The 144,179-nt window shown below is 39.0% G+C and overlaps 1 protein-coding gene across 9 annotated transcripts; it reads right to left on the bottom strand.

The window, feature by feature from the left end:
* Positions 1-43,802: 43,802 nt before the first annotated feature.
* On the bottom strand, positions 43,803-128,174 carry adgrb1a (adhesion G protein-coupled receptor B1a). 9 transcript variants are annotated; one of them, XM_026913804.3, is made up of 32 exons: positions 127,678-128,174; positions 101,226-102,140; positions 88,741-88,899; positions 85,505-85,579; positions 84,848-84,952; positions 83,126-83,290; positions 82,334-82,513; positions 81,741-82,070; positions 81,562-81,663; positions 81,079-81,185; positions 80,794-80,988; positions 80,613-80,681; positions 79,235-79,343; positions 78,366-78,509; positions 76,039-76,114; positions 75,297-75,399; positions 73,902-73,945; positions 69,895-70,021; positions 62,949-63,058; positions 61,634-61,736; positions 61,358-61,508; positions 60,415-60,484; positions 60,050-60,116; positions 59,570-59,655; positions 54,554-54,652; positions 52,784-52,955; positions 52,556-52,651; positions 52,417-52,456; positions 49,527-50,152; positions 47,459-47,494; positions 47,191-47,349; positions 43,803-45,647 (listed from the first exon to the last, which is right to left on the bottom strand). In XM_026913804.3, the coding sequence occupies exons 2-32, from the start codon at positions 101,947-101,949 to the stop codon at positions 45,453-45,455; spliced, it is 4,824 nt and encodes a 1,607-aa protein (XP_026769605.1). In that variant the 5' UTR covers positions 101,950-102,140; positions 127,678-128,174; the 3' UTR covers positions 43,803-45,452. The 9 variants fall into 9 exon arrangements, with proteins under 9 accessions (XP_026769605.1, XP_026769606.1, XP_026769608.1 ...); XM_026913805.3 differs by having other exon boundaries at positions 47,191-47,346; XM_026913807.3 differs by having other exon boundaries at positions 82,334-82,498.
* Between the last annotated feature and the right edge of the window lie 16,005 nt (positions 128,175-144,179).

Genomic DNA, 144,179 nt, shown 5'->3' with positions numbered 1-144,179 from the left:
TACTCTGAACTGATGTTCTGTGAATAAGCACAAGCAACAGTTAGAGTCTGTCCCCTGACACAAAGCTGAAGGGAGAAGACCCTCTCGTTCACCTGAGTAAACTCCAACATACCAGCACGGAACTGGGGGGCTCAGTATGCCCACTCCTGCTCTGTGCCTCTCACCCGGGCAACTCCAGAGTAGAATAGAGTCCAGCTCCTCTCCAGGAATTTGGTTCCAGAACCCATACCGTGTGTCCAGGTGAGCCCAACTATACCTAGATGGTATCTCTCCACCTCCTGCGCTCCAAAGTAGGTACATTATTGTTGCTTGTATAATTTATGTGTTGAAGATAGGAACTTATTTAGAGCACTTTGTATATGATGGACATCAGTATTCTGTTACAAATATGAATTGTATATCAATATATAAGACATTCATTTAACTGCTGTCTAGGCCACACCAACATAACCAAACCTACATAAACCTATATCTCTTCTAAGATATTTGAATAGGACAGATGTATGGAATGCATTTTCCATATTTTTCAATTTAAAACTTTGAGTACTTTGAGAAAAAAGCTTTATTGCAACCAGCTTCTAATATTGCCATTAAACTTACTGAAACTCAGAAGTCAGGTCACCTCCCAGTATTTGAAATGTTCATGACCCCCATATGTTATGAAAATCAATAACTCACACAGGAACTGGGCTAAGGAGAGTGCTGATAGCCAGCCAACACAGCATTCTGAAGGTCAGACTGTAACCCCAGAACATGGCACTGCAACGGCTAATGTGCTTCATGCTGACATAAAGGCTGCCATGGCAAAACTGAAAATTTATCTTCCACCAAATGCAATGGGTCCACCAATTTTGTGATATATCAGCCCAAGTGAGTGGCTGGGCTATTTCACAATGTACCAGATTCATAAAGGAGATCTTATATTTGTTCTAGAGCACAAGAAATCTGTGACCTGGTAGATGACCATGTGTAATGATTGTAATTGCAGATGTTGAAACTGTAGGTCGACGAGTAGAGAGACTGGTGGCCCAGATCATGGTGGAACATAGTATGCAAATCCTTCCTATACACAATATAAAATATAAAAGAGGTGACACACTGGTGTGCAAAGCATATAATACCTTTGCAAGTGTAAATCTTGACATCGTGGTGCACTGGCCCTCAAGGAGATAATGCCAACAATGAGACATTCAATGGGCACAGAGATCTTAAAGGCAGTACTCTAAACTAAGGGAACCATAGCAACTGGGCATGGGAATTCCTTGGTCTATTGACACAAATTAGAAGTGAATTTTGGTTTGCTCAATTGCCACTGCCAGAGTTTGATAAAACACTGTGTGTCACCTGCTACTGGTGCCTGCGCAGGTCTTTGGTTCACAGGTTGAAGAGACAGTGATGAGAGCTTTTACTCTAGCTTGTGTTATTTCTGAAAATGTGGGTTTCAAAGACAGGAACAACAGATGGAATATGTGCAATATGCAGCATGTGCCGCATACTCCACATACTGCCAGGTTTGAAAACGTGGTTGATGGTGGGCAGATTTTCCTTTCTGCAAGTAAAGTATTGGAGGTAAATAAAATCAAATCATTGGCTACTGAGTACACTGTCCACAGTATATCAGTTCAACAAAGACCACCTCCAAAAACAAGAGTTCATCTCCTGTGAACAGTGGTGCAAGACACAGAGGTCCACTAGCTAGACTGCCTGACTAGATTCTTTTCAAGATATTTTCTTTTTAAAAAATGCAGAATCTACTCCAATCTAAATCAAATATGCATAAATGTCTTTTAAAATGGCTGCCATTCTGTATGGTACACCCTCATAATTAGAGTCTAGGGAGGAGAAATATAACAATAATGATCAAGTGGATGAAGGTAGAATGGACTGAAGACAGGAGAGCAGGACACACACACACAGGCACAGAGTTTGTTTTTGAGAGATAGTACACAAAATTGAAGTCTCTGATTGGACAAATTAGAGTTTTACCTGCAGCACATGTTAGGGGAGAGAGAGAAGGAAACAAACAGCAGGTCCACAGGCAACAAAAGAATAAATATATTTATTTAACTATATAAATTACATATCTTCAAGTGTAGTAAAATGTAACCAAAACTATGCAGTAATCTCACATGCATGAAAGAGCATCTGCCACAATATTTTCAGATCGTGTTTAACATTTAATGTTCATATTGAAACTCTGTGTGGGTCACATTGCCATCTCACTCCAGGATCCCAGGTTCAATCACTGTCTGTGTGGAGTTTCACATGTTCTCTCTGTGTCTGTGTGAGTTTTCTCCGGGTCCTGTGGTTTCCTCCCACCACCCAGTGTGAATGAATGTGCACATGTATGTGCATGGTGTACTGCAGTGGCCTGCCTTTCCATTCAGTGTGCATTCCCATTTACTGAGGATGAATGAATGAAAAATTATGAACAACGCTTAAAATATTTTATTCATTAGACAACTCAAAATAGTGAATTAAAAGCATGATAAACTAGCCTGCATCTCATAAACACGGTACAGTTCCATGACCTTGGTTGAATATCTTGTGGCTTCATTAATTGTGACTTCATTAATGCACATGAATAAACATGTATGCACAATATAAAAAAAATAACTGCAAAATAATAGGATGTGTTGTTTCTAGTGCTGGTTTATAAGCTGCAAAATAATGAGAGTGGAAGTCATATTGTTAATTTAAACCAAATTTACAGTGATTCTGATTACAACTAGGACTATTCATGCAGCAATACAGCTAAGGCTTCTTTTGAAAAGTAGCAGGTGGCTGTGCAGTGCCACATTGGGTAGCATTGCATTCTCACAACTCAAGGCCTCCAATTTTGCACCCAATGTTCCCAGGATTGGCTCTGGACACACCATAACCTTGACCAGGATAAAGCAGTGACTGAAAGTGAGTGAGTGAAAGTGAGCAAAGGTAGCTCACTTTGCATTTTGAGTTCAGCAGGCATAATAGGTGTACTCTAAGAAACTGCCATAACAAAAGCAGACATTTAATTAACAGTCAGAGGCATCCATGCCATTATCCTTTAAGATATAGTTTGCTAACGTATTTGGATCAGCCAACATTGATACATACTTCCCATTGGGTTACCTCTAGCACCAAGGGTATTCACAAAGTTTGTCTTGGTAGCAGGAACAGTAAATAAAAGTCAGTCTCAGTAGCAAATGATGACAGATGGACCACCTTATTTTATATATGGAAGCTCTGGGGCTAAAATTCAATCACAAAAAGAGTGACATGAAACTTGACTTGCATGTTATATGAATCTTTTCACCAAAAGACTGAGCAGCCTGGTTTATGAAGGCATTGAACTGTAAGTACCCACACATCACCCATGTGCAGTTTTTTTCTGGCATGGATGTTCATAGCACCTAATTATGTATCAGTATTGTTGGCAAAAGCATGTGCGTCCACCCTGAGGCACTGGTCCAGCACACATTTTCTCCTTTGCGACATGCCCTTAGGAGTTCTCCCTACTGAAAGTGAAGTAGTCATGATAGATGCCTGGTGGCATTTCGAAAAATCTGAAAGCTAAAGTAAGTTCTGTATGAATAAATCAATATCCTCAAAATGAAAGCTGTGTGGGCTAGTGCTGCAACATTTCCAGGAACCCCTAATGGGGTTACACATGTATCAGGCCCGTTTGAGCACACCAAACATACTGGAATGCTTTCAAGGGATCAGGCACATTCTTATGATTGTACATGCTGGTTGTATACAATCAATTGAAATTTTTCTCACTGTGGTGCAAACTTTAAACATAAATCCCTTTTAACCCCTTTTCTTGCACTGTGAATGATGTTTTAGAGTTCCATCTGGATCTACTCTAAAGGTACTAGGCAGTTTGTACAACTTGTCATTTGAATCAATAAAAGACATGGATATAAAGTACCTTTCACTTGAGACAGCTTTTTACTGGCCATTATTTTTTACTGGCAAGTCAAACGTACTGCCAAAGATACTGACACTCTGGTATATAAATAAACCTATCAATCTATCTTACAAATGAGACTAGGCCAGTCCTATTTCTGGGGAGGGCTCTCATGAGCTGTGTGGAAGTAACTGCCAGCTGGCAGATCACTGATCAACTGTTTGTGTAATTTGGAGAGCAACATAAAAGGGCCTCACCATATAACAATTGGTTAACTCACTGGGTAAAGGAAGTGATTGTGCAGGCATACTTGAATGCAGTCTAAGAGGTGCCTTCTGTCATTAAATGCCATTCAATACACTTTTGCCACCTCCTAGGTGGCACTAAGAAGAGTGTCACTGATGAAGCAGTGACATTCAGCATTTACTTTCACTAGCTTTTACAGACTAAATGTTGCCCTGACACCCGATTGTTCTGTGGTGAGCTTAAGTGACTCTCATCCTCAATCAGGAACACTATATATCCTGCAGTAAATCCCATCTTTATTAGAAAATAGCATCAGTACTTTGACTGATTTCATCCTCAATAGAGTACACTAATGGGGCTTTGAGTGAGTCTCAGCTGCAACTAAGATCGGTATCAGTACTTAAGTGAGTCTCACCTTCAAGAGAAGGAAGGGTCAGTACCATGAATAATTCTCATCCTCAACTGGGTACAGTAGTAATATAATGAATGATAGTCATCCTCAAAAGTACAGTGTTGAGCGACTCTCATAATCAGTAATAGATTTCAGTACTAATATTTTGAGCGATATCCTGAGTGATTCTTATCATCAGTAAAGTATAATACTGATAGACTGAGTGATCAATAGAGAGCAATTTCAATGCTCAAGGGATTTTTATTCTCAAAGACTCAGCACTTGAGAAGATCACACTGTTAATAAGGATCAGCATCATGCTTGAGTCACTATCATCCTATAGGGGGAGCAATATTAATGCTTTAAGAGGGTATCAGTCCCCATAGAAAAAAAAAGTGTCAGCCCTTATTATAAGTACTGTACAAGAAATACACTGTCTGGGAATGATATGAACCCACGTGATGATTTTAATATATGGTCTCCACTTGTTTTGGAAGGAAATGTCCCAGTGGTTTGTAGCTTAAAGTAGAACAGTAGTTTAAATATATACCCTTGGTTCTATGACTATGACTAAGTAGAGGACAAGGCCAGGCCATCTGAGTCACTCCAGTTGATCAGAATGGCCTGAGGATGAGCTTGAGGTAGTAGGGGACTTGGCTATTAGTAATTGGCCATGAAATGAGCACCAAGGAAAACTCTATTAGTTTAGGAAGGAAAATGACCTGGTGGTCTTCACTTTGCCAAGAAACCATGAAGTGCAAAGATCCCTGAAGGCTTCCATGGTGGAAAACTTATAAGAACGGCTTTACCTCTGTTACAAAGCACTGGCACTGGAGACTCCTTCCATAAATGATAAATACAGGAAGCTTTTCTTTGTTAATTAACAGCACATTTTAAAAATCAATTCAAATCCATCATTAGGCCTAGACTATGTGAATAGTCACCCATTCCCTGAATTAACTGCTATGAGAAAAAAATGGATAGCATATTAGAACAAGTGCATTAATATAAACCTGTGATTTGCCTTGCAGTCTGTAGTACTGTCAGATCTGTGCTGTTACAGAAAATCAACCCCTTGACCAATATTCTGACAGAATTAGAGTCAACAATTCAACCAATTCAACCAATAAATGTATTTATTATATGTAGTGTATTGAAGATGTAGGCATGGTTAAGTTCAGTTGGTCTAGAACATGATCTACTGAGCAGATCAGAGAAATTTTGATATATCAACATACACTGTACGCTTGTGACAGAATGTGAGTACATAAGTAGTCCAAACTGAAGTCCAAAGTCCAAACACAAGTTGATACAATTGTGTATCTACTCAAGATGTACAACTGTAATTGAACTCTAGCAGGACAGGTGTTTTTAGTACTTACATTAAAGTTCCATGTGTTATGTGTAAGTGAAGACATCTAATATAAATCGGAACCTATGATGCTATTATTGATAGAATTGTCATTACTCTCTATGCACAACATTAAACTGTATAATTCAGATGTCCTTATCACAGTAAACATTATGCCTGGACATAGTCACATTCCTAATACTTTAATATACTGTAAATGTGTATGGCCCTCATAAAGCGCAATTGCAGGAACAAAGCATTCATAATACACGAAAAGGAATAAAATTGTTTGGGTAAGGTGTTCCTCTGCAAATTAGTACCACTGAAAGTGTGTAACTTTAAATAAATGTAACCTTTTTTGGACCAAAACAATACAGGATACATTAGATTGAAGTCAGGCCTTCAAACAGTTCTAGTGTTTGGCTTTTCTTCTCCTCAAGCGCTGCATGTATATCACTCGCAAACAAACAGTTCACTTTTTTACAAACAGCGCAAACTGCCTAAGGCATCAAAACCTATTAAAAATCCTTCTTATGCTTGTGTCTCTTACATTCTACAGCATGCAGCCAGGGCCATGTGAATATGGAAAGTATGAAAGTAGCAGCTGCGCTCCCCTCTTTACCCCAGAGTAGATTGCACATATATTGAGAGAGCTACAGAAAAAAAAAAAAAAGATGGGGTGATTGTGTTTGCTAGAGACTATTAGCCAAATCCCACTATGCACAGACAAATACTCAGATGTCTGTCATTTTTGCATTTGTCAGTGAACCTTGTTCCAAAACTGAGAAAAAATATTTGTATGATGCAGTAGTTGGCAACCATGCTGAATAATGAAGACTTCAGTTGTTCAGTTTAACAATAAAGCACATTGAATTTCTTAATAACACTGTAGGCGCCAAATTTGTAAATAAATTAAAAAGCAAAAGCTGGTAGAAATTAACAAGATATAAACTGAAGGATGGGTATGTTACTGTGTATAATGACATTTATGCTTGCATTTTAAATTGTATATCCATTATTCTCAAAGGGCTGCATGATGTCATCAGGAACATTTTCAGTCTTAGGAAAAAAAAGAAGAAAAAGAAAAGAAAAATGTTAGCAATGAATCATGTATTAAAGGAATACTTTCAAAGAGATATACTTGATCAAAAGAAAAAAATACACAAACATGATTATTCTTTTAAAAAAAGGTTTACTTGACTACATCCCTGTCTGAATTTAATCAGAACTGTATGCGGTATATTTTCTCTAGCACTGCTGTCATTTTATTCTATTAGAGAAAGTAAAGTTGTAATTCACACATAACCCCTATTTGTCCACAGTCCTTTTTTTTCAAATACATTGGCTGATGGGACTTATTGTTGATGTGATAGAGTTTTAAGACTGATGATCTTTAAGACACTGAGAGAGTACTGTCATTTGTATTCACCTGATGTTGAACTTTTATTGCTATTGATTTTTGTCCCATCTACCAGTCCCAAAAGGAGTCATGGGTCAGAGCAGAAAGTGTAAAAAACATGTCATATATTATGTCACAACAATGAAAACACTCACCCACGCAGACATAAGGTGTTTTGTTTTTAAGAGCTAACAGTGAAACATGACCATTGTCTTATGAATTATTATAAATATAACAAATATTCCAATATATTCATATTTAATGTGGTTCAGGGTGGATGATTCTTTTAACAATAACAAAATGAACAAATTGGGAATAATATTGCAGCAACCAATAGTGAAAGTGTGACCCAGTGAGTGAGAGTAGGAGGGTGAATTTAAATCAAACCCCTAAGCAGGCACAGCAACCACAACCACATCAATCTATGCATATCTATGAAAAAAAAAAGAATTCCAAAGGTTTTTGTCTTAAGTTCACACTGTTTGATGTGTGAAGGCATTCTGATATGAATTAGAAGGCATCATATCTAAGACTGCTTGTGAGATGAAAGCTTAAATAACTTCACACCCGCCTCTGTTTATTGCCAATGTCACAGCCACTTTCCTGCTCCCCAATTCACAGAATAATATGAGTATATGAGCATGCTTGGAGATTCACTGGCATATCTATGGGGAGTGAAAATTGACTCAGTGTTGAAGTGGACAAGAGCTCATTAACTTTTGGACCCAGTGAGCATGGTGTAGTGGTTCTGCAAATTCCTCACTTTATCTGGCAGTCTATAAGAGGATCAGGAACATAAGCTAAATCAATCTTAACTTTGCATTTTAATGTGATTAGCACCAATTCACCTATAATCCATGTCAATAAAGTAAAAAAGTACAGAAACTGTCAGCAAATCCTGAATGGGAAAGAATTTGAGAGAGAATAAAAAAGCAGAGATTGGGGACGGGTTCACTGCTGCCTCTGCTAAAGCTCCAGCTCTGTCAAACTACTAAACTAAACAGCTCCAAGAACACTTACAGGCCATCCATCAAACAATATTGCTTCAGTCTCACACAAGACATGTTTCTTCCATGCCTCACCACTCTGCTCTCAATGCACTGTTCAGCAGGACAGAGCAAAAAAAAAAAACAATAATTAAACCAGACGACTTTTAATTAAATCTTGTGTAGGTTAATTAGGAAATTTTTCCTTAAATTCTCTTGCTATGCCTTTGTAAGGGGAAGGAACATGCTGGAGGATGGACAGATGGAAGAGACTAGAGAAGAGGAATTTAAGGCTGATCAAGTATTGTTCAAATGTAATTTCCTTTTTGTGGAGTTTTTGTCCAGTTTTGTGGATTTCCATCCATCCATTCTCTGTACTGCTTATCCTATACAGGGTCTTGGGGTAACCTGGAGCCTATCCCAGGGGACTCGGGTATCAAGTGACATGTATCTCACCATTTACAGAAAAGATCTTCATTCCAACAACTGAAGCTGTTGTGGTCTTCACGTCCAACCTGGAAAGCAGTTTCAAGTGTGGGATGACCAAAGAGGAAAATGTTTTAGAACCACCCCACAAAAAAATCATTAACATGAGAAGCAAGAACTCACCACAGTCTTCCAGCCAGTAGGACACTGCTGGGTCAACCTGTGACACATGACCTCCCAGCTGCTGCATGGTATCTTTGACCTTGTTGTACCAGTACAGAGAAGCATCTGCCAAACCATACACACACTTGTTCAGCTTCCACATGGTTTCTTTGCACTGCACTTCTGGAAGAGGGCAAATATAGACATTTCTAGTCAACTCTTTTCCCTGTAGAAAAGCTGCTTTGATATCTATTGAGTTCAGCTGCCATTTCTTCTGACATATGACTGCCATAACAATTCTTAGAGAAGCTGAAGAACAAGTAGGTGAGACTTTAGGAAGGTCATTGACATTTATTTCTTCAAAACCTCTTGCAACTAGCCTAGCCTTAGGCACTACACCATCAGGTGTTTCTTTGACTGAGCACACCCACCTTGTGCTGATACATTTTTGACCGTCTTCTTTCACCTCCTTATACACACAGTTCATTTTTGCAAGCTATCAGTTTCACTGTCATAGTCCATTTCAGTAAATTCTGTAGGCTGTAAAACTGTATTATCCTCAACATTTTTGTTTTTTTGCATCTCTTTCTTCCTGCACTGTGTGAATGTCATCTGTCTTTCGGATTCTGGAATAATGCACATGAACATAAGTATCTCCATGCCTCACAAAAATGACTGCCCCATCCTGGCCAATGACGACACCTGGAACTTTCCATTGTGCACTGTCTGCATGCTTGTAGTACACTTTGTCTGCAGTCTCATATCTTTCATCTGTGGGCCGTAATTGTCTGTGTAAGGCTCTTCGTATTCTTTCAGAGCACTCAGCCTCTGTGAATGCTTTCCTTGCAGCATGCAAAGCTGAAATGTGCTGTCCTACCCATGTACTCACACTAGTACCTTCCAAACCTGGTGGCTTATCAGGAAGAACTTATGGTAGATTTGGTTTTTGTCCAAACACAAGCTAATAGGGATTAAATCCATGTAGATTGTACATGGAATTTTTAGCCATCATTATGCCACAGAGGCATGTCCAAACTATTTATGCAATTTCAATAGGACTCTCTTTTTTTCTTTTGTAGCCATGTTCTGTGTCGCAGTTAGAATTTCATCTTCACTACACTTTTCAGTATCACATGACAGATCTTTATGCATCAGGCTCACAGAGTAATGTCCTGATGATGTAAGTTCAAGGGTTACAATAGTGCTTGAATATTATTGCTTTGTTTTTCTGAAGATCCAAGACGGCATCTGCTCTTTAATGAAGTTTTACCCAAGAGGTGGAACTACTGCTGGAACTACTTCAGGTTCTATGTGGCATTTAGTCTGTCCGATTATAGCTGGAATTTTAACTTTCTTTGTAGAGTGTACAACTCTTCCATCACCAAACTTGAAAGCTCTTGCACTATCTGTGCACTCATTTTTTTTTTAGCTCAGCTGATTTTAGTCCACTGACATAATGATCAAGCCATTTCTGTCCACATACCATATAAGCACAAGCTGTATCAATAACTGCCGACCCAAGTGACCTTGACTATTTCTGTAAAAAATACAAAAAACAAAGTATCTCTGGAAAACAGTGTGATGTTAGACTGCTCTATGTCCCCCGTTATCTTGACATGTTCCCCTCTGTGAGGGCAATCCTTTGCCCAGTGATATGTACTTAGACAGATTGCACATTAAGATTGCCTGTCATATCTATCAAGAGGGTTTGTTCCTGGCTGTGTCTTTAATTGGTTTTGTAAATGTGACTTGTTCTCTTTCTTACTGAAATCTGTGAAATATGCAGAATCATCATTAATGTGACGTACATGCATGTGATTTTCCCCAAAAATTTGTTTTAGAGCAGATTTCATGTTTGAGAAAACAAAAGTAGAACAAGCAGCAAGTGCTAATTGTTTGTCTTTAACATCAAGGCCTGCTTTGTCTAGAAGTTTAAAGGCCAATACAGCATCTGGAAGTATAATACCGAAATGACGGAGCTTGCTATATTTACATTCAAACTCAATGATATAATCAGCCATCAGTATTCCATGCTCTCTTGTGATCCAATCATGACAGACATGAAGTTCTCCTCTTCAACAACTTTATTTTTCTCACAGACACTTTGACTGTCGCACTTGCTTCTTATTTTTGCAGCAAAACCCAGCAGCCTTCATTATGTTTTTTTGTTTGAAAAGTGTCTCTTATGTAATCTGCTGCTTTCTTTACTGACATACAAACATTTTTCTGTAACATTTAATTTTGTGCTGGAAAACTAATGTTTGGAAATCTAAAATGTTTTTGTACTGACTCGATAATGTAGAAGTCATAAAATAAAAATCTATAACAAAGTTTGTACTAAAAAATAGGGTGTCTAAGACTTTTGCACAGTACTGTATGTCTGTCTCAACACATGAGGTGGAAGTCATTCAGGACATTTAAACATGAGCCTCAACATCATCTTTTCACTAGACTGATCTCTTGGCTCTAACAGTGCTGAAATAATCACTGTTTAATTCTGTATGTTCTGTTCTGTTAAATTTGGATAATTTTCCACTATTTTTATTAGGTCATTCAAACATTTTAAAACTTAGTCAATTCTCATTTGTATAAGCACATTTCTCTGTTTTGATGATAATATGATGGCGCGGGAGCACCACTGACATTTTGACATCTAGTATATGAGTAGATGTTACGATACCCAGCTGGAGTGCCCATGAACTCCACTAGAGGGCACTCCACCCCGGACTCTTGTTTCTGAACTCCGTTTCCCATGTGTTCCTTGCCCCACATGTGATCTTATCATGTGCTACCCTTGTCTGTGTTATGTTCTGTTTGGTTCCTTTGTTTATTGTGTCATATTCTGATTGGTTGGTTTAGTCATGTGTCTTGTTCCTCATGGGTTGGATTGTGTTATGTGTCCTTGATTGTTGGGTATATATAGCCCTCATGTAGCCATTGTTTCTTGTTGTGTTTTGATGTTGTAACCTGCAGTCTGTGGAAGTCTAGTTTGTTCAAGCCAAGCCAAGCCAAGCCAAGCCATGCCAAGTCTGAACAAGTTAAGTCAAGTGTTTATTTGTATTTTGGTTTTCACTTTGTTAAATAAAGCTGCACTTGGATTCATTACCACACTCGCCTCAGTGGACTAATGTTACAGTAGAAAATGAATTGATTAGGATTATGTCCATTTTGCTCTGGCACATAGCTATCCAACAACTTGATCAAAATGGACTATATGAGTAAAGGTTTTAGACATCTTTAGACTATTTTCCCACCACATTTGTTAAACTGACTCCTTACTGGATGTGATCCTTGCAGTAAGATGGCCTAGGCAATGTTACAAAAGTAAATATTTTTCAATATTTTGGTGAAATCTACTGTATTTTCAGTGTCTTAACATAGCAGTGTCAGGGTACGTTATAGCCAGAAAAAGGCAATTGGTTTGTGAAACAAAAATCCCACATTATAGTATCTGGTGCGACCACCATTTTTCTTCAGCAGCATGACATGATTCTTTCACATAGAGTTGATTGGTGCCTGTGGAATGTTTTTGGTGCTAAGTTGTTGGATATTGGTGGTATATCCAACAATTGTAGGTGGCAATTAAGAGCATCCCAAGATGCTTGGTGGGTGATGCCTGCTGAGTATGCAGGTCATGGACCCGTATGCACACAAAGCCATGCATTGTCCTACTGAAAGGTGAGGTGGTGGTGGTGGTGGTGAATGAATGGTATGAAAATGGGCCTAAGGATCTCATCATGGTAGCTCTGTACATTCAAATTGCTATTGATTAAATGCACCTGACCTTATTCTGCATAGGACATACCTGCCTATACTGAAACCCTACCATGGGCCACTTAGCAAAACACACACCCGAAAATCATCATACTTGCTGCCTGCAATGTGTCTGGTAGAGTTGAAATCTGGATTCATCTGTGAAGAGAACTGTTCTCCAATGTACCAGTGCTCTTGCAGACTCGTACCAGTTATGATGCTGATCTGCATTAAGGTTGACCAGATAAGGATACTGAGCATGCAAATGACCTTAATTAACATGATATCTGAGTCTGAGCAGAAATTCTTTGATTATCCAAACCAACGGTCTCATTAGCTGTTTGTGTCTCATCTCAGACACAATATCCTATTTGAATATCCTATATTTTAGCATTTTTCTTTAAATTTTCTCATTTTAAATGCTCAAAACATTTCAGGATCTACCCAAAGAATAGGCATAAATGAATCACAAATTGTTTAGTACTAAATTTTGTGACATTACAAATTGCTTTTATTTAATTGGAACAATCTACTCACAGATCTAATCTGATCAGAAAAGGCCACCATCACTCTAAGTAGTCTTTTATATATAGGATTTTATCTATGTGCACCTGCATTGATAAGTTCCACAGTTTTAGGTTTCCTTATTTAAGTGCAATTCTATATCATTTCATTTGGTCTGTGGGAATAATAGTGTTTAATCTGTATTATGACAGTACTGTTGAATTCTCATGTTAATTAATTAATTTTCAGCTCTGACAGCAGTGAATCACAGGTTTATATGAATGCGCTCATTCTAATACGTTATTGTTTCTACAGTAACCCATTCACAGGGACTTCACTGGTAATAATACAGATTTTAAAAATGTTTTTATTTAACAAAAAAATGTATAATCACTTCTGCAAGGACAGAAACGTCTGCAGAATGCTTTCCAGTTTCTCTGTAACTTGGTAAGCTGAGTTTTTTTCTGTTTTATTAACTACAAAAAGAAAAAAAGAAGAAATGTTTCCTTGCCACTGTTGCTTCTGGTTTGCTTATTAGGGATCTAAATCTAGATTTCTGTAAAACCAGTTTGTGAAAATGTTTAGTCTTCTATACAAATAAAATTGAATTGAATCTTGCTTACTGCATAAAAGCTTTGCATGGTAAACCTAAGACAAAGAATAAAGAGTGATGAGAATAAAACCATGACCTTTGTCTAATGTACAATTAGTAATGAACCAAGGGAAAAAAGAGAACTGACATTTAACTTTTTGAACTTCCATCACTTGACCCACACCTCATAGAATAACCTTTAAGATTTCCTGCGTAATGCTGTGCTTTTGGGACTTGTTCCAAGAGTCAAAAAAATAACTGTCAAATCTGTAAGCATTTGGTGAGTCTGACCTTTAGTTAGTTGTTGTGCATTGGCTCAGATGAGGTCAACATCAGAGTGCACTGACTCCCCCCACCCCACATCTGCCCATTATTTAGAAGCCTCTTCCCAGTGCAGGGCCATAATCAAAGATGCCTAAGGCAATATAAGAATCCATAGTGTTCTTTTAATTGCCCACCAACCTTTCTTGCTTTGTGCAGTCCATTTCTAAGAAAAGGTCAGAACAATATTTAGCCTTGATTAATATTTAAAAAAATGTTTACAAATTTGTTTGTTACCTAACTTATTTATTTGTTAGTCTGAGTGGTTAAATTAAGGTCAAACAGTGCATAATATTTCTTGGTTCATAAGAGATCATTATGCAATACCACTGAAAGGGTAAAAGTTAAACTGTGCAAACATCTAGGTACAAATATAACCACAAACATAACCACTTTTGTTATTACTTTTTCCCATTTTCCATAGAAACTATTTCACTTTATCAATATGGGGTAAAATATTACGTAATACTCATAGATTTTTTTTCTTTCTATTCCAGACCCAGCCACTGAATACCTGCTCAATCTATTGGTCTCTCTCTAGCCTTTCAGTGTTCTTTTAAAGCACTCCACAGACATGTGAATTCTGACCAGTGGGTGACCAGAGTTTCCCCAGAGAGGACTTTGTTCACTGTAGCATATCTGAAATACCAATAGGTTGTCTTCAGCTAGATGACAGATGATAGATTTTTTTGAGAAATGCCTGCTGTTTTCCTAACAGGGTGTAGGCCACTTTACCAGCATCAAAGGCATCCTCACTGGGACAAGACAAACACTTTAGACCTTTAACAGACTGGGATACTGCTCTCGGTGCAACAGTGTTAGGACTTGAAAAGTTATACTGTATAATATCATATAACTATTAGTTATAAAACTTAAACTGGTATTTAATTGAAGAGAAAAAAAGAATAGATTTGTTAAACGTTTATAGCGCACCATTTGAGCCTAGATACATAATCATGAAACAGTTAAACAGGCAAGAGATTAACAACAAGGAGGTTTCAGAACTTGCACACATATGCACATTTAAAAGCAACAATTCTTCAAAGACACAGGGAAACAAGGCACAAGTAAACAAGATAAAAGAAGCTGTCAATAACAGTGAGGCCAGGAACAGGACCAAAATCAGTCCTAAAAAAAAAGTGAGAGTTTGTGAGAATTTTCAACAAGGACAAAAACTTGTATGGTGTCAGAACAGCCAAAGGCAGGATGGCAACACACTCAATCCAGTTTGTTTTGCACTATATAAGACCCAAACTCAAAATGAGTCCATCTACTATAAGATACTCACAATATTTCTGAAATGTTTAAAATATTCAATAGACAGTATAAACTAGATACTTCTATGCTCATATTTTACACACTACCAAGAGAACAGTCATATAATTAGCTGTCACATTATCACCTCTGACATAGAATACATTAGACATTTAGTGTTTGTACATCACTCTAGATATTCGGCATTACTTTATATTCACAAGCACATAGTTTCATAATAAATATACTCTGAAATTTTCTGAAATTTTGTGTTGAACTAAAAAAGCAATGCCATAAATCAACAAACAGTGCAATTTCCAGAAGGAGAATACACACAAGGTAACCTTTAAAATAAACCCTCTCAGCTTGCACACAAATATGTTATTTCTATACACTTGAAATGACCTTTGAAATAAATAGCATTTCATCACGGAATAATTCACATTTCCACAACTGGTAGTTGTCTTTCTAATGGCATGAATAAAGTTATATCTTCCAAGTCCAAGACTTGTATTTAATGTTCTGGTACTTTCTGTTTTTGAAGGGACTATTCCAAGATCAAGATATCTCATAATGTCCATAGTTTGAAGGGGTCCAGTTCAGGACTTTCACAGATGAAAAAAATAAAAAATTGATACTTTTGAAATTGTTGGTATTATTTTGGAATTATTGCGTATTTGATAAGAGGTCATATGTTCCTAGTTGGCTATGATCTTTTTTTAAAAAAATTTTTCCAAAATTTTCACATATTACTGGTGCCACTAATATTAGTGCCACTAATTATGGTCTTATCACAAAAATGTCTCCCTGAAACGATTTACTGACAACTTGGGGCACCGTTGCACAGAATCAGTCCAGGCTAGCTGATGAACACATTTTCAAAATGTTACATATGTTTTATTACTATAAGTGTTGCAACATTACCTGTTAGTTTTTGCACAAAAAAGATAATCCTCACACACAATAAGTTGTCCAGTCCAAAAATATTAAGTAATGTTCAGAATGAAAAGATTCACAGTTTCAATCCTACCTAAAGCTATATTCCTTGCCTGTCTTTTGTAAGAGCCTTGTACCTGACATGCTTATGTTCATGTTCAAATGACATACTGCCTACAAATTAAATAAATTTTATATATTTTAATAGTTCTGCTCTGGTTAACGTCTAAATTTTACTCTGCATTTGACAAAAGTCACTGGTGACATTCTGCCTTCTGCCCTTCAACAGTTCCCTGGGTCTTGGGAGCTTGGACACTTGGATGTTTCCTGAGTCTATAATGCTACAAATGGAGCAACGAGAACCACTCTCATGAACGACAAAAGCTCACGGGGCTGGAAAATGCTGGACAATCTTTGATCCAGCCTTCTAGCTATAGAAGTGGTAAAATTATGTTCTTATGCTCTTATGTTTCTGATCACAGGCAAGAAATCAAAGGACATTCTCTGTGTCATCATATTCTGATTAAAATTGAGCATAAACATACTCTGTGGAACCCTGGGAAGGTAGAGGTATAAAATTGATATTACATGGCCAGGTTGTGCATTAGCCTGCAGAGTTAGGGTGTAATTACACACGGATTAAACTTGGCTCTTCTTGCTTTTAGTCATTGCCTTGCAAATTATCATTAACATGTGTTGGCAGTCAGTCAGAAACAAAAGCTCAATTCTTTGATCCTTCTTCTGAACCACAGGTAATAGAATGTGTATAAGTGGCTCTCCTATTAAATTCTGAGCCTGGAAAAGGTTGGTGTTTGACCGTTTCAATTTATCATTTGGGATGGTTGAGCTACAGCTGCAACTGTACTAAAACTAAGAGCATGACTTGGCAGCAAACCTTAGCAATGTCTTACTTCATACCTAAACTAGCTTCCTTGTTAGCTCATCCCAAGCTCAAACTTGGGGTCGCTGCAAAACTTTCTAGTCTATATTGCAGAATATTGTGATCTTTGGTATCAGAAGTTGCACCGTGGTGAAGTAATACAAGCAAAGGGACAAAAGCCACTTGGAGAACTGTAGTAGGCCTGTTTCAGTGCTAATGATGAGGCTTGAACCCTGACTCAAATACTGTATTTCATATACTGTATGTTAGTCCCGTTGGCACTCCATCCAGGGTGTCCACTGCCTTGTGCACTGAGTTCCCTGACATAGGCTCCAGGCTCCCCCGCGACCCTGTGTAGGATAACCGGTACAGAGGATGGATGGATGGATGTTACAAGTAGCAAAGGTTTGATTATTTTGGTAATATATCTTTAAGAAAATGTGCATATATCATATTTTGTACACCAGATCTAATGATTATGGGAAGAATGTGCCCACTGTACAGTGCATGCAGGTATCCTGGTTTCCTGTGGGTCAGTCTGATGAGGGCAGCAGGTTAGGATGGATCAGCATGACTGCACAGCTCTTATTTTTTTTCCCTCACAAGGATTAATCCAAGCCTCATGAGGATCTCAGCATTCAGCTGATTAAAGTCTCTATCTTTGATCAAGGTTATAATACTCCTCCTGTGCCTGGTCAGAGGTGCAGGGAGTGTATTATGGTGTTGGTGTGTAGGATGGGACTGAGATTTACCTTGTCTATTGATTTGCCTTGTCTATTAATCTTTTCTTAAAGTTGTGTGTAAAAAAGTACATAGGCCAAACTGAACTAGAAAAAAATCTTGCCAGATTTACAAAAATTTCAGTAATGCTATTTTTTCACTCACATGTTGATAAATGCCAATCACCAGTACCAAGTGCATTCACAGCATAGCTGATTTACATTTAGAGTTGAAAACACAGAGACCTGAAAACAACTACAGCACACAAACTCAGGACCTCTTGTAGGTATTACAAGATCACACTGGGTTTGGACACAAATGCAGGTTTTATAGGAAAAAAACAAAACAAGACGGGGGCTCCTGAGGGATGTAAAAGAAAAATGTTCGCCCTATCATCAGGTGATCGCAATTTCAAATCCTGATGATGCCATAGCCATCTGTGGCCAGGAGCCAAAGGAGGAATGACACACTCTCTAATCTATCAATGACAGCAAAACTAGCCAATTGTTGGTGTCTATTGAGCTCATGTACGTGGAAGAGGCCAGATAACGCTTTCATCGGAGTGTGTTACGCAGTGAGCAGCTGTGACGAAGTTCAGCTTCTGCTTTTGCTTCAACTTCTGGCTGACTTCATGTGTCTTGGAGGAAGCATGTGTTAGCATATTTGCCCTCCCAGCTGGCAGCTGTCATATGATGGGGGATTGCTGGCCGGTGAACAAATTAGGAAGAAAATGTGGAAAAAAGGCATTAGATATGGACTAACTTGTCAAGGCATGGACTAATTCTGGGCAATTTTCATGATTAATTCATTAATTTGAATTAAGGAAAAGCACAGCCTTAACTTGATAAATGCCTCGTACAGTCTGCGCTACTCTTAAACACTGAGCGGTTAGATTTTTAAAAAAAAAAAGCCAAGATAAACAGGCGCCAAGGACTGAGCTCATACCAGATGAAGTTTCAAATATCACTTCAGAGATTTGAAATTGGTACAGGTTTGTAGTCAGATGAACAAGTTTATGTAAAATGTAATGCTATATTACATCCTAAGCGATAATTCGCCGGTCGGAATTAAATAATTTTTGACCTTGGCACATTCGACAGGTGAAGTGGGAAAATGGATGCCCCATGTACATATTTTGTTACCAACAAGCTAGGCAGCTAACTTGGATGAGTGATATATATGTTCTTTCTCAAACAGCGAACTGTATAGTCAGTGTATTAGATTTAACAAATGAATATGTATAATAATTGTATATACAGTATAACTCATTTAAAGGTAAAAAGTTTTACTCTGTGAACGGGGAAGGAACTCAGAATTGAGAAAAATACTCCACGTTGAATTCTCAGTTGCGGTGGCATTTCATTTAAACCGTGAAATGAGAATTGAGAATCAAGAATCATTCATAAAGTTGAAAAAATTTAGATTTTTTTTTTTGCAATATTGCCCAGCTCTAGCATGGACAAGGAATCATCCCTGGCTGAAAACAGGAGCAAGACTTTGCATTGAAATGGAGTTCGCTGTGGATATCAGATGTCTGGACTTTTAGTTCACTGAGAACATTGGGAAAGAGAGTTTATATTCTTGACTGAAGCAGTTAGTGACATGACATGCTGAGGATCTTCAGAAATGGAGCTTTTGTTTTCAACTGAATCAGGCAGGAATGTGGCAGTACGGTTCTTTCTGAACTAACTGGATTTTCATGAATTTCACATTTCTTGTGTACATGCTCATGCAAAAAAGTATGAATAAATTCATTCCTTGCTACTGGTAGCATTATACCCTCTACTAAAATATTGAATCTGCTGCCATGAAGACAATGGCATACTTTCAATACTTCTAAAAGAAGGAAAAAAGAAAGAAAACAAACAAAACAAAACAAAATTTCCCTCTCATTGCCATCAGTCTTCTCTGTATTTCCAGCAAGATTATGGAGTCTAACTCCTTATATTCTCTAGCATTATGCAGTCTGGTACTGCAAATTTTTGTTACCAGACATGTTATACACTTTTTGAACACTGATAAATTGGGCACCCTGTAACAATCCAGAGCTCAGGTTACTGGCTGTGCATAAATATGTGTGTTCTCCCTGTGTTTGAGTAGGTTTCCTCTGGCTTCTCTGGTTTTCTACCACTGTCCAAAAATAAACCCCAGGCAGCTAGGTGGATTAGCTATGCTAAATTGCCCCTGGGTGTGAATGAGTGTGTGTCTGGGGCCCTGCAATGGACTGGCATCCCAGGTGAATTTTCCTGCCTAGCATTACTGGGACCCTGACCAGGATAAAGCAGTTACTAAAGCTGAATGTCTTTTGACAAGATATATTACATATTTCATTCAGATTTCCATGAGGACAGTGCTGCATGGTGTCATGTTGTGTTGCTGCAAGCTATCACTGATGCAGAAGTTGGTGAATCAAAACAGGAAGCCATCCCCACAGGTTTCCTGGTGTAGCACAGGCATACTTGGAGCCTTCATGGTATTAATTTTGTCCTGTGTTTTTATAGGATATAATTCTCTCAAGAATGGAAATCATCAGTTAGATGTTGTTGGTGGTGGGAGTTCCATAGGTTTATTGCTTGTCTTAGCAGTAGCAGTTCACACTGGTGTACTAACCAACAAAATATTCTTGTAAGCATAAGAAATTATAAAAACTATAAAAACATAGCACTCAATATACATTTTAGCACTTCTTGATGTAGCAAAGCATTCCTTTTAAATTGTGATCACACCCAAAATTCAAAAATACAGCCAAACATTAACACGTAGTCCTATGGTTTAGTGAAATGTGAAGTGAAACTCAGCGAATTTTAGTATCGGTGCACTCAACAAAGCATTCTTTAATCTGCCAAAGGTAACCTCACAACCAATGGACAGACTGAGCTTGCATTCCTAATGCAGTTCTACCACGTAAGGGGCCCTGAAGTGCTATTTTGGTGAAAGCTGGGATAAAAGGTCTATAATAGTCCAAAACCCCAAAAAGGATCTCACTTTTTGTACAGTCTTTGAGCAGGGACACTACTGCTGTCTTATCTGGGTTAGTGGCTACCCAGTCGTTCTCACCACATGTCCCAGATATTGAACCGATTCTTGAAAGAGCTTGCATTTTTGGGGTTGGAGCTTCAGGCCATGCTTCCCCAGCTTCCAGAACACTTATTCTAAGTGTGTCAGATGGGAGTGAAAATCTGTTGGGAAAAAAACAGTAATGTCATGCAGATAAATCAGAAGAGAATCATTTACCATAATGCCAAAGTACTTCTCCAGCAGTTGATACAGGGTAGCTGTACCATTACAGAGCGCAAAAGGCATCCATTCAAATTCATATAAGCCCAGTGGAGTAGTAAAAGCAGTCTTTTCTCTATCCATAGCTTCTACCTCCACTTACCAGTAATCTCTGGCAAGATCTATGGTGAAATACTAACATAATTGGTTTAGACAGATCAGTGACTCCTCAATTCTTGGCAGTGGAAAGCATCCTTACAGGTCAGGTCATCAAGCTTCCAATAACTCACACAAAACTACCAAGACCCATATTTTTTCTTCACAAGGACTATAGGAGCAGCCCATGGACTAGAGATTTCTCTAATTTCATGTTCTGTAATAGACTCCTCAACTTAGGAAAAGGAGATGAAGCAATTACCCTATACCTTTCATGGATAGGGGGTGCCTCACCTGTAGAGATTTGACATCTGTTTGCCCAAAGTCCTCATCATGGGGTGCAAAGGCCACACTCCCACAATCAAGGAGGTGATCTAACTTGGACTATTGTTTCACCTCTCTGGATACTGGATGCTGATGCCTAGTAAGAAATATTTTCAGGGACATTAGTTTTAGGGAGATCTAACCTTTAAAAAGAACCCAGGGCCCATCCTGTTAATTATAGAAATTAGGGCACTACAAAGGTCTAAAGTGTTTGTACCACAGGCTGTGAAACCAACATGCTGATGGAATTTTGGCAGCATTGATTTCAGATTTGTGTGGTCAGATTTGTGTGGTAAAGTCCCTGGCGACAATGGAAAAAATCTGTCAGGGTGCGCTGTCTGTAAGTTGCTGATAGCCTAAGTTACTGTAAGTAACTTAGTTAGAGTTCACTTAGCGCTGCCCTTGTATTAGCTCCAGGTGGAATGTACACCGCGACAATGAGCACAGTGGTAAACTCTCTGGGCAAGTAGTATGGCTGGCAAGTCGAACAGTAGCTTGAGATCACAACAGCATTCTTGCACCATTCATTGTTTACACAAACACACAGATCTCCACCACGAGTCTTACCAGACAGTGCTGCTATACTGTTAGAGTGAAGTATGGTTAGCCTGACTAGCTGAATGGCTGTGTCCGGAGTGCTGTGGTTGAGCCATGTTTCCGTAAAAACAAAAACACAGTCACGCTAGGTAGTTAGCTGTAGTCTAAATAAGTCCAGTTTTTTGTCGAGGGAGTGAACATTGGAGAGGAGAATGGATGGTAGAGCTGGCTAGGGTTAGCCTTTAGCCTTGCATGGATGCCAGCTCGCTTACCGCGCTTCTGCTGCCTCACACACCCCTCTATCCGGGCCAGTGACATCAGGCAATACTGCAGTCCCAGAGCCTCATTCGTGTAGCAGCCTGAGGTTGCATAGCTCTTCCTGCAGTCCATCTTTTATTCCTTCCGAGTTTTGTTTCCCAATGTTCAGCAAAAGTTGGCAATATTACATCAGGGCAATATTGTCGGATGTAGCAAACGTTGTTACATGTGCTGCAAACATGCCTACATTGGACATCCCACTGCCAGGCTTGTTGCCAGGAGGCTGGTAATTTTGGTTGGCTTAATTGTTCCCTTGACACGAGCCTTCCCTCTCACTCAGGGGTTAGTCGTTTGACTGGACACAGCTGACACTTGATTTCATCCACCAAGTTCTTACTAAGTAGCAAAATCTGCTTCTGTACTTCCATGCATACCTCTGTTTGAAAACCTATTTCCACTTCCCAAAATCACCTATCTGGCAACAGGGGACCCTCACCCTGGAGGACACTGCACACTTCTCCCCTTGGTAATCTGCCTCTAACGCTTGGGCTTGTGCACAGGCCACTGAAAAGGTGAGATCAGGCTGTCTATGTATGAGGCACTGCATCTCTCTCTGAAGAGGACCAGCCTTCAGGCCCAGGATCAGCTGATTACATGCCATAGCCTCGTCCTGTGCCGAGCGATCAGGCTCTTGTTCTAGCCATCTGCAAAAAAGCTCAGATAGATGGAGAATGAAAGCCCCTACACTCTCTTCTTCTAGCTGTTTACACTTACAAAAAAACTGAACACATAATTGAGCTAAAGTCACTGTCTTACCATAAGTTCTTTTCAGTTCATCTAAAATGAACCTTGATGATTGTGTGCATGTGGGACTCCCTTTTGGCTTCTCCCTTTAAAGCCCTATTAATAATAACTTTCTGTGTTTCTATGAATCCTTGGGCCCTAAGCATAGCTTCAAGCTGTATCTACCATTCCCTAAATTTAATTTGGCTACCTTCCCCTGAAAACTTGTGTGTCCATGGACCCCCCCCATAAACCACAGCATTACCATAGTGTTAATTACTGAAGGACTTGCTGTGCTAACTACACTGGAATTTCCTCCACTGTGCATCATGGCTATGCTGTGTGGTAAGGGATCCTGCTGACTATGCCAAAATAAATTATGTCACAAATTATGTCTGGCATGCCCCAGACATCTACCCATATTTCTTGTTTTATTTTAGGAACTCAGGCCACCACAACACAACAAGTCTGTACTTTATTAGCACAAGGCACAGTTTAAACAATACTAGATAAAATAAGCTTTCATTTTTAAAAGAAGTACAATAAAATCAGGCTTTATCTAGCAATTCACCAAAAAAGAAAGAGCAGGAGATAAAGTAAAAATTATCTTCTTAATTTAGTGGGGAATATAAACAAAACAAATACTCAATCTTCTCCAGTAATCCACTCCTGTCTCTGCAAGCGTTCAAGAAACGCCATGGAGATACGCCATCTCTCATTAGCTCATTAGCTGCTCCAACCCAGAATCACAATGTTTCACCAGCGTCAAGTGCGCTCTCCTCCTAACAGGAACCTGTGTGTTTAGTCAATCATCCAATCCTTCACAATATCAGAAATCCTGTCCATACCTCATGCAAACCTGCAGACTCCCCCAGCTGCCCTGTCAACAAAACAGAGAAACATGCTGCTCCGACAGACAAAATACAGGCCACACATACACACAATGAATGCCTTTCTATTTCCCTTTAAATTGAAGGACATGCACTCATCAACGTTTCCCATGTCCAGCTTTTTGGGATGGCAGCACTGCGTAGTGTTGCATTGTGTTGCTGCAAGCTATTATGACATGGAAGTCCGTGAGTTGAAACAGGAAGCCATCCCCATCATCCCATTTCCCTGTCTTTTTATAGGACGTAATGCTCTCAGCTAGGAAAGTTAGATGTTGTTAGCAGTGGGAGGTCCATAGTATCAGTGTCAGGTGCGTTTCTCTTGGCAGTAACAGTTCACACTGGTGTATTCAACAACAACATTAATGGAAAAAATGTAGCTAAAAACATAGCACCCAAATTATCCAATTTTTTTAATGTAATTGTGGCAACTCGCAGCTGCGGCAGGATGAACACAGACATGGGACAGACAGGGTTAGTGAAACAACAGGTGTTTTATTTTCTTTGTGCAGTTGGAGGTAGATATGGGCTGGCTTTCTGGGCCGTGGATTGTGATTAGGTGCTAGGGAGGTGAGTCTCTGTCAGCCAGGTGTAGGGACGCAGGTGGTCAGCGGTGAGCTGTGGTGATAAGAGATCCTGGGGCTTCTTTTGGGAGTTGGGGGGTGCGGGCTCTCAGTGTGGCGCAGAGGTGTTGTCATCGCTGCTGTCATTGGTTTCTGGCAGAGAGAGAGAGAGAGAGAGACACAGAGAGAAACAGATCAGCATAGTTACCGAGACACAACGGGCTCACATCACTGTGGCCACCATGATCTTTTATACTCTCCTGGCCTCTCCAGGAGGGAGGAGCTGCTGCCATTATTATTGGCTGCCAGCCATGCTTTGTTTTGCTGCCCTGCCTTGCAGACATACACTCTCTTGCAGGCCATAACAACGGGGCTGAAGAGGCGCTGTCCCTTCAGCACCCAGGCGGCAGTCACACAAGGAGCATGTAGTGATTTAATTGCGAGGGCTGGAGGCACGCCATCACACCAATAAATTCCAACACTTGATTGGTGTAGCAGAGCATTCCTTATATATTGTGTTCACACCCAAAATTCTATGATACTACCAAACATTATCACATCCTGTGACAGTAGCACACATGGACCTGGTTGATTTCCACTGCCCATATACATGGCTTCATTGCGATTATGGCCTCTTGTGACATTCTACCCTAGGGCTCACTTCTGATCTTAATGTTCTGTACATGCACCCTACCTTTAACCATGTTTCACAGAAAAAAAAATCAAAGAGAGGTTTCTCTTTTATTTCAGCAGTAATTACATGTGTGATAAAATAAATAGTAAAACTGTAAAGATAGCATTGCAGAGAATGAATGCTCACAGATCAAGTGTTAGGGCTAATATGAAATTAAATATGGATGTCAACTTTCATGCACCAAACTAATTTATAATGAAGCCAGATGTTTGCCCTATCACTCCCATCCCCATAAATAGCACCCTCAGAGTAGGTGAAAATATAAGATTGAATAATTGCCTAATAGCAGAGCCGCTGTGCAGCATAAAATTAAGACAATAAAGCATTGCACAATATCACTGCTTTTAAATGAAACAATTTAACATTTGTACAGTAGTTTTCATATTGTTACAAAGCTCTTTGAAGCTTTTAAACTTGAAATAAGAAAGTGGGATGAAAGACAGGGAAAGGTCAATAAAAGGGTATAACCTTTTGTGGATCTGAGAAGGTTTGATCTGACCCTTTTGATTGAGACTGCAGTCTGATTCAGTTGTGCTCTGATGTAGTTGCCCTTACATAGCAGCAGCAGAGCATCTCAGTCAACCTGTCCCTGGAAACCGTACCTATCCTCAGCTTAGAAAGAGAAAGCAGATGTTCGCAAGTCAGCTTGCACCATTAGATGCTGTGACAGACTTTATAAATCTTTTATTTAGCTCTTTGCAAGTGCCTTAGTGGTACTTGAAGACAAATTGACTTTGAGAAAGTCAAATACTTTGAGATCTTTGTCTATCTACTACTTTTTCTCAAAAACTCTACATAAAGTGTTTTAAAGAGACATTGTTCTCCCTTAATCATACATTCAGAACAAACTCCATACAGACAACCTGAGCTCAAGATCGAGCCAGAGACTCTGAGCTGTGACTCTAACCACTGTGTTCATGTCAGTTAATATAGTTGCAAGATACTAATCTTATGAACAATCCATACATTTATGTCATGATGATCAAAAATTGCATTCATGTAAAAGTACAGTCTATAATTAAAGAAAAGAAATATACTTGTCATTGCCCCCCCGCCCCCCCCTTTTTTTTTAACTTCTATATCTAATTTTAATCCCAGTGCCACATCCAGGGAGCAAATTCTCTGGGTGGCACGATGGCATACACTCTTTTCCCTGTCAATCACAGTGACACTAGCCATTCATGTGTGTTTGTGAGCTCATGTATGCTGAGGAGGGCAGATATCTCTTTCTTCTGAGTACGATATGCTGCCCTGAGATGCATTATGAGCAGCAGTTCAAAAAGATATGGTTGGCTCAGACGAAGAATGTCTTAGCTTTCACCCACTGTGGCTGGTAGCTGTTGTATGATAGGGGAGAGCTGGCTGAGAATTGGGAGATGGCAATCAGACGTTTGCCACCCCATGATACATAAGACAACAAAAATCCCCTCCTAATTCTAATGAATTGTGGTGCAGCATCTCCTGTAAAATGTTTAGTCAATTTCTCTGTAACAGGATTAAATTCCTTAGATTTTATATCTTATCTAAGTGTGAAAGTTAACAAATGAAAAGTTAACAAACAATCTCAACAATCCTAAACTCCTTCCCTTAGTTTTATGATTACTTGGTTTGAATTGAACCAAAACATAGAAAGCAAAGCATTTTAATACCTTTGCTACAGATATTGGTACTTTGTGACATATTTACATGGATTTGGTTATGTGAATTAAAAGTTGAGAAGATGTTGGAGAAGTGAGAATGACCACCTGTAAGATGCTATTGGTGGAAGGATAGTGTGAGCATTTATACAGTAGGGTGTCACTCATTGTAAGGTGATTGAACTGTAACCACAGTTTCCACATATTGGGAAAGCATTGTGTAGCCTCCACCAAGATATTTTTTTTTTTCATTTTCTATCCAAGACAAAACTATCATGATGTCTGGGTCATTTGCTTTGAATTTTTACAAGGTTAGTGGTTGTACATAATTACATTTGTGATTGAGGGGATCTAATTTACTAGTCAGTGTCAATGAAGAGGGTGAGACCTTACTGTGGTTGTATGTAGGCAACAGTAACAGGCCCAACCCAACTGCCAACACTCCCAAATCCCACTCTGCTAATGGGGTCATGGTCCAAAGGAGGTTTCTTCAGATTATTATGATGATAGATAAATCTATCACACAAATTCTTCAGTGTAACCTGTAGAGTACCAGCTCCATTAAGTTTTGGAAGCTGGGTAGGGTGTGTGAAATTCCCATCAGCAACCTGCGGAATTGGTGTACCCGTGCACCAGTATATGACACTTTTTTTCTTCACGGGTATTAAGGGGAATGTGCCAATTGCCAGTCATGATGTCGATAGTGCTGAAAACGTAGGCTTCTGAAAGTTTATCACAGGTGTTATCATTTTGAGGACGAGGGTGCAAGTCTTTAATAGTGGCTGCATTGAAGTGGCAGTAGTTGACACTAAACCCATGGGTGCCATCCTTTTTTTGGACAATGACCACAGTAGCTGACAACAGTAGCTGACCATGGGCTGTGGGACTCTAATAATATTGTGTTTCTAGAGCTTCGACACCTCTTACTGCAATACAGGCATGATATAATGGATGGTACCTCTCCTGTGGCAGTACTGTGTGTCAGCGATGAAGTAATCATAATCATAGGGCTATGAATTGAAAATGCCAGAAAAGTTTTCAGTAAGTCTTGGAGCTGAGTGGGTGCATGTATGGTCATGCAAGTATTATCCATGTTCACTCATGGCACTGAGTCGATGTGTCAAGTTTAACAGGTTGTTTTTTTTTTTTTTATTTGTATAGCTTCAGATCCATTCATCATGTGAATGGTCTGTGACTGGAAAAAGAACTGGCCTTAAGGGCTTTCACCACTAAGGGGGACAGGCTGATTAATTGGGTTAATGATTCGGGCAGTGGCTCTGCCATGATGGACTGAACTGTCACTGCTGGCGATGGATACGGTGCTTATATTACTACGTAAGTGTCCATATAGAGGGAGGTAAGAGCAAAAAGGGATCTGGATAGTCATATCTCACAGAGAAGGGATTGTGAAGCTGGAGACAGCAATTAGACATTGGGGCAAAGAGAGGGGCACTATCATATCATTAAATGGTGTTTGGTGAGGAAGTCCTATGGCAAAATTATGGGGTGACTGGGTCTGGGTACTGTATAGAAATTGTGGGCTATTTTAATGACCCCAGTGATGTCTAAAAGCATCCTGTCACTGAGGAGACAAGAGAAAGAACAAAAGACTTATTTCCAGGCTGAGTGGACACTGGTAGGATAGACCTATGACAGACTTCATGAGTTAAAGAGTGGTCTGTGCCCATATCAGTTAGAGTGTGAAACTCACCACCAGCTAGAGTAAAGCAGCATGAATGGTGAAAAGGGGGCAAAGACAGGATGACATGCAACAGAACAATCAACTGTTGGGGCAAAGCCAACATTTGTCCTATACTGTCAGCTTCTACAGTATGGAAGAGCAGTAACTGTGGGGAGAATATGGCCACAGGTTGGTGACATTGGCAGGCAGTGAGCATCAAGGCAAGAAGTTATCACCATGCTTTTGCTGGTAGCCATCTGGCATTGGCTAACAACACCAAAACAGATGTTTTAGGTTTTAGTAGAACAGTTATGAGAAGATCTGAGTTATGAGATCTGTCATCTCTCCTTGATGATTGGAGAATTATTGTGAGAGCAGGTCTAGGTGTTCATCAGTGCATCTGATATGACATTGCCATGGCCACTAAGGGCATACCGAGCCAGTTTGTGTTGGGATTCAACTTTCAAGTGGCCTCCAAAGTGTGCCATGTTCATTGATTTTGATTTGAAGAATCAATGCATAGTCCATCTTCAATAATGGAGAGAGATTCTGCCAGTAAGAGAAGGTAGGGCCCCTAAGTTTGTATAGTGGAGCAGCTGAGACATTAAGTGTCACCTCATATTTCAGTGTCCACAAGCCGGATGTGTCTGTTCCATCCCCAGAAAGAAGAAGGAGGTAGGTCGATTCTAAATAGTAACAATAAACTCATTAGTTCAGAAATATTGGCCCCTTGTTAATGCATATTGGCCACTGAATTCTCCTCATCCACCATTTTGTGAACAGCCATACAAATCAATGGGAAAAGAAAAAAGTGAAAGGCTCTGTGAATCACCCACAAAAGAGAAATATAAAAAAAAAATGGAAAGAGTTGGCTCTTTTGGTGAATGTAGAGTGCTTTGGATATATGAGCTTCCTTGTAAGCAATTGCATCACTCTCGTAGTGTAATTTAATCAACATGTTTCCATGGAAACCTCTTTTTAAAATCTGAACTGTATGTTAGTGTGAATGGTGAATGGTGAGACGTGTGTTTGACTCTCAGATGTGTCTTTTCTTATGCTACAACATTGCAACAGGTTAGATCACCCACAGAAACACAGGCCTTCAGTTATTCAACATAACATACAATGTACCTAACATGATCAATACTTCAAGTATTTGATAAGCTTGCTAAAGCTGTGTTCTTTTGGCCAAGTAAGAAATGCACAGGAAGGCATTCTACTAGTATAACTAACTAACTAACTAACTAACTGTTGCCACAAAGTTGGTTACATACATCCTTATGTAACTCAACATTGATCTTTTATGTAAATGCATTTAGGAGGCATAAGATGGGAGAAATAAAAGTAACCATGACTCACAAAACCAATGCAAATCAGCACATTTTGGTTACGTAGGAAGAAAGTGAGTAGTTCTTGGTGACCATGGCAGCGAGGATGTTTATCTCCATGGCTCAACCTTTCAGCATACTCCTACCAACCTCATTGTTGCCATGGCAAAGTGACATTTTCACTCACCTCAACTGACTGACAAAGTTTCTCTTTTCAAAAGGAATGAATATGGAGTGTTTTTCTCAGCTAAAATGACTGTAGACAACAGGCCTGATCAGTGAATAGTCTGAACTTATGATTGCCGATATCCTGAACAACACTATCACAAAAATTCTGTTTACAACACTATCAGAAAGTTCTAAATAACTTTTTCTGTCTTTGTCTGATTTACTTCCCATCATCTCAAAAGATCAGTGGAACTCACAACTGAGCATTATTCTAGCACTCACACTTGCATCACATAATAGCACTCAAACTCAGGAATGCAGCACACTTCAGTCTTCAGTATATTATTATTACATCCATCATGTTGCTTCTACTAGAGGCACTACAACAACAGACTTTACCTATGTACTAAAGATTTACTGAGGTGAAACCAGCAAGAATGTCATGAATTAGACTTTAGTTAGAATTTATATAACACTAGAATTAGGATCAATAGTTCCGTGAGTTTACAGACTTGGTGAGATTAATCATTTGTTGATTTGTTAAATTTAGATCCCTTGCCTTAACATTCCACTTAGATAACGCGACAGTGCATCTTGAATGAGTTCCTGTAACCTCAGATAGGACTGCCAAGCTACCTAAGCAATGTCTCTGGGCTATACTGCTCAAAAATCGCAAAACAGGCAAGCAGAAAAAAACAGTCAACTCTATTGGTTTTCTTTATTCAATCAAAGAGAAAATAAGAGACAGTGATAAAGCAAACCTCATTTAAAAATCTATTGAATGCCTTGGATATTTGTGAGATTTTTCCCTAAGTTGAGGGATTTTGGAGATTTGGAGCTTTGTATCTGATAAGCAGAAATTAGCTGTCTGTAATGTGTCTGCTCTCTTTGTGAGAAAAAGCCTGTGGTATTGACCAGGAAAAACACTTTACCTTTGCCGTTTTTTTTCCACTGCATGGTTTGCTCCTCATTCTGTCAATCTAATCTATCCAATTACTCAATCCATTTAATTCTGAGCATTGCTACACAATGGAATAGACAGAAGCAGCTATGTATGAACTTATACAACCACACTTTATCAAGAACACATTGCCCATATATTCACAATGATCTGTTAGATATGTAAGTATCACATCTAATCAAACAAGAGGTTAGATCAAATCCTGTATTTGAACCTCCTAAAACATGCTAATTGTTAGCCAAGTAGCTTACAACAGTCATAAAAAAAATTGCAAGTGCACATTTTTGTAGGGCTGAAGTTGTAAAAACAATGATATTTTTTTTAGCTGTTTTTCTAAATTAAACAAAAACTGCTAAAAAAATTATCATTGTTTTTACAACTACAGCCCTACAAAAATGTGCACTTGCAATTTTTTTATGACTGTTGTGAGCTACTTGGCTAACAATTAGCAATTGTTTGTTTGTTTTTTTACTTACGTACTTACAGTTTAAGGGCTTTTAATGTACAGAGAATAATAATTTAAGCCTGGGAATTTGCTTTGTCCAAAATAAATGAAAGTATATCAACCACTGTTATAACATAGGGATACATTAGATCCAATGTATAATGCCACGTTATACTAAAAAACAAAACAAAACTATAGTTATAAACAAGAAAGTGTTGTGTGTAAATGTAAATAATCTGTTTTTAATTTGGCGCTGCAGCATTCCCATTGGAGCACGAGAATTCATAAGAATCATTCATTAAAGTCCGCTAAAGTACAATATATGGCCTAAAGCATGTGGACACCTGACCATCATACCCATATGTGCTTTATAACATCCCATTCCAAAGTTGGTCCCCCCTTTGCCGCTATGACAGTGTCCACTCTTTTTGAAAGGCTTTCCACTAGATATTGGAGCATGGCTTTGGGTTGTAGAAATTTCCCATTTAACCACAAGAACATTAGTGAGGTCAGGCACTGATGTGGGGCAAAAAGGCCTGGAGCCAAGTCAGCGTTCCAAGTCATCCCAAAGGTGTTGAGTGTGGTTGAGGTCAGGTCAAAATGACAGGTGCACAAACTGGTTTATGTAACACCATAGAACTCCATGTGGCAAGAGCCTCAGTGTGCACCCAATACACCACGTTGGACAGCTTTCCCACAACGAGGCAGGGACCTGTCCCATTTACTGGCCATCTTAGAGGAGTGACCCTTCCAGTGGTGGGGATTACAGATCCAGACTCTCAACCTTTGCCAGAAATGCCTTTGCTAGAACCCCAATTGGGTCATGTACAAGAGTTTGAGGGGGGCTCTAACCACAATTTGAGAGTGCCTGGGGTGCAACCTGTAGGCTTCTGTACAGCGGTCAAGTTTTTTGACAAGTGAAAAGTAGCATGGGCAGGTGCTCACCCTGGTCTTGCTGCTACTGGTCCATGAGTGAGACAAACTGTGTAGTGAGTGCCTGGTTGAACTGCTCCATCAGCCATTGCTCTGAGGTCTGATGGAGCGGGAAATGGAGCGGCCCCTACTCTGCCCATTATTGTTTTGTTTGTCTTCCTGGTTCTTCAATCTTACTAACACATGCACTCACTTACAATCTCACAAACCCACACACACAGTGTCTGTTGATATATAGTGTTAACGTTTGCTGGTGTTCTTAGTGAATACATCTAATTCCCTGAGCAGCGGCCATCTGTTCAGTGAGAGTTAGCCTGGAGTTTATCAGAATTAGTCATTTTTGTATGATAACATACACTATATGGCCAGAATTTTGTGGACCCCTGACCATCACACCCATATGTGGACCTTCCCCTGAAAATTTGCCACAAAATTGAAAGCACACAAATGTATATAATGTTTTTGTATACTGTAGCATTGCAGTTTCCCTTCACTGGAACAAAGAGGCCCAAATGTGTTCCAGCATGATAATGCCCCATGCACAAAGTGAGGTCCATGAAGACATGGTTTGCCAAGGTTGGAGTGAAAGAACTCGAGTGACTTGCACAGAGCCCTTAACTCAATCCCACTGAACACCTATGGGATGAACTGGAATGGCAAATGCACTCCAGGCTTTTTTGCCCAACATCGGTATCTGAATGTTCAAATCCCCACAGCTACAGTCCAAAATCTAGTAGAAAGCCTTCCCAGAAGAGTGGAGGTTATTATAACAGCAATGGAGGACTAAATCTTGAATGAGATGTTCAAAAAGCACATATGATTGTGATGGTCAAGTGTCTACAAGCTTTTGGCTATATAGTGTATATGATGTCTTTCTGTCTATCAAAACTTAAACAGTCCTATACAACATATTTGAGCTTTGGAGCTATAAAAGTTCATGAATACTTTATAGTGTTGTCTAATGGTAGATAATTTGTGAATGTGGTCTGTAGATCAGTGCAACTGGTCTAAGTGGGGCTCAGATACTGTCCAGAAATGCCTTGCTGAACTTATCAGCCTTTGACAGAGCCAGGGTAATTATCAGGGGGAATAAAGGAATTTTGTCTGTTGGTCACTGGAAACATCAGCACACTGACAGCAGCCAGAGGGGCTAATGAACACTAATGAATCTCTCAGGAGCCAAAAGCACAAGTCTGCACTTCAAGACACACTGAAGCAGCACCTTGTTGATTAAGAGTAACATGCTTTCTTCAGACCATTTTAGACATGACAACAGTATGAAGGGTTTAATATGCTGAGCTTCTTATTTCAGACAAAGAGATGCAAATATCTTCCTTAACTAAGTGAATTATGAATGTTATTTGCTCATTATAAAAGAGAAATAAACTAAGTTCATATATTTGTTTAATTTTCAAAAGCCAGTGTATTTAATTCTTATGGTCATTGATGTAAAGGAGACTGTACCTTCTTTATCCAGAACCTACCAAATGCTGCATTTACATGTTAGCTGTATGCGGTTGATGGAAACCATCAAAAAGTGTTTTTTAAAGTCTCCACCAACTTGAATAACACATAATAGCCCCAGTGACAGGACCTTCCATCAAATAGTTGAGGGTCAAACTATTGTTAGCTTAAAAACCTAGAGACTGAGGTTTTCATTTCTACTGCAGGTGAATTTTACATAGCAAGTTTTCTTCTCATGATTTTACAGTATTTATTTATTCAAAATAAATGTAAATCCATTCAAATCAACATAACCTTTACATATTACATACACCATTATTACAGATTTTTTAATTATTATTTCAATACGTAACATCAACAATAGGAAAAAAAACTTCACTCTGATGAACCTGAGACTACCAAGATACTCTGTCTGAATACGAGGAAAAAAAATCTGGAAACTTATAATCTGAGTGCTGTAAGTGCAGAGGAATCTGATCAGCTGTACTGTAGGAAGCTGTACTCAGAGTTACCTTATGTCTGCATAGTAAAGGGAATTATGTTCAGGCATCAGATGTAGCTAGGACATGTGCCCTTTTAAAAATGTGTCTTTTTAAAAACAGTATACTAAACAGTATCTAAATGTATTCAGTATTCAACAGTCAATTTTTTTTTTCTTGCCAACCTTAATAATACATAATTAATATATTATGAACTTGAGGTTTTTTTTTTCAAGTCCACATTTCATTTTCTCATTAATTAAGGAATTTTAGTTGATGAAAAGGCATTAAAAGCTTGTCCAAAAGCTTCTTCTCTTTTTTTTCCAGAGTAGTTAAGTCTTTGTTTAATCTCTGGAAGTTTCAGTCATGACCTGTACATCTTTATGGAGAAGGAAATCATTGCCTCAGATTATGCTGACTTAGTGTGTTACAGTTATGACTCTATTCTATCTATATTCTGAAGCTTTAGGGCTCTAAATCAAGAGCTTTTTTGGTGGTCTACAGATATCAGAAGAATACACCTCTAAAGGGTTCTTTGGCATTCATTTGGAAATGCCTAGACAGATGCAATGATAACACTAATAAAAGGATAGCTAATGCTTTCATTATGTTGAATTTATACACTAATTCTTATGGCTTCAGAGAATAATGAAGTGTATACATTAAAACCCAACTGAGACGTGTATAAATATCCATTAAAATGGTAATATTTAAGTACTGACATCTTTGACTGTGCTCAGTTAATTAATACAATGATTAATAAAGATCATTTACATTTTGAAGGATCTGGAAAAAATGTAAGTTAGCACAAATTTGAGGCTGTAATATGAGTTCAAGCAATCTTGGAGTCCATTTATTACTTTTGTTTTTATCACTCACAATCCTAAACAAAAATCTAACAAAGGATATATTTAAAATACAAAATGAAATTGTTTAAATGACAGTTTATACAGAGTGTTCCAAAATTACCTTTACACATAACTTTAAGCTGGGCCTTAATAGTTACTCTATTAGCATAAGACATAGTCATTACCATGTGCATAACTGGATCAACCTGCTGCACAATCTTCACCACACCCAATTGTATAACATTACACCTACAAAGTGGTTTGATTTTAATCATGTTGTCTCAAAGGAATTTGCTGCTGGTGCTGGCTTTGAAATGCACATCAGAATGAATCACAATACACTTAGACTGTGCTACATTACCTGAACTCACCCTACAGTCTAGTAGTAGAAAAGGCTTAACTTAGAGTTATGTGTATATGAAAGCACAATGGTATGATTAATTTTTATCCAAATACTGACCCAAATTATCTTATATTATACCACAGCATTTTTGAATTCTAAGTGGCCTCATTGGTCAGAAGTTGCTCATTAATTTTCTATAACAGCATGGCTCTAACAGTAGTGCCAGCTATAATTCAAATGATAAGTATATATTAATGCGTTCTAACGCATTATCATTTCTATAGTAACGATTCATTCACAGGGACTTGGCAGTTGATATATATCACGTGTGTCAAACACAAGGCCCGCGGGCCAAATAAAATGAGGCTGTGGGCCAGATTTGACCCACTGGCTTTGTGTTTGGCAAATGTGATGCGTGAACTATGGAAAAAATAGTAGTGAAATGGTCTGCAGTAGGCCTACACTACAGCTCAATATTTTCACACTATGCAGAATTCACAGGAGATCCATAATGTAGTGACTACCATTGTACAGTGTGCGAACACATCTCATGCTTCTTAACTAAAACCTACAAGTGGCAGCCTTTTTTCCACTTTTTAAAATATCTAAAGGATAGTTACCATAAACCACAGTGTATACATGTGGTTTATATATATACTGTATATACAGTAAAACATACTAAAGAGCATTGAAATACTTTCCAGCACCTACACTTGTTTACTGAACTAGATAATGAATACTGATTTTACTTATGCTTTTGTTAAATCTAAGATCTAAGATGTAGTTTTCTGAATTACAGAAAAATTCGACACAAAAATACTCAAAGCAGCTCTTTAAATTCTGAAGGTCTTTTGGTTTACCCACCCACTGCACTGCATTTTGATGTGTTTTCTGCTACAGTAAATGCTTTAAAAGAATTTAGGTAATGAGTTGAGTTAAGAATGTTACAATAGTGAATGGAACAAATTGTCCACTGAAGCTTAGTGTTTCCTCTAAAAACCCTATAACAGTGTTTCCCTATAAGAGGTTAAAGCCATTAATTATCCACTAATCTTTTAATGAAACCCTGAAGAACCCCTTCTTTATAAGAGTGTAAGTATTCCCATTTCTCATAACCATACAATTGAGTGAGATTAGTTGGTCTTTTACGTTTATATTTACAGCATTTGGCAGATGCCCTCATCCAGAACAACTTCCAGAACGGCTTTCAAAAACTCCATCAAATCTCCATCAAAAACTAGTAGTAATGAGTCAGGGTCTAAGAATACTATCAGTGAAAACCTTGTTAGAGAGTATTTAATATGTGTTAGTAAAGCAAATTTCTTTTTTACCTTTTCATGTAATAATGTCTGAAAAGAAAATTGAAAAACAGTTGCTAACCTTGACTTGATCTCACTTGTGCCACATGGTCCATATCAAAATATGTTCATTATGATTCTGTTATCACCAACAAAGTGCTTTAATTTGAACAAAATATATAAGGAAAAGCTCCTGCACATTAGCATCTCAATAAATGAACACAGGACTGCATTCAGAGTTGTGTTACACTTGCACACTGACAGGTTAGTACCTCAGATGTAACTAATGACTTACACGCTTCTAATACAGGTGCGTGGGAGTCGTGTGCAGGATGGAGTTTTCCTCAAACAAAGGCACTGTCTTTAAGGGCTGTAGTCTAAACAGGGTAAGCTGAGCATGAGCATGGAGAACCTTCCTGGTGTAAATACTGATGTAACTCTGAAGACACTAACACTAAATTAGACACTTCAATACAGTCCAGACATTTAATTAATTTCAGTGAGGACCACAGCTAAGCAGTGAATTTCCCCAGCTTGATTAGTTAAATATACTTACATGCCATATTTCAAGCTCAAATTAAGTGGTATTCTCCAAATTATAGCAACCACTGTGGCTTAATTATTCCATAGTAAATCAGCTTTCAGGAAGCAACAACCTTGTATGACTACAATTTACAACCCAGCATTTGTTTAAATTCTGTCTTCCTGTTCAAGCAAATAATTAAAATTAGTCAATATTTCAAAATATAAATCTGTTAGTTGCTTTTTTAAAAAACAATTTAGGCTAAAATAAATGCAACTGTAGATTTTTTTCAATTATTATTTATTATATTACTACGAATTTTAAATGAAATGTCCAAGGTAATATACATAGCCTTTGAACTGGATATTTTACTCCAGAGGAGGTTAAATGGGTGATGAAAAATGCACAGACAAACATTAGGGTGAGGATGATTATGAGCACATTTCTGCTACTCTGTTGACTTGAGAGTGGCGTATAATGAAATATCCCTTAGTCTTTATGAAGTTCCTTTTAAGTTGTCTCCATTTTCCAGGTAGAAATTGGAGTCTTACAGAGAAGGAACGCATTATGAATAGAAGGGCTCTGCCTCTCCTTATTACTTGCACCATCTTACTGCTTTAGTGAAGCCTCAGTGCTTGTGAGTCAAATCAAGCTCCACTTTTCTTTATTAGCATGAAAGGGTTTCTGGCACCTTGCACTCTCCAAAGAGCTGCATTGCAGAAGCATCCATTTGTAGCTTCAGTGGCCACATTATTTAAAAAAAAAAAAAAATCTAAGCATGGTACAGATGCCATTATTTGTAATTGACTTTATATTCTGTTTTTTTTTTTAAATAAAAAAAAAATACACTCTTCAAATTATTTATCAGACTGAAGAGGTGGGAAATGAACATCATAAATATGTGCAGCAGTCAGGGTGACTAACATCAATTGTTCAGGTGAGTAGAATACACCAGAAATCTTTTGTTTATTCAGTTAGAAAGACAAGCATAATTAGTAAGCAACAGCAGTCAGAAAGAAAGAGGTATGACACAATCATGTGAAAGTCTAAGTTTACATATAGCTGTTACATATGATGTATGAAATAATATCATCATCATAATAATCTTTACTTTGAGAAGGCATGGTCTGGCATTGTTGCTGAATGTCCTTTGATTAAACGACCCATTGTTTGTCTTGTGAAATGACTGCACACTCCCCCAATATTACGTCTCAAATGAATGAGTGGCTGATGGGTTGGCTATTACGGCTGTGGAGCTAAGCACTATTGTTGATTTATTTTTAATGGCTTTTCCAATTATGAAAGCAACAGTATCCATTAGAAGTTATTGTTGACGTATGCTGGTGCAATTGGATCGCCGTTCTGTAGTTAGCTTTGTCATCACTTTGATTATCTCTGAGTAGACTGCTATGAATCAGGAACTCTAGATCTATATTCAGATGAATTTAGACAGCCAAATAAAGCACTTGGGCAACAGTGGTCATGAATTATTTCATTTTATTTCTTTCTCTGCTTTGGAAATAAAGTATATTCACTTTGGAATGATGGAAACGGGTAACCAGTAGAGTTGATGGATGATGCATACTGATCATTTGGTTTATGTGAGAGCGCTAACTGCTGCTGTACTCTATGTTGTACTCTGGCAATAGTCAAGATGGAAAAAAAAAAATTTTTTTTCTAGGATTAAGGAATACACCCTGGATGGGATACCCTCATTGCAGGACATCACACACATAATCACACATGTTTTGTGAGGCATGTTTTTGGGATGTGGGAGGAAACCGGAGAACCGGGGAAACCCATGTTTATATGGAGAGAACATGCATTTAAAAATATCTCAATGTTTATTGGACAGCGAGCTCTTTGCCCTTCCTGCCCGGACATGTTGTTCTCCATATGATGAGGGGCTGAACCTCGTAACCAGCTGCCAGCCAATTAAATGGTAATGAACATGACTGACATCTCAAACATTGGTGACAGTCAGACAGATCGCAGTTCATCAGTAACTCAATCCAACAGATTTACACAGCTAGTTACAAGCTAATATAGCTTGTTAATTTTGTTTGGTTCCCCATAATTTTAATTATTGCAAATTAATTGTACATATAAAGTTACATTTAAGTATAACGTTATATATGTTATATAATTTGATTATTTTCACTTGGTTTTTTGTTTATTTTTCAGTTTAGATATCTAACTGTAACTACCTCCTTCAGGGAAACTGAGTTAGTTATTAGCTTATCTGGCAAATAATAGTTTTGTTGACCTGATTTTGGAAAAAAAAAAAAACTTTTGATGCTTTTACTTATGAGGATTGAGAATTAAACAGGAGGTCAGGCCAACAGATAAAACAGAAAAAAGTGCTATATAAATACAATTGAACTAAATGGAATTGAATTGATTTGAACAAACACAGATATATATATACTTCAGTGACATGCAGCTGTGAAAAACCGCCAGGAGCATTCGGTTCATCAGTATTAATAGATACGGTTTATGCGCATAATCATAGGAAATAAAACAGAGAAAATTACTAACGCAAAGCATGTACATAATAAAAAGATCGCAATCCAAAAAAACAGATCCATGGGGATATGCCAAGTAACTTAAGCAGTGGTACATTAGTCTTTCTGAATACAGATGAAATGTTCTGTCAGTGAAGTAAAATAAAAGTAAACTAGCAGAGAGCACCTGCTGCCACTGCTGTGGTGTGTGTGTGTGTGTGTGTGTGTGTGTGGAGGGAACATTAATCACTGACTAGAGCAGACACAGATTATTGTGGATGGGTAAGTCCAGGTCTCTCTGGAAGCACTCCAGTCAAGAGAGTGAGAATGACAGGTTGTAAATCAGAGCCTGTCTGTGGCTGTCACAGTAGATGGATCTGAGCGGGATTTGCCACAAAAGTAGGCCTGGAAGCATGAGGGAGGTCAGGAAACACAGAAAACAACCCTTAGAGAAGGAGAAATCCCCTGAGTGAAGCTTTCTTTTTTTAAATGGCTTTAAGGACTCTTGATTTTTCTCTGTTGTATGGCACTTAAAAATTTTGGGATCAAATTTTTAAAAGAAGGAAAAAAAGGTTGAGACTACATTTGTACTATGGATGCATAATGGGTTTGTGCAAAGTTTTTGTAAGGGGAAAAACCACAGTCAAAATACGTTTTCAGCTATTATAACAGCAAAGATTCATTGGAACTGTTATAGATTTACCAGGAATTACATGAGCAAACTGCTGCCCTGGACAGTGAAAAGAATGGTGAGGGAGGTGCGTGAAACAAGCTCTTTATGAGAGCAACTTATAAAAAAAAAAAAAAAAAAAATGGATCACCGCAACTTTGCCCAGCATCACTGGAAGTACAGCTGGAATCATATGCTGTGGTCAGATGAGGCCAAAATCAAAATTTGGCTGATGAAATATGGACAGTGCATCCAGGGAAAAGCACCCATACATATCGCTTACTCTATACCCACATAGAATTTTCACATTTTGCACTGTTTGAAGGTTACATCCTGACACTTCCACATATAACCTAGTCACATTTCATTTAATAGGCTCAATTTTATTTTTGGACTGTAACTTCTTACAGTCTTTTTTGTTCCCTGAGTTTATAGGGCTGCATCATATGGGATCTAATCAAGTCATCAGAGGTGAGAATTTTCAAAGTAATCTTGTTGATTTCACCTGATGAGCAAACACATGCAGGGCATAATTACATAGCAGATGCACTGAGAGGGGTGATTTCCATATAATTGAATCCAGATTACATTTAATTAGTCATCTTATCTGGCATGAGCTCAAGCATTTTCCTAAAAACACAAGACTCTACAAACTGTAAAAAAAAACCAACTCTGCACTACAAATCAAAAAACATAAATACGCCATGTGTAGTTTTCAGCAAATCCAAAAACATATCAACTTTAAAATGTACAAAATTATTGTACCAAAAAAAATCCTTACACTGGTACTTTCACTAATATGATATTAAATATCTTAATATAAAAAGAAAAATTATTTGTGGCTTATACAGTGGCTTAGTGGTTAGTACGTTTACCCCACACCTCCGGCGTTGGGGTTTGATTCCCACCTCTGCCCCGTGTGTATGGAGTTCGCATGTTCTCCCCATGCTTTGGGGGTTTTCCTCCTGGTACTCCACTTTCCTCCCCCAGTCCAAAGACATGCACTGTAGGCTTACTGGCATCTCTAAATTGTCCATAGTGAGTGAATGTGTGTGTGATTGTGCCCTGCAGTGGGTTGGCACCCCATTCAGGGTGGCCCCTGCCTTGTGCCCTGAGTCCTCTGGGATAGGCTCCAGGCTCCCCATGACCCTGTGTAGGATAAGCAGTACAGAAAATGGTTGGATGGACAGAGTGGAAGAACTTGAGTGGCCTGCACAGACCCCTGACATTAACCCCAGTGATCACTTTTGGGATGAAATGGATGAACTGCACCCCAGGCCTCCTCACCCGACCTCATTAATGCTTTCGTGGCTAAATGGACACAAATCCCCACAGCCACGCTCCAAAATCTAGTGGAAAGCCTTCCCAGAAGAGTGGAGGTTATTATAACAACAAAGGGGGATTCAATCTGGAATGGGATGTTCAAAAGCACATATGGCTGTGATGGTCAGGTGTCCACAAACTTTTGGCCATATAGAGTATGTGTATACATGCATGTTTGTCCTGAATGAAAGGTAAAACACGCGGAATGGGTCTGGGCACAAGTTTTCACACAATCTGCTTATTAAATTCAGGATTTGAAAGGCTAAAACAGGCAAACAATTTTAGCTTTCTTTTTTAAGTATTAAGAGTAATTAGGTCCAAATGTTCACATTTAACTACATAAAACCCAAAATTAATTCAAGTGTGTTATTTTGGGCAATTAGACATGCTTAAAAAAGACATTAAAAGCTTTAAATTGTAGATAATAGCATTTTAGGGTTTATTTAGCATTATTAGATAATGTAGGGTTATTTAGCAATCAGAACTCTCTTAAAACTTTTTTGTAGGTAGTTAGACAAAACTCTCCCTTGTATTTGTGTTTCTGCAAATATTTTACACAGATAGTCAGTGAAATGGGTCAGAAATGGCTGAATGAGTGTCCAAACTTTATCCATAAATGAGTGTCCAAACTTTATCCATAAATTTCCAAGATAGTTCTCAGCTGACTAAATTAATGACATGATTTAACAATTTGACATGATTTGACATGATTTAACACTGACACACTTCTCGATAGCAAGTATTTTTAATTTGTCTAATTAAACATTCAAAACATATCTTGCTTTCTGTTCATGGGCTGTATATTCTGTATATTAAGCTCTTTAAGTACTGCTGTTGAAATTAATACATGATTGTTTTCATCATTATTTAATTCTGGTTAAACGAGTCAGTATTTAAATGACTGTGCTGACCAGAATAAACCAGGCCATGTAAAACTCAACAGCAAAGGGTTCAGAGGCTCAGCGAGCAGAACAGTCATTTGTACAAACACTTAGCAGCTAGATCCCGTCCAACCAAGCGAAGAGGAAACTGTAAAAACAGATGTCCTCATGAATTAATAAGTTGACTATGAAAAATTGCCTTATAAAATATGCTAGAGGGGAAATGTTCATTTAATTATTACTTTCATATCAGTCGGTGACTTTAGCCCTCCTCCCAGTGTGTGTGTGTGTGTGTGTGTGTGTGTGTGTGTGTGTGTGTGTGTGTATGTGTGTGTGCATTAAACAGGCCTTCATTCTGACTTTATGCTGGAACCTCACATCCACAGAGGCTGAGTTCGCTGTCACAGGATCATTAAAGCACTATACATAAATTAGTGTTATCGTTCTTAACAAATTTTGTTAGGACATTAAACAGGTTAGTATCACATTAGCACCTAACCAATCATAACGATTACTTTAATGTACAACTGAAACCCATTAAACTTAACACTTCAATTTAAACTACTATTTCAACTAGCTCACACTAACCTTAACCTTATAGAGAACTATGTGAAAATTCCATCACATATTTCATTTCTTCATTCTTTCTTATGTTGATGAAAATGCAGGTAAAATAAATTAGGCAGGACATTAGGCAGTCTGGCAACGAAAAAAAAAAAGCATAATAATAATAGTAAAAATAATGTTGTGTTTTTGCAAGAGTGCATAAACTATATTCTTTAAATCTAATAATAACTCATTTTTAAAACCTGTATTTATGATAGGTTAAAGCAGCACACTGCTGTGCTGTTCAGATTGGATTCCTGCTCACAGAGTGTAAATAATTCCAAGGCTTCTCCAGTCATCCTCTCTGCCTCCTATAATCACACAAGTAAGCAACTCTAGACCTCAATATTCTCCCTGATGATTGTCTGCCTCTGTTAGTTTATTTACTTATTTACATACGTTTGGGGGCACAAATGCCCTGAGATGCACTTCTCAAGAATAAAAAAACAAAACAAACAGGCAGTGCATACCACATTACAAACGATTATATAGACATTTTATTAGAAATATGACACATTCATCTTGTGCTCTGAAAACTGTACATTAACAAAAAAGACCCAGTGAACTAAAAAAGAGAGAGTGGGGAGGAGATGGTGGGAACAGGAAGTTCAGACAAGTACAGATCTTCTTGAGTGACAGTCAGTGATATTAAAACACACACTGTTACATAAAGTTACAGAACACTCATATAGTCCAGTAACCTGACAAGATTTGGGGATTTCGCAATGATTTTTATAATAAGAATAACAATATTCCCCAAGCACAGTAAGAAAGATATTTATAGGCTAAAATTCATTGTGTAGAACTCTTTTGGAAATAATTACAATGCTGTACAATACAACAGGACTCTGAAGAGTGAGCCTTGTGCTTTCTCTGTGTGCAACCGTCATCATTTCATCACATAAACTCTCTGCAAATTCATATACTCTTCAAATCTAATTATAAGATACATTAAACATATATTGTATATTCGTTCCCCTTACCTTCAAAACATACTCTGAGTATTTTCATCTCACTTTCTCTTGCTTACGGTGATTGACACCTTTTAAGAGTTCTGACAAGCGTGTCAAGACATCACCATAAAGTGAAGAGCATCATGCTTACATGCCATGGGCACAGCACAGATGGGTAATATGTTCTCATCCACCATGTCATGTCCTTTCTCTTCACATCTGGACTGAATAGCGTCCACCAAAAGGATCGAATAAGAGTCACTCGATGAGATGCTGCGGAGTAAAATCGCAGACTTGCACAGATGTTTCTAAAGCATCCATGAATGGTTGGCGTGTGTTGGATGGCTCGCTGGTTCATTTGGAGATAGGAGTGGCACTGACAGGGGGTGCTTTAAGTTGAGGAGGGTTGTGTGGTCATATCTCTCATTCTGTGATAGTGGGGAGGGTACGGGCAGCTGTTCCTCTCATTAACAGTCATGTTCTGATGGCTTTGGGCTCTATATTTGGGTAATGGAGACCTTATCACCATGCCACCCATCACAGCCAAAGCAGCATAGAATCTTTTGTGGCACATGAGCAATAATAATAATAATAATAATAATAATACTAATAATAATTAAAACATTACATTCATGATGACTGATTAAGGATATGGACTGCTCATGAGGTTTTCTGGCTTTTCACACCTTTTGTTTCACAAGATACCTTTGCTAAAAGTCTCCCTGTGGTTAATAATCCAAACATCCTTTATCCATAATGGTCTAAAATAAGTGTGTGTGTGTGTGTGTGTGTGTGTGTGTGAGTGCAAAAAAAAAAAAAATGTAAGAAACTGAAGGCCACACATTCAGGATCCTCCTTCCAACCACCTGAATTTATGTTCTCTTTTTCAGTCCCCCCTTTTTTGTTCCCATAGAAACATCCCAAAATGCCAACACTACACTCACCCAGTCTCAACAGTCTGAGCAATGCCAGGCCATTTATACAATGACATGTTCAGGCCACTTGTTTTCCAAGTGTTATGATTGCCATTCCAGCATCAAAATAAAACAAATTGTACACCAGAAAAATTGCCCTGTTTCATCGCTCTTTCGCATCTCACTCTCCCTGTATGTCTCTCTCTTTATCCCTGCCAGTGGAGTTTTTTTTCCTACACCTCTATGTGGAGCTGTAGGCTGCTCAGACTTCCGTCTGCAGGTCCATGATCTCCTGGCCCACCAGTGGGATGGTGGCGCTGGTCTTCTCCCACTCCACAGCCTGCAGCTCCAGAGGAGAAGCCTGTAGTGGCTCAAGCTCCTTCCGCACCCACGAGGGGGGAGAGTGAGTCTTCCTGATGCCCTCCCATGCGCGCTTGCTGGGCGTCTGCTGCTTATCCTGTTCAAGGAACAAACAAAAAAGGGAACATATCTTTATGTCTATTATTACAAGGATAAAGAAATTTCATCAGAAAATGACATATATAACAAATCTCCCCATACTTACATGAGGCACGTAGGGAGTCTAAAAATCACCTGTTTGTTTTTATATATACAAAGACCAGTCATTTTAAATGACTTTACTGTGCTATTCTCAGGTCCAAATGATGTGAACCTAATATAAAGGATAATATACTGTAAGTAAAAATGTTTTATGTTTATTAGACATGAAACTGTACCAAGCACATAAACTGATATTGGAACAAGAACACACAGCGTCACTGATGCGAAGCAACACTGCTACATAGCAGCCCCGCTGCCTCTGGTCTCATTTTCACACAAACAAATGCTGACTGATTGATGGACTGACAGACTGACTGACTGACTGACTGACTCAGTGACTCGATGAGTAACGGAGTGAGTGACTGAGAGACTAAATGGCAGAATGAGTGAGTGAGTGAATGAGTGGATGAGTGAGAGCCTGAATGAGTGAGTGATTAAGTGACTGAGTGAGTGAGTGTGTGCCTGAGTGAGTTAGAGATTGAGTGACTGAGTGATGAATGACTGAGAGTGAACGAGTAAGTGAGTGAGTGACTGACTGACTGTGTGAGTGACTGAGTGAGTGACAAACTGAGTGAGTTGATGAGTGACTAACTTTGAGTGAGTGAGTGAGTGAGTGAGTGAGTAACTTCGAGTGAGTGAGTGAGTGAGATTTTTGTGAGTGACTGTGTGACAGTTATTGACTGAGGAAGTGAAGTACTGAGAGAGTTAGTGAGTGAATGCTTGAGTGACTGACTGAGTGACTGACTGAGTGAGTGACTGAGTGACTGACTGAATGACTGACTCAAAGTCAGATCCATGAGGTGCTTTGCATTTAAAAAGTGTACCACTTTATAGTAGAAAATTTAAAAGGAACCAAAGGCATAATCAAATCAAGAGAGAAAAGGAAAAAAGATAGAAAGAAAATTTACAGCAGCCTTAACATCAACTAAATTAATTTATTAACTAATAAAAAAATGTCCACCTCTCCACTTCGCAAAAATGTCCCTTAACTTGAATAAAAGAGAATGTAGTACATGAAAAAAGCATTCACTTCCAGTAGCAGGTAATTTCACATCCACCTCCTCTGCTTACATGCTGAGTTTTACCCTGTGAATCTATTAAGTTTGGAAGCATGGTCCAATAGAAAACAAGTGCAGGCCTGGGGTGACTTCTTTCTGGAAGACTCAACATGGAGGAACTGCTTATTTTTACTGTTTCTCCTCAACAAGAAGCACTTTCTGCTTCTCAGTCAGAAAGTGTCTTATCACTCACAAACAACAAACTAGTTATCTGGCTAGCGTTAGGTGCTCACTGAACCAGTACTTCTCTCTAGAAACACATCACACCAGGAATGCTGATAATCGCCTGATATTTCTCCACCCTGGCAAAGAAAGTAGCAAGACGTGTGTGACTGAGAGGAAAAAGAATAATAAAAAAAAGAGTTTGGCCGAGAAGCTTACGCTAAGGTTGGTCTTATCACTGCCTCCAGATGATACGCTCCACCTCTTCCCAGGCTTGCTGTCCACCGGCGGAGATTCTCTGTCTTTCTCAGCATGCTGCAATTTTCTGTTCAGGTCCTGGAACATGTCCTGGTGGCGTTTTCTCGTGTGCATGATCTTCTGTGCAAGAGTAAATAGGATAATACAAATGTCACCATGTACACAGTTCTGACATGAAAATGTATTCCTTTCCACAAGACTACAGATGAATGCTGAATGCTGCAAGTACCTCAAAATCCAGCTCTGCGTAGCGTGATTTTCGTCTCTGCAATGAGTAAATATGAAAAACAAAAATGTTAGGATCTTCACTGTTACTGTTTTGGATTTTTTTGTACTGAAAGTAAAGACCACAGAAGCAGTAATATAAGGGCAAAGTATATACAGTATCTTTCACTGAGAACCTGGCATGAGCATACAGGAGACAGCTTGTGACCTCATGGCCTTTCGTTAGCCTGTCTCCAAGTGTCTGAGGAGAGCTTGACCTTCTACTTGAAGCTGCAACCTTGCACTGCATTCTGGGAACATGTTTGGCCTGAGGTCAGAAAAAGCATCCTGGGCTCTGTGGTCACTTTGCTGTCCGCACTAGTCATTGGCTAACATTCAAAAACATGAACAAGAACTGACCTTTGGAGAATTCATAATGCTGAAGAGACTAATTTTGGGTGTCTGTGCCACTTCTTTTTACGAGCAATGCTTGCAGAATGACAGATTTCCTGATTTTTTTTTTGTTCTGCTATTTAATTCCTCCAGAAAATGCTCTTGACATGGCATGGTTTATTTCTAAGCCTTATTTCTTAAGCCTAATGATTCCACATGTTCTTTCAGCATTATCCTTCATATCCTACATATATAATAAACATTCACATAAAATCTCCGAAGGTGTCCATTAGGAAAAAGGGTCAACTATTAGTCAAGTGTCAAGTTAAGTGTAAATAACACTTTTATTATACACTAATTAGAGGAGAGAAAAGAAAGAATGAGAAAATAAACCAGGCATGATCGGAATTAAGGACATAACCATTAAACAAGCCTCATGTTCACTTTGAACACCATGAGAGTTTTATGATGGTGCCTTTTGGCATGTATAGTTAAAACACAGCCATTTAGAAAACAACCCTGTCATCGGCATCATGAATAATTCAAGCTGCGCATCCTCTCTTAATTAAGCTACACACAAACAGTGTCGCAGTAGCTAAGTTTCATCCTCATACAGCCTGCAGGTAGGCTCACACTGATACACAGAGTTTGATTAACACTCATTCACTTTTCTGCCTGGTTAAGCTAAAGGCCACAATAACCTTCTAGTAACTCATGAAATGCTACAAGTAGTGAAATTATTTGGCATGACTGTTGATAGTGTTTCGCGCAATAGATGCAAATGAAGTGTATTCAAATCAGCTAACTCTTGGCTCAAGATTATGTTAGACACTCTTCTCTATGGACCCAGCACTCCACATGCTGCACTTAGTGTTAATAATTAAAAAAAAAAAAAAAAGCTTTATAACTATTTAGGTCTTGTAACATATCATAGCTGGAAAAAGTAGCAGTGTATTTGTAGTTATATCATTTCTATGTACAGACTGCAGGCAAAAAAGGCCAAATCTGATCCTTTTCCTCATGTGTGATGGCATTGTGAACAGTAACGTACACTGAATCTGACGCTTTCAATTTCAGTTTCAGTCAGTTTCATATGTACTGAAGTCTAGTACATAGCTGATATGTGGCAATTTGTGATTGACGCTCATGAGTCTCAAATCTCATGAGATTTATGCACACTACAAAAGAAAACACACACTGCCTGGATTTCGCAGGCGGTTAGGACAAGTGTGAAAGCTTCATGCAGCGAGTTACAGGCTGTGAACTGCCTTAAAAAATAATCATTAACAAACAATCTATCAAAATAATCAATCTATCTAATTCTATTTTGTCGTTTCACATGATTGATCTCACACTCAGTATTCAGCTAAATTTTGTCAACAGTTCTCTTCTAGTCATAACTGTTGTTGTTTTGCACATGAGGGTCAGTTGAAGAATGTGAAATGTTCAGACTAGCAGTGTAATTTGAACAACTTAAAAAAAAAAAAAAAAAAAGATTTATGTAGTAAATTGGAACTGTATTTAGGCACAGTAACATACACATAAGTAAGTAAACATCACCACTAGTAAATTGTTGTACAGCACACTCTATGATAGTGACACAAAAATAGATGAACTCTAATCTATGAATTCAAATTTGGAAACAGCAATTTACACTCCTAGATTAACTTAATATACAGCCTTATAAACTATAGCCTTACCTCTAAGGAGCTCATGGACAGTGTAGAGATGGTCTCGCTCTTCGTCATCATGCCTGAATTCCCTGAGTCCACTGGCTCTAAAGCGCTGTTAGTCCTGTGTGACTCGCTGGAGATGTTCTGCAAGGGGGAGTCCTTGTCTGAGCATGGCACATTCACTCGATCAGCAGGAAAACTCTTTAGCCCATATCCTGGCACAGGCTCTGTGCTAGCTGTGTTGCTCAGATGGATGAGTCTGGTCTGTGGCACATGCTCGATGCTGATGTTGTACTTGGAGTCCTCTTTGGTTGGCTTGGTCGTCCTGAGGGTGGTGGCAGTGATGGTATTGTTGTTGTAGCCTTGTGTCACTCCACCTCCCTCAGACCCCACATTGTCCCCTTCCAGTTGTTTGAAAAGCTCTCCATCACATACGTAGATGGCCTTGGCACCAGGCAGCTCAGTGCTGATGCCCGCCGTAGCTCCTTTATCACGGCGCAGAGTGAGCGTGTGGCTGCCATATTCTGCGACGTTCTGCAGGTGCACTTTGGCCATGCTGGCAGGCATCGTGTTGAAGTTAGAGCCTTTCTGTACTGTGAGCTGCTGAGAGGTCAACTTCTCCTCACCCTGCAGGGAAGAGCGCTTACCAGGACCTGGGAGAGAAAACGACAGGGCATCAAGATCAAGCTAGAGATAGATACCTTTACAGAGTCAAAGCAAAAATCCAAAATTACCCGCATCCTGTGGGTAAGGGTTAAGGGTTAGGGATAAGGTTGTAGGAGGAGATGGATTAGGTCCAGCTCCACCAGCTGGACCTAATCCATCTCCTCCTACAACCTTATCCCTAACCCTTAACCCTTACCCACAGGATGCGGGTAATTTTGGATTTTTGCTTTGACTCTGTAAAGGTAGAAGGGGCTGGATCAAGTTTGACTCCACCCCCTGGACTTTTGGTTCTGCAGCAAGAGGTACTTGTCAAGATCAGTGAGCACCACATTTAGCACCACAATCCTAGGCAAAAGTATGCAGAATAGCTTAGCAGAATAATAAAAAAAGACAAACAAAAACAACATATTATATATATTTTCACCAGGGGGTGCAATTAACACACAAATAACTTTTGGGTGCATCCATTATATTGTAGAAATGTAGCTAGAAAGTTTACCTGGCAGGATCTCTATAGGGGTTTTCTATTTATAAAACATGCCAGTAACAGATACTTTTTGCAGTTTTAACATATATATCAATGTCTTTGCTATCACTACCATAAAAATGTATAAATGTTTTAAATAAACATCACATAGTTATCTATAGACTAATTAGATTAAGTTACAAACTTGCATAACATTTGCTAGCTAGTAGTGGCACAGGAATCAGCAGTTTTATGATGTGTGGCCACAGAAACCACTTCATTACTGCTAAGCTTTCAGATAGATCAATACATAGCCTAAACTTGCTGAAGGAGTGGCCTTGCAATGATCCCCCTCCCCCATTACAATGGTATGATAACCGTACAACACAGTGTCACAGGTTTTGATGGATCAGTATCTGCTTAATGGATCAGTGTCTGACATTATTTCAAGATCCAGAGCCTATCTCAGTAACTACTGCAGGGCACAACGCATGCACATGCACACACACACACAGAGACACGCACACTCATGCACACCTAGGGGGAATTTAGCGTAGTCATGTCCTGTTATTTTTTTTTTTTTGGAGTTGGGAGGAAACTCCATGCAGACCCCGGCGCTGTGAGATGGCAACTCTACCTGCTGTACCTCTCCTACTATAAGATGGTGACATTAAATGACATATTGCACTGCAGCAGCAGGGAAAACATTTCATTTCGCTGTGGAAATGATGTTTGTACTTCCAAAAAAAATATGTATTTTTAATATTTAGTAGCATTATTCAAAGGATGCATCATATATCTATTGTGATGTAATTATCAATACTAGTATAGATTAACATTAATGATATAATTATAACCATAAATCAAGTTTACATTCCTAATCCTTAATTTTACATATTTATTGTTTTATGCATTACACTTTGCCTGGAAGATAACAGTTCCGTTATGGCTGCTTCAAATCTCAATCACGACTCCTGGAATGAGTATATTTTTTATTCGTATTAGTTTATATGGAAGACATAACCAAGCTACTAGAATACCTCTGTTTATGACCAGTTGTGTTTAAAAACCAAAGTAGCTTGCTATTTAACATAGCACACTGTACTCAGCTTGCTGCATCTACTCGATTTAGGAAAATGATAAGAAATGTCTTTTGGAAAATAATCATTATGTGCTAGAAGCTCGTGAGTGAAAGCAACACTGCCAATGACAACAATGACAATACAAGCAGATGCTAGTGCTGTCACTATAAATACATTCCTGATGCAGCCATCTTGATGCAACTGGCCAGATCTCCATGATAATGGACTATGTCCATTCAATTCATTATAACTGTAACACACACACACACACACAGAAAAATCGCTCCTTAAACACACTGTCAGCCTTGCTGTGTGTCTCAGCCATGCTATGTGGCTAGATGCCAGTGTGATATGCCGTCTACAGAGATAATCAGATTCACAGCTCTGATGGATATCAGAGAAGAGAGTGCTGTTTGATGGCGAGACGTCGAGAGGGACTTAATTAGGAGCGGCGGATCTGAGACGCAACAAGGGACAGGCAGCCCTATTTACCTGAACATTATAACGCAGCGGCAAGCACACTGTGGCTCTCAAGGCAGAAATTGCATTATGGGTATGTAATATGGTGTGCTTCTTGTCAAAACAGCCGGCCGCACCCTTAAGAGGCTGTCACAATTGCAATGGCTCTCAGTATGTGAAGCAGTTCGAAAAAAGAAAGCAACTCTCACTAGGAGGCACTGAAATATCTAGAATGATGCCGTACCTGATCTGCAAGCAATGTCAACGTCCTTCTCAAAGTCAGTCTGAGGAAAACACAAGAAGGCAGTTTTAGTGGAAAGTGACAGAAGGGATATAGTGAGTATACTGACATCCTTACTGTGGAGTATTACTGATTTAATTACCATGAGCTGCGCGTGACCGTTCTGGAAGGATCCACCCGAGTCGCCATTTCCGTCTTCTTGGCGGTCAACAACTCGACACTTCACTGCTTCTTGAACCTAAATTACCATATAAACAGAGGTCAAAACCTGACAGAAATCTCACACTGTATTTTTGCACAAGATTTCATTTCTCCTATTGGCCAAAAGATACAGTCAGTCATAGGTACAGTTTTGCCCGTATTTGCACACCTCTCTGCGCAGGATACAGTGCACCATCACAATGACAAAGCCCTCAAGGGAATCGAAGATGGCGAAGAGGATCTGGAAGAGAGCTGAGCGGCGGTCAGTAATGGCCAACACCGCAGACATCCAGGTGAGCGCTAACAGTGGTAGAACCACACATGAGCTCCACAGAGATGCCCTGCAGGAAAGGAAGGGAAATAGAGACGGTTCAAAACTACAAAAAGGGAAAAGTTTACAGATAAGCACTCCTGCCTTTAGTGTAACCTTAACATGCGATAGATAAAATACATAATTTATTTTCCTATTTCTGTTTTAGATCTATTAAGCATTCAGTATTTCAGTTGATTCATCAGCATGAAATACTCAATATGATTTTAATATTAGCCTGTGTTGCCAATACCCTTATGTGTATGTGTGTATATATATATATATATATATATATATATATATATATATATATATATATATATATATATATATATATATATATATATATAATTAATAAAAAATACATTATCAAGACATACAGGGACATACATCCTGTAATTATATTCTTATATGCATGTAATTCACATATACAATATGCATGTATGTTTGTATATGAATGAAAACATGGGAGGAGGAAAAGCAGGTAAAAGAGTAAAACAATCTGAATAAAGGACTATGAAGAACCTAAGAGAAAGATAAATGAAAAGGTGGAAGAGAACATCATGAAGGAGATTTGACACAGCAATGGACATGAAAAGCTCCCTGTCCTCATCCATAGCATGATGATAAAATTGTCTTCAACTTTCTTTCATGAATTGTATCTACTACTATTATTATTATTATTATTAATATTATTACTACCCCAACCAGTCATTTCCTTATTTTCAGCCACAGGTAAACTGAATTGACCCATGAACAGAAATATTTATTTTTATCTATTTTTATATTTATACACAATTTATTTACTATTTATTCTGTGACCTCATTGTGGGCCTGTGTATCAATAAATAAAAAACTAATATAAAACTATTTCAGGTAACATGAGGTCACAGAATATAATATATATGACAACCCCACACATCTACTATATACATAGACACTTCATTGTCTTCCTCCTTTCTGCATGTACACACACACGCACGCACACACACACGCACTGCAAATAATAGACTACTACACAATATCTGAACAGTAATTACAACACAATTTTTTTTCCATACAAAAAAAAAAAATTCTCTGTTATAACTCTATAATATATATGAAGAGTAACTCCTGAGTACTTCTAGATCTAGTGTTAAGGCAGTAAAAACTGCAGTGTTGTACACAAAGTTTCCAGAGAAAGACAAGACTCCTTTGTCAACCTAAATGACTTTGTTCAAAAAGGACACCTTTGTCCGAAACTTTCTGTTTCACTGCAAACTTTGTGATCTACACTGCAATTCTGACTATATATTGTGCATAAACTCAACTTATGTAATGACCTATCTTGCACTTTTATCTCTTCTGTTAACAGTACTACATATATACTCATGCATACAAACACATATATGTTAAGTTCTTAACATTTTCATAACCTCTGGTACCATATCCTATTTTTAAAGTATCCCCTAACATGAAACATGGGGGTGTTTCTCACTAGCTCCCTCGAGGAGACGAACCAAAGGGGAGTGGAGAATGTATCAGGAGAAAACCTGAACCAAAGAAGAGTGAAGTAAGAAATAAGCAGGAAAGGAAAAGAGAACTGAAGGTCGAGCGGTAGAGAATTGGTAAATAATTAGCAGGACTAACATGGCGTTACTGGTAGCTGTGGTGGAAAGGTCGGCCGACGAGATTACTCCGCACTTGGCACATTTGAGCGTCATATTGTACAGTGGCACTGTCATCTGACTGCAAAGTCAAATCAACACACTGAAAATACACACATTCACTAACGTACATACATACACACACTGAACCTTTGGCCACAGAATCCCCTTTCCAGCTCTCTGTCAGGGCTATGGGGTGAGTTTTAGGGACAAGGGAAATGACTCTGTCAGTTTTTATGTTTATTAATTGGCCTGAGTCCACATGGGAGAGGTGGTGAACTACACTGGAGAGCTTAATAACTGTGCGACTGCCATTATTTATGGTTACATAGCTATTCTTAGATTTTAATTATTTGACATATTGAAGCCTATATGGTTTCTATGACTACTCAATGTTTCAATGCAGCTATGTGAACAACACTGAGACTGTCTTCATCACACTCTGAGTTCACAAGCTGATAACAATTTCTCACACACATACACGCCCCAAGCCATGCTAATATCATACATATTAAGCATACAAACACAGAAACACACACACACACACACACACACACACACACACACACACACACGTCTTCCTATCCTTAAAGGAACTTCCCTTTACATAATTATTAATGCAGCTAATTAAAGTTATGCTAACACTTAAATCTAATCCTAACCTCAACCTCAGTAGCCAAATGTCTCTCTTAAGTGTTTTTTTTTTTTTTTTTTTTAATAAAGTTTTCCTCTTAGGGACCAGCCAAATGTCCAAACCAGGTCAATCCTGTCAGGTTTTCCTATCTTTCTGGGGACATTTGGTCTCCACCAGGGTATAAATTTATACACACACGCAAACACGTTTGCCTTATCATTATGAGGACCTTCCATTGACATAATTATTAATTCAGCTAACTAAACCTATGACTACCCCTTAACCTGACACACACACACACACACACACACACACACTGCATCAACTTCATAAAGTATTAACAAAAGTGCATTAAAAAATGTCTGTTAATTTAATATAGCAACCGTCTCTTTATGAGTATACTCCAGTTCATTGCTCTTCTCAGAATGCTGTGAACAAATATCGTTGCTTTGTGTATATAACACAATGAGGTCACTCCAAACATCTCCAGAGACTGGCATGTTCACAAACAGAACTAAACAAAGAGCATTATGTACTCATCTCTCATCTAAAAAACGCTGCTCAGTTGTGATTCATACTGTTGCCCACAGACACAAAATGGCTACTTGCAAAATAGCAATTAAAGCCATCAGCAGGACATGGCTGTCCTCATGGCCAGTGAATCGATCCTGCAGCTGGCAGACATGTAGATTAAACCCCACATAATATCAAAAATCCAATTCCATGCTAAAGGCCAATCCAACCAATAAAAGGTGGCTGCAGGCGGTGATATTAAAAAGCAATCAGTGTTTTTGTGAATTACAAGGTCATTTTACTAGTCTTTATGGTGAACACTAGAGGCACTTCAGAAGCACAGCTTTACTGCAGAAGCACATTGCTGATCAACTCTAATACACAGCACTCCTCCTGGCTTCATCTCCCGTCGTCCTGTTTTTCAGATAGACAGTGTACACATGCTCCCTCCACCCTGCATCTCTTAAAGCTAGATTTTAAAGAAGCCAACAGGAGCTTCAGCTGCCTGAAGGCATGTGAACCAGTCTGGGATGGAGGTAACTGCTTTTCCGCCACTACTTCTAGCCTCCAGCAGTCTTATATGCTTATGCCTGATTTTCATGTTACTAAAACTTCTGGCTTATGATCTTTCTTAGGATCTCCATGAATCCTGATGGAGAAAGAAAGATCTACTGAAGAAATTCTAATTATATCAAGCGTTCTATTAAAAAAAACATTTGAATGTAGCATGTAAAATAGCTTTTTTCAATAGCTGAAAGGTGATTACTAAATGCGGATTAACAATGATAATAAATTCATACAGACTTTTCTCTAGACTGTACTCCACAGGTACTCAGATAAAATAGGTTCAGTTGCATTAAATTACTTGCTTATAAAAACTAAGATAAACATCTAACATGACTGAACAATGACAACAGTTACCTTTTAATGGTTAAACATATGTATCTAGTTTATGGCTATAAATAAGACAGTTTGAAGTGGTTATGTTTTGTTTCACACTGGCATTACATGTTGCAGAACCACACTGACTCTGACTCTTAACAGAGAAAGATTAACTTTGCATTTGATGCAAAGTGAATAAACGCATACTTCCCTGTCCATTCATCTTTAAACATACAGTACATTACATGGCCAAAAGTTTGTGGACCCCCGCCCATCACATCCATATGTGGACCTTCTCCAAATTTTTTGCCACAAAGTTGGAAGCACACAATTGTATAGGATGTCTTTTTATGCTGTAGGATTTAAATTTCCCTTCACTGGAACTCAGGGGCCCAAACCTGTTCCAGCATGACAATGCCTCTGTGCACAAAGCAAGGTCAATAAAGACATGATTTGCTAAGGTTCGGTCTAAGAACTCGAGTGGCCTGCACAAAGCCCTGTGTTTAACCCCACTGAATGGGCAAATCCTCACAGCCACGCTCCAAAATCTAGTGGAAAGCCTTTCCAGATGTGTGGACTTTATTATAACAGCAAAGAGAGATTAAATCTGGAATGGGATGTTCAAAAAGCACATAGGGGTGTGATTGGTCAGGTGTCCACAAATTTTTGGTCATGTAATGTATATAAAGGTTTCAATGTCAACTTTTCTTTACACAAGCCATGTCATCCGTTCACTAATCAGCCCAGAACTGGTAAATAAAATAAAAAAATTCTGTTAAAACTCTCCCACATCTGATCTAATCTTACTAGCCCTGTAGCTATTCGCTGGTCTGATGAGATGCCTCATGCTAAATACTTTACACAAATGCATGTGACTGGACAAGCTGCAACAGAGGATTTGCTACCTCTTTTTCATACATTTATCAGCTTTGCTACTATTTTTTTCAGGTAGTCAGTTCAGTCTGCTGAAATACCAGCTGAAGACCTGTGCTCAAGTCTACAGAGGGCAATAACTCTTTTCTATAACAATTAAAGTCTTTTCTATAACAATTCAATAGTTTGCTTACTATATGTGAGATGTTCCTTTTTTTTTTTACATTCTTTCTTTCTTTCTTCTGTGCTGGTTTAGTGGTTTCAAACACCAAAATACAGTCTATGAAAATGAAGTGTGTCTTCGAGTCCTTTCTGTACCACGTGCTGGTATTGCAATTGAAACTGCCTAATAATATTCACCATCAAATTTCTGTACAGTAAGAATGCATATCATTATTCTGGCCTTTTCTATATTTCTCTTTTGTAACCATCCTTTTCATTAAAAAAAAAAATCCCAACCTGCACTGCCATATCTCTGAGGTGTTAGCATACTAGCCATGTGCAGGTTCTGCACTGTGCTTAGTTAGGCACAGCACATATTCATTATTTTAATTAAGCATGCTATGGATTTGAACCTCTATGAGGCCAAGGGAGAGCCAGAGGGGGAGAGGGAGCCTTTAAAGGAATAGATGTCCTTCTGAAACTCAACGACACACACACATACACAGAGCAGAAGAGAGAGAGAGAGAGAGAGAGCGAGAGAGAGAGACAGAGTAATTTAAATGTACCTCCTGTTCTTATTTCTGGATTCATTTGCATTCTTTAATTTGACATAGCTAAATTTTGTAGAATCAAATCGAAACCTCGAGAGCCACTTAATCTGTCAAATGGACTGTGGAAAAAGTCTGAGAATTAATCTAAGGACCCTACCGAGATCTAGTAATACTGACATTAACCAAAGTATCAGGGTGCTCTGAGGGGCCTTTGTATGTGCCAATCAGTGCCCAGGTGGGCAGAAAATCAGCCCTGAGTGGGAGCAAAGGGGGATGCTGTGGTAACCCTGGCACAGAAAATAAATAAATAAATAAAGAGATAGATAGATAAATAAATAAATAAATCTGTCATAACTATCATTGCACAGACAGACACACTTGTGTCCTGAAAAAGAATTTGAAAAAAATGAAAGGAGAAACATGAAGCTGCTGGATGCAGAAACAATGGCAGTGAGGGCCATGCAGCAGCCTGCAAGCAAACATAAGCAGGTGCCCAGGAAAGGAAAGAAATATCAGAAAGAACAGTCCAGTGTCAAAAATAAATGCTATAACATAAATGACTACGGGAGTACCTGATTATTCATTTATGGTATTAATGATCTATGACTACAACAGAATAACTGTCACGATTGTACAAGCATAAGGTTAGACAATATTACTAATCCATACAGCACTATATTTAAGGCTATTCTCAGTTCATATTATGATCAGTAGCCCCTTTAAGTTATATGATTTAAAACGTGTTTAAATCAATGAAAGGTAATGGGAAAACTGCTCAGGCTGAAATATATTGATTAGATATATGAAATGTTAGAGAATTATTGTTTTATGTTTGCCTTTGCTGGGCTTGACTGCTTTCCTTTAAACAACCGTTCCCATAAAAATAATAATAATAAAAAAAAAAAAAAACAGGCATGGACATGTACAAATTTAGAACTACTCCAAATATTACTGCAGAAATTAAGAGAAGCTGAGGATACAGATTGGAAAAAAATCAAAGGAATGCAAGGCCGTTTACATGTGCTATGTTGCTTTTGAAAGGTCAACAGCCAGTCCTCTCTGATCTCTCCCCTGTCTCTACCCCCTCACTTCCCTCCTGATGTCTTTTGTCTACTTTCGTCTTTTAGAGACCAATAAATTATTCTTATTGTCTTGCTAAAACAAATGATGCATGTTTTTGTCTTGACCTTTTTATTCAATCCCGGTCTCTCTTTCACTCTGTCCATCTTCACTCGTCATCCCTCCCTCTCCTAGTCTACTCTTTGACTTGATCAGTGACTAATCCACTTTTCCTGTGTGCAGTCTTTGCAGGGAGAGGAACAGAGGCCTGGCTACTGAGCCTATATGCTCTGCTGTTTTGATGGATGTATGATATGAGGCATACCCTGCCCTTTCCTTCAGTTTCATATCAGTAATGCCGTCTTTGGACACCAGTTTGTTAAAAACCAGAATCCCGATAACCATGTTAACCTGGAGAAGAGAGAACACAGAGGTGAATGGACATGCACAAGACAAAACACTCTCACTGATAAAAAAAAATAATAACTGGCACCAAACATGATTACACAAAGCAGAGATTAACTCTCTAAATTCAATTATAGAGATTAGTCTATGTTGTTCTGTTTAAACAGACACCTAAATCCATAAATGTCTTCCACCAGATATTGTGCTGCAGGCATTCTGAGACTAGTGTTTTAGCTAACTCAAGGGCCAACATGGGCTCATGGGTTGTCTATTTATCTATCCCTTGCAAAAGTCTCATTGCCTGCCCTAAAGGACTGTAAATTTTTTAGCAGCTGGCTATGTGAAGAACTGGGAAGAATTCTCTCTCTCTCAAACAGGAAAGCAAGGACCAAGAAAGTACCAAGACTACAGCTGCAGCTGGTCCCACAAATGCGTACAAGAGCCCTCCTTCCAGAGACAACCAGCAGCTAGCAGGGTATGGAGAAACAAGGAGAAACAGAGAGAGAGAGAGAGAGAGAGAGAGAGAGGGCGAGGGGGGGGGGGGGGGGGCAGAGAAAGAGGAAAGGTTAAGTAAAGGTAGACAGGTAAGGGAAGAAGAACTGGTCAGACTGAGAAAGGTCATTTCAGACAGATGATGTATGATCCATTAAAGAAGAAGAAGGCTGCATGTTTGTGAAACATTAAATCCATTAATCAATTCCATGTTATTGAATAAGTGTGAAAGGGTGCAACAGACTGCAAAGGCTATGGGAAAAGTAAACTTACTAGTTAACTGTACCATATCCTTTAGCCTTAGTAAAGCCGACAGAGATGGCCACAACAAGAGCAGGTAAGCCTTTAGAAAAGAAAGGGAGAAGAATGATTAGATAAGATCTACCGGATAATAATACCTATGCCCAAATTTTAACAAGACAGGCATGTCTAGTAAGGTTGTTCACAACTACACAGCAAGCATGGCAAAACACTGAACCTTCAGAAGCATCAGTCCCATTACTTGCTTTTCCACCCTTGTTCCAACAAATCTCATTTCCTAAATGAGATATTTCAGTCTATTATACTCTTTAGTATCCTATTTGGACTGTTTAGAAGTAACAACGAGTAACAACTACTAGCCAAGACTAGAACAGGCAATTTGTCCAGGCAGAATTTGTCAAAATAATGCACTACTCTTGGAAAATTGAGAGTTCGATTCCCAACAATGCCAGCTGGGAGCCAAGAGAGCAAAGTTAGCCATGCTTTCTATGTAGGAGGGTATACTCTCTTTCCCCTGTCAATCCTGGCAATAGTGGCCAATGGACATCTGTGACCTCATGTATGCAAAAGGGTAGATAGTGCTTTCCTCTGAGTGTGTGCTGCTTTCCTACAAGAAAAGCATGTGTTAGCCTTCACCCTCCATGGTTGGTAGCTGTTGTGTGATAAGAGAGAGAATGAGAGAAAAATAGGGAAAACTCCCAGCAGAATTATCCTTGCTACTCTTCTTCTCTGAGTTTATTGTTTGATTGCTGGTCCACACTTTAGCTGTCTACAACCATTCCAGTATCTCTCTGGTGACTCCTGTACGTGTGCATTTAAATAGTCGGTGAATAAAAAAGCTGCTTGGCTGTCCAGACTACATATGGAGCTAGTTTGTGTCTGAGAAAATGAATTGAAGAGAGCAGCAAACACTGATTAAAGACAGCCAACTATAGTGCAAACAGACAGAGCTCACCCCATCCCAGGCAGAGGAAGCGTTTGCGTATGATGCGGTTTCTCAAACGGCCGGTCACAGCCATATAAGACTGCCAGGCCTCCGTCAGAACCCAACAGAAGGAGGAGAGAAAGAAGAAGTGTAGAAAAGCAGCCACAAGAGTACAAACAACCTGACATGGAGAGGTACAGAAAGAGACAACATGCTTTTAAGGAGTGTAGAGTGAATTGTATGTGTATTTGTATGTGTGTGTAATTGTGTGTGTGTTTGTGTGTGTGTGCTTCTTACAGGAGTTACCTTGTTTCGTGTCTGAGTCTGACCAATGAGGATTAGCGCATTAGAGGAGATGATGGACAGGCAGAAGTTGATGAGAATGACGGAGCGTTCGGAGCGGATGTACCTTCAGGAGAAGAGAGAAACTCTGCTTAGGAAAATCTGCAGCCTCCACACAATGACTCATCCAGGCAGCAGATATCATGATGATATTCATAACCAGGCATGTTCAGAGTTGTGTATTGAGGAGTTAATACAGAGATTGTGTCCTCAGATGTAACAGACTTATGCTCTACTTGACACTTGTGTGTGCAGGGCAAAGTTTGTTAAAAAACAGAGGTGTGTCTCAGTAACGCTAGATTTAACTTCAATCAGACTGCATTTTCTATCCTGTTTTTTGGCTTTAAAGGCAAATGTTTGCATTTGTATTTATACAAATTATTCATCATTCACAACATAGCATAGTGTGATAAAAAAAATACTGCTTAAAATATATAGCTGAAAAAAATTTTTTATGACATGATTAAAAATATGGCTGCACAACTACTGTGCATTTTTCAAACTTTCCGAATACCTATGATTCACCAGCACGCTCACGCCGCACTCAGCAGAAATCTGAAATTGGTCTGTGTGCTCTCAGCATGTTTTGTATGAGCTGTTTGATTGTGCTTTGGTTGACTGGAGCTGTTAATTAGGAATATTTGACTTTGATGAATAAGTCAGAGCTATTTAACTTCACTAGCAGGTGGGCTATCGTTTATATATAAATCTGAAGAAGAATGCAAAGTGTAATTGCAGTGCACTTTGCTTATATTTACAGATGTAGTAAAAGTGTAGTGTAGTATACTTTCTAGACAAATGGGACATTTTGGAGAAAAGTTCTTAATCAGTTCAGTGTTTGATATGATTATTTTTTCCCTACTGATTATATTAATTGGAAATTGTATCATGTCTGGCCTACAGGTTGCCTGTTGAATATCCCTCACTAAATCTCTATGCAAAAATCACACCCTTCTGCAATTAACAATTAAAACAGCGCTATAACATCATATAATATACTTTGAATCCTGCAATATATATCCTCTTAAACCTTCAAACATTTTAAATACAGTTAAAGAGAAAAAAAAACTATTGCTTGGAAAGGATAGTTAAGCATAATGATGATACTGAATATGTGTGATCTATCTGCTTTCTCCATCTTTTTGTCAAGTCCACTGTGGGAGACCAGGGAACATGGTTATATATACATAAGCATGCATATCTTCTATGGATATACGTATATACATACTTCATTCTGCTTTAAATAAGCCCCTTTTCCCTTTTTCAAGCTGCTGCGTACCTCCACACAGAGACGTAGATGATGATGAGTAGCAGGAGCGTGAGCGAGGAGACCCCACAGCCCACAATCAGCGTCACGGACGGAAGCTGGCTCTTGGATGGATCCATGCTCTGTCAGTGAGGAAAAAGACGGTTGTGTTAGAGCTAATGGAGTACTTGAATAGCACCGAGTTTGTCTTCTTCTTCTCTTCAAACAGCTGCAGTGAGATTAGTGCTGCCCATGAAGCACTGGCTGAGGAGCAAGGTCAACTCAAGGTGACTCGGTAAGGTGCTGCTTGCTGAAGGGCCACACACACCAGAGCCAAAATGCAAAACCGTCATGACAGTCCTCGCATACAATCCTGCTGCAAGTGCCCATAACACTGCTGTGTAAGTAAAATTTAGCAAACAGACTGCCACCGTCACCCTTATGAAACGAATCTCGCCATTTCCATGCTGGTGCAGCCGATGCTCCAGTTTCCATGGTGATGGAGTTGAGAAACAGCGGCCACTGCAGTGGTGGATGCAGCATTAACCCGACTAAAGGTGGCTGTTTGTGCGTTCAACATGAGCTACAGTGTGTGCTGAGTCTGTGTGTATCCGTTTATGTCAGTGTGCATATGTATCCGTCTGTGTGCTTCTACTCTTTGTTGAAAACTGTGATACAAAGAGGAAGTGATGTGAAATGAGATGAACACTGGTAAGACCACATGTGTGTGTGTGTGTGTTTATATATATATATATATATATATATATATATAATATATGCGTGTCTATTTAGAACAAGAGCCTGTTTTTCTTCAGATAATACAATGAAAATGGATGAGTCACATTACTGTGAATTCTTCAATATAATTCATCTAAATATTTAGAAATATGGAAATAAGTCACAGCAATCCATGCCCGCGAGTCCACGAGAGCAAAATTGGCCATGATCTCTGGGTGGGAGGGATGGCATTACTCTCGCTCCCCTGTCAATCAGAGAGACACTAGCCAATCATAGGCTTCTGTGAGGTCATGTATGCTGAAGAGAACAGTTTGTGCTTTTCTCAGAGTGTATTCAGCATCACTGTGACATAGCATGTGCTAGCCTTCGCCATCTCTGATTGGTATCTGTCTTGTGATAGGGGAGGGCTAGGACAAATGACCAAATTGGGAGAAAATTGAAGAGTTTAAAAAAAGAACTACTGTAATACAGACAAAATCATTCGGAAAAAAATGATTTGGGAAAAAATGGGTCTAAAAGTACAACGAAAATGAACAGATGTTGACAAAAAGTCAACAGATGAAGTCATGGCAGATGTCCTAAGGACATGGACTTTGGGAAAATCTGCTACGCTGTGTCCTATATGTGCTTTCAAGGAGGACTGTGGATATGGTCATGCTGTGTGCACTCAGACATGTCGCATGAAGGACAGAACACTTCAGGGCTCTGCAAATCACTTTCGCACACACACACACACACACAAACACAAACACACAAATAATTAGCTAAGATTATAGCCTGTCTCATCTCCAGGTCTGATGGCCAAGCAGAACGAAGTTAATTAATTCCTTCAGATTAATCAACACTGCAGTGAGTTCTTCTCTTTGTGCTGAAAAATACATTTAGACATACTGTACAGAAATATACGATACATACTGTCTAACGAACTGTCTAAAAAAATGGCCTGTGACAATGTTGATGTCTATAAGAGAACCTGTATGAACTGAGCCATGATTATCTACCGCAGATACCAGACGCAATGACTCATGGTACGCTGTTAAACCACACAAACTTTCAGAGACTATAACACTTAATGGCTCAGTTACTTCTCAGTGGTGATAAGGGATTTCATAATTCCTCTCTAATATTCTTATTATTACTAATGTATACATACAGGAATTTTAAAGCACTTATCTAAAGTATAACTCTTGGCCAATTTCGTTGCATCCCTACATAAAATACAAAGCACTGTAATTCTACTTGTTTGTATGCACCAATCTGAGGCATCACTATATGAATGATAGATTGTCTCAAAGAATTCAAAATCCACAGTGACACACAGAATCAACACAATGTTTGTAATAGACAAGAATCATTCTGTGCCATGTCCAAATGAAAAAGACAGCAAATCCCACCTCAGCACATCTTTAATTACACGCTTCACTAGATCAAAACAACTGGCTTGTACCTAGAACATGTTCCTCTTCCCTAAATGGGAGGGCTGATTCCTTTACTGTCGCTTTGCAGGTCCAGATGATATTTGTGTTTGGGAACTAAGACGGAAAGGCAGTGTGATCTGTTCAGTGTGATGCACTGGAGACCTCTCAACATGCGATGCAGAAGGTGAAAATGGGGAAACAAATTGCTTCATCACAAACAAAGCTATGCAGAATTTATTTTGCATGAATAGTTCATTAGAACTATCTTGAAGTCTGGAGAAGTGGTATTGTTTCTTAAAATTGTTATTGTATGCTCAATTGTAATTGGTCAGAAGGTGTTGATTAATTTTCTATAACTGCAGCTCTGATATTAATGTATATTAATATGTTTATTCTAATGTTATCATTTCTATAGTAACAACTTACTTGTGGATGGTGGATGCTCCACAAATGGATTTAAAACGTGTAATTCTTGAGAGTTTTCTGCGAGGCGATGTTTATTTACCATTTTTGGAAGGAGTCTTCAGTGTCAGCGCTTTGTACCAGTCAGAGGTATAGCTATAACTTTAGGTTTTTCTGACACAGGAAAATCTTTGGTTTCTTGGTAACATGACACGCTGCGTTTTTGTCTTATTAACTTTAAAGAGAGAGAAAAAAGAGGTAGGCCTATAGCACTGTAGCCTCAAATTCCTGTTCTTGGCTTCCAGGAGTGGAACCCAATGTAAACTGTCTTTTATGTTCGGTGCTGTGTTTCTGCTCACCATGGATGTAATGAGTGTTATTTGCGTTACTGAAGCCTTTCTGTCAACTCAAACCAGTCTCTGCTGACTTCTCTCATCAACAAGGTGTTTCCACCCACAGAAATGCCGCTCATTGGATGTTTTTTTTTTTTTTTTTTCCGCCCCATTATGTGTAAACTCTAGGGACTGCTGTGAGTGAAAATCCCAGGAGATCAGCAGTTCCTGAAATACACAAAGCAGCCTGTCTGGCACCAACAAACACACTACGGTTAAAGTCACTAAGATCACACTTTCCCCCTTTCTCATGTCTGATGTGAAAATTAACTGAAGTTCTTGACCTGCATCTGCATGATTGTATACATTGTGCTGCTGCCACAAGATTTGCTGATTGGATAATTCCATGAATGAGCAGTGATTGTATAAGTACAAGAGTGTGGAATGTAAGTTTGGCAAACTTAATACATTTTAGCCCACATCTTCATCTAATTCAACCAACCATGAATCTTAAACCACACTCTATATTCACATTAATTTCCTGTATGAAAATAGGAAAATAAATCTACAATAAAAATCTGTTAATTCCACATTTAAACATATCAAAGACGATCCTCAAACTGACACCACCATGTAATGCAGCTCATTTTTCACATTAAAATATAGTGTTTGTGGATCTCGAAAATATGCCGACCAGACGGGTACAGAGACGCAAACTAAATTTCAATTTCTTCAAGGCAACTCAGTACAGCTGTAGCATTTTAGACGATCAATGCAGTCGAACTGGAAGAAATCATAAACTGTCAGTTAATGAATTACTACAACACTTGTAATAATATGGCCAAGAATATTTGATGACTCAGACCTTCTTAGGAATCAATGATCTTTTGCAACTCAATTGCAAATGTTTTTGAACCAGTAACATGAAGCAACCATGCAAACACTTGAACTATGGATGTTGTGACTAGCCTTAAGACTACTTCTATATGCTATTTTTTTATCTTATTGAAAAAATACAATTGACATACCTGCCATTACAATAGTACAAGCGATTTCAAGCATTATCAATCTCACCCAGTCCCTTTCAGTAGACCCTAATGTGACACAGTTCAGGGGTGGGAAAACCACTAGCCTGGGCACCTGGGATAAGCAGATTTTCGGGCAATTAGTTTTTATTCGTAGGTCCAACAGAAAGAAAAACAACCCTACTTCCTACTGACTTTTGCCAAACGGTCTGCAAAAAAGTTTTCATTTGGTGTGTATGTTGAACCATAATGCACTTCCTACCTCAATGCTGTAGTAGTCAACAGCTGAAAAGTGATCTTTCTGAAGGTAGCACATTTTTATTAGGTAGATTAATTAGCATACACAAATGACAGAAGATCTTTTCGCAATCAGGAACAAGTAGGTATATGGAAACACTGAGAAAACCAAGCAAAATAAAGCACAGCACATCGTGCTTACTACATTCTACCTAGCATTCAAACATATCAAGAAAAAAAAGACACTAAACAGACTTGCATAATATCTTACACTTGATTTTGCAAGGACAGAAGAAAGCACCTTGGTGCTTTTTGTTGACGAAATATGAAAGCACCATTAAAAACTTTATCAGGAGAGATTAACGACTACGGACAATCGCCTCCAAAAACACAGGAATGATCAAGCACATTGCAGCTCTTACTTATGCAGTCGGCTTGCTAATGGATTTATAATTTGTCTACCCCTGTAGCTACAATTATGTAGGCTAGGCTACAGGGCAAAATAACTTAATAAACTCACTTACATCTTGCAAAAGAAAAAGCAAACACACACAAGAGAGCCATTGGTTACACAGTATAACTGACTGCACCAAAGTCTGATTTTGCTCTATAATTTCCACATCACACATTCAAAATGAGAGAAATAAGAGATAGACATGAGAAAGACATGAATTAAGAAGGTCTATGGGCCATTTCCTCTGGCTCATTTTCATGCTGAAGCTGTAGGAGGTTAGTTGCAGACAGAGGGACTATCATTTGGAGCATTCAGGAGGTGGTTAGTTTAGTGGCAGGAATAATTAGCAGTGCACTGGTGGGGGGCAGGACAGGAGCCAGAAAGGAGAGAAGACAGGGAAGGAGGACAAGCTCCTTCGCTGGCACATGGCAGGACCGATCAAAACGGCCCAATATGCTTCACCATGAGGAATGTAACAAGCTAAGTGCCACCCTCCCTGAGTCTGCTGCCATCTGCCCAGGTAGGCCAAGATGCCTAGAGAGGGCAATGAACAGGTTCCAGGACTGGACAGGCAATGAACAGCTTCCAGGACTGGACAGGCTTTACACATGGATCAAGCTAAATGCACATATACAAGACACAGTGAAAGAGAAAAGAATCTAAATTCATATCTGGGATGCAAAACTAAAACATACAGTATACAGTATACAGCCCACTGGAAGTTCCAAATCAATCAACACAGATTTAAAAAGCCTTCCTGCCTTAACAATGTATAACGAGTCTGACTATAATACACAACCCAGGTTATGCGTGTTTTTACACACTGTAAATCTGTGCTTGGGGACATGCTAGGGACATCATACACTTCTGATTCTGAAACACATGAGGTGTCCAGACAAGGTGCATGCTGGGAAACAGTTATACAACATACCATAATATGACATTTATGACATTTTTGACCATTTAGTTGGTTAAATGGCTTGCAGTTTGCTATTATACTATAAAGATTTAAAAATCCAGAACAATAATATTTGTTTATTTCTAAGGGTTTAGTATCATAGCTGTGTGTAGAGTATTGTAAACTGTAACAGGTTCAATGTCTATCATGATATAAAAATTCAATACGGCACATGTCTAGTGTAGACCTACTGTACCGTATACTGAAGCACTGCGGACTGAATTCAGTCCAAACCCCTAACTGATGCAGTAAAACCTAATTGAGGCTTCATTTCCAGTGTGTAGAATGAAATGACTAGTGCTTCCATGGTGATAAGTGTAGACAAATGTGTTACTGTCGATGCACAAACCTTTTGATGCTAACAATGAAAAAAAAAAAACATACATTGTTGGTTCATGAAATACAGGGGAAGTGTTTTGGGGATAGATGTGTGGGTTTTCTTTCCCTGTTGGGGCTGAGTGGCCTAATGGCTATGTGGGCCAAGCAGCATAAAGAGAACGTTACTGTGCCTTGTATAGCTTTAAGAGCCTTGGCGGCCCATGCTGTTACCAGGGCAACTGGTGAACAAACTGCTTTAGAGGCAGTTTCCAGTCTAATAATAACTAATCGCATTGAATGAAAAATCCACCCAAAGACACTGCTCATCAGAATGAATGCACATCTGATGCTTTTAAATAAAACATCCCTGATTTTAGGGTTAAAGCACTGTATGTATATGTAGCCTATCAAAGGCCACATCTGGATTTATATTTACTGTAAACCTTTCATTTTACAAAAAGGGGGGAAAATCAGAACTGAGAAATGAGTTCTTCGATCATATATGAAAATAGCAAATACAAGCATGCAGTAAAAATAAATGTAGTTATCTATGGCCTTAGAGTCAGCATCCAGCTGTGAGTATTTTCACACCAGGCTACAGAATGCAGGTAGAATGTTGTAGTATCCAGCTGGAAGAGCAAATTTAATGTATACCTCAATCACACACCCATATTTTCTATCCAGCACATAATATATGGCCATCAAACCATTCAGAAAAAATCTGTGCTATTCAGACCCTGAAACTAGTTATTTGCATGAGCTAATTTCCTGTAAGCACAGACATCCTGAGACAAAGGCTATGCTCAGAGATGCGTTCTATGGCACTAAACAGTTTGCTGAAATATTTATTCTGCCATACTGTTCAGGACGCTATTAGGTTATGCGGGTACATCTTACAGAAACACGCAAAAAAAAATGGTCGCGAGCTGGAGAGTGCGCGTAATGGAGAGGGGGAGGGGGGGGAAGGGGTGGGAGAACTGTCACAGGAATGTGTGGATACGTAACGAGGGCGCCTAAAACAACCAAAAGAACAACGGACACATTCACACAAACGCGTCCTGCGGCGTCGAAGAGACAAGAAGAGGAGCTGGACTTACCGCGTCGGGACTCAGGCGGGCCAAAATGGCGAAGGCGGAGAGGCGCTCGCACACGCACTTGGTCCTGAAGGCGTGCACGGGCACAGCTCTGCAGGCGCGCGCCGACCACGAGCCCAGCGGCGACGAGCTGAGCCCGAGACCACAGAGAGAGAGAGAGAGAGAGAGAGAGAGAGAGGGGAGAGAGAGAGAGAGACACACACACACACAGAGTGAGAGAGAGAGAGAGAGAGCGGCAATCAGCTTAATCACACAAAAAGGACAAAATCAAAAACCCTCAGTTGCTCCAATTTCATCCGCGCTCTCCAACGCTGCCGGAGAACAGAAGAGAAAAAAAAATCAGTGAGAGAGAGAGAGAGAGAGAGAGAGAGAGAGAGAGAATGGAGAAAATGGACGAGCGTTAATGTGATGCTCTTCTGTATTTCTGCATGGACAGGTTAGCTATGGGAATGATGAGCAGGAGGGGAATGCATATGGTTAATGCATAATTTGTTTAATGGATAATAATAATAAAGAACCAATGCATGCTATGCAATGTATATTCATTTTTAGATTAAATAAAATTCTTAGAACGAAACAACTCAGTGGCATTTCCAGGTTTTTTAGACATGGAGTGGCTAATTATGTATAGGACAAAGTTATATTCATGCATGAAAGTTCTGTACTTCAACATACTCAAGGGGATTTACTCAAAATACCTACACTGATGATTAAAATTAATTTGAGCTCCAAACACTTTATTAAGTCCTCATGAATTGTGTAGGAGTATTTATATAGAAGTATACTAAAAAACACATTCGGAATGACAAAAATAATATAGTACACCCTACAAATACCTGATGATAATTTGTTATTAGCTTATAAGTGGCTCAAGAGGCTAGATATTTAGGAGTATTTATATAGAGAAGTGATTTGAGGTCAGAGTTGGGATGGGAGTTGGGGTGGCAAGGATTATTTCAACCCGTGTGCCACACTTTAGTTCACACGTTAAGGTCTTCCTTGCATGGTTTTACATTCATTAGTGATGCCGTTGCAATTATTTTTGCATCAGAAATTGATATCGGAATGGTGACAGGGAGCTTGTCCACTTAGATTATGATTTGGATAAGAACTAATACTGGTGGTTCACTTAGTCTGCTTGGCCTGGTTAGTGTTTTTGCCAAGCAAAATTAGCCCCAACTTAGTGTGCCAGGTTCTCTCATTTGGCCTTAGGCATTTGTGACAGATTGAAAGTAACAGCTTCACAGGTTCTTTCCTGAATCATAATCCAGTGTAATGTTTCTTATGGCAGTGGTTTCACATCCACTTAGTCCGAACCTAAATTCATTAAGACATCAATTGCATTTTGCTTACTCTCGAATGTGATCATCTTGATAAGAAGCTGAATTAAGAACCTAATCATGAAAACATGATTTTTTTTTTGCATGAACCTTGGGAATTATTGGTGCTGCTTTCTGGGTGGGAGGGGCAGCCTTTCTCTCACGCTCGTCGATCAGAGCCAGACTAGCCAATTGAAGAAACATAGAAAAATAGTTCTGTTAGGGCTTTTCTCTAACACTTTCAGCTGCCTTATGATGTTGAAAAGATGCTGCAATTTGATCACCTGCCTACAACGAAACACGTTTTACCTCTTATCCTCCCAGGTTCGTGGTAGATAGGTGTGCAATACAGAAAACTTACCTAGCAGATGGGCATTGGCTATGATAAAAATGGGAGCATACTGAGTCATGAAAACAGAAGAGGAAATCATATGCTTTACAACATAGTGTTACAACTCAATACTATAAATCCAACAGCGTGTATGGGCAGCTGAGACCCTGGGATACCACACAGCTCCAAACAGGGTTACATATAGTAACTGCAAATAACCTGAGTCCACATTACCCATGGTGCAGTGGGTCTTAGAGAACAGCCTGGGGCAAATGGAATGGCAATAAGGGTCATGCCTGTAGCTCCAGGGGAAGGCTCAATGTTAACAGCATTTTCTCTGAAATCCAATATATTATTACCCCCAGCAGAGTCTGTATGGATGATGCGATTAACTCTGTCGACCACACAGACATTTACACTCAGCACAACACCACTGGATTTTTGGATCACTGGGCCGACAGAGCTGTGAGTGTGTGAGTGTGAGTGGGTGTATGTGTGTACGTTCACACTAGCAAGCAACAAAGAGGCAGGCGACCATTTATTTTCTATGTATGTGCATGACACGGAGCTGTGATTTCAGCGACAGGGGCAAGCTTCAAAGTGACAGCACGACAGGCACGATATTTGAACTGAGATGTTCTCTATGCTATGCAAACTAAATATGATGCTATAAAGCGACAAATCCAAGAGATTGGGGTGTGGTCTGACATTTCTTCAGTTCCCTACTCACGACTTCAGTTCCAACCTGCAATTAAATCCATTTACTGTTTGACATTCAAAAATGGAAGAAAATCTTATAACCATGGTTTCATATTATTCTGTCTATGAATACACCCTCTCATTAAATGTGTATAGAGAGATTATGAATAAAAATAAAGCTTAGAAGGAAGTAGCAGACTTTGTTGCTGCCTCTGGTGAGTGTATGTACCTAATGCAGTTAGCTTGCTTTGCTAATCTGCCAAGGAAGCTAGTATAAAGCCTTAGTAGTTACTAGTTTAACTAGTTATGTTCTGTTTTGGAGGTATATACTGTACAGCTACACAGTGCATTCCCAGAAACAACGAGAGCACTGGTCGCTACACACCTATAAGAGAAAAACTACAAGTGACATGAGTGATTTGCTAGTGTGAACATAGGGTAAGAGAGACACAGGGAGAGAAATAAGCTTTGCCACACCAGGTGACCTAATATCACAACTCCAGTTCACGCAGAGAGAGAGAGAGAGCGAGAGAGAGAGAGAGAGAGAGAGCGAGAGCACATTTACAGTAAAAAGTCCATAGGCATACTAAAAAACATTCACAATGACAAAAATAATATAGTACACCCTACAAATACCTGATGATAATTTGTTATTAGCTTATAAGTGGCTCAAGAGGCTAGATATTTAGCATGTGTAAATGTGTGTTGTATAATATAGGTGCCAGTGGATGTCTTGGTAGCAGTCAGTCATATTGATTGTACAGATTGAAGAGTGCGAGGCGCCACAAGGACCACACGCCTTCAAGCTGTTATCAAGAAAACACGCAGTGACAAGGACGCCTCTTCACGTTCCAATTTCTTTCCCAAATATTAACTCATTAATCATAGCAGCTGTCCAAGTTAGAGTTTAATTTTGCACCAAACCCACTCCCTACCCCACTGCCCTTCTCTTCAATATACACCGTGATTGCATTTGAGTATTTTCATCACACTGTGACTCTCCTAGTCCCCCCTCACTCTTTCTTGTCCTTCTTTGTCTTGTCACCCTGCACTGCCACTTCACTCATTTAGGAACAATGCAGAAAGCATTTTACTTGTAGGTTTTGTGCACTTTATCCATTTAAATGCAAATGTTCCAGCCAATGCAATATATGCACTCTTTCTGTTTCAATCAAAAGATAAAAAAGAAAGCACAGGGATGAAAGTGTAGGGAATGAAGTGAAAACAGGACTGAGACAGGGCTACACAGGTCACAGGATTACACCAAATGATGCTACCATTTCTCAGCTTGATTTCCGTTGTCCTTCTCACTTACTCTCACTCTGTCACTTTCTCTGTTTTTTTTTTTGTCCCACTCATTCTATCTGGCTATTTTTTTCTGTATGTGATAGACATACTCTCCTAATTCTGATTGGTTGTGTGAATGTGGCAGAAGGACGACAGTGAGTGTAATAGATCGTGTTCTCTCTGTCTGATCACTAGCGGAACAGAGGCAATGCCGAGTGAACTTTTCCACTATGACACTTCAGTGTCCTCTGAGAGAAGCCTCTTAAAATCACTTCCTCTTGTCTCCCGTTTGAGTGCTAGTCTCTCACAGCAGACAGGGCAAAGAGAGAAAATAAGGGTTTGTGAGATGGGATCAATGAGAGCAAGCCTCTTACCTGTCACTCTCATCCCAGGAAATGCATGTTTGGTTGGTCGTGCCCTGTGTGAACAAAAGAGAGACACAGCTATTACCTTGTGACACTGAACCACACAGTGAAGCCTAAGTCTTATTTCTAGTTCTATGCCTCGTATTCTTGTGCAGTATCACTGAACAACAAAACAACTACCTTACACATGACACCAAATCATAAATATTAGCTGCAGATTATAAACCTGTTTCAGGTAAACTGTTGATGCAGTAGTAGTGGGTAGTATATTTAACCAATATCGCACAAGCAAGAGTGCAGTTATACTGAATATCAGCACGATGCACGAGCCTGCAGGGCAAGCACGAGATTGCTTCTATACAACAGTTCTATAAACTAGAAATTAATATTGCGCAAGTGACATTTCGGACACAGTAAGGCACACTCACTTCATAGCACGTCGGCTAGCGGGCTAGCTAGCTCACATGGATTTGTACATTCCCCTTAAAGGTGCTTCCAGTTAAATTGGTGTCCCTTCTTCCTTTTCATCTTCAACAAACACGCTTTCATATTTGAAGCCAAATGTTATATTCCGGAAAAGTATTTTGTGCCATGTCCGCTGATGATGTTGCTAACACTACAGTAGTAACAGTTTTGAATTAGGAAGTGGAATTTTATATGGTGAAAACAGACGAGCGGAGTGATAAGAATAGTGAAACATCGCAGTGTGGTTATAGGAAATCTAGGCATTCTTGAAACTCCACTTGACCAATCAAATTAGTGGACTACAACTACCTATTGTATAAATCTGTATAAATATGATATATGACTCAGGAACACACTTTAGCATTCAAAAGAGGTAATAAACAAAAGTCTGAGGGGTTAAATTTAAGTAACATTGATTGTTTAGTATAATGAAAGCATATTGAATGCAAAAAAGAAATTCCTTTCATTAGTTCAAAAGAAGAAAGAGAAATTACTAAGAACTGTAGGAAGGCTTGCTTCTCAGACTTACACAAATTCAGAAGCAAAAATGTATTGCTTCTGTGTTTGTCTGTTCTTTTAGGCTACACCTTACTTGTTTTAAAAGAAATTAATGATACAACACATTTTTTATTTACACTCCCGGCAAGCAGTCAGGCAAAGAAAGCTATTAAAACCAAACGAGAAAATGCTCCTTTCTTTAGGTTGTACTTGTGCATGAAATTATTGACCAATCTTTTTAGTTTGGGTTTCTTTTTTCTGTAAAGGTTCTACACAAATAACAATTATTATTATTATTATTATTATTATTATTATTATTATTGGTGTTGTTGATGTACCACTAATAAAGGTTTCAAAAGACAAACCTGCTCAAACATTATTCGCTTTCTTTTATTCTGTGTGCATTTTATCTGATTGAGTTCGGAGGTCAGAGTGGCTTACGTTGTAAAGGTGTGAGAATTCTATCTCCACTGGGGCAGAGAGAGAAATGGGAGTGGGTTTGATTGTCACAGAGATCACCTTGGAGTTCAACACAGTGCTGTTTCTGTGAGAACAAAGAGAAAAGAAAGTGAGAGAAAGGGGGAAGGAGAAAAAGGAGAAGCTGACCTTGAGCTTCAGCCTGAGCACAGCTATTCAGATTTCAATCAGATTAGTACTGCAAATTCATATATAAGAATGTGCAACACAACTGTCCAAGATATCCAAACTCATACCACATTAATATGTCTGTTCACACGCGCACACACACACACACACACACACACACACACCTGTGCAAGTACATAATCAGTCAGGATGAGTGTTTCTGTCAGCTGGTGTCTCTCTCAGAACCCCACATGATCACACTCAGGATGATACAAAAAAGAGATAACTAGTAAAAAAAAAAAAATCAATTCTCAAGGGCAAAAGGAAATAAAAAGAAAATTAATAAAATAAAATTACTACTACAGATTAACAAAATGAGAAAACATCAGACCGATTTTTCCCTCCCCAGCTATTAACCTTGAAGTACTTTTCCTGTAATAGTGTATTACTTATAAGAAGCATACTGAATGAATTAATAACCCACAGACTGCAATCAGTTCCTGCTCATTGCATTTCAGCCTGGATTAGCAGAAGCATGAACAATCCAAGCAAAGTTGCACAAATCAAGAGGAGAAGACGGCGTGACGTAGCTGCTTACCTCTGAAGAGACAGGATACTGCCAAGGTTTCGATAGAGGACAATGCCAGTTACAAACGCTGAAGCCTCATCTTCAGCTGCAACACACATACACACACACACACACACACACACACACAAGAACGTGTACAGAAAATTACTTAGGTGGCAAAGGGGGCAGCAGGCAGCATTGCCCATTGCCAACTCACAAGTCAAATGTCCCCAGTTTGATCCTGAGCTGAGGTTACTGTCTGTGTGGAGGTTTACATGTTGTCTATATGGGTTTCCTCCAGGTTCTCCGGTTCCCTCCCAAATACATGCTGACAGATGGACTGGCTATGCTAAAGTGTCCCATGACTGAGTGTATACGCGGTACCCTGCGACAGACTGGTATCCTATCCAGAGTGTATTCCCACTTTGCACTCTGTGTACCCGGGATGGGCTATAGATCCACCATGACCCAAACCAGGATTAATCAGTTACTCAAATCGAAGTTATGTAAAACATGATATTAAATAAAAGCAAGCTGAAAAATATTGCCTTAATTGCTCCATTCAGACTTATATTATATATATTTTCTGTAAGAGGGGGAATTCATGTCATGCAGCCTATACACGCAATTAACATGCACGCTAAACATATGCATACACACATATGCTTGTCATACAGAGTGACTTCTAATTCACACAAGCCTACTTTCACAGTGGCTGCAATGATGGCACACATTAGCATATTAGGTCTGAAATGTCACAGCCATGTTGAACCTCTGATGAAAAAGCAGACAAATGAAGCGTGAGAAAACATGTGGCACTGTGCAGGCACGCTTCACAGCTGGAAAGGAAGAAGTAGAACTGGACAGAGCCCAGGGCTTGAATACATGCAAACACAAACACATACACAGTGTGTGGCTGGCAGATACAGAGAGAGTGAGTAAGATAGGGGAGAGGGAGAGAAAGACTGGCAGCCAGGCAGTGTGTACACAGACTGCACCTTTGGGGCTGCAGCTGAGCCTACATGGGTATGGAGGGGCGGAGAGTCGAAAGAGGCTGAGTTACTTTCCTCTGATCCCTAGGGACAGTTTTATTCCTGTCTGCCTCAACTCACTCTATCTGTCAGTACAAAACAGCTACAGTGGCTATGGGAGCAAAAGTAGAGTCATGGAGAAAATACCCTTTGGAGTTTTTCTCTGAGCTCTCAAAGATCTCAAAGTTTATTTCTCACAAGCACCACTCTCAGCATGCCCCAAACTTGACTTGTTATCAATCTGCTCCAAGTGTCATTGAAACGGAGCCCCCAGTGGGAGTGGAAATTAGGCCTAATTGCTCTTGATTGGCTCCTGTTGACTCCTGATTAAGCGGCAACTGCCCTATTAGCATAGTCACAGGGGAGGGAACTTCTCTAATGATGCGTATGTTTGGACAAACAAATCTCAGCCCACTGCTCCTCCTAAACAAAAGTAAAACAAAGTTTTTCTTTTCAATAGACCTCCCTTCATATAAGACGACGAACACTACCTGTAGACACCTATAACTACTTGTATTGCACTGGTAGGTGTATGTATCTGGTGTGTATGTTTATTTGATATTTTTCTTTGCAAAGTCTTGGGTCATTTTCACACTTGCATGTTTTTTCAGACTCGGGGCCGCTTTTCACATGAGCTCTGTTTTGAAGCCCGGGAGCAGATCAGAGAACCATTCCCTGGTCCTCTTGATAACGGTTGTCTGGAGCTCGCTTCCACCAAACAGTGGTACAGTCTACAACAGGCATGGAAGCTATCTCTATCCCTGTGCTGCATGCCGAGCAATGTGATTGGGTTACTTCCTGTTTCAAGTTTCGTGATAGCAGGGAAAGGGTTGGTATGGCCAGAGAAGGAGATGAAACACCTTACTGATATATAAAACCAGACTTCAATAGGATTGGAGCACTGTACTTAGTTCATCTTTGTCCTTCCAGTGAGAGCATCATGAACAAAGCATGGCTAAAAGTCTTTTCATACAGCTCCTCATCTGCAAATATTCCTGCACAATGATATTCCATGCATCCTAGAAAAGTGCTGCTCTTCTCTGCTTGAGTATTTGTACCAAAGGAAAATAATGCAAAACAGTAAATGGATGAACCTAGTGTCTCCCATTGTGCAAACTTGCACACTCAAAAGTGAGGTGTGGAATTGCACAATCGAAGGGTCAGAAAGAACTCTTTAATGTTAAAGCTCTTCCCCAAAATAATCCCAGAATCGGTCCCGGGTGCAGTCTAAAGTAAGGCCAAGTGCGGAAACACCCTTTAAGTTAAAGACGTAAAGACATAAGTGTATCTTGTGAGTGTTGTACAAAATATGTCCAAGCTACTCACCTGGGTTACCAGAAGAGACAATGCTCTTTGAGATGGTGACCTTGTCCTCAGAGTTTCGAGCCCAGTCCTCCATGCCCATCCAGCCCTTTTTTGGAAAGCTAATATCTGCAGTGCCTGCAACAGGTCGCTTATGAAGGCTCAACACTGTGGGAAGGCACACACAGACAGCCATTAGAACTAAAATAAACAGGCACAGAGCCTAAGCAAACCTGTCCTCATGCAGTCTAAAGAGATAATTCCTAAGGTTTATTAGCTTGACAGAATACACTTAAAAATTTTTATTTACTGTCTGTGTTTGCGTGCATGTGATTAGGCGTGGGAATGAGAAACCATTTGCTCAGGGACAGATGACAGTTCCATAGCTGGACATGCATTTCTGACAGGTGATGGTAAAGAACTGTTCTCAGCCCACACACCCCCACCTCTCCACGCTTCTCTCCAATCTGCCATTTTTGGTCCCCCTGAGTGTCCTAGTGAGAAACAGCTCATCTCCTGCCTGTCTCTGCCAGTTTCTGTGTGTGAGTAAAGCACTTCTCCCATGTGGGCCCTGTGCTGTGGAATTGTGGGTGGATCACAGTGGGATATGAATGCCCTGCGAATGCCCAGAGCTACAGGATCTGGGTAAATGTACATACACCTGCTTTTCCCAGAAGAAGAGTAAACATCTCAGGGGAATGTTTCCTTCACAGTGAGGATTTTCTGAAACAGTGTTCATGACATTTCCAACTCGACAAATTTATGCGCCAAGAATATCAACTCAGTACCGGAAGTTATTTAAATGAATTATCTGTATACGTATATTTGCTTTTGAATGCTCACAGTGATGTAGCATTTTTGAAACAGCACAGTTAAAGCATAATATGACTAACCAAGGTTGTCTGTGACCTCATAGTTATCTTGAAAGTCCTTCATACGGAGGCTGATGACGTCAACAAAATCCTCCACCAGACGAAAGAGCTCCTTAATGTTAGGACCTAACTGAAAGATAAAGATGACAAGAAAAGGATGAAACAATCCAACACTTTAAAATGGCAGCTTTGGAGGAATGTTTGTGGGTAAGTGATGACAGGATTGTTAATATAAATGCAGAGAATTAGTTTAAAGATACACTATAAATATTTGATCCATCAAATGTCTGGCTTTATTAATCATAAATGTCATTAGGTTTATGTCCAAAACGATGCATCAGTGTGTTTGTCAGTTGGCGTTCTAAGCATATGGATGTGGTCCTAATCTATAGATGATTAGTGATGGTGATGCAGACTGAATGTTTAAGGACTGATAGAAGAGAGAGGAATCTCTCTCTCTATAATGCTCCTACAGTCCACACTCCTCTTCCAGACCCACAGCTAACTGAGTCATACCTGCTGCACTCCCATCTCTCTCTCTGTTTCTCTCTCTCTCTCTCTCTCTCTCTCTCCGTGACATTTACAAATGTGTACCAGAACAAAAGTTTAATAACTGATAAGACCACCTTCAGAAACTAAATGTAATAATGCATTAGTCATATAGTCCAAGCTAAATAATGGGTTTCATAAAGGCCATTCTTTAGTAGTTAAAATCCAAGACAGAGAAAACTTCATATTAAAACTAGGAAACTCAACCATTATATTAAATACACACTTATAATGACTAGCAGGTGTGAATGAGATACCTCTAAAGCAAATCTGTTAAAAAAAAAAAATTCCTGATTCCAACAAGAATAAATAACGGGTTATATTTATGCTACACTATCACTTTTGCTATTGCATTGCTAAACCAAAATGACATGGACTTTAACATTTGTTTTAATTTGTTTGAAAAGCATCAAATTTTGGAGGAATGAGAGGATGCTAAAAAACGCTAGACAAAACAACTTTCAACTTTTCAACTTTTAGCCTGTGGGTATGGAGGACTAAAAGATTAGCTTAGTACAATATTAATGAGGATGCTATTTAAATTTCAATCTAATTCATTTGTAAATTTGCAAAGAGGAAAGAGGAAACACTCCTTGGATTTTACAGTAGTCCTGCCCTTTCTCTCCTCTGTCATTATTTCCTTATATCAAGACTTTTCCTAGGATATTCTTTTTAAATCAAACGCCTGAAAACATGGTAAATGATTTATGAATCATGTTGTGTTTATTCCTGGCTATACATATATACAGTACATGTCATTATATATATATATATATATATATATATATATATATATATATATATATATATATATATATATATGTACAAAACTGTAGAAGGAAGAACTCACCAGCTGTGCTTCTTCCCATCTCTCTCTGTTTTCATCCATCAGCAGGTTACTAACTGACTGAACAAAGTTCTGCAGACCAAACAAGCGCACAATAAGGTTTCATATAGTGTAACAGTATAGAACACTTTTCCGCTATGTCTCTCACTGTCTTTCTCTGAGTGAAACATTGTGCTGCACTAACCCTCATGTCAGCACTGCTGGGGCTGTAGTAGGACCTCCTAAATATCTCTGTCATGTTCTTCAGGATGTCGATTATAGCCAGCAAGTCTCCACTGTAGCTGGTCCCCTCACTGGAAGTCACCTTCAGCTTGTTCATAACCTCTGAAACTCCATCTCCCACAAGCCCTCTCTGTGCCTTTGACAGGTGGTCACGGGTCTAAAGAAATGATTATCATTTAAAACCTTCTCAGTTTCCACAATAACACGCACTATGTGTTGGTCAGTGTGCTGTCATCAGAGTGCTCACCAGTGTTTGGATGCTGCGGTAGTCGTTAGAGATGCACTTCATATAAGAGGGGTTTTCCCAGTAGGCAATTCCCTCTTCATCCAGAGAGCAGCGACGAAATATGGTGCCTGAAGCAATGACACACCAGTGGCTATGATTGCAGCCCGTTAATGGCAGTTTGTTAATACTGTATGCTCTCATGTACGAATTTGCATGAGCATAAGAAATATCGTTGGATTTCATTTAATTTCATATGAATGAACTGTGTATGAAAAGGTACTGTACAAACACGAGACCTAAACCTAATCCTACTTACTTATGGTTTATTAATGCTGAAATTGGTGGTTTGTTAATGTTTATTTTCAAGTAAATAGTGTTAGTTAACGTGTGTGTTACATTTTCCTTTTCTGAAGTTGATAGTGCTGAATCTGAATGATGCTGAGAATAGTCATGAGCCGTGCAGGTGTGTGCCATTATTTGAGTGGCTCAAGTTTGGTCTCTTACCAGCAGCATTTGGTGGGCAACGTACAGCTGCTGTATCTCCAGCAGGAGTTCTCTTCCACACTACATTTGAGAAGTTCTCCTCATCACAAATCTCATGGGGTTCTGTGTTAAATAAAGAAGTTTAAGTTTATAAAATATATATGTAAGTAAAACATTGAGTGGCATTACTAGCATTGCACCTGGGCATCTCTTCTCATTGCAACGCTGTATTTCCATGTGGTCTCCTGGGCATGGCTCCCCGGCAAAGAAGGGTCCATAGCACACTCTCTGCCTCTGCTGGCTCCCACCACCACACGTCTTGGTACAGCTCGACCAGGAACTCCACTGCTGCCATTGTCCATCCACAGGGCACTCCCTGAGGAAGCAGTCACGCATCTGCAGCCACTCACCCTGGCATTCTGAGCCGCCGTATGACGGGCCATTACACTCACGTGTGCGCTGCATGGTCCCATTCGCACATGAAACTGAGCAAGAACTCCAACTGGACCACTCATTCCACACGCCATCCACTGGTAAGAGAGAGAAAGAATTGGGAGAAATACAGAGAAAGAGAGAGAGAGAGCGAGAGAGCGAGAGAGCTTTTTGTTGCCAAGCCTTTAGTCCATTCTAGAGTGGCTTAAAAGCTCCCTTAGTCACCATCTCTGTGAATGAGGCTGACAAAGCCGCCTTTCAATATCCCCCCTCCTACACAGCCTCTCATCTGCTTTTAATTGTGACACTTGATGGAAGTCATTAAAGCTAAATGAGGCGCTCTTTATTTAAAGATCTTCACCTGGGCAGACGGCGATGTTGCAGAATTTGGTCTGTTTCTCTGGGCCCACGCACTCATCACCTCCGAACTGCGGTGGCTTGCAAGTGCGTGTGCGGTCCCTATATCCACGGCCACAGGTAGAAGAACACAGGCTCCATGGAGACCACTCATCCCACGCACCGTGCACTGCAATCAGAGCGGCTAGGGGATGATTTATAGAGAGAAAAACACCGGTCCACACACAAAAGCACACCAGCACACACCAAAGAACTACCTACATGAAAAAAATTAAATGTGCATACAAATAAAAAAATTTATGTCACTGCATTACACATGTTAAAACTCTGAGGCATGCAAACCACCACATATGATGCAATCTGAGATCTTGAATGTTTTAGTAATATGAGGCATGACTGTGTGCGTTGGGAGCTATCCTGTGTATTTCATATGTGGGCGGCTGTTCGAGGATCGCTTTGCATATTTATGTATATCCCAGAGGTGGGTATGTGGGTATGCTCTGATGTGCACTTCTTTCAAATAGCTGGAGACAGAGAGAGAGGGAGTAGAGAGGGGGAGAAGGAGAAAGAGGAGGGGATGGAGAGGGAGACACTGACCATCATGCCATGGGACAAGTTTGGCACTGTTGGTACATGTCATGCTATGTTCTGCTTAAACCCATTACTATCTTGCTGAGCACTGGAGCTCAGGGAGAGGGGACCTCAGCTGGAGAGTTGGTGTGTGGGTACTTGGCATTGGAGCTTCAGGACGAGAGGGGCTGATGGTATTGGAGAGGGCGGGGCAGGCTTCTCTTACCTGGGCACACGGCGGTGTTGTTGCAGGGTCTCTGCTCACGCAGTGGCCCGCTGCACTGCGTGCTGTACGAGGCTGAAACACAGAAGCGTGTGCGACTCTGCCAGCCTTCGCCACACGTAGCTGAGCATACACTCCACGGGGACCACTCCTCACCCACAGGAGAGTCTACCGGGGCAGGGTGGGGGTAGAGGAAAGGGAGTAGGGGGCAGGAAGAAAGGGCCGAAAAGAATTCAGGAATTCAACATGCAGGAACAGCTTTCTGTGCTAACAGCGAGAGGCGTCAACACCCTCAGGCCTCTGTACATATCCAGAGCATCCATCTCCGTACGAGGTGAATGCTTCTTTTCAGGATATGTCAAGTGATATTTTGAAATGGCTATTCAGCAGATGATTTAGACACCTGTGATTTGCAGCCAATAGGGAAGCAGAGCGAATGACAGAGTGGTTTGACAAAGCACAGCTGATGGAGCAGGGAAATTATGGTAATCATGCAAAGGAGAAGACTGGCTTAATTGTTCAGTAAAATAGTATCAGACGTTCATCACCGTCCACTAAGCAGATGCGGATGGTGTGCTTGAAGAGCAGAAATATGAGCTTTCATGAGAGTTCAGTAGGATGTGTTGAGCTGTCATGACTATCTAGTAAGATGATATGAGCTGTCAGAGCAAGGAAACAGGATGTACTAGCTAGGAAGCCTCACTTAAATAAAGGCAAATCTAATTTCTACATCAAATTTAGTGAAAGGTATTGAGCAGAAAGAGTGAGGGGAAAAATAAAAAAAAATCTGTCTCAAATTATTTATAAAATAAAATAAAATTAAATTAAATTTCTGAAAGACATTGAAAGAACATTTTATTTTGATGTAACTTAAACAATATTTGAAGCAATACACCTACCCTGGCTGTCCTGAGCATAATTAAGAACACAAGGAGTACATGCAATATTTAACGTAACCCCATGCAGCCACTTTTTTGTCCCTGTGACCTCTAATCCGATGTGTCAATCCTAAACTCAGTACAAAATAAACAATCATGCAAAGACAAAAGACAGCATGACTAGACCCAAGCTATGTGTTGCCTTTAATGGTTATGAAGTGGAGTTGTTGGCTCAACAGGCTCTCAGATATTCAAAAAATATTTTTACATATTGAGTCCATGATTCATAAACAAACTGCTGTCTCACTGTGAACCATGCCAAGACACATCACGGGACACACACATCCCACTCATATTCAGACGAGATGAGGCCATAGCCACATGCACATCCAATCTACACCCCTGCGTGTATCTATGTGTGATAATTGGCCACAAATAAGTGTGTGTTAACCTGGTTGTGTGTTTACATCTTTTATGTTATACATGTTAAGTGTCACGATTTTCATGACTTATAACTTGACTAGGACTCAGTTGACTTGGATTTGACTTGGTACTTGACTTAGATTTGAGCTTTTGATTTTAAAGTTTTATCCATTTCATCAACTATCAAATTTTGATCACTTTATCAATTTGATCAATTTAATCTTTCGATAATAAATTTTCTTATATGAAAGTTGGTGAATAATTGTTTCTTCAGCATTAGTGCTAATCATACTACACTAATACAGAATCAAATTTGACTTGTGCATGTGTGCATGCGTGTGTGTGTGTGTGTGTGTGTGTGTGTGTATGTGTGCGTGTGTGTGTGTGCCCAAGCTGTAAAGGTGGCTGATGCCTGTATTCTTACCTGTCTGAGGAGACTGCTGTCCAGCACGGCTCTTGTCCACATCCTCTCGTTTGCGGCTGTCCGCCGATCGCAGAGATTGGCTACGAGAGCTGTATCGGCCTTTGCCTGCAGGATGGGGTGGGGTTAGCGACTAGACTGGATTTCCTATTGGACAGAGCTGTGCGTGACTGTTCAACAGCATCTGCCATGCTTGGGAGATACGGAAATACGGCGATGCTGATTACTGGGACTATACTCATTCCAAAAAGAAGTGTGCACTGGATGTGTGCCTGTGGAATTTTTTTGCCCTGTTGTTTTACAATGACACAGAGGTGTTCAGCAGATATTCTCAGTGTGTGTGCATGTATAATCAGTAGAGTCTAAGTGATAAGAAAGAATCTTAGTATAATTATTTTGAGAATGAGAGAGGGAACTGTGTTGGGCAGTTTTAGCATGCTGGTGTGTTGGAAGGCTGAGAGGGTGAGATGGAGTGAGCAGTGGATGTAGTGGATGAATGCCAACATGGATCATGCGTGAATGGAACACATATATAAATGAAGACATTTACAGCTGATGACCCTGAACATGGATCTGTCAATTAACTCATGACATTTTCTTCACTATGAAGTGTGAGCCCCATTCATACTGCCTCAGTCATAACGTCAGAACTCTGCTTACCAAATTTGGTGTCCTCCAGCCCAGTATATTTCAGTGTGCTTAAAACCTTCGCTTTAGATGAGTACTGGCTGTAGCCTAAGTTAAACAACAGGCACAGAGAAAAAAAAAATCATTCTATCATTCTATCAAAGCTCACAGCGGGAAAACACAAATATCTCATTTGCTGTAAAGTATGAAGAACTTAAGAAGAAGAGGATGCTATGTATCGAAAAGAGAGGCAAACAGAATGTGTAGCCGGTTTTAGACTGTGCGATTATGCCGGTCTTTGGAAACCACTCGCTGCTGCTGAGGATGGCCCTACACGAACAGCCCGAGATTACATGAGATTACTGTGGATGGTACCACTTAGAAACTATGAAGATAGCTTTGGACTTCAATTGATATGAACAGTTTTGCTACGATGGCTTACGACTGCAATTGCTTTGATAGCTTTAGGACGGCAATTCCCATGAACAGTTTTGCACTCAAAATAGACTTCATGTGAAAACTATAATGAATTTCCTGTTTACATAATTGCTCCGTTTGACCTTATAGTATACAGTTATAGAAGGGAATTATTTATAATAATCCAGTGTCACTCAAATGAGGATGGGTTCCCTTTTGAGTCTGGTTCCTCTCAAGGTTTCTTCCTCATTTCGTCTCAGGAAGTTTTTCCTTGCCACCGTAGCCTCTGGCTTGCTCATTAGGGATAAATTCATAAATTTAAAATGTATATCCTGAATTTACAGTGGATATAAAAAGTCTACACATCCATGTTAAAATAGCAGGTTTTTGTGATGAAAAAAAAATGAAACCAAATAAATCATATCTGAACCTTTCCGCCCTCAGTGTGAAATTACAGTGAACAACAATCAGAAACATTTTAGGGAAAAATAAAAAACTTACAATAAACTGGTTGCATAAGTGTGCACACCCCTAAACTAATATATTGTTGAAACACCTTTTTATTATGAGTGAATCAGCATGCCACATCTTGACTTGGCAATATTTTCTCACTCTTTCTTGCAAAAACATTCTAAATCCATCAGATTGTAAGGGCATCTCCTGTGCACAGCCCACTTCAGGTTATCCCACAGATTTTTAGTTGGATTCAGGTCTAGGCTCTTGCTAGGTCATTGGAAAACATTTATCTTCTTTTGATTAAGACATTCCTTTGTTGATTTGGATGTATGCTTTGGGTCCTTGTCATGCTAAAAGGGGAAATCCCTTGTCATCTTCAGCTTACTAGCAGACACCTGAAGGTTTTGTGCTAAAATCGACTGGTATTTGTAGCTATTCATGATTCCCTCCACCTTGATAAAAACCCTGTTTTGTTCTGGCTGAAGATAATCAGCCCTAAAGCATGATGCTGCCACCACCATGCTTCACAGTGGGTATAGTGTTCTTTTGGTGATGTGCTTTTGTTTGCACCAAACATACCTCTTGGAATTATGGAATTATTATAACTTTTGGAATTGGTCTCAGACCATAACACATTTTGCCACATAGTTTGGGGTGATTTACGGGCTTCCGTCTAGCCACCCTACTCCATAGCCCAGACATGTGTAGAATATGAGATATTGTTGTCAGAGAGTAATCAATACTTGTCAGATTCTCCTGCAGCTCTTTTAATGTTGCCATAGGTTTCTTGGCAGCCTCCCTGGTAAGTCTTTGTCTTGTCCTTTTATAAATTTTGGATGGACGTCTTGTTCTTGCTGATGTCACTGTGGTGCCCCATTTTCTCCCCTTGTTGATGACAGCCTTCACGGTGTTCCATGGTACATCTAATGTTTTGGAATTTTTTGTAACCCTCTCCTGATCGATACCTTTCGACAGTGGGACCTTGTACAGGCTTTGTAAGCTCTTTGCAGACCATGGCTTCAGAAGTCAGATGAAACCAAGAAGATGTGAAGGAAATCCCACAGAAACAGCTGGTCTTTATTTGGGGTTAATCAGAATAATTTCATTGATGACAGCTGTATGATAATTACTTTTGAACATGAGATTGAACGTGATTGGTTCATTCTGAGCACAGCCACACCCCCAATTATAAAAGGGTGTGCATACATATGAAACCAGGTTGTTGTGAGTTTTTTATTTTTCCTATTTTTCCATAAAATTGTTTTTCTGATTGTTTTTCACTTACTTTTTATACCTTTTAATTTCATATTGAGGGTGGAAAAAGTTCTTTTTTTACATCACAAAAACTAATTTTAACAGGCATGTTTAGACTTTTTATATGAACTGTATATATTTCTATAAAGCTGCTTTGTGATAATGTCCATTGATAAAAGTGCTATACAAATAAAACTGAATTGAGTCTTTTAAGATTTTTACTTGTCACACTTGTAGGAGATGATCCCAATAAAATCTTGGCCAAAGTCTATAACAGACTGTGTGATGTGTTCTCTATGTCAGATTATACGATGAAGATCCTCTAAAGATAGACCTGCGGTTAAAGAAAATTAGTTACGCCTATGTCATCCATCAGCGGGATCTGGGCTTGTGCACAAATTGGGGGTCGCGTAAACAGAAACAAGTGTTTGTTATAATAATAATAATGTTATGGCTAGAAAAATACAAAGTAAAAGGCAAAGATGGGGAGTTTGAGGATGAGTAACGGAGGACAACATGGAATGTCTATAATTCAACCTGAGCTTGAGGTAATAAGTATAATTTTTTTTGGCAATTGGCAAATGCGGTAGCTTTGCAACTCACTGCACTAGAGCCCTGCACAATCATAATTACTGTGAGCAAGTCAGTATTTTAAATGATCATGTGATCAAATGTAAACATTTCATTTTGTATATTGAGTTTTGCGTCATCCTATCCCATCCTCTTATTGGTGGCTTTTAGATGAGTGCTGCAGCAGCGGTACAGTCTGAAAGTTTAATCAAAATTTGACATCAGCTGTCTTTGGTCACAGTGGCACATTATGCCTTCTAAGACCGCCAGTAATCATGTCACATTACGCCTTCTAAGACCACCAATAAACGTGTCACATTATGCCTTCTAAGACCGCCATTCTCAACTCACGACCAACTATTTTTTTTTACAATATGTAGTTTTTGTCTGCGACAGCAAAATCTGATCAAAAAATTGTACAGTGTACACCGGCTTAAGAGAGAGAGAGAGAGAGAGAGAGAGAGAGAGAGAGAGAGAAAGATGGGGAAAGAGAACAGACATGAAAAAAAACTATGAGGTAACACAAAACCATCTGAAATCATTCCTACACACACGCACAGAGCAGAACTCACCAATGCAGGGTTGAGGGTTACAAGGACGGCCCTCTTCCAGCACTCCGGCACACAGGTACGCCTCCTCCGGAGATGACTGACACACACGTGTGCGTGTCTGAACACCACCCCCACACTCACTGCTACATTCTCCCCAGTTCCTCCAGCTACTCCAGCCTCCTGAGATACAACACACACACACACACACACACAAAATGAGCTGGCTACTAAAGTCTTCCTGGAGCAAACCTATTTTTTTCCCTCCTAATTTCTATGAATTAAATTGCACTGTCATTTAAAAGTCCCTGTCCACCAATGATGTCCTCCGTTTCGTGATCCCATTATGATAGCATAAGGATGTGAGAATGAGCCCATAAATACCAGTAGAATGTGACTCTCTGTGTCCTGTGCTCTCATGAATGTTTAATAGCAGACAGTGCCGCCTGTCTGCTCCCACAGGCCCCGACAAATATGTATTAATCTGCATGAATAGAACATGAAGCTGGCCCATGTTCTGGCACAGACAATTTTAATTACTCACAAATCAACTATGTGGGAGGACAGGAGCTGATATCATAATGTGCCCTCAATGACCAAAGACAAAGAGAAAGAGAGAGAGAGAGAGAGAGAGAGAGAGAGAGATGTTGAAATGAATGTTTTTGTAATATAAGTGCATAATATTTAAAAATGTAAATATTTAAAGATAAGCCATAGGAGGAGTACAAGTGTGATTTCTGATACTTCAGGAATACATTCATGCTGAGCTGTTGTTAATGGCACCTGGACATAAATGTGGGGGAAAAAAACAACAACAAAACATTGCGATATTAGCTTTATGACTGGCGAGAATATTCTGTCACATAGATGATCCTTGTGCCCTGATCCTTTAGGAAACCTGGCCTTTGGCTGTTAAACATGCACTGACAAGCTGCATCAATATCTATTTGTTTGTGCAGATTGAGCGATTAAAGGCACACTGTTTACCCATGATGCTGGAATTGGTTTTGCTGCAGGCAAATTCACCTGCCAAACAACATAATTGATCCCAATCCATAAATGACCAGCTTTGAATGCACAACAAAACATCTAATCCATACCGCCAGTGACAATTATAAGCCAAAAATGAACCCTGAAGACTTCCAGCTGCAGCCTGCTTAACCTCATCCACGAGCCGCACCCACAAACAGATTGTTCCCTCGACCGATAATGCCGTAAGTAAACAGAATAAACAGCAAGCTCGACCAATCACTTGTGGATTACGGGAATCGTTTTGAGGGCTGTCACATCTTCACACGGGATGCTAATGAAGTAAAACCTGAGTGAAGTAACCTTCAGCTTCCCTTCAGAATGATTTCAGGCTTATTTAAAACAAATGGGTCTTATGAATAGCAAGAGAGAGTTGGCTAATACGGCAGGGATGAGGAGAGGAAGGCTTTCTGTCAAATGAAAGCTCCCAGGAGAAATGAAAAGAAAAAAAAAACAAACTCCATTTGGAGATAAGATTCTCTCCTCCCTTTGAAAAATGGTCTGCGAATATGAACTTTTTTCGGCTCAGTAATCACAGGCTCGGCATGAAAAGGGAGGAAGAATAATGTAATGTTTTTTTTTTTTCACCCCAAGGACATTTTATTATGCCTTCAATAATTCACTGTGCTTCTCTTGCCCAATGGTACCTCCTGTTTCTGTAGTAGTTTTTATCATCTTTAAACTCGCATTCTCTTGCGTTTCTCTTCCCTCTGTGCATTTGCCCATTGTCCATCCTTCTCCTTGTTTAACCGCGCCATGTTGCAGGGACCATGTGGGTCACACTGCTCATCAGTTTGGCACTTCTGTCCTTTTGTGCATATGTGTGTGTCCGTCCTGCTCAAATGAGCCTCAAAGTCACCTCTGCTTCCCGTATGGTGTCTGGCAAAAACTGAGCAGAGGATCTGGTTACATATTGTTCTAGTATCTTCCATACTCATTCCCATATCACTCAGAAATCATTGGATCATTATGCCTTAGATGTGCTACATAATAGTTTTTTTTTTCACATGAAGTTTTTTTTTTTTTAAATCTAATGTTTATACATTTACACAGTTTTTTGTGAGTTGAGGAGAGAGAAGCACAGGGAACAGTAGCAGATTCTCCAACACACGGCTACTGCTGACACCCAGAGGACAGTCGCAGTCTACTGCACACGCACACACACACACACACACACACACACACACACATGCACCCCATCGACTTAGAAAGAGACAGCACACAAGTGGCTGAAAGAGAGAAAGGAGAAGGCGGTGAAGTGGGAGCAAGAAGAGCTATGATGGGAAAAGAAGAGAGGAGCAGAATGAATCACAGATGCCTACGCTAGATGAAATGCAAAATAAATGCAAAACACATAATCTTTTGCATCACATTCTTATATGAGTGATTTTATCCTTTTTTTTTTATAAAAATAGACAAGAAAATATCATGTAGTTTCATTTTTTTCCTCTCTCTGCAGAAGCAGATAAATAAACTGCATGTAGACTCCTTCAAGTGGTGAGAAGAGTGCTTTATCTCTCTCTCTCTCTCTCGCCTCTTTACTGGAAAAAGCTCACAGGTCTAATCCACTGTTTTCTCTGTATGTGTGCCTGTGGTCTCTATCCTGCTCAGGATAAATATTTGAACAGTTGCACCCGCACAATCGCATGCTGTCGATTAATCTCACTCCAGGGGAAGGAAGCAAATCTCAGTGCTGCTCCCATGTCTACATGTCTCCTTCGTGCCCTCTGCCTTCCTTGTAAACTTGTGCATGCAATTTTGTACCCTCTCTTTCACCCAATGTTAGTCACTGCCATTTTCCAGCAACTAGCAGGTTCTTCCCTATTGCACATCAGCGCAGAACCTGGGAAGGCGAAGGCTAACATGTGCTCCATCTGAAACACATGAAGTTGCCGCATGTATTTTTTTCTGGTTATAGATCGTCAGAGGCATCTGACAGCACTTGGAGGAAACACAAACTGCCTTCTTCCATATGACTGTCATTCTGCTTGACAACAGAAAGAGTACTGCCAGCCTTCCCATCCTGAAAGCAGGGCTAATTATGCTCTCTTCAAGTCTTGGACATGGATGGCTGTGAAACTGTCAGAATTAGAAGCTACAGATGAATGTCCAGGTGATAGAACTAATGTTTAACATTAGGCATGTAATTGAATATGAATACATTATTTGGAATGGACAGATAATGTGTTCTAAAAAAAATACAAATACAGACACGAATAGGAGGCACACTATTGTTTTTTTTTTAAGTTTGCAAGAATGTTTTATATAGGTCAAGGTCTCTATCAGGACTGGGGTCCTGTGGGATGCAACAACAACAACAAAAATGGCATGAGCGAGAGGTTTTTACTTTCATGCACAAGAAAGCAAGTGGTCAGATATGAAGCTCAAGGGACAAACATAAACAGGAATGTGTGCTGGTCTTTAGTAACTCCCTGGTCAGGGTTGCAGTGGTTTAAATTGCCCAATTATATTTATATATTTGCTTATATTTTCGCAAGCAGGTACAAACAAAATTAATAACTACATGAGCGGGATTACGAACTCAAGTGAACTCCAGTGTTTCCAGGGTCACTGGGGTTCATATTAATGAATCAAACAAACAAACAGCCATATATATATATATATATATATATATATATATATATATATATATATATATATATATATATATATATATATATATTTGGAGTACTAAACAGATACAGATATAGAAAGCGTCATTGTGTAACTTGCATGGTTGTGTTGTAATGGATAAACCATAATGCCACACTCGTCAGAACTACTACCAAACTACTTGGTATGCTAAACAGGCCAACAACATAAAATGTGTTTAGATCATTTATGAAGCACATGATTGCCTTAACTGCTTATTTTCTTGATCATATTTTCCACATTACTACCATGGGTAAACTTAAAAGAAATCAATTAATTTGCCTTTTCTTCACAAACGAAAAATTGTACTTAGCTCACTTCCTAAGAGAGAGAGAGTAGATTATGATGCATAACAAGAAACACATTAGCAAGAGCAGTGATGTTGAATAAAAATGAGAATGAAGTCAAATGGATAAAGAATGTGATGGCAATAAAAACATGTATTTGGTAGAGCGTTCTTTGGTTGCAGCTGTGGGTCAGGCAAGTCGACGTTTCAATTTCGAAGATGGATGCCTCTCCTCAGCAGAAATGAAAAGGAAAAAATCAGCTAAAATCAAATGCACCTTCGGTAAAGGGATCAGACGAGACAGGGCAGAGATGAGCAACAAAATACCGGGGCTTTCTTATTTTCGTCACATGCATCGATCTTCATCAGGGAAATACTTGGTCATCATCAGGTTTTTTTTTGGTTACTACATACAGTATATACAGTATGTGCTGTGAGGGACAGATATACACACCCACACACTACCTGTCTGCATAATGAAAGCAGAATCATTTATCAGTGAAGTTGTCTTGATTTTCAGGTGACCATATCAACTGGACAAACAGCAGCACGCGATGAGGTGAAATTCACTGCACTGAATCATTCTGTGGTTCTGATTTGTTCCACACTGTGTGCACAGTCAATCAGACTTGCTCCATTTAATTTCATACCGAAACTGTTCCTAATTCAGGCATCAGCGTGGAAGTCAGCTCCAAATTACTACATAGGCACTAAAGGGTTTGAGAACTGAACATCTACAAGTCTGCCAGTCTGTCAAATTCCTTCAAAAATTCAAATGCACTATAATTTTATACTGTCACAGACAGCATGGACATTATTAATAGTGCTACACTATGCAGTCAAATGACATAAACTACAGACGAAAATGTTGTCACTTTTTAAGGACAAAAAGAAGAACATTCACAACCCGGAAGTATCATAATATTTAGCTACATTTTACAGAAAAATTCAACAGTTGTCATTTGTTTTAGTCTCTATCACTGCCCCTGTCCTCTCATCAGTTTGTTAACTGACTGTGATCACCTATTCTATGTTAGTCCTTGATTAATTTGTGTATGCATTCCCTGTTGTGTCGATGTATCATCACAAAGTCTTGGTCATGAATTATTGTTGCTGAGTATTATTGATGTTTCATGTTTCTCTGGTTTTGGCTCTAGTTCCCATTTCTCATTTCTGATTATGGATTATCCCTATTTAACTTTGCCTGTCTGTGGTTTGACCCCTGCTATGAATTGTTGGATTTGAAATATTCTGGAAAAAAAAAGCATTACCAAGTTTATGCAGAATTGCTGTACTCTGTACTTGTCCTCATTCAGGATTTTTTTAAAAAATTCATCCCTGTCCACCACACAGTGAAGCTATATACCTTCCTATATAAACAGTATGCTCACCAAACAGTACATAATATAATGGCATTGTAAAACCTATTTAGTGTACTACATGGCACTACATGCTATTTGAAAATATTTAGAAATATCTAGACATAATCTTAGTTTTATGACACATCTTTGCCCTATTCTGAAAATTCTAGCAGTATTTGCGGAAGATAGTGCCAATATGTGTGTGTGTGTGTGTGTGCATGTTTTTTTGTACATATATATATGTGTGTGTGTGTGTGTGTGTCTGTGTGTGGTTGTACAGAAAGTAGCCATATAGACTAATATTAAGGATAAATAAAGGAAGAACCATATGATGTGTTGCTCTTGATTCCAACTTATAAACTAAGATAAGATAAGATAAACTTTATTAATCCCCGAAGGGAAATTCAGGTAGTCTTGTAGATAAGTAAGAAAGAAAGTAGTAAGAGTAGAAAAAAGTAGTGAGAGTAGTAAAGTAGTGAAGTAGTAAAGTAATGAGAGTAGTGATTAGTCATCTTCCATTGGCTAAGGTGTTGTAGAGCCTGATGGCAGTGGGGATGAAGGATCTCCTGTATCGTTCAGTCCTGCAGCGCAGTGAGGTGAGTCGTCCACTGCAGCTGCTTCTCTGGTCCATCAGGGTGTTGTGTAGGGGATGATCAGGGTATTCCAGAATGCCCTCTAGCTTTTTCTGTGTGCGTCGCTCCACCACGGCCTCCAGTGATTCAAACCTCATTCCAGTCACTGAAGAAGCTTTTTGCACCAGTTTGTCCACCAGCCTTGCATCCTTCTGCTTTATGCTGCCTCCCCAGCAGACTACAGCATAAAACAGCACACTTGCTACTGTAGTTTGGTAAAACATATGTAGCATCTTCCTGCAGATGTCGAAGGACCTAAGCTGTCTTAGGAGGAAAAGCCGTCTCTGTCCTTTTTTATATTGTACATCTGTGTGAAGTGACCAGTCCAACTTACTGTCCAGGTGCACACCTAGATATTTGTAGGCTGGCACCGCTTCGATGTCCGCCCCATAGATGCTGACTGGATAAGGAGGGGGTTTAGCCCTTCGAAAATCCACTATAAACTAGTGTGTATCTTCTGTGTTAGCAGTAAAGCTAGTGTTCCTATGGAAACCACTCATGTTCATGTTTGTGAGTTGGAGTATATGACATCCTACATGGTCATCTGTACGACCTTTTTGGGTAAGTGGAAAATTTAAACGCACAAACCACCCTGAACCCACCTCCATCAAACAGTTTGCATTTCACGCTCCCCTTATCATGTTCTTTATTTTTATCTCACTCACTTTATTAATTTTTTTTTTGCCTGCCTCTGTCTCTGTCTTAAAGCTCTTCAGCGGTAAGGATGTTTGTGTAAGTGCATGTGTGTCTGTGTGGGTTCATGTGTGTGTGGAACATGTCTCCACCTCCAGAGCTATGACTCACACAGAGAGGCAGGCTGAGAGCCCACCTCCACACACACACACACACACACACACAAAGGGAAACAGAAACACAACAGGGCTCTGCTGCAGGTCTGTCTAGAAAAAAGGGAGGGGACATGTGTTCATTAAGGAGTGCTCACCAGGGCCTCTTTGGTGGAGCTCGGCCAGGCTAAAACGTGTGTGTGTGTGTGTGTGTGGGCAGGTGGCTCCTCTGACTGGGCTCACACCTGATTGCCAGTCCTCAGGAGGGGAAAGCATGTTTACTGTGGCTGTGATGTACACCCTGTTAAATACAAAGACAATTTGTCTTCATTCATTCATTCTTTTTTCTGGAACTGAGGATGTAATGGTGCAGGAGAAATTAAGTCTGGTCTAATCTTTAAATGCACTGTCCAAACCAATTGTACACACACAGGTTGCTCGTGTTTACACTAAACAGTACACAAACAATGATCTACCATGTGCCATAATGTGTACAATGGTCCAAACCTTTTACTGTCCTTCAAAATAAAATAAATGCATTAAAAAAAATATTATTTTTAGAAATTTTGTTTATCATTGTTTGTCGCTTGTCTCATCCATATTGTATAAAAGAAAATGTGGTTCATAAATAGTTCACAGATATTCTAGACTACTAGGCACTAGACTACGCACTAGACTACGTCAAACACGTATCTATTTTTACAATTATTTTGTCAGTCACTTATGTAACAAAAATTTAGACAAATTTAGCATTATAGACTATGAGGTCCAAAAGTCTGAGACCAAACTGAAAATCTGGAATTTATTTTTAAATGGAAAGTTTTAGAATTTTGAAATAGTTAAAACAAAGAAAGTAAATGCAAACATCGTAAATGTTTAATATTCAAGATTCTGCAATATTTCTAGGTCCCTATTTATTTGTAAGCAAATTTGTGATATTGATCATGTTAACCGCTTTGTACAAAAGGTCAGATATTCCTAATGCCTTATCTCTTCTATTGAAGCATGTGCTCAGATGACACTCTGATGGATTTGATCTAAAATAGATTATATGGTTTTACACAAACTTGTGGAGTCCATGCCAGCTCAAGTGTACAGTCATTAAAGCAAAAAGGCGAAAAGGGGATGTACCAAATACTAAGAAATTCTGAAATTCATGTAAATCTTTCAAAGATTTCACTTTTCCCTCACGCTCTTGTCAGTAATATAATTCATAATGAAAATTGCTATATTCAATTAGAAAATAATGCAAAATAGAAGCATTCTCACTAGCGGTCTCAAACTTCTGGACGCCACTGTGTATATATTGTATGTTAACTGGTCAAAACAACAAGAAACAAAAATACAAAACCAATGGTCTCACATGTACAAATGTATTACAATCTGCATGATGCAATTTATATCACGAGATATCAATGGAGTTGATGTTTGTACTTTCTAGTGACTTCATTTCAAAGGACAATGAATGAAATTCAATCACATAGTACTTGTTTGAATTCATGTATATTTCACTTGAAATCAGGTTCCACAAACAACATAACTTGGAACTGGATAGGATTTCTGGAGCAGTGAGGTGACTGGACACCAGTGACTCGAAGTATGCATTTACATTGCATTTACTAACAGAGTCTGGAAGTGCTGTGCCTACCCAGCCTGTTAAATAATCTTGGAAAAATAACCTTGGAAGGGTCATTTTAATACCCCATTGCTTTTTCCTGGGACTGATGAAAAAATTGGATGAGCTTAGTAGTTAAATTGGCTTTAAACTGCCACTGGAAGATGCTGTTGGAAGTACAAGGTGACCTTTTCAAACGTGGTGTTTATTTAGATAGGTCTGAACTTCTAATGTCTTAGTGTTGATAATGCAGAGTCTACAGAGGTACATGGAAAAAACACAGCTGGATGCTACTCTGAAAAAAATATATATCCCATGGAAGAGCATGACAGACTTACAGTTTTAAGAAAAATATGAACTGATGGACTGGAAAAATATGAGAGTGAGAATGAAAGAGTGAAACAGAGGCAGAGAAATGGAGGGTAAAGCGTGAAAAGAGATGACCCCCCATCAAGAAAGAGCTGAAATTCTTGCTGAATTCCTGAGCTGAGCTCAGCTTGCTTTTCCAGCATATTATCCTCGATTCACTGATGAGCAATGTGCTCCGATAGCAAGAGAGGCAACACAAAATGTTTGCATTTGCTCATCTGATGACTATTTATAGCCGAAAATCAATAGCTTCCTTAATAATACACACAAAACCAAGGCGCAAACACACCCAGTTACTCACGCACATGTTCTGACACATGGCTGGGTCAGTCTTTTATTATCAGATGTAAAGCAGCAGCAGTAAAATTGCTTAATTAAAACATGAATTTTTAATGAGCCTTGGGGTTGTGAGGAAGGCCAGGGAGATAGAGAGTAAGCACTGAGGCGTCGTGCCTCAGAGAGAAAGAGAGAGAGATAAAGAGAGAGAGAAAGAGAGACAGAGGCTGTTCAAATAGCCGAGATAAGCACTGCGTTCATCACTCGTTGAGGACGGACAGTTGAGCTGTCTACGCCATGTGCTAAAGAAGAATGCCCCAGGTGGCCAAGTGGTCCCACAATACACCTCCACACTGAGTGGTGCCCTCACAACCATTTTCAGACACCTACACTATATCTGTCCAGATTCGTGTGTGTGTGTGTATGAGAGAGAGAGAGAGAGAGAGAGAGAGAGAGAGAGAGAGAGGTGGTAAAGCATACAATAGCTTGAGGATTCTTAGCTTAGGATTCCAGACACTAAGTACTTTAGGGACAGTTTTTTAAAAATCCTCTTGCAGAGCTCAGTGGTATCAAGCTGAACCTGGTTCACACTGCCTGGCAAAGACATTAACACAATGCACATTTATCTTACTTTACTAAAACCTCCGCAAAACATTTGACCAGAATACAGAAGAAGGTTTATCATCACCGCCTCCTCGAAATGCGCTTTATTCCTCCGTAGCCACCCTCAACCCGGCAAACTCACTTTTTCTCCAATCAGTCTTTCCAGCATAGGCAATAATCTGTTTCTGCTCTGAGCTATTGAGTGTGTAATGAGTCTCCTCGTCCTCTATGACGCCTCTGAGCAATGGGTCACACTCAAACAACAGACACGCCTTTAGCATTTTAACGAGGAAAGTGCTCACTGACGCCCTACTCGAATCTTTTTTTTTTCTCTTTCTCGAGCCATGCATTTTTTTGCTGGAGGGTTTAGTCCAGGCTCGGCTGATTGGGCCGGCATGAGACAGACAGCTTTCCATTAATTCTCTTGTGGGCGAGCACAGAGAGACAGAGCCGAGGGGGTTGCACTGTACTGATAAACCACCTGTCTGCTATAAGTCATTTGTTATTTCCTCTCTTGCTTGGCTCTCTCTCAGTTCTCATCTCCAAAAAAATGGACCTTCATGCCACATTAATCAATTATTTATTCGCTCTATCTCGCTCTCTCTGTATCTGTCTATCTATCTCAGGTGACATCCATTCATCCATCCATCCATCCATCCATCTAACCATCTAAGTGACCTTCTCCTTGTCAAACACATATAATTTATCTTCCTTACACACAACAAAGGAGAGAATTTTTACCTCAAAAGTTTGACCTATGAAAATCATCGTTTTAAATAAGCTACATGGACAGAGAAGTAAGAAAAAGAGGAGGGAGATTAGATGACAAGCCACTTCATGAGGTCAGAGAGGGCAACAATCCTCTATGGTCCTGGCAGCAGTATCAATAAACTATTGAGTTTCCAACCTGCATCCACTCTCTTAGGAGAAATCAGAGCATAGCGAAAGATTCAGTAACCAGCCTACCCTTCCCATCCTCAAATCCCTTAGTGCAACACCATCCCTATCCCATATCAGTCTGGGAGGTTGCCTGCTGAAGAGATGCTCCCACAAGTCCACCTGATATCCCCAGCTGAGCCCTCCACAGGCAGCATGTGGCGCCAAGCAGCCAAGGTCACCCAGCCATGACACATCAGCCGAAATGTAAAACCACTATTTCTGCCTTCCTCTCTTTCTCCCTCTTTGTCTCTCCTGCTCTGTCTAACTTACATCAATTATTCTAGACACTTTTAGCAAAGAATAGAAGACAATACTCTACATTTTACCCACAGAGTGTGTTTCATTTGACATTCTGTAATGACAATAGATTGTAGCAAAGAAAACTGACATGTATAACTGACAGTGTGGTTCAAAAGTTTTAGCCCACAATTGTATTTTGCATTCCTTTTCAATTTAATACAAACTTGAAAATGATATTACCAGCAATAACTTGAGTGAAAAGTAGAATCTTTGAAATATTTCTATGAATTTCTTAGTGTTTGGTATGTCCCTTTTTGCTTTAATGACAACATGGACTTATGCTGGCATGGGCTTCACGATTTTTTGTAAAACCTAACAATCCATGTTAGATCAATTCCAGCAGAGTGTCATCTGTATACATGTTTCAATGGAAGTGATAATACTCCAGGAAAATCTGACCTATTGCACAAAGAGTGTTAACATGATTAACATCACAACTTATTCAAATTGTGAATATTCAAGATATTGAAACATTCTTGCCTTTATTTTAATCTTTTCATTCTAAAACATTCTGTTTATTTCTGTTTTAAATGGAAATGATAAAATTCTTAGATTTTCAATGGACCCCACTGTGTATTGATCAAACACTTGTAGCAAAATGTTGGCTTTTGAAATAGATATGTATTAAATCTACTGGCAAAATCACTGTTTAGTGAGTGACTGTACCGAATCCTGCTTGGCTTAGGTGATGCAAAGTAGAGCTACAAAATATAGTTTGCTAATTATCCCACTATTAACCTTTGTAGTAATATCACAGAAGCCTGCAATTTAAAAATGAGCACTAAGAGAAATCCTGATTTTGGTGTTTTCTGTGAGCATTCTGACAGATTTCTGTGGGTGTTTTGATAAAATTGTCAATTTGTCATGAACCAAAAGCACTAATTAATTACCTTTGGCCACATTATCACAGGATGGTATTAAACCATGACACATCACATCTTCAGAATGTTTTAACATTATGATCAAAATATGACTGTGTAGAAAGATAAAGTATTTGGCAATATTCTATTTTTGGTCAAATAACTTTCTTGTATTTGGTGTATGGCATCATCAAAACCACTCCACTGAGAGTAGCTGTTCTGTGAACCTTCACTTTTACACTCATCAGTGAGCAGTTTCATACTTTCTGGTTAAGAATAGATTTTGGGTAGGAGAACATGGTCGGGCATCAATGGAATATTTTTTCACCAGATGTGTCATCGGTATTCAACACTGGCACTTTCAGTCATTGTGCTGGAGAGGAAGAGCGCCATAACTGATACTGTATATAATATGGTCACCATTCATGCTCAGAAAATAAAGGAATAAGAGACAGCATTGTAACGTCAGGCCCCATTCAACACTGGAATATCCAAACCAACTTCACGGTTTAAATTCCTATGTTATTATTCAGCTTTTCATCATGACGCGTATTATTTCAGTAAATACTATGAAATATTCAAAAGTTACAATGAAACTAATAAGTATAGTTGATATCAATAGTTGATTCACTGAAAAGTTTTGAGAGTTTATTAAGCAAACCTACAAACTCTCTTCATTTGTGAACATCTTCCAAGAGGAAAAATGAGCCATAGAATAAGTGAAATTAATGTGCAGCTACATTTTAATGACAACAATGCCATGTTAATGAAAAAGAAGTGCAGCTATTAGCTACCAACTCACCACTGGTATCTGTGTCAGATGGTGCTCCTTTCACAGTGGGAAAACAGTTCTCTAGGTAGACTCCATCTCTGTAGCATCCATTACCCTCTTTGTCATGCAGTGGAGCGTTCCTGCACTGGCAGGGAATCTGCATGATGCCGCAGGGCCGGTTGGAAGTGCTGTAAGTCAAGCAGTCCTCCAACCACTGGCACAGCATCTGGCAGGCTGCCATGCTGGGGTTCCGCTTGCCCACCACCAAGTACTCCACCTTAAACTCCCCATTCCCCTCTTCTTGACCTGAACCCCCTCTTGCCGGTCCTTTCCGTATCTGCAAGAATTGCTTCCCTGCTTCCAAAAAGGCCATGTGGGTGGAGGCATCGCACAGTTTCGTTACTTCATCAAAGCTTTCCATGCCCAGGTAGGTACGTGTGGTCTCCAGGAAGGAGTCGTATTGGAAGGTGCGGTGCTGCCGGGGCACACAGTCTTCTGTAGGCTTGGTGACTTTGATGAAAATGGTGTAGCGCCTTGGGTCTGGATTCTGCAATGTCCAGGAACAAGGAGCATTGGGAAAGGCAAACGAGGAAAAGAAGAAGCCAAAGAAGCGGTTCTGGACCAGTGTGGAGCAGGTGTCTGACTCTGGGCCAGAGGGTGCAGCGCTGAGACCACCCAGCCGCAACAGCAACAGGAGAGGGAGGAGCTGGAGTGAAAATGGACAGGTCCTCAAGACTTTGGATATCATGGTCATAAACGCTGTCCAAATAAGGGCTAAAGAGCAAGCACAGTTTGCGCCCCTGTCTTGAAGTCAACTGCCTCTTCTGGATGATTAAGAAAGATCTGAAGTGGGCCAAAGCCTGCTGTGCTTCTTGCTCAGGATGAGAATCAGCTTTGAATCGCTGATCCAGATAGATGTTGATGATGCCTCAGGCTCTCACAGATCTGTGGAATCAGAGCAAACAAGAAAAGCCATATGAATTAAGATGAAAAGCGAGTAATGAAATTATCATTCAGAAAAAAGATAAGACCTGAAATGTAAAAGCTTCAGACAAATATGGGCATAGACATAGATAAATACTCCAGGTTGTAATAAAGTATAATTTGACAGATACTATGGCATGGACTAACAACAGAATTTTGCAACATCTTTGCTGCTTATGACAAAAAAAAAAAAATACTTTTCACAAAACATCACCCTCCCGTATTCCATCCACAAGCCTGATATTTTATCCAATTAAACAGCAATTAATAAAAAAAAAAATTGAACACCTGCAGTCAATCATTACCGCACTACATTTGCTGCTTGGCAAAATGATCAATAGCCTCAATCTTAGTGAATCATTAAGCTAAAAGCAAATGTACCGGCTCTTCACGCCTGTGTGTCACCACTCCCACTGACAATTCAATAACTCCAGCAGCATATACTGGTACAATGGCTAACAAACTATGGTACATACAATGGAGGCTATTCTAGCATTGAATATAGAGGAGAGCCAAACAGAAGGCATTTGAGCACACGGAAACACGCTGCCAAAACAACTGTAAGGACCGAGGAACCACTGCAATCACACACCATGTGGGATTCTATTCTGGATTAATCAGTGTTTGCTAAAAGCTCTATTTTCCTCCTCTTTTTCCCCAGTATGTGTTAAAATGAGTAGAACCCATCTGCATTATCCAGCTGTGTATATGTTTAAGGAGAAAAGAACAATGTGGTATGAGAAAAAGAAAAAGATCTCACTGTCTTTCAACACAATTGTTTCAGAAGTAAAATGACTCAGTAATCAGTAAAATTACTTGATGGTCATTAAGAAGGTAAGCCTTGGGACATAATTGATGGAATATGCACAAAAGCATCGTTTTATTCGGGCTATTTGAGTATGCACTGCACACAAAGAGGAACCGAACTAGCACTGACTAAGCTAAGCAGCACTGAACCCACTCATCCATGAACACTGTTTTACTGCAGATACCAGGCCATGATTCCCCTGGAAACAGAGGGAAATGTCCAGTGGCATGCACCCAGCATTAGGAAAGGGGGGTGGGCTGAGCATCAACATAGCTGTTTGGCTTGTCTCATTTCCTGAGAAGCCATGTTTCCCAGGAGGCAGAGATCTGGCACGAAAGCATGACTTCCAGCACTCAGTGTCACATGAATGCTCCCACACTGCCATGCACTTCTCTGTGTTCTGTGAATGCACTGTGGAGGCTTCGAGGTAAATGAGTGGGTGAAAGAAAACTAACTTGTGCTTTTCATGTGCAGCACAGTATAAGAAACAAAGACATCCCAACAGTATAGCTGTAGCTACTCTTTTGAATCTTGGGCATAATGTTGGGCAACATCCACAGGAGCAGACCTAACCCCCTTGGCAGCAGTCAACTCTGTCAAAACAACTAACTGCAATTAATGTGATACTTGGCTTATGGGCAAAATTACGTATTTAGCCTCTCCAGCCCTGTGGATGCTGCTATCTCATAATGCACTAGGTAGGCTCTCACTACTGTATGATGCTTGTATTATCATGACACCAGGGTGTTTATCAATCAGGAGTGAGTCACTACCAGCAGACAGAGTACATCTACTCACTTATGCCACTTCTCCATGCTTTGCATCAAACCATGTAAGTGGGTAGATGATCTCAAAACTCAGTTACTGCCTGATTAATGGACCACATCAGTGTTGGGGAAATTATGGGATGCAAAGTAATATGCCTGTTTTTGGCAGTAATATGGACAGAGAATGCCACTTTGTGTGTTAACAGCCTTATTAGGTTTCCATTCCAAGGTTCTCGGGGCCAGTCCTCGAGGACACCCAGCTAGTCCCCATTTTTTAAAACAATTTTCTAACTAAATTCTAAAGGCACATGCATTGTACATACAAAAGAAAATCATTCCATGGGCTCTGAATGGATTATTTCCATTCAGTGGATTTGGCCTGCCATGATACTGAAATTTTGGATACATTTCTGGTACCTTCAAAGCCTTCGAGACTAATGATCATGGGACGATGTGAAAATTATGGCAAGAATTAATGAAAAATGAAACTTTTATTAACTGACATTGGGTATTTATATGGAACTGTATGATCATGGAATGTTAGTGTTAATGAAGGATAGACAGTCGCTCTCCATGGTGCTGAATTCACAACAAAACTCGGCATCCATGTTATATTAACTGCAAACCATGGCTGAATGGAGGAGCTTTACAGTCAGGCAAACTTGATGTTACTAATTTCAGTAATACTATATTTATTAGATGCAACATTTTCCATGTTACCAGTTATAACAGTATATCTGGAATATAATATTTGCACACCACCTCAAAGAATGTACCTAGTATGATTACAGTTCATTCTATGAACATTATAGGTATATGTGCTATTGCCTGTGCATTTTCATTTGAGGCACTGTTAAATGTGTGTATGTAAATGTACGTCAGTTATGTTGTACGGTAAATGCCCACGGCACCATCACACCAAGAGAAATTCTGATACATGTCTATGCAACCCTGATCACATAATGTATTCTGATTCTATGCAAGTATGTCCAATGCTGCTTGCCGTTCTAAATCACCTCTCGTAACTAACAGAGGGACATATTCAGAGTCAGGGTCTTAAGTTCAATACTTCAATTTACTAATATGCAATTCATGCCTCCAAGGTTAATACTGGTTTAACAATAATGCTTCTGCCCTTATTGTTTGGCAGTTAATAAAATAGCACTTGATCCAACACATCCTGTTTTTTTTTTTTTTTATTATTATAAAAAAAAAAATCCTTGAGATAAGCAAAGTCTCCAATCTCTTCCATTTGGAAAAAAACAACTTTCCATGGACTTTGCAGAGATGATGTGATTAAATAATTAATAATGTCTTATGTGTGTACTTCGTATTATTTTAGAGCCCAACACATTTGTTTCAGCCTGACATGCTCCAGATATGGAAGAAACTGTAAGAAGCTGAAGAAGTACACTTCCCAGTTGTGCCTTTATATTTAAAACTGTCCATCTCCATGTTTCTGCATTCATGTTTTGTCCTTGCTGGCGTGTCTGACTCTCAATGACTCTGCAGTTACATATACAAAGGTTGTGCAGAATTTAAGCTGTAACATGGTGCGATCAGGAGGCAGGTGGCATGTTGAGTCACACACATTCCCAGAATGTTAGTCACCACAGCTTTCTGTGGATCTCTTAGCAATAGCACAGTCACAGTAACGAGATGATGCTCCTAACCTGTCTCTGTGCTCACAATGATGACCAAATGTGATGTAAGGGAGAAAATACAGGGGATTTTTCAAACGCTTTATTAGTATCATAATTAGAGAGATTAATGTTGGGCCAGTTTTCCTTCATTAAGCAAGTGTGGGATGGTGGAAACAGTACTTATGGAATCTGTAGATCTAAGAAGAAGTGGATTCAGTGAATGTTTCATCTGGAATTTTAGTGCTTGGTTGCTGCTGCTTACCTAATGGTGGCTGCTGTTAGCTTACATGTCAGAAACAACAAAAATCAAAGCCCTGACTCAGAGAATCAGAGAGAGAGACAGAAGGAGAGAGATCAAGACCATAAGTAAGAGGGAGAGGGAAACTACATAACACATGTGACTGCTGCTTCTCTTGGGTACGCGCTCTCTCATTCATCATATTCCTTACTCTAGTTGATGCCATTCTTTTTTTTTTTTTGCCTTGCCAAATGAAAAGCGCCAATGACAACTCCAGTGAACAAGGTTATTTGAGAAAATAGAAAGCAACAAGCAGCGTATCCTCATTTAAGACTATTCACATTCTCCTCTATCTACACTCTAATGTCTATGACAACCAGCACGGGAGGCCTCACATGGCTCTGGAATTAAAGAGATAATTATCTGTCTCTGATGATGAATGTGTTTACTGTGCTAAATGCCGGGCTTTTTCATCAACTCAGAAACTCCTCTCCTCTGAGGCAAACGACTGCAAAATGCATTATGATATGCTGCCATACACAGCACTTCATATTCCTGATCCTTAATTTTTAAGGGTTATGATCTTTGAGTGGCTACTTTCACCTTCAAGACATGATTCACAAGTTAAGATCACAGAGAGTTCAGTGTTTTGGCTGCTGTGGAGAATAAAAATTGCTCTGAAGAACAAAAATTCATCAATCATTTCTTTTAGATTTTTCTTTTTTCGTCTCATAAAACAAAGTACACACAGCCAATATTGACTAATGTCAGAGATTATACTAATGCATGATCTGCTGATTATAGCCTAGCAGATGTCGTATTGAGCAGTAATATTTATCGAATTGAAAATCTATCTACAGGTCAAAAGTCAATTAAGTGTGGATTCTGTGAGACTGAGGTTGCAGAGCTATAAAAAAATCATTATATATACACAGAATGTGGACATGCACCACACTAATGAAGATTTGTCAGCTTCACAGCAGTAACATGCGCCAGCAAGCATTCTGCATATAATTTAACTTGAAACCATTTCAACAAGCATTGTCTCAGCTACGAAACACAAGATGAGGAGGTGTGCTTTGACTATTAAATATAATTAAATGAATAAACAAAACTGCATAAGCACTTGGAATGATTTCCTTATCAATTTAATTACAACAGTCACCCAGTATATTGAATGTATCCCCATGATGCATCACCATCGTCACACGCTAACAAATTCATAAAGATTTGCAAGACTTTATACACATGAAAGGTTATGAAGGTTAAGCTGGGGAAGGGTGTGTTAGTATTTGTACATTTTCTTGAATTCATTACCATAGAATTGAAGTTTTTTTTAGTGGGGTATAGGTGAAAAATAGTTCTTAAAAAACAATCTTTTCATGTCTAAAGTCATGTGAAAAAATAATATGTGCTCTATGCTTAATAATATGTACTCTGCTGCTTTCTACCATATTTTTTACAGATTGTTTTACAATCAATGCTGGGCCCATAGACTGTATATAAGATAAGCATAAGTGCTTTTTTAAGCAATTTTGCATATTTTATTTGTTTTCCCAATGTTTTTTTCCCAACCCATCAGCCCCAGCAAGGCACATGTCCTAACCACTATCACCTGTGTCTCGTTTCACCCCGATTAGCACCTCTATATAAGTTCTAGTTTCTCAGCACCTCACTGTCAAGCTTCTGTGTTGTCATGTGTGTGCCAAAGCCTCGCTTATAGTCTACATTCGTTAGCCTTGTATCCATTGTTAATGTTTATGGTTCTTGTTTTCGCTGTTTTTGCAGTTTGTTTTGCACTTTATACAATAAAAATCTGCACAATCACAATCGCTGCCTCTACAAATCCCCGAAGCCCAACTTTTATTCAGTCATAATTTGCGATTATTTGCTATTTCATCCCATTACACATGGCCCTAGCTTTGACTATTGATCCAAAAACAAACTATTAAGCAAAGCCTCCTTGTCTGAATTAATTCATTGGCAAGTGCATTTCATACCAGCAGGGTTACAACTGTATTAAGTATGGAAATGAAGAATGGCAGCACAAATTCAAAACTTTTTAGATATATTTTTATATTGAAATCTCCTTTTGTTTGCTGTTGTAGACATACTATTTTTTAAACTCAATTCATTATTTAATTAAAACTCCTCTGCCAGTCCACAACCCTGACCAGGATAAGTGGTTAATAAAAGTGAGAGTGAGTTATGTACAGTATATGACAGTAGTCTTCATACGAAAATGCACCATCTTGTTCTGCTGCTGAAAAAAATTACACACAATTTTTCTTTGCTGCAAGCTATAATTGATCACACTTTCAAGACTTGACTGATGAGTGCACTTGTAAAGTACATTGTGAACGCGCACAATCCAGAATTAACTCAGCATGAGGTTTGAGTTAGCTAACTGTCATTTGCTTTTTTTTTCAAAATTGAATTTAGGTAATTTCAAGCCCATTTCTTTGAAAAAAAAAAAAAGAAACTGACAACAAAACTGAAAGTACACTGCATTTACATGTTCTACAAAAGGACAGGTGTTCTTCAGTAATGCTCTGCTATGCCTCCTGCAGATTTTCCTACAGGTTTGTGGTTGCATACCTTGAATTTTTTTCAGTTCAGCTCCTACTAGAGCAGCGTGACGGGGTTAAAGTCAGGCTGGATATGCTGGTCTATTACATACAACACTGTCCTCTTTCTCTCCTTATACTTCTTGTATAGGTCTGATGTGTGTTATGGGTTACAAATGAAACATTACTTGAAGAATTTTATAAAAAGGGCAAGGTGTTTAAAAAATAACCTTTCGACAAGCTGTGTATTATTGAAGGATTCTGGTGCACTGTGATTGCTAATGATGCTGAATTTAATAGAAGGTAGTTTAGATTTATGGGACAGAAAGAGGATGTCCTGAAGCCACTGCAATGATTCTCCAAGGATCTGAGATTCATCATTTATCTGGATTTGTGTCGCTCACATCTGGAATACTCAGTAATATTTCTTAGGCTTGTGTAATGTGGAGATGGATAAGAGCACATTGCCAAGAGGTGCAACAGAAATCACAGAAGACTAGTAATTAAGAGATTAAAAAAAATAAGCAAAAGGAGAAGAAAATTCATGCTCTGCTTAGCAAAGCTCTTTCATCATCACTGTTAAATTACAAATGGCCTCCCTCACCTAATGGTAATGCTGAAGTAAGTTAAAGTCTCCCTTGTGGAGGTGACAGGAATGTCCAAAGAGAAAATTATGGAGGTGCTAATATTCAAGGGGGTAGGAAAGGTTTACCAGCTTCACAATGAAACTGGATAGATTTTGCACACAGTCTTTAATAGCATTAGACAATTAGAATAGGAAAAAACACATATATCATTATACTGACAATCAGCTGGCGCCAATGGTTTTATGATAAGGATTAAAAAAAAAAAATACCCAAAGGCATCCCTAATGCTCCACATCCCAAAGGAAACAAATCAAACCTGTAATGACCACTTTAGAGTCTCAGACACTTATCAATTATTTACTCTTTGGCAGGAAAAGTATTACTACAGCAATTTCCCTGCTACAGCCATTCAAAATCAGGACCATTTATTTTTGTTTCATTTCATTCTGCTTATTTACTTTTTTTTTTTTTGCTTCTTTATAATTACTTCTGACCATGAAAATAGAAACTGAGTGCAAACAGGTAAAACTTGGGTTATACTTGTCTAAATTAGCAATACGTAGTTATACTTGTGCCTGCACAGAAATAAAAGCCCTAATAGCAACATAAAAGACCGTGTTACCTTCATGGCTCAACCTTTCCGTTATGCTGTCATAGCTGGCGTCTCTGCTTGCACTCTGATCACAATACACACCCTTTTAAACCACTGCAGGGCAAGAGCATGTCTAATAATCTGTTCTCTCTCTCTGTTGTGCTGTGTGTGTTCACCTGCTCCTGGATGTGATGCTGGTACCTGATCCTTCTAAAGCTGGAGCTCATCTCGCCCTCTGGACCTGCCTGATTCATGGTGATACCTCTTCTGTGTGGAGCTTCTGCACTTATGACTCACTGCTTCTGTGGATGGTTCCACGTGGACACCTGAAAGATTTGTTCTTCCCAAGATTACAGTAGAGGCATTTCTTCTAGGAAATGCTGCTGTAATCGTAAAGACTGTCCTGTGCATTTCGCATTATAAAATAACGGGATAAGCATATTGTAAAATAATGGTGTTTAATTGTTAATTCGATGTGCTCCCTTGTAAAGAAGCTGTACCCATGGTTTGAAGGATATACTGATTGAGCATTCATCTGCTAAGCAGGAGATGAATTGCTACTCAAGATAAGCAATGTCTCCAACTAAGATGCTGTCTTCTGCAATATCTTCCAAGCAGAGAAAAAAACTCTTTGACTTTAAAGGGATTATACTATTAAGTTATTAATAGTGTAATATATTGGCCTCAAATAGCATTGACTTTTTTTTTTTTTACTGTACTTACAGCCTAAATCACAAATTTCAGCATGATGTAGTGTGATTACATCAAACTGCCAGGCATTGGCGCTGGACTTAATATTGCTCTTCCCTTAAACCGATATTGTGCAAGAAAAAATATACCAAGTCCAAGTGCAGAATTGCGTGTAAGAGAATTGCATGTAGTATTGTTTGCCTTTTCTTTCTTTTTTTTTTAAAGTGAAAAGAAATTGTGCAGGACTAATTAGCCAACTTGAACCCTACCCAGCTTTAGTAGAACACAGTTCTACTGTGTAGTACAACACAGGTTTGTTGATATCAGCAAGAAAGTTGTTGCATTTTGTTTTGAATGGGAAAATATGAATATTTTGAGATACACAATATCTAAGTATTTTGATATTTAATCATAAGATCAATGAAAGCGCTCTGTTTTTTTCCAATATCTTGGATTATACTGTTATACCAGTGCAGCGCTACCGGCATGATCTAACCAGAAGTAAGTTCTTTGTTTCTGTGGTGTAACACTGATTTGGTCTATCTGTCTCTGAAATTAAGTGTATGTCACAAATTCGTTCAAACTTACGCAATTCAGTATTACGTGAATCTGCAGTGGTATAACGCCCAGGAGAGATGCAGAGGGAGAGATTTCTGTCATAAATCACTGGCATGTCTGTTACATTTATAGCACTCTGTTTATCTTATAGTGTTTAATCATTTAGATGATGGCTTTAGGCTAATTTATTAATTTTAATCTCAGCGATACGTGGCCTCTCAACCTCACTGTGACAGCTTGTGCATGTAAAAGGCCAGTTTTGCAGTAATAGCTTGTAGTGAGGTGATATACACACTGTCAAAAAAGCGAAACTGTACGTTGTCAGATGGCTGGAGCCCTCAAGGGTGCATCTTTCGTATTTTTATTTGTATCAGAAATTGAATGCAGTGTAACTCAGTTATGGAATATAATTGGACCACGGTTGTACTTGTAGGAGGTACATTCACGTTTTTGTAATTTCATTAATCGCATGATGAAGCTCTGATACATTGTCCATTCAGGTCTCTTGATTCAGAATGATATCCACTCAGTTTTTGGGTCCGTGTCCTAGTAATGTTTAAAATAGGTAGCATCTTTACATTTTTTGGAGTGACACTGTGGAAATTCAGCCTGAATGAAATCAGATATCAAGCTCATGTGGTCGGATTTAAAGCTGCCATATTGCTTAACTGTGATTTACTCTTCTTTTTTTTTTTAAATACTTTTACTCCCTAAAAGCCCTGACTCTAGAATAAAGAGAGCTAGACTATATAAGCCTCTGTTCGATCAGAGAGGCCATGTGGCCTGGCAGTTGGACCTGCTTCCTCTGATTTTTTTTTAGTTTTTTACTAACACACTGTACGCATTCTGACTCTACAGTGCAGATAATGAATAAGCCTGACTCGATGCATGGAGAGGACAATCAAAAGAACATCTACTCAGTAGCTGCAGCAATGAATACACACATAGAGTGTACAGAAAAAAACACAAAAAGAAGGAGAATGAGAGTGAGAGTGAGAGAGAGAGAGAGAGAGAGAGAGAGATGGTGTAGAATGACATGGTGAGGGAGAAGAAGAGCTGTGCAGACCGGCTGGTGGAGAGGAGCAAGAGCTCCACATCTGTTTCTAAAATGATCTAACAGGCGGTGTCTGCACGCACCCTTTCCCTCAGCACCTCCAGCCCAGATCTGTTTGTTTTCACTGTCATCAAGAGTCCAGACGGTTGTTTACCTGACACTAATTTCAATTAGGCGTCTAACTGTCTGCTGAAATGGATGGAGCTGAGGATGTACCGGTGGGACACGGTCTCTCTCAACTCTTTTAAATGATCAAACTTCTGCAACAGTCATGGCATATGTGTGGTGAAGAGATCTGTCTTGATCATTTCAAACAAATATGGCTTTCACTCTGCAAATTCACAGCAATTTTTGTCGTAATTAATATCGTAATTGATCATTCAGGTTTGTACTTTCTCCCCCCGTGAAAATATGTTCCTTCAGACCTGCCATGGTATATTTGCTAGTACTGCAAACATTTTAACACATTTGTGCACTAATTACAAGAAAGAAAAAAAACATATCACAATCCTTTAGATCTCTTTATTACTTAAAATTGCATGTCATGTGAATTTGGCCATTTTCTAATGATCACTTTAAGAAAAGTAAAGGGATTGTACATGTGTAGGAATGCCATGAGTAAAAAAGTAAAGTATATGATACTTGAAAAAAAATCTTCCAATGTTAATTAACATTCAGGTCTAAAATATTTAATGCTGATGTCCAAAATTATAGAAAATAACATTTTTTAAAATAAAATACTTTTAGCAATGTTCTTGACATGCAACTTTTATGCAGAAAAAATCTTTATCTTCAATAAAAAAACAACTATTTATTTTTTAAATTAAAGCATTTATTGTATTTGGGGACAAAATGTTTTTTAGATTAATTTGGGATTTTGTGTACAAAGTTTGTAACGCTGCTGTCAGAAGGTACGAGGCTGAGACGGATGCAGTTGCAGTTCAGGCTGAGTTTTAATAAAAGATCAGGCAAACAAGTCCAAATCACTACGCAAGAGCGGGGTGAAAAACACAAATAGGATCAGGCGAGGCACAAACAGGTTATCCAAGGTTAGGCAAAAGTCAAGGGTCGAAAACCTTGTGAAAAGTCAACACCAGAGTAGCAAACACGGTAATATAAAGGCTTGGTAATGTATCAGATGAATACACAAACTGAGAATATACTTCGCAGTAATATGGTGTGTGTGAGAGTCCAATATATAGTGCTGGTAATGATTAGTGACAGGTGTGCATGGTTAGAAATCAGGTGACCGTGAGTGTGTGAATGTGCTTGTGTCTTGGGATGTGTAGACCATGGCGGGCATGTTAGTAGGGTGTGGTGTGTTCTGGGAAATGGAGTTCGCTGACTGAGATGTCCTGACAGCTACATTGAGAATGGCAATGGACTAGAGAGTAACATTCTTAATAATAATAATAATAATAATAATAATAATTGATTATTTGTTGTTTGTATATTCTTCAACTGTTGTTCATGTATTCATGCTACTCACTTCAAATAGAAGATGTTTAAGAAAACATTGCTTCTTAATCTCTCTCATACAGCTTTGCTAAGAAACTTCGTAAGCTAAAACGAACAGATCTTACACTGCATTCAATTCTTTGTCTTCTATAATGGATTACACATGAGAACCAACAGTTAAGTGAATACATCCTCCTGGTTTTGTCCAGCATCTGTGCCGTACTTGTCCATCCATTTGTCTGATATTCTCGTGATACTCAGCAACATCGTCTCTTCACATGAATGAAAGCAATTACCTCCTGCATAATATGACTGGTACATTTAATACAACCCTAATTTGGGTTTCATGCCAGCTAAATCTGTTTGTAATTTGTATTATTGTGCTAGAGCACAAAGCAGATTACAGAAGTGGCATTGCCAACATTTTTATGAGGTGTTAATGACAAATTCATTGCAGGGGGAGTTTAGACACCGGCCTTTGGAAAGCAGAGGCCCTTAAAAAAAGACCTTTAGCTTTCTTTTTCTGTCTGATGCCAAGAAAGTGTGTGTTGTCTGTGTGCGTGTGTCTCTCTGTGTGTGTGTATGTATGTGTGTGTATGTGTGTGTGTGTGTGTTGGGGAAAGCTCTGAAGATGAAATGGCTAATCGCTCATAATTCAAATGTCTCGCAAAGGAGATGTTGCAGATGGCGGAGAGACTGTCAAAACGTCCCTTCCTTTCTATCACAAATAATAGCCCAGATAATGAGGGCTTTGTGCCAAAGCACAATCATATACATATGAGAGGGAATTGTATTGGATAGCAAATCAAATCAAGCCATATCACATTCAGATCAAATGAGCCAGGCAGCTCGTTTCATTTTAAAGGCAGAGAAACAGATTAGGACTCTGGGGTATTGCATTCTGCTGCAGTAGCCTCTTTCATCTAGAGTACATCAGATGGACTCATTTAAGCGAATCACTGTAAGCTCATGTTAAATTGCAAGTTGGGCCAAGAAAACAATGCTAAGTTATGCCACAAATTACACTGCAATCACAATATCTGCCTTTATGAAGAGCATATTTCTCTCCAAATTATACATGCTTCATGAAAAGCTTGTAGTGTTAGTTAGTGATGTCACTAGCAACAAAAAATATGCTATTTAATGAGAGCTTGACCTCTTCAGTCAAGTAACTCCATGACCATTGTCACTTCGGATGACAGTATAGTTAAACAGAGAAGCCTCTTTTGAGTTTTCCCTTCCCCCAGTTGCCTTAACCACACACACACACACACACACACACACAAAAGGATCTGTTCTATTCGTCCCATAACATTGCTAACAATCACAATCTGTTGGCTGAGTCAACTCTGAGTGACTGACAGAAAACATCTGCATGAGGAGATAAGGAACACGAGTTGATGTCTATGGCACTTATTTGGACAAATAGAAAAAACCTAGTTATGTTAAATAAGGAAATATATGTAAAATAAAAATACACCAACGTCAATCTCACAGAGCTCTGAAACAATCTCTAGTGTCCTATAAATAAGGTCAGTTTCATGCTAGTTAACCTCTACTGAAAGTGAAGTGATCAGTGAACACAGTATATGAAGAAGCCTTGAAGAATTTACATCAATCACGTTAAAATTGAAAATTTTCAAAGCGAAATTGATACTTTTGTGCTATTTGGTTTCATTTGGTTCTCACTGCACATAATTAAACCAAATAGCAAAAAAAAAAAGTTGGGTTATGGGTGTGTAGAGCTGAAAACATGTGGAAAACTCCTTCTTTTATTAGTAATGAAGGAAGAACATAAACAAACCTTTACTAAGTGTGAGTAGAAATTATAAAAAGTACAGAGTACAAGAAGCCCCACTTTATATATTATTAGAAAATTACAGAAATGACTAGTTTCAAACATTTTGTGTATCGCATCTATATTTATTTTATGTTTTTGTCAGTTCAAATCTCCAGAACACACATTTCCACAGCACTTAGCTCTGTCCTTTGACTCAGTTTATGCCTCACGACTCAATTTAGCAGCTCAAATCTATGGAAAAATGTCATCTGCAACCCAAAACACATGGGATGTTTGGTTCACTTCCTGTATTTGGGTTGATTCAGGATTGAATCACTTGCTCACTGCAGTTGAACCAGTTAGTCGGAACCATAACGAGATCACCTTGCTTAGATGGTCTCAGACCGCTTATTTTAGTCCTTACCTGAGTGTGTTTGCTGTGTTCTCACCTGCACAAATCAACCACACCAAAGAGGAAATTGCAGATGACATGATTCATATGGACTAAACACTGAATATGTTACACTGAATACACTGAACACCCTAAGAACAATTGTTGAAGTACGTCAAGAAATAAATAAATAAAAAATCTTAAGCATCAGACATGACTGTCTGTTTATCAAAGCTGCTCATACTTAATTTTAATTTTAAATTTCCAAAACAGGAGATTCTATAGTACAAGCACTTACTAAGGCTTTCCCAATCTGCCAAAAACTAAGGCCCTTCTGTATTTAATTTGAGCTACACTGACCTTGTGGATGTCATGAATCCCGCCTCTCAGTGCACGTCACGGTTCCTGGCATGACGAGCGCTGCTGAGTCATGTGCTTTTATTTACTATGGCATGTGCTTTTGATTTTCTTTTAGTCCTGTCTCTGCCCCTGTCCTGTCATTGGTTTGTTACCAGATTGTGTTCACCTGTTCCATGTTAGTCCTTGAATTAGTTTGTCTGCGTAAACCTTGTTATATCTTGGATCAGCCCAAAGTCTTATGGTGCTTTTTGTATTATTAAATCTGAAACTTGTTTTCTTGTTTCCACATTCATTCTGGTTTTCAACTCTTACCTGTAATTCAACAGCGATTATGGATTATCCTTGTTTAATGTTCTCTGTCTGTGTTTTGACCCCTGCTTTGGATTCAAATTATGATTCTTGTATTTGCCCCAATAAATCTCATGCATGATTTTTACATACTAGCATCCTGCCTCTCACCACACGTTACAGTAGAAAGCATAACCAAGAATTAACTCTTCTGAAACAGCAGTCCTACGGATGAATTTTACAGAAAAGACAAAAAGACAAATCGAAATTAAAACTCTTTTTTGGGCAAGATTCACCTTTACAATACACTTAAAAGACAAACGTGCAGAGTTTTTTGCCCACCTCTAAACAGCCTCTGATTATGATTATGATTATGATTATGTCAACTTGCACTTGCGTAAGTGTTTAAAATAAAGTGATACTGACTAGCAAGCAGCAAGCTAGCTAGCATCTAGATCTTACTCCATAAGTCCTGCATTACATTATAACCACTTAAATATGCTGTTTTGCTTAGAAATACATCACATTGTGAAAGAAACGTGTTTAAATTTGACAACTCCCCTTGTACTTCCATTCTAAGGAAGTTTCGAATAAACAGGTTTTCCGTGTTTTTCTCAGTACAGGGAAGCGTTTTGAAATGCTTGTCCATGGCAGCGGCATATATGCTATTTACTGCGTCTAAAATTTTGGAGCATCCCTTTTCCCCTACTATTATGGATTTAAATTGTCCTGGATGACCGACCACATTCACAGAAAATATTCTACTCTTCCCCTTCACTTGGACAATGCAGCAGAGACAGTGAGCATACTGCTGCTGCTGCTGATTACCTCAGCTGTGATTCTTGTACTATTTCACTGAAGCTAACGTCAGCATTTGAAAATAATACACTAACACAGGAACCCTAAGGCAACACTGTGGATCATAAACTCACCTTCACTTGACCTCACTCTCAATCACAACAGTCCTGTTGCCCTCCTTCAAGCACCTGTCTCTCCTAAACAAGGCGAGAGACACTGTAGCCCACTGACCTCACTGCGGCTCGGCAGAAAACAAGTGTTTGAGTGTGTTTATGTGTGTGGGGGCGCTGGGAGCACAATGCCAGCTCAGTGCGAGTGCTGTGGGAGTCAGGGGGACACAGAAAGAGGGACTAAGAATCAGAGTGTGGGAGAGAGAGGAAGAGAGATGTGAGAGTGCGAGGGAGGTAGAGAGCATGTGGGAATGAGATAGAGGGTAGACAATCTCTGGGAAAGCCGAGTTGAAGGGAGCTATTGAGCGCGGGCTTCTCGCCTCTGCCTTCATTAACATGCAGATGGGAACATCTGTCCACACTCTGTCATGACGGCTGAAATATTTACGACTTGCTGTTTACCAAAAGAGAACCTGACTTACGAGCCCATGGGTTCATCACATTCTTTCTCCAAATTTTCTTTCTCTTTCCTCTCTCCATCTCTCTCTGTCTCTGTCTCTGTTTCTCTCTCTCTCCAACCCACAACTCTGAGCCTGGCGCGCTGCTTTGGCCGATAATGGTGACGCTGAGTGACAGTTTTTAATCCTGTCCTCCTCTAATGATATTTGCTTCTCCTCTGCGCATTGGTCGGCTATCAAAATGTCACAGGCAGATTTACAGAAGTCCAACCTACCAAACACAGCTTGTTTTAGCCTGCCGCTTTGCAGAGAGTGGGAAAATCCATATCTAATAGAAATCAGTAGGGGAATTTACATGATGCATCAGTGGGCTAACGGCCTCTAATGTCTCTGTACACAGGCCTGAATAAACATACACATAAATTAAGAAGGGACACGTGTTCACTGCAGAGCTGCAGCAGCAGATAAGGAGGGAACACTGCAAGCTTTTGTGAGGGAACAAGCTTCTTAGGTCACGTTACGCATCCTCAATAGTGTATAGAAAAGAGTGAGCTGAAATGTCACACTGTGACAATGATTTGCTATACAGTCAATGCCACATTCACTGTGAAAAGCTAACCTCTATGGCTATACTATTCATCGTATTTTAATTGTGATCATGATTTTTTTTTGGCTTCCTCAGTTAAGCAAATATACTCTTTTTTTCTAATAAGGAAACATAATCAACTGCAATATTGGTGAGCTTAGCTAAAGTTAGCTAACTGACAAAGATTAGATGTTACCTTTTATCACTTTGACACAGATCACAAGCACATTATTCATATATTATAACTGTATATGTGGTTGCATATTGTGCTGGCGTATTTATTTATGTATTTATTTATTTATTTTCATTTTGAGTATACTTGTGTTTATAATCAGCATTTAAAAGTTCACCCAGATGATTAATGTGACTAAGGACCAGTCTCATTCTGATTCAAAGATTTATATATTTAAAGGAATACAGGCTTATAACGTACAAGGTGAAAGAGAAGATTTATTGCATAATACTGTGTTAAAATCATGATAGCCAGTGCTGTGTAGATCAGGATCAAGTGGGCTTCTGCGTCTGGTTTCCCTCAACATCTCTCAGGGGTTTGCCCTCAGGATTTCTCTTTAGGGAACACTACGGTACATCTGGATTTTTGTAAATCTGCTTTGTGACAATGCCTGTTGCATACAAGTGTCTGTCGCTATACAAATAAAACTGTGTAAAATAATCATGATTGTCGTTTTAGCACGGGGGTGTCCAATCTTATCCGGAAAGGGCTAGTGTGGGTGCAGGTTTTCATTCCAACCAAGCAGAAGCCACACCTGAGTCTATTGAAAGCCACAATCAACTGATTAAACAGGAGGAATCAGGTGTGGTTCCTGCTTGATTGGAATGAAAACCTGCACCCACACTGGCCCTTTGCAGATAAGATTGGACACCCCTGTTTTAGCACATGATCATCCATCTCTATTGTTTCCATCTCAGAAATGCTACCAATTAGAACTCTTTTTGGAAGCTAAGAACCTTTAATTATCCAGTCAACTCTTAAATAACCCTTGAAGAACAGTTTTTCTCTAAGTGTAGTAACCTCTATAACTCTGTATCTGACTGTGTTTTGGCTCAGGCAGCTGGAGGGCTTTGATGCGATTGCTCATCACAGAGCTGAATAAAGCACAACAGGCCTTCAGGGCATAATTACCCAATGTCAACAGTTAGTTTTCTCACACATTGGCTTCACAGCAGGGTCTCATCGGGCCCAATGCGTACTACCAATAGTCTGCTTATCCCTATATGCCAGTTTCATGTCTTCAACATCATGGCCTCGGGAAAAATAATTGAAGCTGTTACACTGTCCTGTCTGTAGACACTTAGTGCCAGTGACAGCGGCGTCACCTCAGCACTGCTATATGGCTGAAGAGGGATAAGAGCTCTGCTGCTATCTGAGCACTGACAGTCAGATGTTCACTGTCGGTTACTGAGGGATGACCCGTACTATCCGTCAAACTGTCCATCCCTGAAAGACACAGAGAGCCGGATAGATAGATAGAGAAAGAGGGAGAGAGCTAGAGAGAGAGAGAGAGAGAGAGAGATCTTAAATCTTTAACCTGATAGTAACAGTGGATCTTTGACTTTTCATGGACTCTTTGGAGACACAGAAAGATACAGTGTGACAAAGAAACACCCTTTATCCTATGGATTCATGTCCCATGTCCTGATACACACACACACACACACTCACACACACACACCATCAAATGTGCACAGTAAACATTATATGCAGCTTCACTTCACCTCAAGAAAAAGAAAAAAAAAAACAACATTTGTTCAGAATTTGGGACTTAATGGGATGGAAAGACAGAGGTCGAGCTGCCTCAGACAAATAAGTCTCAAAATGCTGACAGGACCAGATTGGACAGGCTACATTACTGCAAACAGCTGCTTCTACTGTCTTCTCTTCTTTTTTCCTCTCCTTTGTTGAAGGAAAACATGCAAAATATATTTATAGTAAACAAGGAGATGAATTCAAGCCTGATTACTGACAGATTTTTTTTTCTTTTCAATTTCAAAGGCTGTTTCTTTACTGCCACATTAGAGAATGAGGAATTAGTGGATGGGATGCATTTGCGTACATCTGTTCCTCCACAACACGCACGAAGCAGCATGAGACAATTACAATAGTTGGCACAATATCACAAAAGCACCATATGAGCTCAGAAAACGAGGAGTAAACTTTCTTGTTAAACCTAGCGACAATTCAATCATTGTAAGTCCGAAAAAGATAACTACATCGGTTAGTACTAAATGTTCCAAATGGATTTACATAACTCTGCTGAAGACTCCTTACCGTAGATTTCGGTAAGGCAGGATAACAATAATGACATAGCCTCAATGAGAGGCTATCAAACTTGATTATGCTATAGGCTGCTATCTAGTAAATTGTTAGAGTAACCCTGTAATAGGCAATTGAGAATCAACAACATAGTCAACTAGCATACGGTCTGGCAGCTCATTTCGAGCGGTTTTAGACATACCTTTGTTCAACTGTGTTTGAGGTTTTATGGGTTGACTGGTTTCAGCAAAAGTTCCAGCCCAATTATATGCCAAAAAACATATAAAAGACCTGAAACTAGCCCAAAAAATTTGGTCATTGGAAAAAGGAGGACATTTTTTTTCTTTCTCAGCTTTTGCATAGGATAACAAGGACAACACTGATGTACGGACATTATTAACTCCATAATCCCCCTTTCCCTCTGTCAATCTTTGCAATAAATTTTACAATAGAAATAGCTCTTTGATCTTTGCTCAACATAGAACCAACATAAAACCATGTAGCGTCTTGGCTCCACAACTGCTTCACAAACACAATGGTAGAGTGAACAAAAGTGCTGCATAGGTTCAGGCCTCTTGAGACCCTGTAGGATTTATACAGAGAACGGAGATGGTGATGTCAGATAGTGAGGATTATGCATGCACTTCAGATCAAAGCTACCCTTGTTCTCACAGCAGAACACAGAGAGTGTGAAAAGAACATTTATGTTTCATTCATGTCCTATTACAGATGCTTTGATTGAATTTTGTACACATGCTGATCTTAAACTGACACCAAGGAGCAATGAAATCACTGGGCTTTGATTCATTGTGTAAAATTACACAGGCACTCCAAGATGTAATGATTTAGAGCCACTGAAATGATTTCCAGCCTAGGATGAATTGCAGACAGTTGCATTTTGTAAACATATACAGAATGAATCACTAGATAATGGAGAAATAATTAAATATACTGTACAAAATATCAGAGAGGCATTCTGCTGCTTTCAGAGGGACTCGGTGTAAATAAAAGGTCAGAGGCCTTTGAACGGTAAATGGATGTGAAATAGAACAATAACCGTCATCAGTCTCCAGTATGTCACACACGGTTTATGTGTGAGTGTGTGTGTGTGTTTATGTGCTGATATGCTATACCATAGGAAAATAAACTTAAAAAATGAAAAACATTACAGAACCTTTGTCACATTAGAGTTGAGGTCATATAGAACACAAATTTTTCACTTCCCAGTGGTTAGATGTTTTGTAATCGCAATGCAATTGCAACCGTCTTAGCTCGTATATGAATCTGCTCAACAGTAAGGGCTGGGACTTGATTTGCACAAATGTCTCCAGAGCTCATTTTCATTTCATTAATAGCAGGGAGTTATCAGTGCTGATCGACTGCATGTGCTGAACAGACAGCCTCACGGAGAAACAAAGACCCGAAAAGAGCTGCATCTGATGCTTTGCTGTGTTTTTATCTCATCTGCCATCAGTAGCACTTCCACTCATCCTGTGGCTGAGAAAGAGTGAGAACATATATACACGCAAGCAGGCAAGGATGTGGCATCCCCACTGACGTGCATCATTCTGATTTTAGCATCTGTAATTAGCTAAGATAAGTGGAAAGTCTCTCCAACAAAATTTACGCCTGCACATGTGAATTCCACCCTGTTACCTCTCGTGAGGTTACACTCCTTAATTAGAACAGTGTGCTAGAGGTGTGTTCTCCTTCACAAGATGCTCACAGCTTTATTTTTAGTGCTCTCTGCTCTTACGGGCTAATAGACACTCAGTCATGCCCAAAAACTAAGCCAAAAAGATTCAGTAAGGAATAAGACACAACAGGGTGAGCTGTTACAGGATAATTACCCCATGACCGAGTGGAGTGATTATTTTCCCATAAAAGCACATCTCAAGATGTTTTATTCCTCTTATACCACAGCAATTTGCCAACAATTATATTTGTAATTTATTAATAAATGATATGTTGTGCTTTTTTTTATTTTATAAACATTTATAGTTGCACATACTGTTATGCAAGGTCTGTTAGACAAGTTAGTTCACTTACATGATAGCAGCTATAAACAGTCCTATCCTCACCAGATTCTTATTATTGATGTTAATAAGGTGAAAAATCAGAACTTGCCATGTTACTGAGATGCCGAGAAGTGCAAATTCCTATATCCTGAAAACTCTCCCATGGCAGAAATCTTACTGACCTTTCCAAAGTACTTACACTGGAGACTCCTTCCATAAATGTAAAAAAAAAAAGGTCTACTTGCAGAAAGCTTCATCATATCAAAAGACATTTTTCTTTGTCAAATAACAACACATTTTTTAAAAATCCATATTAAAATCATTTAATTACAGCCATCGCTGTTATCTTTTTTATCAGAGGCCAAAAAGGGAATTTCTGCCTGTTTTATTGAGGTGGTTGTATACAGTGTTTCACTATCAAAAAAAGCTTTAGTTGTGCTATCCATTTATTTCTGTACCAGTGTTATTGTGGAGAGGAGTGAATTGTTTGCCCAGCAGGGGGGGCTCAGACCCCTCCCCATTTCCAAATACAGAGTCATGATACTCTACACACAGAAACCCAACAATGTCCTGACTAATCTTATCACAGACTTATGGTGATAATTCATTTATTTATATTGAATGAAAATGTCTGATAAGTCAATTTCCATTTCGCCAGCTGAGTAGATTGCCAGTTTACTGCTAGAAAGATTTAATCAGCACCTTCTGACCAATCAGATTAGAGAATGTAACAGCACCGTGGTAGGACATCCTATACGCTCTATCCTGTAGTAGAATGAGTGAACTTACATGTTAACTTAAAATTGCATTCAATAGTAATTCCAGTGCTGTTCCTTATCATGGATTACCTCACTTTGGTTCTGTTCACAATAACAGCTTGAGCAGATTGCACAGAAATGTGGCATCCATCTCAGCGTCTCTCTGTGTGACAGTGGAAAGTCGCCATCTTCTTTAACAAGGCGTGGGATGTGGACAGGGACAGCTAATGTTTTATGTCTTCCCTCCCTTCTTTATTCTACGTCCATGGTCACTTCTGTGTCCACCAGCACCCCAGCAAAGCTTCATTATAGAGAAACACAGACCCTGATTAGGATCCCAATGTAAGGAGCGAGCCACCAAATGCAATCTAGTTGAGTCCTGATTGCTGGGCTGAGGACGGCCAGAGGCTGTTAAACTCTTTCTGTGGGGTTTTTAACCCACAATTCACTGAGCCTGGTTCCTGCTCCCAAACAGTCTCTATTCCAGCCCTGGAAATGTTCATCAAAATGGTCACAGTGCTTCATCAGAGTGTCTGAGCTCAATTGGTATAATGAGAAGAAATTCTCAGTGTCCTTTCATTGTACAGGGCAGCAATGTTGTCAGCCTTAGAATTAGCAGATTTAATGCACTTAATTGTTGCCATATTAGCTCACAGGCATAGCACCTATTATTCAGAGTCAAGTGTAATTACACTTACACTTTCAGTATGCTAAGGTCTCTCTACTCTGTACATAATGTGCAATATGCACATTTATATCACAACAATGTTGAATTCTCAAATCTGATTGGTCAGAAGCTGTAGATTACTGTTCAACAACAACACGGCTCGGACAGTAGTGTGGGCTGTATTTCACATCACAGGTATATATCAATGCGCAGGTTCTACTCTGTTATCGTTTCTATAGCAGCAACTCGTTCAAAGGTACTTGTATGGCAGATGTTCCACATAATACGAGACTAATAATAAACAGATTAATAAACTGTGTTATAATTAACCAAAGTAACCTTATAACTGTTGACATGGTGAAGATTTCTGCAAAGAGAAGAAGAGTTTATTTATTATTTATGGAAGGAGTCTCGGGTATAATAGTCAATTAGTTTCCTGCCATGGGAGAGTGTTCATGATGGAGAACTTTGTGCTTTCTGCTTTCTCAGTAACATGACATGCTGCATTTTTTTTGTCTTATTAACTTCAAGAATACTGTTTACAGCTGCTGTAATATATAAGTGATATAATTAGTATATATGTATAATATACTTATTGCATATAGTTATTGCATATAGTATGTGTATAATATACTTATTGCATATAGTTACACTTTATACAATAAATATAATGTATAAAATATAACTATAAACAGTAATAAACTATATATCTTTAATACAAAAAATAAAGTTTATATATTTTTTGTACAAATTATAAACATATGGTGTAATTTTTTTAATAAGGTAAAAATTGCAATCTTACTGGCAAATTACTGCGGTATAAGAGCAATAAAACACATGATCTACCAACTTCGGGGTGGTAACTGCATTACACCACAACGTCACCGAATAATTTCCTATAACAGCACACCCTGTTGTGTCTTATTCCTTACATAGTAAATACCATACTTACCACATAGTATATCTGTGCATACTAAAAGTATCAAAATATATTCTAGTTCCAGTTATCCTGATTTTACACTGTCAGCTGTGACTCTCCAAGCCTGGTGTGAAATGAGCTGATATTAATTCCAGAGACTGGTATAAAAAAAGGGAAAACACCTTTGTGTCAAGAGCTAAGTTTAAAGCCTGAGTGCCTGTGGCACACATGCTGATGAGGGGAATGAAGAATGAGGAATGGATTTCCCAGGCATGCTTTATATATTTACATGAAGTTAGCCTTTTCTCTCTGTATGGTCCTGCCAAAAGAGAGAGAGAGAGAGAAAGAAAGAAAGAAAGAAAGAAAGAAAAAACAAGGTCTGAGGAGGGAGCAGGCACAAAAACAAAGGGAGACATCTAGGCTGAAAGGTACGCATGGCTGCCCTCCAGAAGCCAACTGTGCCGGCGTGCCCCATCTCATCCCCTTCTGTGATTAAAACTGTGCTGTCAGGCTGCTCTTGCAAAGGCTATTTTTACTCTTAATGTATCCCTCTTTCCTTCCATTTTAGATTAAAAAATAAAACCAAGCTTGCCAAACATCTGTAACCATAGGGTAAGAGCTTTGTCCTGTTCATCTTTGTAGCTGGATATAACCCAGTGACCACCAAAAAGCATGTTTTAACTGAAGCAACGAAGCTGCAACCAATCTTATGATTTTTTAAATTGAAAGTAACATTAATATAGTGTATAGAACTAGTAATATTATTTAATCTAACATACCTATAATAAGAACATATTACTAACAGTAATATTAATTAATTATATAATAATAATAATAATAATAATAATAATAATAATATGTATTATTATTATTATTATTTGTTGTTGTTCTGATTTTTATCACTATTATTACTGATACCACAATCACAATACAAAAATATTTTATCATTTTTCTGCTATATTTTTAATTCCACTAATGCTTAATGTGTCATGCATTATGGTAGATCAGGACGATGAAACAATATGGATTTTGTTTTAAATAATATCACGCTGCCCTTTTTGAGATATTGTGTGTATCCTCAGTACTTATTTTGTATATTACAGTGAATTTTCCTGCCTGTTTCTTGTTGTTTGGTTGGTGCTTTGTTAGCAAAACAAATAATTGAAAATGTCTTCAAGTATTATATGATATAATATTTTTCCCACTCAGAGCAGGCATTATACCCTTTTGGTCAGGAGTCTTAAGAGTAGGTTTTCATTCCAGCTCAGCAGGATCACATCTCATTACAGCTGTTTAATCAATTAAGCTGTCTCTTCACTCTCAGAAAACAGTACCTTGTCAGTATCTTATCGCTGACGTGGTACAGTCAAGGGTACAGCTTATGACCTTCAGTACGTATCTTTTACGTACGAAGGTGCAAAGTGTACCTTTAAATCTTTACTCTTATTGTTACTAATTACATTTATGTAGCAGTCTTTTTTAAAGACACACTATATTTTTGTTTCCAGGTGAAAGATGCATATTAAAGGTAGAAAAGATGTACCCTTGAGGGTAACACTCCATTGACAAAAAATGGTACTAGTTTTTTTTTTTTCAGAGAGTGTTCAGACTACATTCAGGTGTGGACTGAAGACTCCTGGTGCAGAGCATAGGTGTGTGTGTGTGTGTGTGTGTGTGTGTGTGCGTGGGGGTGTGTGCGGTGTGTGCTTGGCTGAGGTTAGGCACATGTACCACAGACACTCTTGGTCGTGCGCAATGAGCGCACTGTCTCCTGTTTTGGGTAATATGAGAACAGTGTGCTCATACATTCGCCCCCTATCGTCCAAACCCGACACTACATCCACGAGTCCGTGCGCTCCGGCAAAATCTGCTGCCTGCGCTCACACACTCTCATCCCCACTGCCATACACTTACGTGTGCTCTGTATCCGAAATCATGAATGCAACATGTGCTCATCTATAACAGGTCCTGGCAATGTTTAAGGATAAAGCCAGAAGGAGAGATTTATTTTTAATAATATTCATCCTTCTGGATTAGCCAAGTGTCCGCAGAGACGCACGAAATGCGTGCGCGTTCTTTCACTGAACGCTTCATTTCAGCAGCAGACAGGAGATTTAACGGATTTACAGCGGACACACACACACACACACACACACACACACACAATTTAGTGTCACCTAGGTGAGTTTAGCATGGCGTTTCCCTTAAAGACAAATATAATGGAATCAGCTGGGAGACCATACGCACACACACACACACACACGCACGCACACACACACACACACACACACAGTGTACAGAAATAGCTTACTTGTATACACACAGCTTTTTTTAACACAAACTCTGCAGTTACGCACAACAACCAACATGCGCAAAAACTGCGATAGCAAAGTGCGCGTTTATGATCCACTGAAGTGATCAAGCACTCACACCAGTCCAAATGTCTCTTAAGTTCTGTGCGTAGTCCCATCCTGTCCCTGGAGGAAAAAATGAGACAGAGAGAGAGAGGCTACAGCGAGCCGGAAGGGACAGCCTTCACACTTTTAAAAGGAGGCTACAGGGTGATAATCCAGAGGGAGATCTGACTGGAAGCAAGTGCGGCGCCTCACAACGGGAAATGAAAAGAAAACAGATGGCACCATTCTCAGATGAATTTCTAATCAATTTCTATTTATCTGAAATGTTCATTTTTGGGCAGGGGAGATATTTGATTTATTAAATGTAATGGATTTATAGCCCGGTATCTTGTATGAACTAATCAACCTGCTTAATCAATAGGCAGTAAAAAGATTTGGTTTGAAACTAAATACATAGTTTAGCATATAATAACAATAAAGAAGTAAATATGGACCCTTCTTTCCTTTTAAGATGTAAATGTATATAAAGGTCTTAGTAAAATGTGCTGCCCTGAAGCTCTTAGGTTCACCATATTAATATTCCCTACAAATGTATATTCTCAGTTTCCAATGAGGTTTTCAGTTGTTTCACACACTTTTGGAATATAACCATGTTTGGGATAAACGCATCAGACTATGAGTGTGAAGTTCTCTAAACGCACGCACGCACACACACACACACACACACACACATGTCTATAGGAATATCGGGAAGGGAAGCAGGGGATTTACCTCTGTAAAGTTGGCATCTCCACTCTCCAGACGCATTCGTTCAAAAACCTTTCCCAAAAGTCCTCTACCATTCCGCCAACTTGGCAAAATTATGTCCAGTTTTCCTTTTTTTTTTTTTCAACAGGCTATAGCTGTTCACTTTGTCGTCCGCGGATTTCAGGGAAAACCCGAAACAACCCGTAATTAAAGGAAGAATCCGGAAATTCGGAGCCGTGCGCAACTCCGAGCCAGTTCAAATGTCTGCCACTCTCACAAAATGTGTCCTTGAGGAATTCTCTTTGTGTCACCAAGAAAGGTGTGTAATAAATCCGAAAGTCTTGATGTCCTGTTTGCTGGAGACTAAAGTGTCCCTGGGGGTGAGGACAGGCTCCGGGGAGATGTGCTCGGCTCTGTCTCGTGTCCTCTGTGCTGAGGGACTGGAATTCCTGCTCGTGGCTCTGTCCTGATGTCCCTCTGCCCGTCCGTCTGTCCGCACTAAACACATTCGGGCTTTGAAACCTGGGGGTTCGTCACTGAAGTGTTTATCCTGCAACTGCGCCCCCTAGTGGAGATGCAGCAATGAGCAGGTCACACTGTGGGGAGAGAGAGAGAGAGAGAGAGAGAAAGAGAGCTGGAGGCAGAGGAAGGAAGTGAGACAAGCGAAATCCAAAACCACATAACATTTAGTATTAGTCTAACATTTATTTATTTATTTATTTATTTATTTATTTATTCAATTATTCATATATTTCTTTACTTATTTGCCTTTTTTGTTTGTTTAAATGGGCAGCAACATGGTAGTGTTGCCATGCCACAGCTCCAGAGTGTGTGGTTCACTGTCTGTCTGAGTTCTGCTTCTTCTGCCTCTGTGTGTGTGTGTGTGTGTGTGTGTGTCTGGGGAAGGGGGGAAGGGGGGAAGGGGGGGGGGGGGCGTTCTTCTGGTTTCTTCTCAACTTCCAAAACATGCCAGGAGGTGGACTGGCTATGCTAAATTGACTCTAGGAGTAAACGAGCATATACATGGTGTCCATCTTGGGTCCATCAAGGCCAGTGTTCCTGATATTCTGTGGTTCCTGTGATGTGGAGTGTGGAGTGTGGAGTAATTTGCTAAGTAATATATTAAGCTGCAAAACAGTTTCAGTTTTGGCTGGGCAGCCAATTATACCATCTTTTATTAAGAAAGTACGACCAACAGGCACATCTGTCCCTCAGAAGAGTTTTGTCTGTGTTGGTTTTTCAGGTAGCTAGAGTCATACACAAACTAATACTGACATCATAAATAGATTAAGACTAAACTTTCCATTTCCAAAAAAAAAAAAAATTGTAGGTAAAATTGGGGTGTCTCATATCTCCCAAAGCAAAGTGGTTTAACCTGCTAGATAGATTCATCACTTAAACACAGCTAATATCAGATGAATGCTGGAACCCTGAAGCTACAACGCTGAGTCCGGTGAAAATAATGCAAAACATTGCTGTATCCCAGCCTTCCCATACACCCCACCCTCATCAATGCCCTGCATCCTCTAGTATCCTGCTGCCGTGAGAAGCTTCTCCCAGCCTAGGGCTTCTCAAAAAGCCCTAGGGGTTCTTTCACCCCAGCTGAGACTTTGCCTAGCTTTGGGCTTGGTTTTCAGGGCTTCAGCTGGATGTCACGCTGTAGCTCAGCCCTCTCGCAGCTCCTGCATGCCTTGTCCTTTTGGAAATGGGCAGCTTCCTGCATGCTGTGTGCTGACAGGATTTCTCTAGTCCTAGGATGGTTGTAGGAGGCTTATCATATTAAAGCTGTTCTATATAGAAAAAAAGCTAATCTCTGCCAGACCCTGCCAGACTCCAGTGAGTTTGTCATCATGAAGACTGTGTCAGGCTGTGTCAGTCACACTGAAGCTTGTTTTTATGTCAGAGTAATGGATGAACAAGCATAGTCTGAGGAGTAAGGGTAAAAGTGTGCACATGTGTTAACTTTGCACCCTATGCATCTTCGCTTTTTGTACTTTGACTGTGAGTTCAGGGAAGGATTCCATTTTTTACATACAAAACCTTAAGGAAAGCAATAAGCCTTCCATAATATCAGTTATTGTGTGCCTTGTAGGTTTCAGACAAGAAGGCCCTCTCATTATGCTCAAGCTCATGGATTATTTATTGAAGTTTTTTTTTATCCTTGGCCCAAGCCCCATCACTGGGGAAATCTTCAGAGTTTATACTTAGGCTGATCTGAGAGGGATCCCCTCATATCCCCAACATATATAAACAGACATGCACTGCATTTACACAGTGAAGCACCACATTAGTTGGCAATAATCTGAAAAATTCTGTGAGTATACTGTGAGTGATATATCTGGTGTTAAACATGTGGCATGGAAAACCATTAAAACAACATAAATGCTTCTCTATATTGCAGAGAATAGAAATATACAGAAAGCTTAACTGAAAGCAATATTTATATGAACTTCAGAGTTTCATAATATTTGGTATGTCCCCTTTTTGCTTTAATGACAGTGTGCACTTGAGCTGGCATGGACTCCACGGGTTTGTGCAAAATCGTATGATCCATTTGAGATGAAATCCATCAGAGTATCATCTGAACACATGCTTCAATAGAAGAGACTAGGCATGAGGAACAAATATACAAAGCAGTTAACATGTTCAGTGTCACACATTTGCATACATTTAAACAGGGACCTAGAAATAGTGCAGAATCTTGAATATTAAATATTTTATTTTAATATTTTTAAAACAAATTTGTAAAATACTTTTTCAAAATATTTCCATTTAATTTGATAGGTAATCAATACGATATACAAATGAAAAACAATAATATGTAAACTAAGTTGATCTTTGAAGCAGCCTTTATTTTTAGAATACTGACTTTTCTGAAGTCCAAATCATCCAGGAGTCATTTTATGTTTAATAATAATATCCTGTATTTCAAATAAAAAGCAAACATTTATAGATTATTAGAAAAAATACTTACACCATAAATGATTTTGAATCCTAACTACTTCTATTATCTCGTGATCTCAGTCAGAATCTTATTTTATATTATCTTATATAAATATATTTATATATTACCTAACTACTTATGGCAAAACAACATTACTGCCAAATTTGAAAGAATTACACGTTTACAATGGGAAAGAGTTCTCACTTAACCAGCATCATCAACATCAGCCTCAGTCTCTTCACCAGAGAAGTCAAAAAGTCACTTGTGGCATTAAACACGAGCCTCATCATTGCCTATTCACTCCACTGATATCTGTCCTCTACACTCCTAAGGAAATAATCACTGATTCATTCAAACAGCTGTTCTGGTGCCTACATTTCTTGTCTTTTTATTTGGTCATTTAAACATCTTTGTCTGCTGTAATCTGTGTTTTGATGAAGAGCATTACAGACATTTTGTGAGTCTGTACCTGATTACAAACTGAATTGATGTCTATTTCACTATTGCACAACTATCCAACAACTTTAGCACTTTAACTTTAAGTCTGACATTTACTGTGTGAGAAATCACACTTAGCAAGGTTTTAGACAGATTACAGAGTAGTCTAAAAAGATCTCCATGTCATTATGGTAAATATATTTCTGTTTTCTTTCAACTAGAGATGTCAAAGTATATTATAGGTGAAAACCTGATTTTTTTTTTTGTCATTTTTGGCTGTCTTCTAGAAATCAGCTGAAGTAACATCTGACAGATTTTCCAAGTCTGACATATATTTATGTAAAAAATACTGTGATTCCCCCTTTGCATGCAATCAGAGTAAAGAGATATGTTACTCTAAGCCACATTAACCAAACAACTTCATTCAGTAAAACCAGCATGGTCAAATATTTTTTTCATGCAGTGTTCATACCAAAATATTTGGACATTGTCAGTGTTTGGTGTAGAGAGTCTATATCTCAGACTTTGGTGCAGTTCTCTTATGCTCAATCTACTTCTCTCTGCCATATAGCACTGTCACATGACTGAGATGCAGCTTTACACATATTATACAGTCTGAGAGCAGAAGCTTATGTAAACCTGAAGAGCTGGTGTCACATGCATCACTAACCATTAACTGCCATGATTTATTCACTACATTGCCAAACAGCCATAAATGAATCACTGAAATATTCATAGCATGCAAATTAAGCATCTTTGCATAGATTTCCAGCTTATGGGCTTTAAAGCAGTATGTATATAGAAATTTATGTTAATAGTGTTGACCCAAAGGATTGCTGAGATGGACCTTTAGCCAGTTTTGTTAACACTCACGTCTTCATGCATTCATTTGGCATATATTGAGAATTCAGCAGTGAGGCAGAATCCAATCTAAACGTACAGTATACCTCGCTAGTTAAAGGGTAAGGTTTTTATCAAGGGGCCTTACAGTGCTTCTTTGGCAGTTCTGGGATTTGAAGTCAAAAGCTCACTAGTATGGAGCATGCATATTTAACAGATATTGACTATTTTCATGTTCTATGCAGTTATGACCTTAGATATTCATCTTGGTGGGTGTGTTGGTGTGTTTCTTGGTATGTGTTTCGGTACACCTATACCTATTTTCACATTTATCAAGTACGTCTACCATATAGGTGCACATTGTAGGTATATAGGTATGCAAGCCCATAAAAGTCACCTTGTACCCCCTATATCAATAAAAAGGGATCACCATAGGACCGCTATAGTAGAAAAGTCTGCATGCAGTACTGAAACTGACATGATAGTTGTTGTTGCGCTGTCTATTATTTAAAAGTCTGGTCTATTTTTGAACATAGAACTTCATGCATTGCCTTACAAAGGGAAATGTGGGCTTGGATGTCTATTTTCTATTGTCATATTACTGTATATACAGCTTCCCTTTGTGTGGATTATTGTAGTTAAGTCAGAATTTAAGCAGATACACTGCTCAAGATTCCAGGTAAAAAATAGACAAAGCCTGACATCAACCTTTCACGGAACTTCTGTAAAACACCATTAAAAAAACAATTCTGCCTATCACAAAAGAAAATTTTATGGCATGTCATCTTTTCATGACAGCCTTGGGGCATGCCTTATTCAACGAATAAATGTGGCAGAAGGGAACTTTCTCTGCCAACTGGGGAAAAAATGGTTTTAACGCAGCCCCTAGTGCGTCAACACTGAAAGCATCATCACATCCTCCATCTGTCTGGTTTAGCTCTGCAGCCACCCACTCCAAGACCAAGCCACATCGCGCTGTCAAAGTCACCGACTGCAGCCTTCCCACCAGTAACGATCTGCATAAACCAAGGGCATAGAAGTATGCCTGTGAATTAGTCACAACTCGAAGACATCATTTATTCCTAACACCTCCTTTGAGTAAATGAAAATGAGTCTGTTAAAGTAGGAGAAGCCCTGTATCTCTATAACCCAGACCCGCCACAGCCATCCTCCTAAAACTGAATCACTATTTGAAGTCCTGCAGAAGCATAATCAGCGTGACCCGTAACAGTCCATATTTACATATCTGTACACACTGTATTTACATATCTGCATTAATGACTGCATACAAAATTTATGTACTGTACGCTGTGGGGCTTATTAGTCTGCTATTATGGATTATTATTTCTTGAAAATTAGTTGGTATATAGAGAGCAAGACAAATGAAATGAAGTGCATTTTCAAGAAAAAAAAAAGGAAATAAATGGTATTTTTTTCAGGGAACAAAGGCTTGCCAGTGGGAAGGAAACCTCAAGGGTACATCTGTTGTATCTTTTATTTAAAGTATCTCAAGACTATTGTTTAACTTTATCTTTTTTTTATTATTAATTTATCTCATTCAGGTGAATAGTCTGCTGTATAGATTTACACTGTTTGTACATTAGGAAACAGATAAGTGTCTCTACTGTACCTTTTTTCGCAATTTTAATACTGTACTAAAATTGCATTGTTCCAGCACAAACTAAACACACATCCAATACACACCTATGTGACAAAATATCAGTGCATAATTGTATAAGTTTAACATTTAGACTGGAAACTACAGATATATAACAACTGCATGACTGCGGGTAAATCGTCAGGTGTTTTCCCTGACCTAACCTCAGTCTGTGCTCAGAATGTGTTGAGTTCTTGTTCAATTATCCTTTAAAGATAAGGGAAACTGGTATACTGATAGTGTCTTATGTCTGTAGGATGTCTTACGTCTATAAAGACGTGTATTTTTCAGTTATTCACTGTTTTATTATATTCTGTAACTGCAGTGGAACTAATAGAAAAGTTGGGTAGTTAAGAGAAAGGAATACAATCTGGAATTGTCAAAGTGTCCTGACATTTTAAGATGTTAATCTAAAAATCTGACAGAAAATCTGAATATTAGAAGCATAATGATCAGTGCCATAGTTATAACAGGTGCAGTTTTAATGAACAAGCTTGCTAAACTATATATATATATAGCAAGCTTGTTCATTAAATATATATACACACATACATACATACTGTATATACATATATATATAGTTTGTAATGTTTGTAAGTTACTTTGCAAAGGTAACCAAAAAAAGAACACAGTATGTTTATTTCTCTATAAACATATATATATATATATATACTTGCAAATTCCCTGATTCTCAGCTTTTGATACTCTTTACTGAGTCAGGTATGTTGTGGCTGACCTTTTGGGCTGCTCCATTTTCCATTTCTTCATGGGCCGTCTATTTATTTTATCCTATTCCCTTATTTCTCATATGTTGGCCTGCTGTCCAAAAAGTAACACACACACACACACACACACACATTTGTGATTGGACCCGTCCTCAAAGTTTCAATTATAAATTTTTGTGTTTGTGGACGCAGCGTAGATTAGACAAAGATGGAGAGAAAGCAGAAAGGCTGTACAGAGAAAAGAGAAGAAAAGACAGATGCAGCAAAGTGTTTAAATATAAACAACTTTTTCAGTTCTAAATCAGCTGCTAGTGATTGTGACAGCGGCGTGGAGAGCGGTGGTGAGAAATCAGCATAGCCTAGATAATTATATAAGGCTAAGGAATGAAGCATTCTTTTATATCAGACTTTATTTACAAGTTTGTATTTGTCGCTACAGAGACAGAACAGCTTTCATTGTTTTGTCTATCAGAAATTTCACTAAGCTACATAAAGTGAAATTTTGGCTAGCAGGAGGTGACTAGTTAATTAATCCTGCAACAATGGTCCTTTGAAACTACAGTTAACAACCAAGCTCAATATTAGCAGGCTGTGCTACTTCTTTGTAACACTTCACCTCCATTACCTCACTCTGTGGCACACATTATACAAACAGTACATGCACTCTGTATTGGTGTCCCAAGCACCAGTTTGGTGGATTCTTCTGAATTTTTGTTAGTGTAGGTAAATTTTGGAAAGGGAGCTTATAGCTGAAATCTAATGAAAGCTTCGTTAAAGAAATTATTGAAATATATAAAAATGAATGGAATAGATTTGATTCACCTTTAGTATATTGTTTGACTGATTTTATGTGGAAGCAGGTGATACTTAAAACAGTAGAGTTGTGTAAAGCATATTCAGATTGGACTAGTTTAACATGAAGAGGTGTGGTAATGAAATTCTTTGCAGAATTTTAGTCCCTTCTGAATCATTTGTTTCCCAAGTTTCATTGATGCATGTGGGTAGCGAAGTCTAGCCCGTCTGATCCGATCTCACAGAAGAGCTACTGTAGCACAGTTTCCATTGGCACTTGAGAATCAGAACTGGACTATGGAGCAGTGGAAGAAAGTGGCCTGGTCTGATGAATCATGTTTTCTTTTACATCATGTGGATGGCCGGGTGCGTATGCGTTGTTTGCTTGGGGAAGAAATGGCACCAGGATGCACTGTGGGAAGAAGGCAAGCTGGCGGAGGCAGTGTGATGCTCTGGGCAATGTTCTGCTGGGAAACCTTGGGTCCTGGCATTCATGTGGATGTTACTTTGATACATACCACCTACCTAAACATTGTTGCAGACCAAGTACACCCCTTCATGGTATTCCCTAATGGCAGTGGCTTCATTCAGCATCATAATGCACCCTGCCACTCTGCAAAAATTGTTCATAAATGGTTCGAGGAACATGACAAAGAGTTCAAGGTGTTGACTTGGCCTCAAAATTCCCCAGATCTCAATTAGATTGAGCATCTGTGGGATGTGCTGGACAAACAAGTCTGATCCATGGAGACCCCACCTCACATCTTACAGGACTTAAAGGATCTGCTGTTAATGTCTTGGTGCAAGATACCTAGAGCCTATACCAGGAGACTTGGGGCACAAGGCAGGGGACATCCTGGACATCACAGGGCACAACTGCACACACACTCATTCACACACTACAGACAGTTTCTGTCATATTCTGTGGGAAAAGAGGTTTTGTGCTTTTTCTTCAGTATAAAGACACCTCAGGAAGCACTATTTTCAACCATCTCCTGCTGATACAGAAACAAAATGCATAATAATAAAATATAAGCATGTAATAGGACTTCTCAGAGAAGCAACACTTCTGGGCTGTTTTAGGTATGTTACAGAGCTCCTAGCCCAGGTAAATCCTACATAAATGATATGGTCATGTGACCTTCTATTGATCAAGTTCAAATTGCACAGTAACATGCAACTACAAGAGGTGTATGTAATACACAGGAAATTTTTAGTGTGATGAGCATGTGTACATTGTGTAGACCTTCCTATCTCTGTGATTTATGCAGTGATCGCTTATCCCATGTGAATCAATCATAATCATGACAAACATCCTCAGGCAACATTACAGATATATGTCTGGAAATCTTATCCCATCTGAATAGTATGTTATAGAATGTCATATCATAAATACTTTATATTTTCACTTAATACTTTGTTGTTTATGACAAGATTTTTCTTATTTACAGTACATGGCAATATACAACTGTGGTGAGTAGAAAAAGATCTCAGATTGCACAACCCTTGTGTCGACCCTTGTGGCAAAAGACCACATCTAGGTGCACTCCTGTCAGCCAAGAACATGAATCTGAGGCTACAGTGAGCATAGGCTCACAGAAACTCAACGTATGAAGGTTGGAAAAATATCACCTGGTCATTTGTTATAGCCCATTCACCTCAAGCTTCAATGTACTGTGCATTCTGAAATGCTTTTCTGCTCACCATGGTTGTCAAGAGTGGTCATTTGAGTTATCGTAGCCTTCCTGTCATCTCAAACCAGTCAGGTGATTCTCCTCTGATCTCTCTCATCGACAAGACATTTCTGCCTGCATAACTGACAGTCACTGGGTGTTTTGTGTTTTTCACACCATTGTGTAAACTCTTTAGACTGTTGTGTATGAAAATCCCAGGAGATCAGCAGTTTCAGAAATACTCCAACCAGCCTCTCTGGTACCAACAACGATGCCACGGTCAAAGTCACAGAGATCATATTCTTTCTCTATTCTTATGTTTAATGTGAACTTTAGCTGAAGATTTACACCTGTATCTGCATGATTTTATGCATTTTGCTGCTGCCACTTGATTGGCTGATAGGATAATTGCATGAATGATCAAATGTCCAGGTGTTCCTAGTTGATGTACTTTCAATAGTGCTATTTTGGACAAATGTAGAAGGGCACTTTAAATTGCTGGGTTTATTTTTGTTCCCATTCCGCTTCTGTGGCTAGATCACATTTAAAAGGCCATGGTGTTACTGTTATCATGTTTTGAAGCACACATTAATGGTCATTCAGCTCTATTTAAAATACTGAAACTTTTGCTCCTTAATTTCCTAAGTGTAAAAGAAAGACAGAATAAACAAATGAAAGCAAGAAAGAAGGCCAAGACTCCAGAAAAAGAATAAGCATTTTATATGTGTTTTACCTGAGGGTTGTTGTAATCTTTTACTCAGAGCGAACATGGTTTATAACAACAACACACACACAAACTGTACACACACTGGATGCATACCAACAGCCAATCCGAATGTTTCTGTATCCAAAAATAACATCAGTTGCAATTTACATGTCTATACATGTTTTTTCCTCATGCTTTTTCTCACCTCCTACATACAGTTATATTCCTTAATATCTTTTTTTATTGCCAACTCCAGCTTTGTCTCTCTGATAAGTCTGATATGCGTCGCTGGTTAGATGGGCTATTTGAGAACTGAATATGAGGGAGTACTAATAAGAATGGAATTTTAAAGCTTATTAAACTTATTAAAGCTGATCTAATTGTCAGCCATAGATCGGCTGCAGCTCAACTGAATGGAAGATTGTGTTCTCGTGCTTTCATATGAAAGTATTGAGAATGCTAGATGAAAAAAAAAGATATTTTTTTAAATTCTTGAAGGTTGAGAAGAGAATGACTGTTTATCCTAGGTATATGGTTAACGTAAGTATGAATTATGAACCATTTGACCGCCGCAGCAATGCCTTTTACTTGAAATTTCAGTTGCTGGAGAAAGAATGTTTTTCCTCTGGCAGGATATCTTGAAAATGTGTGTGTAGCAGGTGGGGCGTTTAGCATGGGTTTGCACTGGGAGAAAGGTGTTTGGGGACAAGCTAGAGGGGTAATGACTAACATAGCACACCTGAGCCCTGTTGTTCGACATATTTTTATGTGATTGCTCTCTCTTTCTGTCTGTGCTCTGAGTTGAGCATATGTCCTGTGTCCATGAGTGAAGCAAAGCCAAAGCTGAGCAGAATATGAGGTGATGAGCTGGAAAGGTGTGACATTATTTGTTTTGCAAAAAAGTTTTACAGTTCTGTCTGACTACTGTGCAAATGGGGCATGAGCACAAAACACACAAAGCTCACTTACCCTGGGTCTGCACGATGTTCTGCCAAGTTACAGCTTGTGAAAATACCTCGGGGTGTGAGGTAGGACTTTCGGAGGGAGAATGTCAGTTCAGATAGTCTCATGTTAGAAAGGGATGTTCTGCTTCATTAAAGTTTTTCATAATTATCACAGATAAAAGTTTCAGATACACATAAAAATGCTAAACAGAAGGTTTTATTTTAGAACTTGCTCAATAAGTCAACCATTTTTCACACAAATTCCTGTAAGCAGAATTATTTGGATTCATTCTTCCTTGCTCAGATACATAATGGAGAATATATTACATATACAGTACATTAACCATATGATGCTGGACTTATGGGACACATAATATAGCTGTAACGTGGCAACACTACTCTGCACCACCATGTCACTCATATATCAAATGATCTTATATCTGCATGTGATGTGACATAATTACAGAGGTGCTTGACATGTAATCAGTGGGAATTGGATTTGAACCACTTAATTGATCCTCAGTTCAGTTCTACAACCCATCAGATTATTTTAAAGCCTTCATTTTAATGGGCATCTACATAATAGCTTTATTTTGTTTAAATTGTATCTTCAAGTGCACTGAGCAGCAATACAATTGTGGAAAAATAATGACAACAGCAAAGGGCAATATAAGAGTGGACCTTAGTTTGATTAACCTCAGTTACAATCTGCATTTATATGAGATCCACTCAGTAGATACAAGTCTGAGTGAGTACAGAGCTGTACAAGGTGTGTGGACAGGAGGATAATGATCACGATAAAAATCCATTCGAACACATTGAGGAGATTATGCTGTAATTGTTTTAAAGCCACATTCAATACCACCATCATCATATATCTACATCTGGGTATTGGCAAAAGCTGGAATGAAGACAAAACACTGCTGCTGCATTGTGGCCCTGTGTGGCTCGATCAATAAGCAGGTTAAAAGATATAAGAATAAAATCTCTCTAAGCTAACCCTAATCATCTCCCAGAATACATAAAGGCCACAGGAAGATGAGTGGCAAGTGGTAGAGATTTGAGAGTGCAAACTGCACTGAAATGAGAATATGAGTATGGAGTGAGAAAAAAAAAACAAAAAAACACAGTCACGCCTGCACACGGACTCTACATCAATGTTCAGAAGAAAGTACAAAATCCCATCTTTATGAACTAAATAACAATGTGCATCATATGCTTTGCTGTAATAAAAAAAAAATGTGCACAAGGCAGTTTGAATGCTAGAAGCCATAAAATAAATGTCATTTGAGATTACCTGAAAGAGTCTCTATCTAGTCTGCTTTAGACCTTTGGAAGTGAAAAACAGTATTATTTTACCTAAAATAGTATAAAGTATCAATAAAACTATAAACCATTCAAATACACTATATGGCCAAAAGTATGTGGACACCTAACCATCACACCTACATGAGCTTGTAGGACATCCTATTCCAAAACCATGGGAATTAATATGGAGCTGCATCAACCAATCCATCTACTGCCAATGTTTGTCTATTGAGATTGCATGGCTGTGTGCTTGATTTTATGCACTTGTTAGCAATCGGTGTTGCTGAAGCACCTGAAGTCAGTAATAAGGAGGAGTGTCTACATACAACTGGTCATATAGTGAATTTACCTTTTATATATAATACAATCCACAAAAGCTACAACAGCACAAAACAGAGTTCATTGACTTCTGAACATAAGCCGTGGAATCTTATAAGACTGGGAAGAGTTAGAAATGGATTTCCAAAGACTCAGGCCTCAATCAGTCAGACAGAGAGTTTACAAATGATGGGAATTCAGAACCAATTCTATATTTATAGTGAGATAAAGGGTGTGATTTAAAGATTAGTATTAGACACATGCCATATAATCAATGAAAAAGCCTTGGTGTGACAACTATAGATTTTCAGATATCTCTTGGGTTTGATGTTATGTTTATTTATTTATTTATTTATTTATTAATAGATGATTCATAATTTTCATCAAAAAAGCTTACCACTGGTTTAAAAAAACAAGCTTTGCTGAATTTTTCACACCAGTGTTAATGGTACAGGACCTATGACGGGATGTTCTTCTGTTTCTTACTGCTAATGAAAAGACCTTGGTGCCTATAGAACTTGTAGCAAATGCAGATCTGAAAAATTAATCCAATTTATGCTTGTGTGAAGTCTGTTGTGAAATCCGTGCATCTCTTTTCTGCATATTTCAACAACAGAGAGGCAGTCTGTCATGTAATACTAGCATTTAATGCCATTTATGAAAATGAGGTACTTCTCAGAAATAAAAAAAAAGGCTGCAGATTAGTTGTGTTATAGCTATACTACAGGTGCAGGATGAAGTTATGTTGTCAGAATGTAGAAATCAACAACAATTGAATTCCCAAATCCATAAAGATCCTTAATATTTAAACACATATCTTTTTTGCATTTGCAGTCTTTCTGTCCATTTAGTACATTAGCCTACACACCACTGCTTTGCCCAATTTTCCAGCAGTTAGACTTAATCAAGTTATCTGCAATGCATACATATTTGACTTTATATCATCGGAGATATGTAGAAATGTATAACATCTGTAAAAAAAAAAAAAAAAAAAAAAGCAACTGTTGTGAAAATCAGCTGAACATAAAATGAAATACAGCCCATTTTTATAAGGGTAGTGCTGCATCTCATGCACCGGCTTATGGGCAATTCTTGCCGTTGCTAATGTGGTGGGGGCACTGACATATGAAAATAGTTACCAACAGTGGCTAATGTGCCATCTACTGTATCTTTCCCATATCTATGGGAGGAGGTGTGAGACAAGTTCAAAGGAGTGTGTGTGGATTCCTTTGTCTAATAGGCTGAAACATTAAAATGTCCTTTTTTTCAGTTACAAAGTCATTCATACATAACATAATATCTTAAGACTTAAAGTTCCTTCTGTAATATGAATTTGTGGGAAAAAACAACAACAAACATCTTGCATGTGCCAGATATTAACTTAGGCCTTAAAACAAGATTTTTCAGTAATTCCACACCCGTTTCCTATCCACTTGAAAGAGTAGAAATAGATCAACAAGGTGATGTTTCCAACACAGATTTTTGTGTGTGGCTGTTAAAATTTGACATAAATGGTGCAACATCTGGTCTTTGGCTCTAATCAAAAAGCACACTGCTCAGGTTACTGTGCATGCACAATTGTCCAAAAATAGAATCTGAAAGGCCAGGTTTTATCACTAATCTCTCTAATAAGAAGTCGATTGGCTTTTCAAACTGAAGGGTAGTTCATATACTGTATAATATAGCCACCATGCTGGGCATTATATGCTGCCCCATTCATATTTCAAGCAGTCGCCTGTTTCTACTTGAAATCATATCTGATTCAACACAGTGGGATGTGAATAAACTTGCTTAAACTTCCTAAAGTTGCCTTTTGCTTGAGACTGAGAAATCACTATAGAGCAAATCTTTTTCCTTTCAAGAACAACTTTTGTTTTAGTTAGCAAGCTAGCTCATTCCGTGGCTTCTTTAACGTGTTCTGATTCTGTATAAACAGTACAGATAGCTAGCTAACACTCTCTGTGACATAAAAAGATTTGTTAAAAGTGAGAGATTTTGCTCTGTAATCTAGTATTTGGTAACTGCTGTACAACACCCTACCCTATTAGTATGCCAATATATTAACACATAGTTTGTGGTGTGGCCTTAAATTCAGCACAGCCAACATTACACAATGTTCTTCAAGTACATTGTAGCTTGCAGTAGCATTTTTCAATCAGAGAGTGAGTTTAAGCAGGATGACATTTTTTTTTATTTGAAAACAAACTCAGTTGAAATTTAAATCAGCTTTCCGAACACTTGCTGATCACGTTCCTTAAAGTTGGCATCAGTAAGTCAGAACAATTTTAGAAATATTTAGCTTTTCTCATATTCCAGTAGCTGTCAATAAATTATCAGAAGGGAAAAAAAACACCAGTCATTGTAGGAAATCAGGTCGTGTAAATGGGAGAAAATAAAATGATGTGGGCCACCAAAAACTAACCAAACAAGACAGGAAGGCATCATTATGCAGCTATCAGTCATGTTTCCTGTCAATTCAGCAACCTTTCCCTCTTGCACTAGCATTTAGCCATTCTAGCCTAGACTATGTCTCTAGACAAAAATACTGAAAGGAAGGTCTGTATTTATGTACATGTTTTAAATGTAATTTTTTAATCTAATAGTTGGCTAATATTCAACTCAGCATATAAATAAATGTGACCTATGTGGTTACACAGCTTGCTTCTGTAATGTTGGTACAGCACAAACATACGGTATGTAAGCTGTATTTATTTTATCCGTAAGTATTCATGCATATAATATTGAGTTGCAAATAGAAGCCAGTTTCTATTTTTTAATTAAAATGCTCTTTGAATAAAGTTTCTATTTTTAGCCAAAGTCAGACACATTACTGTGGGAAGACCTGAACAAAGCAGCATGTCCCTTTAATCTCAGGACAGATTCCCTCTGGTGTCCATCTACATGAACTCACACTGTAGATGACACTTCCATTTTTTTTTTTTTTTTTTTGACACACACACACACACACACACACACACAGACAATACTTTAGAGCATTTAGCCCAACTGCCTGTAAAATTCCAAGTGGGGCCAGGTTGAGAAATCATCCATTCAAGCAAGGTGAAGGTGTCTGAGTCTAGACTTCACTTTGCATTATTTACCCAAAGTCTGTAGTTTCGTAATGATTAATGAAGAGAGAGTCTATTGTGGAGGCAGACAAAAAAGCTACATCCAAAGTGTACTTGGAGATTTGGACTGAAGTCAAGTGCAGAAGGAGGAACAGTACCTGAAGATGGTGGGACATAAGATCAGTAAAGGGGAGAAAAGGAGAGTCATGGTTTCAGTTCTATCGTGTACTCCTACATGATGGGAGTACTACGCTTCACACTTGTCAGCTGATGGATTGCTGACCTCTAATTCACTACACTTTGCACACTGCTTGCAAATGCAATGCCCACAAACGTATTGCCACATTTTGTGTTAAAAGGGTTTTTTCTTCTGTATGAATAATATGCGAAAAATCTTCCATATATGAAAAATCATGATTTAACTTTACAGTCATTTGAACCTTTTTGCAATTGTCCTTCCAGCTGTGTTTGATGAAGGGATTACATGGAAGTGAATTCTTTTCAGACAGAGAACAGCCTTCACAGCAGGAAACCAACATCTCATCTGTGCCTATTTTCATGATTATTCTGAAAATTACAGGTAACCCCTAGACTGACTATAGTTACACGTCTGTAACTGTGTGTGTGCGTGTGTTGGTTTTAATTGATTTTAAAGTTTTAATGTTTGAGCAGTGAATAAATGGTAAAATATCTTGCTAAAGATAATGTTTATGTATCCATAAAACATAGCTGTGGCTATGCTAGCCAAATGGGAGTAGTGTGTTTCAAAATATTTTGATCTGCCATGAATAGTTCTTGTGTCTGAGTGCTAATTTTAATATACAGTAACAGGCTTCTCTGTCATTTCAGTGTGTGTGGACTTTGATTACTTATGTAACAACCATAACTAAGGCAATACCTAAAAAAGAAAAAGTGCTGAATTATGCAGCTTGTTCAACTGAACCATGATAAACGGCAGTAATAATATGTTATAAGTTTAAGCAGTAAACTGAGAAACAGACATGCAGTCATATATGGAAACTTTATTGACAAGTAATGATATATTTGCCTTAAGTGTTATAGACCAGTTCAGCAGCAGTGGAGTGGGTAGTGTTGCCGCCTCACAACTCCAGG

Source organism: Pangasianodon hypophthalmus, chromosome 1, assembly GCF_027358585.1.
Source record: "Pangasianodon hypophthalmus isolate fPanHyp1 chromosome 1, fPanHyp1.pri, whole genome shotgun sequence".
Lineage (NCBI taxonomy): Eukaryota > Metazoa > Chordata > Actinopteri > Siluriformes > Pangasiidae > Pangasianodon > Pangasianodon hypophthalmus.
Note: the sequence above shows the minus strand (reverse complement) of the source record. Positions and strands in the feature narration are given on the sequence as shown.

What these genes read in the sequence shown, in the direction of transcription:
- adgrb1a (XM_026913804.3), bottom strand. Translation starts at nt 101,949, where the DNA reads ATGACCATGATATCCAAAGTCTTGAGGACCTGTCCATTTTCACTCCAG. An exon ending in CCAGCAGTGCTGACATGAGG is followed by an intron (nt 80,682 to 80,793) that starts GTTAGTGCAGCA and finishes TTTGGTCTGCAG; the next exon opens with AACTTTGTTCAGTCAGTTAG. An exon ending in ACGCAGAGCTGGATTTTGAG is followed by an intron (nt 47,350 to 47,458) that starts GTACTTGCAGCA and finishes ACTCTTGCACAG; the next exon opens with AAGATCATGCACACGAGAAA.